Source organism: Rhinichthys klamathensis, unplaced genomic scaffold (genome assembly GCF_029890125.1).
Source record: "Rhinichthys klamathensis goyatoka isolate OS25496 unplaced genomic scaffold, OSU_Roscu_1.1 h1tg000176l_1, whole genome shotgun sequence".
Taxonomy (NCBI): domain Eukaryota; kingdom Metazoa; phylum Chordata; class Actinopteri; order Cypriniformes; family Leuciscidae; genus Rhinichthys; species Rhinichthys klamathensis.
Window position 1 is genome coordinate 6096415 of NW_026606705.1, and position 121543 is coordinate 6217957.

Consider the following 121543-nt stretch of genomic DNA (forward strand, 5'->3'; position numbering starts at 1 on the left):
ACATGATGCCTCTATGTTCTGAAGTGGTCAGTATTCGCTGGCTGGTGCTCAGCCAGACACTTCGTGCCCCCCTCATGCGAAGTATCAGTAGTGCTCTCCTTCTTACAAGAGCTTTTGGATATGGCTCGCTGCCCATCCACGCTCAAAGTGTATGTTGCAGCCATGGCAGCTCACTATGCTCCTGTGGCTGGCCAGTCGCTGGGGAGAAACGACCTTATCGTTTGTTTTCTCAAGGAGCCCCCCAGGCCTCCCACTATACTGGCTTGGGGCCTTTCCACGGTCAGGGCCCCCGTTCGAACCACTACATTTGGTTGATCTCAAACCACTTTCGCTGAAGACTGCTCTGCTGCTGGCTTTGGCATCAGTCAAGTGAGTGGGGGATTTGCAGGCGCTCTCTGTGAGCCCCTCCTGCCTGGAATTCTGCCAGAGTCATTCTCAAGCCAAGGCACGGTTATGTACCTAAGGTGCTCTCAACCCCGATTAGAGCTCAGGTTATTACATTATTAGCACTTCCAACCTCGGAGAATGATGGGGAGGCTAATCTACTTTGTCCCGTTAGGGCTCTAAAAATATACTTAGAGCGTTCTGCGCCGTTTAGGCCATCAGAACAGCTCTTTGTTTGCTTCGGCGGCCGCACCAAGGGGTTCCGGTCACGAAGCAGAGACTGTCCAGATGGATAGTGGACACCATCTCACTGGCATACGTTTCTGTGGGCCAGGTTTGTCCTATAGGCGCTAAAGCCCATTCCACGAGAAGCATTGCCTCTTCGTGGGCTTGGTCCAGTGGTGTGCCAATTCAAGACATTTGTGCAGTGACCGGCTGGTCCTCGCCATCCACATTTGTCAGATTTTATAATCTGGAGGTACCTTGCCTGCAAGCCAGGGTCCTCTCAGTATGATATTTACCCGACAGTGTCCGGTTTTTATCTGTCTAGCATGTTACTATCCATAAGTACAAGTAGTCCTAGGACGGTTATGAGCCCCAGTTTTTATTCATGAAACCCAACTCTGTCTGGTTAGTGTCACTATACTGGGAGACTGATTATGGCTTGTTCTGTTGAGCCCCGGGGTGTTTCCTAGGCTCCAGTTGATTCAGCCAGTTGCTAATGTGCGGTGTTTTACATTGCGTCCCCACTGCTAATTAGCTACGCAATACGAAGTGACCGTTCTCGAAAGGGAACGTACTCGGTTACTAACGTAACCTCGGTTACCTCGAGTAAGGGAATGAGTATTGCGTAGCCTGCCGCCCTATTGCAATCTGTCAGGATGTGTCGCTTCAGTCGATTTAAACCTGATATATTGGCTGAAGTGCCTCCCGTGATCCAAGTTAGCCGTTACGCTTTTTTCAATAGTAAGTGATACAGACCCTCTTATCTCTCTATAATAAGACAATCTCTGTAATCAGTGTCTTAGGTTACGTTTACACGACAATGATGTGCTTAAAATGGAGAAGCTTTTCCTTTGAGTTTTCCGTGTTCAGACAGCACCATTGTCAAAACGATCCCCATTCACACAGATCAGCGAAAACGACTAAAAAATACAAATTACACATTCATTTTCTGATGGGCTGCTCATTATTACACTGAGACCCAAGTTCAATGCTGGTGGTGTAAAATACACTATTCCCCGGGAAACTGCCCTTATTTTACCTCATCTCTTTCAAGTCTGCCATCCCATCAGCCGTAACAATCTCACAGCAAAATGACCATTTCAAAATCCAAAACAGGGTGGGTTACCCTCCCACAACACCATTTCAGCCACGACTGCATCACCCATCACTGCCAATCATAAAACGAACCCCGTTACTGACAACCAACGGTACACAGTACCCCAACAGCTAATAGTCCCTATCGCCATTGTTTCCTGGAAATGTAAAGCTATTGTTGACACTAGCACGGGAGTAGATCCGCATACGTGAGAGTTTGTGGAAGGAACTTACTCTCCAAGAGAGTCTCCATCCCTGGACCTTAGGGCCTCTCTACCTATCAAACGGCGAGGCCAAAGTTCCGCTTGCGGGGATAAATGTGCAGATTATCCTTCAAACATATTGGCAGCAAATTTTTCTATCAGGGCTGTAGTCCTTAACCTTAAGGACCTTACAGTTTTTTTCAATTGTTTACACGCAATTTTGAAAACCGGGTTCTTTTTTTCAAAATATAATCACAATTATCCAAACACCACACTCAATTTGCATAATTTCTAGATTGTTTGCAAAATGACACACTTCTGTCAAAACATACACACTTCAGTCAAAAGATATACAAATATTTGTGAAAATGCTATTAGTTTTCATTTAACCAACACAGTCCTCAATGATCAGACACTATTGCAGCCCGTTTCACACGGCAGTGATAAATAAAAAACACATTTGTAAAAAAACTATTTTTAGGAAATAGCATGTGCTAGATTTTTGGCAAAAAAAAATACATGTTGTGGGTTTTGACAAACCCACAACATTCTTCATGATTAGTTTGAGATATAGGGAGAATGTACACAAATAGGCCTACTATAAACTTGCCAAGCACTGCACAACACTGATTTCTGCAGACTCATATTTCAAGTATTTATTTACAGTATTTCTCACCATAATCAGTTACAGTAATCAACCAACAAAGAAATCAATGAAAAAAATAAAATCTGTAGACAAATAAAAAATTACTGCATGAAGTACATACAGTTTGACTCTGAAGAAAAACTACTGTAAAAGCAACAAGAATACTGTAACTATTCAGTTACAGTATCAACCAGAGATTTGGTTGATCTCTTTGTCCAGCTTCCATCAGTGTCAGCCCATGGTTGATAACATGGTCAATAAGTGTTGCACGGATTTCTTGAGTCAAATTTGATCCCCGTCTTCTTTGTTCAGGTTCTATCAACTCTTCAAGTCCTTCTCTACCTCTTCCTCTACCTAGGCCTCTTCCTCTATCTCCTTCTTCTCCTCTTCCTCTACCTGGGCCTCCTCCTCTACCTACTTCTCCTCCTCCTCTACCTCCTTCACCTCTTCCTCAACCTCCTTCTCCTCTTCCTCTACCTCCTTCTCCTCTACCTCCTTCATCTCCTCTTTGAGCTCCCCCTCTTATTCTCACTTTTCTTCTTCTAGCTCCTTCCATTTTTGTTGAAGACAGGTGAACCTGCTGCCTTTTATAGCACACCTGAGTGCTGCGTTTTCAAATTAGCACATGTGTGCTTCCACACCTGGTGGATGTGCATATCCAATTCATTCATTAGTGTGGTCAATGGCAAACCGGGGCTTTGTAATGACAAGGAAGTAACCTCACAATCCTTAACTGTGTCTAAGGTGTGAAAATGTGTGTAGAGTTTAACAAATTACTGTGTGTAATGTTTTGCAAAAAGGGTGAAGCTGACAACGTGCTTACAATTGTGCAAATCTAGGCTGGTGTTTTGCTCCTTGAGTGTAAGGTTTTGCTAATAGTGGGAAAGTTTTAATTTTAGTGTATAAGCAATTGAAAAAAACTGTAACATCCCTGACCTATGTAGCAGTGTTAAGATTAGACTTCATCTTCCTGAGCAGCCTCCAACTTAATGTCTTAGACAGGATACACTCTTTCAAATGTGCTCCTGAGGAGGAATACTTTTTCCAACCAGGAGTATAAGAACATACATCCAAGCAAGTATGTCAACGGAGTATAAGAGAAGCATGTAAACCAGGGGTCTCCAAACTCGCTCCTGCATAGTCAGTACGTTTACATGGACAACAATATTACGATATTAAGCCGATTAAGACAATACTCTGATTAAGAAACTACCATGTAAACAGGGATTTCTGATTACCTTAATCCGGCTAAAGTCTTACTCGAAGTAAACACAAATCGAATTAAGCCGTGGGCAATTCCTATTTTAGTCGCATTATCGAAGTGATATATCAACCACCGGGGTGATTTACGCTCACGTTGTATGTCGCTACTCGCCCACCAACTGCTCCTCTGGAGTCAGCAGCGGATTAGGTTGCCCTGTGCCCTTTACATTCCAGGCAGGCTCAATCGTGCGGCTGACGCACTCTCAAGACAGCTCATGCTCCCGGAGGAATGGAGACTCAATCCCCATGTGGTCCAACTGATCTGGAGTCGATTCGGAGACATGCAGTTAGACTTGTTGGCCTCTCCGTAATGATCCCATTGCCAGGTTTTTACTACCTGACCGAGGCGACCTTCTGCACGGATGCGCTGGCACACTGCTGGCCCCGGGGCCTACGCAAATATGCACTTCCCCCAGTGAGCGGCAGGAGAGTGAGCCTGCACAGACACTTTGCAAGGTCAGGGAAGATGAAGAGCAGGTCTTGATGGCCATGCTTTAGTGGTTCAACCAGGCCTGTTTCTCAGACCTGATGCTCCTCACTTCAGCCCCTCCCTGGTGGATGCCCCTGAATAAAAACCTTCTTTCTCAGGGACAGGGTACCATTTGGCACCCGCGTCCAGATCTCTGGAACCCCTATGTGTTGCTTCAGGATGGGACATGGCAGACTTAAGTGGCAGACTTATTATTATCGTCTACATTTTTTCGCATGACAAAAACTATGTTGGAAATCTATTGACATTTTTGTGAACAAATAAAAACTAGACGAAAATGTTAGGGAGGGACGATTTGGAAAGAGATCCAGTCGGAACTGATGTCCTGCGTGTGTGGTAGAAGTGCACATTTTAATTGTAAAATGCTGATCTACCCGGCGGGACATGAGTTGGCATGCTCTTGATGCATGTCTTTTAAAACGATTCAAAATGTAAACATCTGGGAGAAAGAGAAGAGCAGACATATGGATAGATCTGAATAACCATGAAAACTTGAAAGAGAACTCTATTCGGTATGGTTTTCTGTGCACACGCACCTGAAGCGCACAGCCATGCACACAGAAAGAAGCTACCTCTTACAGTGTGCAAGAACTGAATTGAGCTCTCTTTCAAGTCTGAATGGACAAATACACACAACATTTTGTCAAAATGTCAGTTTTCTTCTGTATGTAGTACTGCCCCAATGGTCAGTCCATATGTGTATTTTCCACATGTTACCCCCCTACGTGCAGGATGTGGCCTCCGTACCGTCCCTTTCCATCTGGACAAAGCATTCTTCCCCAGTGTTATCCAACTAGTCGTGGCTGAATAGGGGAAAGCAGAAAGGAACAGCAGCTATCGACCTTCCGCTTGGAAAGTTCTGTCTTTCCGTCCCACCAGGTTCGACTTACATGGGTCGCTGGGAATGGTCAGTGGTTGTGGGGCTTTCCATAGGGACCCCATAACGTCAGTGTCGATGTCCCCAAAAGGGAACGTCTCGGTTACTCTTGTGAGCCTAGTTCCCTGAAGGAGGGAACAAAGACATTACGTCCCTCCTGCCACAACCCTGTACCACCTGCTAAATGCCAGAATCCCATCTCGGCTCCTTAGTACAAACCTGAATGAATGAGTTGCCGGCCATCTTATATACCTGTATGTCCAGGGGAGTTGCTTGGGATGCAAATTTAACTCACCAATCTTTATTGGCCTGTTTTCTTACTATCTGAAGGTGATTGGGCTCCCAAGTGAGACCCCATAACATCAGTGTCGACGTAACATCTGTGCCCTCCTTCAGGTAACGAGGGTTACAAGAGTAACCGAGACGTTGCATATGGTAAAATCACTGAAATGCACAACCTATTGTGGTTTATTGCTTAATTATATTGTTAAAGCATCACTTTGAAGATTTAATTACATATTTTAAAAAAGCCCAATGCCATATTTATAACGTCCCCAAGCAGCTATTTCCAGTCATGCAAGTACTGTTTGTTGAAAATACATCTCAAAAACATATTCAAACTCAGAAAACATCATCATAGGATCATATTGTGTTTCTTAAGCTGAGTTCTAGTCTAAACTAATAAGCAATTGGCTCTTTTATCTGTAAGGCAGAACTGTAATTGAGTGTTACATTTTCTCCAATTACTTGTACTGGCAAATCCTACTGTTGTTTTATTATTTAACAAACCATTGAAATACTTTGAATACATAACAAGCTGTAAAGAAATAACTCCTGGTGACAAAACATCATAACAACAGTAATGGCAACCAGTGGCGGATCCCGGCATAAGCAATATAGGCAGACGTCTTGGGTGGCATGGGGCACTGCCTGGGCATGGCGCACACAGCTTTCAGACACTACTTTCTTTCCTTCTTTATAGTTCATTTGAGGCAGTTTCCTAGGCGTTATTTTAATGACAAATGTTGAGAGTGCATCCATGTAGTGCACAAGCATAAATCTCTCCACTCGCAGCCAGATTTGCTTCGAGTTTGCTCTTGCTTAAAACTGGACGTGCCCTCTCAAATATACAGTGTTCTCTTATAAATTGGCTCTGCTCTTCCCCAGATATTTGTGTGTGCACACTCAAACTTTCCTGTGCATTCGTGAATCTCTATCTAGCTTATTTTTAACATAAGACATTTTGTAACCTGAATGTGTGAGGCTTCTGTCATTCGCTTCCAGTTAATTTAGCTGTATAAAAAAAAGTCTGTTGACATAATAACATATGAAACTACACATATTGCTTGATAATTAACTGCACCATGCTTGATAATCCAAATGTATTTGTTATCATAATATGTTATTATCAGAATTATAAACACACTGGTTTGTAGCGCAAATAGTTTTACCGTTTATACTGCCCTTTGTTATTCTTCCAGTTATTTACCTATAGTGGCTAATGAATCGGAAGTCTGGCACATTCAAAAAAAAAAATAGATTACTTCTGCATTACAAATCAATCAGAATAGACTTCCATGATTGGCATGTCTGATTTTGCATAGGGCACCAAATAAGTCAGAATTGCTTGAACCATATGATAAACTATATTACCATGAGGATTCTGTCTTGAATATGGTCCATATACAATTGCTAAGTATATTTGTTTCTCTCATAGTAATATTAATGCTGTGGAAGCAATTTTTTTGCTCCATTATTTGCTCCTGTCAAATCCACAGTGTCCAGGATATCATTGATCTATTTGCACAGAAACACACCCATCAATCCCTTCAGCTCTCGCAGCATGTCTGTGTGTGATTACCTCATAAAGCAAACCTTCCTTTATGGCCTCCTACAGGTGTTTGCTCGAATGTGGGTGGATTTTGTCTCTAGGGTCAGTGAACAAAGTACATGCGAGACTGCGCAACAGCTGCCATTTTCAATGAATAAGAACTTCTTTTTCTCTTTCTATATACATAATTATTTATTTAAATGTGGGAATATGGGCCTTCACTAGAGACCATCTATCTGTGGTGTATCTGGAGTTACTGATGGATTACACTCGAGCTGCTCACTTAAATGGGTCGAAACCAAAAGAACCGACATCTACATTCTGGAGGAAAAGGTAGAATCTTTTTTTGTGGAAGAAAAAAAATGTAAATGTATTTTTGTTGTAGTCATGTATATTATATTAGCAGCTAGTAGTGATGACTTTAGATTAATGGTTTTTGATTTACACCTAAATTACATTAAGAAGCTAGTATAAGTACAGTATTCTCTTAAGTGGCCATTTCTGTTGATTAGCCGTGTATGTGTAGTTTGCGCACAGTCAGATCCCCAAAACTGGCCGCCGCCATTCCAGGCCATGATCACTGTGGGCCTGTGTTAACTGGGCGTACATTTTCAGTTCTATTTTGTTCTATTTTGACTTTAAAATGGACAACATTAGTTGACGGTATCAATGATTACAACAATTGAAGTGGATCAGTCTAAACTGAACGTACTTTGTGTGAGATCATACAGTTGTGTTTGTCACATTACAATTAGAGGCACAACGAAAAGGAAACTAATGCTGTCATGTGCTTGACACGAACAAGCTGTCGATCTTTCTCAGTTTCTCTGAATTGGGGAAAGGTAAAGCGATAAGTATTTGAGTAAGTTCATGCTATCTATCCATGTCTAAGATACAACCTGTCCTGTGTCTTTCACATAGGGCATTTACAGCAGTTGGTTTAAAATAAGCAGCACTAACAGAAATTCAGGAGACCCGGAGGTGATCCAATGGATGTTCTTGGAGAAAATGAGGCACTGCAGCAATTTTTTAATGGTAAGACACCTAAACAACATTCACCTGTTTTACCTCGGACCATATTTTCATGTTCTTTATATTTTAGTTAAACCATAAATAACATAATAATAATGATATATATTAATGCATAATTCATATTCTTACATAGTGTAAATAATACAAATAGAGTAATACAGTACATGTTCCTAAATTTCTTCAATGTAAAAATATTCTTTTGAAATAATCTTTTGGGTTCGCAAAATCTAAGAAAAAAATCCATCTATGAGGTCAGTAAGTAAAATATTACTGTGATATGTAATTGAATAATTTGGAAACTGTAACGGTTTGCTTCTTAAAATGTATGTCCGTCTATAAAAAGTGTTTATCAGCCATTATCTGGTTACAAACCAGGAATTTGTTATTATGTATTTAATATTTTTTCATTTTTTTATATCCGCAAACAACCTACTGTAGATTAAGAACTATAAATGTTTCATGGAGGTTGTGTTTTACTTCATGGCATTTATAAGCATAACAATCATATGATGTAGGTGGCTGTAATCTGTACAGTATGAAGGTACAGTTTACTATATAGTTCAAGGTCACGGATCTATAAAACAAGTCAGAAGAGCAAACAGATCAAGGCCCATTATGTGAATACACACATACGTTTACGGTCTCCTTGCTGTTTCTATACAATATATTTTATCTAGAATTTTAGAATTTAAATGTATTTTATTATTGTACAGGTGAAGTGAATAACATTGTTTATAACATTACAATGGCACCTATAAAGGGGGGATATTTTAGGCAGCAATGAACAGTCAGTTCTTGAATTCTTGAGTTATTTGGCATCATCATCAGTGCTTTCCTTCAGTCAGTTCAAGCCAATCTATGATGATTGTGCGTTCAGCCCGTTTTGTCTTGCACTTCTCGTTATCCTCTAGAGTGTTTTTTGTCTAAAATGTGTTTCTCAGTCCATAATCGGGGACATTTGTCTGAAGTGTCAGTCGATACTTTAGTTATCTGGAATGGTGGCCTTTGGAAGCGGTCTCTGGATCAGATCGTCTGTGTATTGTGAGAGGTTCTTCATGTCTCTTTCCTTTTTTGGCATTATTGTGATGTCCAGGTATTTGATGATTGGTGAGACATGTTTGTGGAGCTTTTGAAATTTGTGACCCTGACCTGTTAAATAACCATTAAAAGCATGTAAATGGTTATTTATTTAAAATTGGGAATTTTCTCTGCCTATTAAAAGTGTGAGCAAACTACATATTGGCTTCAGCAAATGTTAAAAGCTGTTTGAATGGATTCATTACATCTGGGTCATCATTTCTGCTATATACTACCCTGCGGTGTCGATGCTCCAATATTCTGCGGCGGAACTGCTCCCGTCTTTGTGAATTTCCGTCAGCTTTACATCTTCACCCAGATATTGTGTATCAACCACGTCGGAAATACAACCACCGTGGGTCTCGGCGGAGCTATACGATCAATGACTCAATACGATCAATGCTCAATATGGTCATTCTGGTTGTCTAATCCACGTCCAGCAAGTGTACTAACCAACCTGGCCAGAACGGTTAGCAATGATACTGGTAAAAATAATCTCTCCTTTGGATTACTCAATGTATGATCACTCTCCAATAAAGGACCTCTGGTGCATGATTTGCTGTCTGACTGTAAGTTTGATTTCCTCGGTTTAACTGAGACTTGGCAGAAACGTGATGATTTCCTTCATTTTAACCAGTCTGTTCCTCCGGGGTATGTTTTTGTTTGGAAAATCCCGCGCTACTGGATGAGGAGGGGGTATCCCAGCTAACTGTGCCTACATACTCTTCATTTGAATAATAGATAATGACAGTAATGCAAGTACAAGGGAATTTTTATCTTGTCTGGAGAGTTTTGGTATGCAGAAATTTACTAACTTGCCCACTCATCCTCGATCTCATTTGTTGTTCTGGCATAAATCCTTATAATGTTACCCTTTCTGATTTGGCCATGTCAGATCATCTGCTGGTGTCTTTTTGCACCCAACTGACAGTCTTCCAGATAAACGTGTATTGCTCTCTCACATTTGGGAACATTTAGGACATTGATGTGTCTACTTTTACTAATGCCATGTTTGCCATGTTTTCCAGTAAAGCTGATCTTTCTACTGCTGATGCGCTTGTTTCCTATTATAATAATGGACTAACTATGATTTTGGATGTTTTTGCACCTGTAAAAACCCAGACTGTTTCTTTTAGTCATTCTGCTCCCTGGTTTACCCCTGAACTTTGTCAACTTAAAACTAAAGGCCGTAGGTTAGAGCGTCTGCATGCCAAATCTGGTCTTACTGAACACAAACAAATGCTTGCTGACCATATCCAACATTACATGGATGCTTTGTCTAAAGCTAAATCTGACTATTATTATAATATAAATGGAGCTAGTGAAGGGAACACTAGGGGCCCTATTTTAACAATCTGAAACGCAAGTATCAAGCGCGAAGCGCAAGTAACTTTGTGGGCGGGTCTTGGGCTTGCTATTTTACCGGCGGGATAAATGACTCTTTGTCATTTATCAAATGTCATTTGTCATTTATTTGTCATTGATAAATGACTCTTTGTCAACGCGCAGTGTATGCGCATTGTGCACCCGCTACATTTATGTTTAAAAGGGGTTGGTCTGAAATAGCTTCATTATTCATAGGTGTGGTTTGGGCGTAACGTGAAATAAACCATTTAGAGCGTCATCCAACATACCCTTTAAGAGCAGGCGCGCATGTTGCATGGCGGATTGCTATTATAACGGCGGATTTACCAGGCGCGCGGCAGGAGCGGTTCACAGCCGAGGAGACCGACGTTCTTGTCAGGGCAGTGAAAGACAGAGAAGTGACGTTGTATGGGGATGGGAAAAACCCACCCAAATCAGCGTCGGTTAAACAGGCGTGGGAGGGAAAAAACTATTTTTTTTACATCTTCATAGACACCACAATGTTCTCTTACGAGAGGTTCTCTCGTATTGCGTAAGCTAGCTTACGCTACGGGAAAGATTAATCTTTTCTGAGATATTGAAGCCAAAAAATGATCCTTAATTTTGTATCCATTGTCAACGCAGTGCAGCAGCTGCAGACCTTGAGCGGGCTAGCTAGCGAGCTCATTGGTTGCTCTGCGGCAAACTGCTGCAGCCTATAGACGAACTTGAGTGAACTCGCGTCCAATGAGAGGCGCTCGCGCCTTCATCGCGTCATAGCCCGCCAGAATGGGCGTGGCTAGAGTGTATATAAGCAAGGTTCGTAGGCTGCATCCCTGATTTTCATCTCTTCAGCGAAGCTCTTCGCATCTCTGAACTGCAGAAGCCGCGTCACCATTCGAGGGGCATCTAGCAAGCTTGGACAGCGCTTGAAGAAGCCGGCTGTCTTCGCCACCTCCAGCCATCCGGCGAGCTACGCTATCCGGCGACATATCCTTTTAAGCTCTATATTCTGTAATCTGTGTTCTACACTTCCTAAAAGAGCAGCGAGACGTCTTTTTCAAGATGTCTTGCACTTCCTGTGGCTCGTGCAGAGCCGCTCAGCATTGGAGACCGTCATCTGCGCTCTCTGCCTGGGCCAGGAACACGCAGCCCTCGCCCTCTCGTGGAGGATGCGAGCACTGCGAGGAACTTCCGATGTCGACCCTGCTGGCTCGAATCGAAGTCTTTAACCACAGCACCACGCGGCTAGCTCTCTTTACGTTACAAGAGAGCTACCCCGCCCTCGCGCCCCCGTTTCACGCGTCATGCAGAGCCCTCTCGAGCTCTCTGCATGACCCGGATGGGCATCATCTGTGTCACATGTAGGTCCCGTGCCCACTACTAGTGCGCGCGCCCTCATACAAACACTATTCCCAGTAACTGCTCGACCAACGAGCACGCGGCTAGCTCTCTTTACGTTACAAGAGAGCTACCCCGCCCTCGCGTCATGCAGAGCCCTCTCGAGCTCTCTGCATGACCCGGACGGGCTTGCGCGCCGCCGTCGAAATGTCTCATCCTGTCAGTCCCCTTAGAAAAGGCTACTGCAGCGGTGTATTCGGCAGCCAATGAGCCGGTAATGCAACCCGCTCGCCTGCACACATCCGCCGTTTTCGCGGCGACCCAGAGAAATCTCAAAGTGAGTATAATATCTGGTTATCCGGCTCACGCCGTTGGTGTCTTGAGTGTAGAAAATGTGCCCACATCTTGGTGTTCACCCCTACACACAAGCACGATACCCCCCGTGTCTCTCTCAGAGCCCACTCTCATAAAGCTGGCAAATGCCGCTCGAGTGCTAGATGTAGGAAACGTGCCCACAACTCTGTGCTCACGCCTATTTTCTGCCCGCTCTGTCACGGCCAGAACAGCCTCACACATGTCAGGTTAAGAATGTAAATCACGTGCCCGCTCACGAGCGCTCACGCTTACTAACAGACACATCGCCTTCGGCGCTGCTCGCTCATTACAAGTTTTCATAAACGTTACCCGTTCAAAGCAGCCGGGACGTCACATGTAAAACAGCCAGCTGTCGCTGTCAGCGAGCCGCCGTATTCGAGTACTCATATTGGTCAGGCTATGAATGAAAGTTACGTGCCCGCCCACGAGCGCTCACGCCTACTAAGCAGACACAACGCCTCCGGCGCTGCTCACACATTACAATGCCCCTTCTCTGCCCGCTCTGTCTCAAGGCCAGCAATAAACTCTCTGTATGTAAGTCCCGTGCCCGTGACTATGCTCGCGCATCACTTAACAGATGTGACTCTTTCCCCATTCACTTCAATCGGGAAGTCACTCACAGAACAGCCTGTCCCTGCTGTTTGCGAGCCATCATGCATAAGCACAGTAAGCGTGCTTACACATTCTGTTCAGCTCGCTGTGTGCGTCAATCAGGGAGATTTGGCCATTCACCCTCTAGCGTTACGCTTCAAAGCGTGGGAAGCTATCCCAGGGATATCCAAATGGGTGTTAAGCACGATAAAACAGGGCTATTTTCTACAGTTCGATCGCCGCCCTCCCCGCTTCTGAGCACGGCTCGAACTACTGTGAACACGGAAGCAGCCTGCACGCTTCGTTCAGAAATAGCAAACCTCATGTGCAAAAGGGCCATAGAGAGAGTGCCGCCTTCTCTGAGCGAGTCGGGGTTTTACAGCCGTTATTTTCTTGTCCCCAAGAAAGACGGCGGCCTCAGACCAATTTTGGATCTCAGATTTTTTAACAAAGTGCTTGCAAAAACACCGTTCAAAATGCTTACAGTCAGGAAACTCCTCGCGCACGTGCGCCAGGGGGACTGGTTTATTTCTTTTGATCTGAAAGATGCCTATTTTCAGATTCAGATAAATCCCCGTCACAGGCCATTCTTGAGATTCGCCTTCGACGGCCAGGTTTATCAATACACCGTCCTTCCGTTCGGCCTGTCCCTAGCACCCCGTACTTTCACGAAGTGCATGGATGCGGCGCTCGCCCCCCTGCGGAGCCAGGGCTTGCGAATCTTGAACTATTTGGACGATTGGCTGATTTTGGCACAATCACACACGGAGCTTCTGTCTCACAGGACAGTTCTCCTCAGTCATCTGAACAGCTTGGGTCTCACAGTCAATTGGACCAAGAGCTCACTACAGCCCAGTCAGGCGATTTCCTTCCTTGGAATAGAACTAGACTCCGTGGCTATGACGGCTCGCTTATCAACACAGCGCGCGCGCCGTGTTCAGCGACTAGCCGCATCTTTTCAGATGAACAACCTCACGCCTCTGAAACATTTTCAGAGAATGCTAGGTTACATGGCCTCAGCCTCAGCAGTACTCTAGCTGGGTTTACTGCGCATGCGCCCGCTTCAACATTGGCTAAACACCCGTGCGTCTCGCCGGGCTTGGGCCACAGGCTGCCAGCCGATCAGAGTGACTCAGACCTGTATCTCAGCTCTGCAGCCCTGGACAGTGGCCGGATGGTATCAGCGGGGAGTGACGATGGGAGCTGTATCTCGCCGAAAAGTCATCTCGACAGACGCGTCCAACACGGGTTCAACACGCATCCAAAAGCCCGCCGGGTGCAAGATAGGGCCCTAGATCTCTCTTTTCTGTGGTACAAAATATTTTACGACCACCTGACTCTTTGCCATCAGATATGTATTCTACCCCACTGTGTGACAGTTTTATGACTTTTTTTGAGTCTAAGGTTAAAAATATTCACCAACAATTACTTGCAGGTAACTCGAGTTGTGACTTCCATTATCCAGTCTTCCATGTGCCCCCACACTCTGCTTTCTCTACTTTTTCTTTACCAACTGCTGTGGGGATACTGTGTCTGATCTGGAAATCTAAATCTACTACCTGTTGGTTTGACCCTTTACCAACTCGCTTAGTTAAAGCCTGTAAAGCTTGATTCTTTATCTCCATTTTTTACTAAAATGATTCACTCTTCATTTCTTACTGGTTCTGTACCCTCCTCTCTTAAAGGGATAGTTCAATTTGAAATTAATTTTTTATATGTTTTAGCTTACCTCAAGGGCATCCAAGATGTAGGTGTCTTTGTTTCCACAGTAGTTTCAATTTTGATATTTTTAGGTCAAACCGTTCTTGTCTGTCAGTCAAGAACGCAGGTCTATGGTCACCACCTCAAAGAGCATGCACAGAGAAGTCCAAATTAAACATGATATAATGACTCGTAAATGTAAGTACACATTGATGGCCTAAGACACGAAACGAGCGGTTTGTGTGAGAAAACGAACAGTATTTATATCGTTTTTATCTCTTGTAACCACAGCCACGTCCAAGTGATCTGAGGGCGCGGGTGCTTCGGTCTATGCGTAACAAGAGGTAAAAACGATATAATTACTGATTGTTTTCTAACACAAACTGCTCGTTTCGAGCAGTTTGACAGACAAGAACGGTTTGACCTAAAAATATCAACATTGAAACTACTGCGGAAACAAAGACACCTACATCTTGGATGCCCTTAAGGTAAGCTAAAACATATCAAAAATTAATTTCAAAGTGAACTATCCCTTTAAATCTGCTATTATTACTCCCATACTTAAAGTGCCCCTATTATGGTTTTTCGAATATTCCCTTTCATGCAGTGTGTAATAAAAGCTGTTTGTGAATGTAAACGTTCTGTAAAGTTGTAAAGCTGACAGTGCACGATAAATAAAGTTATTGTCTCCCAAAAGAAAGAATCGACTCTGAACCGCCTTTACGAGTTGTTGTTCGTTCGAATCCTACTGCTTTACGGTTCTACGTCACTAGGAGATACATTTGCACAATGCCCGCCTATGTTGTACATTGTCCGCCCGCGAACAAATTGACCAGCCCTCAAACATCATTTTACTGAAGACTACTTCTCAAATCTCATAGTTCAACACGGGATTCGGAAAACGCTTGGTCTTGAAATATGGGTCAGTACCCAGTTTATTTGGACCAGCTTGCTCCTTTGAATCACAACCTGTAACTATAAATAATTATTGATGTATATATTTTCTACCCGGTGTTCAAAATACTTAGTTTTGTGATTTATATTGTGTAGGTCTCCTGCTAACCGGCTTACTCACATTATTACTGTCTAACTGAAATAATTCTGCTGATCAGCTGTGGGCCACTATTACCTAAAACTCTTTCTATTAATGCAGATTGTCTGTTGTTCTTACTACTTTGAGTAAAGATAAAGAATGGAGCAATATTTGTTTTACAAACGTCAAAATGTTATTACATCAGTCATTCACGTTAGTGCTGGGCTAACATATGCATTATGCACCGTTATTGATATAGTTCCCACATGTGCACTGCAATAAATTAGAAATATCCACATCGGTTTGTTGATGGACATACACTGCTGATGGTGAGGAATGACAGATGCAACATTTCATAATGTACCTCAAACTGAATAGCGTATCACTGAGAAACGTCCTGCTCTCCGTCGTCCTTGCGATGGAGGTTAGTGTTGAAAGACTAGTTCTTCCAATGTTTCATCATCGGACCTGCGCTCAGATTGATATGGTAAAATCGATGTCATCGTTACTGTCTTTACAGTTTAATCGCTGAGCTGTAGGAAGCCTCCGGACAGAGTTGAAGTTCAGTTATGGTAATGGGCGTGTAGCTTTAGCTAGGCGCTGTACGCGGTAGACCAGTCCCAACAGACTAGGCCATCTGGCCAACCAGAGCAGAGCAGGCTCTTGGAAAGAAGAGATTAGAGAGACCGATTTATCCGACAAGTCATTTGAGAATCATTGAACAATGTGGTGATGTGCAATGTATATTATTAGAAAATGAAAGTGTTTTTTGACTTTTGATGCATGTAAACCTGACTACAAAAACATTACTAAATGTAAATGTAAACCTGTTGTAGTAGACCTCCAAAACAAAATTAGGAGACTTTAAAATAGCATAATTGGGGCACTTTAAGAAACCAGGGGCTAATCTATCTAATCTTGATAATTACCGTCCGATTTCTAGTTTGATATTTATTTCTAAAATCCTGGAAAAGTGTGTTGCAACACAGGTTCATGATCATCTCTCCGATAATAAATTGTTTAAGCAATTTCATTCCGGTTTCCGTCCCCAACACAGTACAGAGACTGCTCTTGTTAAAGCAAGAGGACCACCTAAAGCCACTCCGGACCTAACGTGCATTTACTATTTAAACAACGTGGCGCAGGACGTGAAAATAATAACTGCGTCAGGCTGAAACTAGCAAAAAAACCTTGCGTCGCGCCTGACGCCGCATTGCGCTGGGTGTGTGATAGGGCCCCTTGTCTCAGACGTAGAACTGCCTATATGGTGCAACAGGTACACAGGACTTAAGGTGCATTTTAAGGTGCCAGCTATTACCAGTTATTTTAGATATACAAGTTACAACAGTCTGTAAGGTTGCTTGATGTTGAAAATATTAATTATGGTCAACTGAAGCTCATACAGTATGTGCTTACTTGACTCGAGAGAATCAATGAATAGAATTAATTCTGTTCATCGTTTAAAGCAATCCTGTCTCTTCAGAAGACTTGTATTAAACCACTGGATTAATATGAATTATGTTTGCTATCTCTTTATATTTTGATGATGAACAAAAGTGCATCAGTATCAAGAAAGAATGTAAATCCAACAGCAGAATGGTAGCATAACCACAGAGCTCACAGCAGCATGAAATCCGGTCCTGAGCTGCTATAGCCCCTCAATCATCATATTTATCACATTCAACAAGTATTTTTTACATCTTCTTTTTTTCATCAGGACAAGATGTGAGTGGGGTGTTGGAGAGTGCCGTAGACACCAGTATTCTGGAGCAGTATTTGAGCAATGAAACAGATCCCACTTTGTGAGTTCTTTCAGATATTATAATTAAAATATTTTCAAATAAAGTCCACTTAACTTCCTCTAAATGACAATTTGACACCAAAACATGGTTATTTGTTCTTCTTAGTACACGTTTTTCTTATTTCTTAGCATGTTACCCGAGTCACCACCAGATTCAGGATCAGAACGTAGTTCTCCACCACAAATACAAGGTGACGTCTTCTCCAATCTAAAATCCCAACCTCAAAGTGATTAACTCTTTCCCCGCCCGTATTTTTGAAAAAGTTGCCAGCCATTTTCACAAAAGTTTCATGGCCCCCAGAATATTTAGTTGTATGAATATCTGAACATGCAATTTATCCAAAATAGACATTGCTGTTTCCACGTCTGGATCGGATTCAGAAGGATGATCAAAACAAAGATGGAGTAGATCGAGTCCATCAACACAACCAAAGCTTGCACAGTCCTATACCTTGTCCTGGTTCAACATTTCATTCAGTAAAGCTGGGCAGTTTTGATTTATATGCTGTTAACCTTGATGATCGCATTTATTTATTTTTTTCATAATATGCATCTGCTTACATATGCTATCGCTTGTTTCTGATTCTTCTTCGCCTGTGTTTTGATCTGGAGATTCTGTACTCTTTCAGAAGACGTGTAATAGTGTCCCCTACCGTATAATAATGGAAACATGGAAAGCCGGAAAAAATCCATAAAAATTCCGGGGACGCGCTGTTTAATTTTCGTCAATGGCGGGGAAAGAGTTAAAACACATTTGTTATCCACCTTATTTCTGACGAACTTACTGCATTTTGAATTATGGGTGGCACTTCCGGTTTGGAGAACTTCCATTCAAAAAGACCGAAACGAATCATTTCAAATTATAAGGTTAGCCTACAAATAAAGCTTATCCGTCAGTTTGACTGAATGAGCTGTCAATTTTCCTTCATGTTTTATTTTTCGACTTCATGAGAATAACGCCACACTTGGTATTTTAAAGTGACATGATATAACAAGAATATCTATGGCAAGAGCTATCTTCAGTCGCTGCATTCTGTAAAAGTATGAAGAAGGACAACAACATATACTGCACATTTGATTTATTTTACGATATTCTCCATTAATAAATCACTGGAATGCACGAAGACTCTCGTTTTTCTCCTCAAATCCTAATGTCTCTTTCCAGGTTTTGTTTTCACAGTTAAATACAATTTATTATCTGTTAAAATGATGGAAATCACTTTGAAATAGTATCACGCAATGCTGAAGTTAATGAACATATTTGATTAAGGCAATGTATGTTACATAATACAGACATATATATTACTACAGTGATATTTAACCCGTCCGTTATTGCTGTGGAAAGAATAGCGCTTTTGGGGTTTTTCATGGTCTGTTAAAAGTACCTTTTTGATGCTTTTACACTTTTAAATGTCCTATTAATGTTTGATGGTTGAAGGGTTTTCTTCCAGTTTTCTTAAAAAACAAAAAAACAAAAACATATTATTGCGTTTATAGAGCGAGCCTTTCACTGATTGTTTACAGCTTTAGTGGAAGTAACATCCATAATTCGCACAAAGTGCAATGGGGCGTAGGAATAAGTCATTAAAACGATCTGTCTTTTCACCAGATTCCAGATGGTCTACTGAACAAAGCAGCCGGGACACATATAGCCAATCAGAAGACTCCTTCCCTCCATCTTGTCCCTTTAAAGACAGAAAACCAGAGCGCTGTGGTGATGCAGGACTCATGTATGAAGTTGGCAGAACCCTTGGGAACCACATTAAAGCTAATTTACCTGCTTCAGTACCTCAGTACAGTCTCAACACAGCTGATAGTTACATACAGGCAACCACGTCCCATAATGCACCCATCCATGGTATCCTGCAGTATACCCAGTGCTCACCGATGGGTCTTTCAGCGGGACATATGCCAACTAATGCTGCTGCGGATTCTTCCTGTGTGCCCTATGCTATGCAACCAGAGACTGTGTACCCTTATATGCCCCCAAAACACGACCAACATGTAGGGTAAGACACGTCTGCTGCATGTGCTGTTCTGCTTTGTCATGCAGTTTATTCAGCATATTCACAGTCTGCAGTTCTTGTTTTAACAGAAATTTCGTACAAATAAATAAGAAAAGAAGACGGTCAAACTCTTTTGAGGAGCACACAGAGCAGCACATGGGCGCCGACCCGGTTTGGGCCAAACCGTCATTCTGTAAGTATTACATCATATGCAGAATCATTGAGTCCAATCTTAGGTCTATTTGCCAGTCTATAAATGTTGCTTTGTGGCATTACATCTTGCAATATATTGGTCAGATCCACTGTAAAATGCTATAAAATGTACATAAGGGTGCTTTCACACTAGCACTTTTACTTTCGTTTAACATCACACTTCGGTGTGTTTATATGATATTAATAATATTTTCAGAAGTAAGATGTACACCCGCAAAGTCTGCTTGTAAAATGGTGGTCTGGTTAATGTGAACAGTGCAGTTCGGTCCTGCTTATATAAACACGATCATACTAAATTGCGGAAGTGAACCGCCTTAATGTCTTAATCTCTTTGCTTAATGTCTGTGTTGTCTTCAGGTCCAGAGAGTGGATCATATGAAGCACAGTCTTATGACAGCGATGCTACTGGTGGAAGTCCAGCAAGCGGTGTGCACCAGCTGCTCACATGGGACCAGTATCAGCCCAGTCAGTGGTGCTCGCTCCACAACAGCAGATCTGAAACGTTGTGAGTAGCTACCAAGACTTCCTAACCTGACGATTAATCGAGTAATATGATCTCTTTTTTTTCTTTAAAATGACTTAAAATACATATATAACAACGAGGCAATAATAATTGGTTCATATGAAGTATCAAAAGCATGTAATCCTTTGGGTTTATTGAACAACACTGTTAAAATACATAATGTAATATACATAACATAAACATAATTCAATTTATGCACAACATTATGTATTATAACTAGGGCTGTCAGTTAAACGCGTTATTAACGGCGTTAACGCAAACCCATTTTAACGGTGTTAATTTTTGTATCGCGCGATTAACAGTCTTTTTGGCCTGGCAAACTTTGTAGTTTTTTTCACAGGCTTTTGCAACAGGACGCGGCATGCGCGGCGCTGCGCTATGAAACCTATTCATTTCAATGGCTTCGTCGACCAAAGCGCAAGCGGATCTAGCTAGACCGGAAACAAAACAACAGGCACGCCGCACACACTTGTTTGGGCTTGCGAGCCGGCCAAATAGTTGGTTAACGTTACGTTTTGAGTGGATGACGAGCGCGAGACGTCGAAATGGATGCCAATAAGATTCTGAATTGAAAGTTTACTTTTAATAAGTTGCCAAATGGTTCCATTGACAAGACCAAAGTGATCTGTGTGTTTTGTTGTTGTGAACTGAGCTATCATCATCGCAGCGCGTCCAGTCTGAAATACCACTTGATGATGGCCAAGCACAAACACACACACAGCTGATGCGAATTCTCCGCCCCCTCGTCAATATCAGGACCTCGTCAGTATTTCTTTTACCCTTTTATTGATGGACAGTGTTACATTGTGTGAGATATTATTTGCTCCAAGTGAGAATGTTAGTGTGAAATTGAACACAGTATATGCCAATGTTGTTTTCAATAAAAAAACATTTGCACAAAGCAAGCCGATCCACTTTTCCATGTTGATAAGAGCATTAAAATGAGAAAAAAATAATGGGACAAAAAGAAATCAAGAGACATTTAGAATAGATAAAAATGTGCGCTGAATTGCGATTAATCGCGAGTTAACTATGACATTAATGTGATTAATCGCGATTAAATAGTTTAATCGTTTGACAGCACTAATTATAACAAATGCCTGGTGATTGTTGTTGTTACACTTTACAGTAGATCAAATCCTTGTTCAATATTGACCAAAAATGTAAATAATAACAGTGCAACCCTTTGCTATGAAACACAAAGCGCATAAAGACTTCATATGCATTCCCAAATCAGTGTTGCCAGATGTACGATAATTATCGTATTTGTACGATAATTTTGACCTCTGTACGATGTACGATCAATAATGAAAAATAATTATTTGATCAATAATAATGATCAATAATTACTTACTTACTTGCTTACGATAATTTCAGAGTTTTCAGTCGTTCGTCCAAACACACATCCTACCGCTTCTCTCTCTGTCCCCGAATCATTTCGCAGGCTCGTCTGCCTGCACGCAAGCACGTATACACACACACACACACACACACACACACACACACACACACACACACACAGGCACCACACGGTGTCGCCCGGCCCGCACGTCAACACTACACTACAGTTTTGACAAAGAAGACAGTTCAGTTTAGATCAGTTTAACAAAACGAAGCAGTAAAGTGCTAAAAAAATGAGTTCAGAAAGGGAAGGTGAGGACAGTGGAGGGGCGAAGAGGAAGGCAGAGTCTGAAGAGCAGCGGAGAAGTAAGCATAGGCCACAAACATATAGGACAGAGTGGGAAAAAGACCCCACTTTTGCAGGATGGCTAAAACCTGTCCCAGGAAACGATGCTAAAGCAGTCTGTCGTTGTTGCAACGTCCAAATGGTGGCAGAGATCACGGTTTTATAAAATCATGAAAAGTCCAAGAAACATACAGATAAAAAGAAAAATCTAGCCCCATCACAAAGGTCCATAGCACAATGCCTACAGAAACCATTTGAAAAGCAAAAGTTAGATGAATCTGTGAAGAATGCTGAAATCAAGTTAACAGGGTTCATGGCAGAGCACAACATACCTCTGAGAACCATTTGGTCTTGGTCTTAAAAGATACTTTCCACGATTCACAAATAGCCCAAAATATGAGCCTTGGGCGCACAAAGACGACTGCTATAACCAAGCATGTCATTGGGGATTGTTATTCTGAAAGTCTAACAGAAATTCTTAAAAGAAAGAAATTCAGTGTTTTGATTGACTGACATAGGCAATGTAAAAACGCTGTGTGTAGTTGTTCGTTTTTTGATGAGGGACCAAGGAAGATTCAGACCAGGTTTTGGAAACTGGTACAAATTTTCTCGAACACAGATGACCACAGACATGCTAGAGAGGGAGCCACTGCGGAACGACTTTACGCCCAGATGATGAAGTCATTCACTGATGCAGGTGTACCACTCGAAAATATTGTGGGGTTCAGGTCAGATGGCTGCAACACAATGATGGGGAAACACAACTCTGTCTCCAGCCGCCTCAGGAGTGATCTTCCAGGCATCACAGTGCAGCGCTGCGTGTGCCATTCACTGCACCTTTGCGCAAGCGAGGCATACAGACAACTCCCTCGCAGGTGTGAGGATTTAGCCAGAGACATTTATGGGTACTTCAGAAACAGCGCAAAACGTATCGCGCAACTCCGAGAATTCCAAGATTGAGCCCCACAAAATGCCGTCACAGACTAGATGGCTGTCACTGAACGACGTTGTAAAACGCGTGTTTGCACAATGGGATGCTCTCAGTCTTTATTTCACAGATCAGTGGCTTGAGGCCAGACTTACTGCTGCGGAGACTATTTTTCACTCACTCAATGACCAGTCTCTACGCCTCTTCTATTATTTCCTTGAATGGGTCCTACCGAAATTCACAGATCTTAATCAGTATTTTCAGAGTGAAAAGGTGGTGATCACTTCATTGAGAAGCAAGGTCTGCGAGACTTACAAAGATCTGCTTCTGACGTTCATGGATAGGGACCATGTCATGCGCACTCCACTGAAAGACATTGACATCAATAATGGCCCAAAGGTGACACTGAGCTCAATGTACTTGGGCATAAAGGTGATGCAGCATGTGCAGCAGCAGCAGGCAAAAATTTCGCCAGCAAATCTGACAGATTTTTATGTGCGCTGTCAGAAATTTCTATAGGTTGCCTGCGGGGAAATCAAGAAACGATTTGATTTTGATGATGCTCTCTTGACCCGCCTTGTATGCCTTTCTCCTGCTACCGCAACAGACACAAACGCACGAGTTGAGCATCCGTCTCTGCTCCCCCTCATGGAACAAGTGCCACGGCTGATTGACATCTCAGACACAGACAGTCTCCAAGTCATTGATGACCAGTGGAGGCGATTGCCTCTCATGGCCTTAAGTGAAGACACGAAAGAAATGGATGTCGATGAATTCTGGCATCATATTTCTTCGTTGGAGGATGTCCAGGGGATAGCCGTGTTCAGTGAACTGGGAAAGTTTGCTCTGGATGTGCTTGTGTTTCCCCACTCAAATGCGCCATGCGAACGAGTGTTTTCAAAAGTCAATCTACTCAAAACAAAACCACGAAACCGACTCATTACAGACACTCTGAATGGACTCCTGCACACATCCTGTAGTGTGTGAAGAATGCTGGTGGGTGTCACGCCTTCAAACCGACGAACACTATGCTGCGCTCCATGACGGCATCCAATCTGTACCGTAAAAGGATTCCCCAACCAACAACATCTGCCAACACAGCACAAGTGGATGTGGCATCCGATGATAACAGCGACTTAGAGATCGAATTTGAATCTTTCTAGTGTTAATTGTGCACTTTTTTCTCTCTGTATTATAGTTTAAGGTCTAGTTCAAAATGTGGACTGTCGGCATATCTTTTGCACTTTGGGAAAAAAAAGTTAAGTATTCAGACTTCCTCCAGTCAGTGTGAGCGTATTACAGAGCTTGTTTAAATAATTCAATAATTTTTTCAATAATGTATGCATGTCTGTATATATATATATATATTTATTTTTATTTTCTTACATGTTCAAAATAAAATTGTATTAATATATAAAAATAAATTGGCTGTAAAATTAATTGGAAAATAAAATTGTTGGAAAATAGCTATATTGTATGCGTTTGGTTCGTGTACGATAGTTTTTCTCAAAAAACGATAATTTTGAGGTTGTGGTACGATACTTTGACATTTCTAATCTGGCAACACTGTCCCAAATGCACATTATTGGAAACCCAAACAAACAGCACTTGCAGATACTGAGTTTGTGTGGAGACGCATTTACTGTGAACGCTCTGAGATGCTGTAACCTGTGCGTTAATTCTGTGCAGTGGTTTTTTATTAAGGGACATATAGAGATTTCCTGTATCATAAATCGATGAACTTTAGCTTAAAAACAATGAAAAAGGCCCTAATTCCTATTAAGGACACCCCAAATAATATATATACTGTATATATATATATATATATATATATATATTAACCCATACTTTTATTAAATCAGTAAGAAAAATGGAACCATCAAATCATTCACAAAACCAATCAACACTGCAAAAAATAAAAAAATTAATTCCCCTCAAACAAAGTACAAAAAACCTCATTAAAACACCACTGTAGTACAAAGGTCTCCATCCTGCATCTCTTTATAGTACTTAAACTCAACTGAGATCCTAGACCTGATAAATGCCTTAAACAACAATACGCTATCTTGGCCATGTGTATTTGTAATCTTGTTTTTTCTTGAAATATATATATGGCCATTTTTGCTTGGCCGACCATAAAATGAATCAACTGCCATTTAAATCTTTGATTGCGATTATATCCTGCCCCATAAATGAAAGCCTTATATGTGAAACTTTCCTTAAAACCTACAAACAAATTTTCTAGTAATACAAAAAGTGGTTTTAGCCAGATACATTCCAGAAAACAACGAACAATCGTTTCTCTGAACCCACAAAAAAAAAACTTCATTGACATTGGGATTAATGATTGATACAAAAGCATTAACAGCAACAGCCCCCTTCAGGATTCTCCATTGCAGATCTCCTTAATCTTCATTTCCAATATCAAATCTCTTTTGACTTATACAATATTTTAACAAAACATTTGTAAATCAAAAAACAGACATCTTTAAATCTGGTGTAATCCAGTGCTTGGGAAAAGGGTCTCTCATATCAGGAAGCAAATTCCCTTCCTCATATCTTTGAAGAAGTGACAACTCCTCTGCTGCCAGTTTCTTTCTCCATAACTCCATGATAGTTGAGGTTTGTCGCATAGATTTTTGTCCTAATAAAAATGCCACAGCCATAATGTCTTTCAATTCAGAGCCGACCACTTTAATTATGTGACCCAGCTTTACAGTCTGGGTGTCACACAGTCTCTGAGAAAGATTCGGTACTTGATCCGTTATGTCCAAACGAGCCCCCTTAACTAGAGGCTCCTCCAACAACCAGAACAGAGAGTTAACATTTTCTGGTCTTTCAATAATGAAACATTCCCCAAACTTCAATCCCACCACTGTCTTAAATCTTTAAAACAATTTTTCCTACTCTTGAAAATGTTCCAAAACTTACAAAACACTTCTGTCAGGACCACATACATATATCGTATTCCTATAGGTAGACGTGGATCAGCTGAGAGTCAGGTGATGCAAGCTTGACTAACGTGACCTGCCAGAACTGACACTACGCTTAATATCTCTAAAAAAAAAACAAAAAAAAACAAAGATGCATTAAAATGCCAATAAGCTCTCTTTCTTGTCAAATTCGCTATAAACAAACAGTGATCCGGAAACCCAACTGGAGTAATCAAACAATTTTTTTTACAATATTTAAATGATATCTAAAACAATAAAACCTATCAAGCCTGGCCATAGAGATACCATTATCTCTGCAGTGTGTCCATGTATACTGCCTATTGTTATTGTTCAATTCTCTCCACACATCACATAAACTGTGGGTTTCCATCAACTCGCGTATTACACGTCTTGAAGCAGTGTGAGGTTCCAAATGGTTCCTGTCAAGAACATCATTTTCCGTACAGTTAAAATCTCCCCCACAAAGAGTTAGGGAGTTTGACAATTATTTCATTTGTTGGAGCATATAGATTAATAATAGGGATGCACGATATAGGATTTTGGCCGATATTCGATATGCCGATATTTTCAAACTAATTTTGCCCGATGCCGATACCGATACCGATATATTTGTATTTTTTTTAAGTGCAAAAAAAGCATATTAAAGCTTCTATTAATGTTCTCAGTCAAGAGCAGTGAGTGATTTCCTCTGTGTTTTGTTGTTTTATTAACATTAACGGGATAGTTCTCCCAAAAATTTAAATTGTCATCATTTACTCTCTCAAGTTTCTTTCTTCTGTTGAAATTATAAAAGTTATTTGGAAGAATGTGGCTAACCAAACAGTTGCTGTACTCCAGTGACTTCCATAGTATATTTAAGCACAAGAAAGAAATGAATCCAGGTTTGAAACAACATTAGATAGACAGAATTTTTATTTCTGGGTGCAGTATCTCTTTAAAGACAAGCGGCAGAATATTATTACTGTCTCTTTAAGAACTGCACGCGAGTAACGCGACGCGTCTAATACACGCATTTGACAAGCAGATTTTCTCTGTTTGCTTTCACTTTAGACATAACCAACTTTGTTTATGTAAACCTTGTGTGTATTTGACAGTATCAGCGCAATAAGACTCGAAAGATTAGTCCAGTATGCAGGCGCTGTGACAGGCTTTAGTTCCTGTGAGCGTCGCGTGTACGCGCTAAGAAAAGCGGATGTTAGAACAGCGCATCAGCACGTGAATGACATGTTTACCTAGCAAGACTTTGACCAAATGCAAACAATGAACTTTTGTGAATTGCGGTGTCCCGTGAGTGTAACTCTACCTCTGCGTTTACATGTGATGTGATGTGATGTGAATGTACGTCGCGTTGTACAGTATGTTGAGATGAAGGCGCCAGAATTGAACTGATAGAATGCACGATACTATGATTTTTCTTCAAAAGCAGATAGTGGAGGCATTTTAATCGTCCACGATCAAAAACCGTGAGACGCACGCACGGCACACCCCTAGTTGGAAGTTTAAGTTGCTGGCGGTCATGCTTCGTTAACGGTCGTCACGTGCGCATAGGAAACACGCCACCCTATCGGCAAGACTCATCGGCAGAAATATTCATATCGGCCGATGCCGATGATGGTCATTTTAAGCTTTTATCGGCCGATACCGATGTTGTCCCGATATCATCGTGCATCCCTAATTAATAAAAACAAAATTAAACTTTTCAAATTTAGCTTGTAAGACTAATAAGCTACCAGGTATCATTTGCTTTATTTCACATGAAATTGGCAGAATATTATTTTACGAAAAGAATGGCCACTCCACCTTTAACAGAGTTCAAATGTGTAAGGTACACTTCACCTTTCCATTCTTTCTTCCAGTCAATTTCATTCAAGCAATCACTGTGTTTCCTGTACAAACACTACATACATTTTCTTCTGAGCGATTAACTCAAATAGAAGTGCTCTTTTTTGCATATCTCTTGCACCATTCAAGTTAAGGGTGCCCACTTTTACTGCACTCATTTGATTACATAGTTTTTAAACAACATATAAAAACACAGTATCTTCATGCTATAATTCCAGTTTCACTTTAGAAACAAATGTATTGAATCTATATATCTCCTGTACTGTGAATTGTTCTTCACCTTCTCCCCTCATCAACATCACAACTGATTAAACGAATGCTTTCCGATCTGGAAAGTAATCTATGACCTGGATATTCTTCATATTTTTGGTCTTTTGTAGAAAAATTCTCACTTTAGCAGAAGTATAGCTTTGTTGTTCTTTCTCAATATAACCATCTACAGCTTCACTATCAGAATCATCCATTGCACTATGTTCAGTCTCGTCACTCTTGCCAGCTTGTTGATCCATCTCCATTTCATCACTTTTTTTTCTTGGGGATTTCCTAACGCGTTTCCTCTTACTAGAAGGAGCTTTAAACAAAGCCTCATCTTTTTCAAAATCAGTATTCTTATTCTCCTCAACTATAATACTACTAATATACAAGCAGTAACGTTTGTTATGGTTGTGATTTTTTTTTTTTTTTTTTTGGGATGACCCTTTTTTAAACTTTAAAAGGAATTAAGGCCTTTTTCAATGTTTTTAAGCAAAAGTTCATTGATTTATGTTACAGGAAATCTTTTAGTTGAAAAATAGTCACAAAGTTCTCACTACTACTTAATCATTATCTTGACATCTTATACTGTCCCCTTTTTTTGTGTAGACCACCTCCAGGTTACCATGTGGACACTGATAAGGGTTTCAGCTACTCCACAGCTGATGAAGCCTTTGTGTGTCAGAAGAAGAACCACTTTCAGGTTACCATTCACATTGGGATGGTTGGAGATCCCAGATTTGTCAGAACCCCAGCAGGTCTCATGCCCGTGGAGAGCTTCTACGTGAAGGTGTTTGGGGTCAAGGTAGTGACAACATGGCTGAAAACCTTACGGAAACATTTATGTTCTGAATGCAGATGGTTTGTTTGACGCTTGAACCCTTTTGTAGTTTGAAGCACAGAACCATTTCATCACCATCGAGCAGTCTCAGTCAGATCGCAGCAAGAAGCCTTTCCTGCCGGTCAGGTGAGTGTCACGATACTTAAAATGAAGCATGTGGAAAAACATATTTATAATGTGTAATTTATCCTGTTTTTTGGGTGTAACATCTCTTTTAGAGTAAATCTGCCAGGAGACACAATCACCAAGGTGACATTAGGACGCTTACACTTCTGTGAAACGACGGCGAATAACATGAGGAAAAAGGGCAAACCCAATCCTGATCAGAGGTTAGTTGTTCTTTTGAAGGTCTAACCTTTGGACATACAGAGTTTACCATTTTAACAGTTAGAAACAACAGGTCGCCACATTCGCTTGTGCAGGCCAAATCTTAATATTTCATGATTTCTGGTCAGGTGTTTGGTTCAGTTATCTGTTGTGATTCTTAGATGGTTTAAGGGGAATTATCTTCTAAACATAACTTTTAAAAAGATTTCTTGATCAGTTTATCTCTAGACTACTAAAACAAAGGTCTTTTGGACTGATCTTTAAGGATGCAATCTTCTTACCTTTCTGTAAAATTCACCATTTTGGATCCAAAATGGGTCATGATTCTGTTTTCAGTGTCAGAGTAGCTTGATCAGTTCACAGTAAATGCTGCTCCAAGTGAACTCAAATGCTGTATGTTTGAGTCGCTTAAACACAAATGGCAATATTTTTAATGAAACCTGAGATAAAATTTCACTCTTACAAAAGTCAATAAAAACATCATAAAAGTGGTTATCGGATGAGCCATTACATTATGACCAGCCCAGAGCAATCAGTGTGCACCTGGCAACCAAACGGTGCAGGTCACAGAGCAGTATATACATCCGTTTTCGGTGTCAGATTGGAAAAGCTGTGTACAAAAAGCTGGAAAAGCTGTGTACAATTATATTTATTTTTGTATATTAAATTTATAATGCCTAATTTTATTCGTGATGAACTAAGATTATTTAGTGATTATAAAAAAAAAAGCGCTTTCTGCCATGCCATATCACACATACAGTATTCTTGCTTTCCTGTTAAAATAACAGTGGTTTTAAACGTAGAAACTTTAAAGGAGTAGTTCACTTGAAGATTACCCCATGATTTACTCACCCTCAAGCCATCCTAGGTGTATAACTTTCTTCTTTCAGACGAATACAAATATAGAGTTATATTAAAAAATATCCTGGCTTTTCCAAGCTTGATAATGGCAGTGAATTGCAACCAACAGTTTGAAGCTCAAAAAACTAAATCCATCCATCATAAAAGAACTCCACAGGGGGTTAATAAAGCCCTTCCAAAGCAAAGCGATGAGTTTGTGTAAGAAAAATATTAATATTTAACATGTTGCAAAGTAAAATTCTAGCTTCCGGCCAAACGAACATACTCAGTCTACTTGGGCCTAAAGCGCAACATATGACGTCGGAAGTAGCGTAAATATCAGTAGTACGTCGCATTACTCGCACAAGTTGCGCTTAGACTTAAGCTGAATCCGTATGTTCGCTTGGCCGGAAGCTAGTTATTTTTCTTTATAAAGTTTTAAATATGAATATTTTTTTCACACAAATTCATCGCTTCGCTTCAGAAGGCCTTTATTAAGATCCTACAGCATGACTGGATTTAATAGGTGAAACTGTGAAAACAGGAGTAAAACAAACAATTACCTGCTTAAATTAAAGGCAGTTGGACTCGACAGTGTTCCTTATAACTTACCAGAGAACCAGTGGTCTGGAATGTGGCCAGGATTTGGGTTTCCTAACAGTTATATGTACCTGATTTCGACGCTAGGGAAATGCATAAAGCAAAGCCTGTGAATGCATTATGCTAGACAACACTATAAATACAATATAGGTATATCTAAATCCTGATGACTTCTATCATTGTTATATTGTCCAGCCATAAAACTTGTTAAAGCACCAAGGTATATAGACATAACAATTTATGTAAAGCTGCTTGAATACGATGTGTATATTGAAGAGCTAAAAAATTTGACTTGACGCTTGGTCATACTTCAATATAGGATAAAAGTGAGGAGGACATCATTTTGTCAGTTGTTACCGTCATGCATACAATACATAATTCTGCCGTGTAAACTGAATCCATTTAAGAACTCATTTGTACTTTTATCTATTTATCTATTTAAACCTTCTTTAGAGCTGGCCCACACTAAAAGATTTTTTCCATTCACAGACAACCACAGTCCCAAATGTGAACACGGAAAATTTCGCAAAATCTCTCATGGCCAAGCGGGACTTTAGCTGTGTGAGTTTCCCCTTTAAGGGATTGAAATTAGCTTTTGAGTGGTTTCGAATTATTAAAGCGTCAGCCAGTTCACGGCTTTTCATCCGGTTTTGATGTCGTCTCTGTTCATTTAAATTAATCAGATGAATACATTGGATATTAAGATTTGAGATCCACGTGGCCCTAACCTTCTACCGAGCAGATTCAATCAATCTTAACACACCTCATAACACAGGAAAAGCTGATAAGATAATCTGTACAAGGATCAAGATAATCAGGACTTTACCTAGGATTGTCAGCTTGTAAACAATGTCACGTAACGCTAGATTTACCACAGAAAACCCATTGAATGACCATAAACTCGATAGTTAGCTAGAAAAATTAACTCTAGAGAGGAGCATTTAGCAATTTTTTTTTAAAATGCACTATATTACTTATTCATTATAATTTTACTCATATCATTTAAACATTTTTATTAAAATGGCTTATATGCATTTGTAAACGAATCAGTTGTTAATTTTGCCCTTTAATAATTACTTACCTGTTGTTCTATGTATAGTGTGCAGCATTAGTTGAGATTTTTTTATTGAGAAAAATTAACATGTACTTAATTGATATTGCATCGAATTGGATCAAGATCAGAATCGAATAGCAAGCTTATGAATCGAAATCATGAAATCAAGCCGAACCATGTAAACATTGTAATGTGTCAGTAAACCTAATAAATTCTGTTCAGTTATCAAATGTTTTGACAAGTTTTTTTATGTACAAAAATAACCTCCACCTCCGCCATATCTCGACTTTTAAAAAATAAGATTTGTCACCAGAATAGTACGTGTACCGCCCGATTTTTGTAGATGCGCATATTTTGTACACGAAGGGCACACATGCGCATTCTATTTGTTTTGCACAAGTCAGTTATTCCACAAGGTGGCAACACTGGCAGTACAGGTTGTACTGGTAGTACAGTAACGAAACTAAAATACAACAATAACAATAATAACGGAGACTGCAATAACCCCGGTGAGAGGAAGGTGATTTTTGTTTGGCTGGTAAAAGGACTTTTTTCTGTCATCAGAGGCTTGAGGTGAAACCTGTATGTCAACCCCGGCAAGTTGACCACAGAGCTCCTCCATAAAGGCTCTGTGTGTCAGCGGTGTAGTCTTTTGCTCTTTACACAGTTCTTTGTGGAGGACGTAGCTGTTGCATGTGGCTATGTCCACAAAGTGTAAGAACATAGTCTTATACCATCTATGTGCTTTGTGGTGAGCAGAGGTGTACTGGATGAGCTGATCGGACAAGTCCACACCCCCCTTGTATTTGTTGTATTCCACAACTGGAGTGGGAACTGGAATGCTCACTTTCTCCCAGGTTCCATCTCTTTTTTTTTTTGCATTCTCGCGACCTTCTCAGATGTGTAGGCTTGATAGATGGTCGAGCAGATGGACACCTCTCTTGTGTCCATCCACTTGACAAAGAGCAAGTCACCATCTCGGATCCATCTGATTGTGCCTCTTTGGGATTTTTTGGAGAAAAATCCTTCCTCCCCCTCTCTATATGTACAGCAGGCTCTAAAGTGCAGAGACGACAGGTGTTTGAATAGCTGAGGGCTTGTATACAAGTTATCACAGTAAATGTGATAACCACATCCCAAATACGGTTTGTCCAGGAGGCCCACAACTGCGTGCAACTCGAGAGGATGGTGGCAACAAAAGCCAAACCCGGAATGACACAGTACAAAAAGGACAAACCGACTAAGTGGGGATTAAAACTGTTCATCTTGGCCGACTCTACAAATGGATACATGTCTAGCTTTACCGTGTACACGGGGAAGGCACAGTTCCCCACTGGCTTTGGACTTGGAAAGATGAACAGTTTGAATCCCCACTTAGTCGGTTTGTCCTTTATGTAGTGTGTCATTCCGGTTTTGGCTTTTGTTGCCGCCATCCTCTCGAGTTGCCTCGAGAGTTTTTTGCCTTCAGTAAGCTTTCACTGATCCAAGTTTTAGCGTCCCATGAAAATAACAAGTGCAAGATATTTTAGGAAGTCTGTGGGGGTGACATCAGTCCATTTGAATTGAAGTCCTTGTGCTATCCTCTTTGTAGCTTGCTTATTTGTGTTACTGCATAATTGTCTGATGACATTATTGCTGAAAAAAATGCTGGAACAAATCAAGTGGATTTATCGAGTTGCACTCCTGGGGGCCTTGCAGGGGCAAACCTGGGGAGAATGAGTGCCACATCTGGATCACTTTCGGTTTTCCATTGTTGTTCAGGTTCCTCCTCGGTGGAGGCTGAGGAATTGTATTTTTTTGGAGAAAAAGCTGGCCTTAAGCGAAGTAGTGTTTTAATTCTACAATTAGCCTATTGAAAAAATGAAATATTTAGTTAATAAACTTTTATACTTTCTAAACTTTTTAATAAACTTATGACAGAAATATAACTACATGTAGCCTAAAAGATTTAATTCCTTCATTATCAACACTTTAATAATGCTAATGTCTAAGTGTGAATTGTGACTTCTCTTTGTCTCAGACGCTACTCTCAGAGCCTGTGGGGGGTTTGGAGGGGCAGTTCAGTGGCTTTATCGTGGGGGTGCAGGACAATAGCCCATAGGTGTTTATGTCCCGTATTTCATATGGAGAGTTTCGGATAGCCAGCCTGATGATACAGTACTGGCAAAGGCAAAATTCCTTTCAGAATAAATCTCTCGATGCGTCCAAATAGGCCATATCTTAATTAAATTATAAATATTGTAGCTAATGTATTTAAAGGTTTTCATTAAAAAAAATCAATTGAAGTGTTCAATCCAGTTGTTTCAACTGGTTTTTTAGAGTTTTAGAATGTTTGAGTAGTGTGTATGATTGTCAACAATCTGGCAATATCTAAACATGAACTGTTGACAAAACGCGTTCATGCCAACTAAACGATACAGAGCAATTTAATTTGCGATCAACCTCTTATTGTAGCCTAAGGTGAATTCAACAAGGCATTCTTTTTCTTTGAAGCAACAAAGGCTAAATGATTTGTTACAGTTGTTTTTTGTAATTTGTGTGGGTGATACTCCGTGACATATACAGTTTTATCAGCTGTATGATGTGTTTCTACCCTTAATCATTTAATTCCTATAGAGACCCGGTGCTCGCAGTGAGGGAGACAAAAGAAACTTGCTAAAAAGAGATCCAGCGCGTCTGCGAGAGAGAGGCAAAGAAAAATGCCCGATCTTAATTTATGTTGCTTTGTACTATTTTCATTTTGTACTCTTTTAATTGCACACAGCAAAGCTGCAATTTCTTTGGCAATACAAATCAAAAATGTTGCAAGAATAAGATTCTGTATTTCTCATTTTGCATTGCATATGGAAACACTAAACAAATAGCCTAAACTAGGGTTGCAACCTATGTCTGATAAAAAACCTGGACAAATCAATGACCCGGCCACCACTTTGCTCACAAGTGAAAATGTCCATTAGACATTAGACTCAGAAGACACAATTGGCCGTTGTGCAGTAAGATTGTGCATAGTCGTGAATATTTTAAACATCTCAAGTATTCTCACTTATCTTACTTAACTCATAGCTTACCTGGTTGCTTAGATACTGGTGCTTGTGCTTGCTTTTGCTTCCTCTTTGCTAAAGAAATAAGTAGAGGGATGACATTAGATTTGCATTTACCATACCTTAGCCACATCTATAGCCACTTTTATTTAGTATGTCTCAATCAGACATTGGAATAACAAACTCATACATAAATGGGCCTTAGCTTACCTAGTCTTCCATCTATACTTGGCGTTTCCCTTTGCTGCAGCTATCAGTGGTTTCTGTTCTTCAATGAATGTCTTGAATTCAGTGCATGACAATTTGAAATTCAATCTGACCTGAAGCTCAGACTTCACCATTGCAACTGACAGTCTGTTTCTTTTCTCTACGTTTTGGGTTACATATTATGGTGCCAACACATTTTCCACCAAGGCCTCACTTTTAGTTCTGCCACAAGACATCTTAGTTGCAATATCAGAGTCACTGAATTTTTTTGCACTGACCTTGTTCCCACAGTCAGTTGACAGGTAGCTATGGCCATGTCGCACACCGTGATAGGTAGCTGTTAATTCGGCGATAGTAATCTTGTCCTCTGTGTTTTTTGTAATCATGAATAATGAAATTGCCTTGGCTTGTCTGGTTACTTGAACGCGACTCTGGTGTTTCTTTGTTTTAGCATGGTCATCCAAAGCAGTTTTGCCCTAATGTTTAACCAGAATTTTAACTGAGCATAGCCTACGGAGCAGGTTGCATAAATTGGGTCGCCTGGTGTTGGGTTTAGCCATGTGGAGTAATTGTCATTTTTCATCCAGTCATTATTAAAGTATGTCGAACGTTTCATTTTCTTTTTTACTGGCCTGTCCGTCTTTGTGAACACACTGTCATCTTCGTCTTCCGTCTCGCCACCCATGTTAATGCTAATGAACAACGTTGACGTACAATCTTCTTCACACTGCTTCTCAAATTGCTGCCTGTAGTAACTGGCTAGCTGCCAAGAAGACAGACGCGCTAGATGATGTAGCCTACGTCACGTCACACGTCCCAGAGCCAATGATTGTGCGCATTCTACACACAAGAGACACCGACCACCAGAGCCGGACAGTAACGGAGTACATTTACTTGAGTACAGTACTTAAGTACAATTTTGAAGGATCTGTACTTTACTCGAGTATCATTTTTGGGGAGTACTCATGACTTTACTCAAGTACATTTGAGAGGCAAATATTGTACTCTTTACTCCAATACATTTCTATCCATAAACGTGAGTACCCGAGTAAAAAAAAAAAAAAGTAAAAAAAAAAAAAAAAATCTCGGAAACCCTCAATTTTTTTGTTTCCCTCTCAAACGTGATTTGATTGTGCAGGCGCCACTGATTGGGACAGCCTATCAGCAATCACCTTCAGCTTTCCGCCAAAGTTAACTCCATGGTCAGATTTTATATTACACATTAATGTAAGCCAAGCATTTGGTTTGATGTTCTTGAGTATGTGGTGTGTTTAACACAGTCAGGTTCAAATGTGGCAGTGGCGTACCCACGAGGGATTTCTGATTTCTTAAAAAAAAAACTTCAGGAGGCAAAATATTTTACTGATTGTGTGAATTACACTGCGCAAACCAAAGTAGGCTACTACCCAGCGAATGAAGAAGGGTTGGCGCTCAGTCTCCACAGTACATAAAATATTAATTTTGTTTGTTTGTTTTGTTTTATTTTATTTTTCGGGTTTGCATTTATGAGGAAAAAACTATGTTATGGACGTGTTCTCCGTTACGGACGTGAGCGCTCTGAAAGCGGCATAAAAAATGCTTTAAAACTTTCACAGAGACATCAAACAGAAAACACAAAACCTTTCTTTAACCTGAATTTCGGTTTGCATTAATTGTATCTTAATTTTAATCAATGTTTCATCAACCAATTGCCTGGGTTTAATAAATAAGAAGTAAATAGCAGACGATAGATAAGAAATGGAGGCGCCGGCACGTGAACTGGATCTCGTCTCATAAATGAACCGAAACTCAGTGTATAGTAGCCTACTTGCCTCTCACAGACATGTCTACTTTTAAACAGAAAAATTCAAAACAAAAGAAAACAGACTACAGACTGTTCTCTGCTTATGTAATCCGTATGAAATGTGCATTTCTCTCTGGCGCGTTCACTACTGAAGATCGCGAGTCAGCATCGTCAACTTCATCTAGCCGACACTGACAAAGAAAACACTAGTTTATTAACAAGTGTTTATTAATAAACAATTAAAATATCTCCTTGCTATATTTTACATATTCATAATCATTCCTTTTGCCGGTTCTTTGTGACAGCTTTTAGGTGCTTTATTGGCAGCGCCACCCTTACATGTGGTGTGTGTGTGTTGTCCCCGCATTTAAAGATGGGACCCCCCAAATTTTTAATTAAATTAAATAAAGCAACATGGTAAAAAGATGAAAATGACTTGATTTTACTTTCAATTCCTTTTACATTCTCCAAGGTATTAACATTAACATTTTTCATAACTCCATGTAGGACGTTTCTGTGCATAAATGTAAACACTGTGGCAGTAGATTAGTAATGCAATATTTAGAAAATTTACTCTTGTACTCTTGATACTCAAGTACTTTTAAAGGGTCACTCCACCCATTTGCATTAAGAGGTCCATTGTTAGACAACCAGTCATACTATTGAATGGTCGTGCAACATTCTTTCATTTTCCCCTGAGACGAGAGAAATCTACTATTTACCTTTTTCACTTCCTCCTACAATGACGCAAAAATCGTCATTTGACGTCATTGTAGGAGGAAGTGTAAAAAGGGGGGATTTCTGTATAGACTACAAGCACAAATTCCCACCCTTTCAAACCCGCCCATAGGGGGTTGGACCTAATGCGCTAACAGAGCTATCACAGATCAGTGGGTGGGACTTCACTTGCAGATACTGAAAGCAATATCAGCCATCTTGTTTATAAGCTAAGCTAACAAGCGCTGTGGATATAGGAAGTTACGACAATGACGGAAGAAACTAAACATGATATGGAAGAAGAGGATTTTGAAATTCTGCTGCTCGAATCCGCTGTTCGTGGCTATCTTTACGAGCCCCAATATAGTGAAGAGCAGCTGAGGCTGATGGTGGAACAGGAGGCGGCTGCCTGTCGCGGACGAGGAGCCCGGGCTGGCTTGAGCTGGGCGGACTGCTGGTGCCTGTGCTCTCGCTGTGCGCTACGGACACAGATAGAGTCCGTCTGCTGCAGAGAATTTCAACAAGGCAGTTTCTCCTGGACGAAATCTCTGAATCAGACGACCACACGGACGTTTGTGTTGTGATGTGAACCATCCTAGTTTCGCCTGACTGAACATGCAGGTATCATGCAATAATTCACCATATAGAAAGAAATACAAACGAGTAATTCACTAATGAGTTTGCCAATGTAACGGGGTTCGTTGTTGTGGGAAGAAGGAGGCTGGAACCGGCGAACATTTAAACGTTTTAATAGTAAAATAAACAAATACAAAACAAAAGTATAAGCCAGCTGGCCACACACAACAGAAACAAAACATAAAATCAGGCCTGTTCCTTTTGTGCTTCCGCTCCTCCGTGAGAGATATGAGACCGCTGCACAGGTGCCATTCATTATCACTCGCGTCGTCCTCTCACGTCCCTCGCCCTCGTCCTGCTCGCCACAACTAACTAGACATTTTTTGTGAAATGAATTTTAAACTCATTTGGCAGCTAGCCTTCTTGTAGACGGAAGAGCGATTTCTCTGATGTTTGCGCTGTTCTGGATTAGTGGGAGTGGCTTGCGGAGCTGTGCAACATGGTGCATTGTGGGAGTTGTTGTCTTACATACAAATGCGCCCCAAAGTTATTTTCTGTCTTTTCTCGGTCAAGAGGGCACCAAATTTAAAATTTCTTTTACATTTCGACTACATATATAACCCACTTTCAATAAAGATTAATGTTGAAATGGGTGGAGTGACCCTTTAAAAACAAGTACTTTAGTACTTTTACTTAAGTAGACATCTGAATGTAGTACTTTTACTTGTACTTGAGTAAAATTTAGCAAGGGGTATCTGTACTTTTACTCAAGTAACAAAGCTCTGTACTCTGTCCGCCTCTGCCGACCACTCTGTGCACAACGCATTGGCTATTTCAAGTGGAGAGAAAATAGATAATAGAATATACATATTCATGTAGCCTTTCGAAAACCGGGACATTTAGTGTCCCGGGAGAGTGGATAAATTTCCCGGGACAGGTTATTAAAAAGAAGGACAATCCCGGTAAAACCGGCACAGGTGGCAACACTAGCCTAAACTGTCCTGACACTTTATTTAAACCTTGAAATGTGCGATGGGGTTTTAAACTGAATTAATTTTAGTGTTCTTTTACATTTTCATTGGTTTGTATATTGAAAGCAATACTATTTAGTTAGTCTGTTATTTTGTGTAGAAGTCAACAGTCTTTTTTTTCTGATTTGTTCAATGTATGGATCGGTTTTGAAAAATTTCTTTCGTTGCTATGGCCGGGTATCACTGTCATTCATCTCAAATTTGTGAATGATTCACAAAATAATAATAATTTAGCAGATTAAAGACAAGCTTTATCTTTATTTTCTGGTGCGATCAGCTGTTAATCTGCCTTCAACAGCACCTTCGGGTTTTGTCGTCTGTGCAGCGCAACAGAGGCTATACTGGAATGTAGCAAATTTATGTTGTAATGTGCCTTTAATAATTAAACAACACGCTTGACTTTTAATAATCTGTTACCTATTTACCGTAAGGATCAAGAACGGTAAAGCATAAACGCTGTCGGCCAACATCGGTTAACAGTGTGTAGGCTTCAATGTTATCGTCTAAACGCCTAATGACATTCAAAAATGACAGACAATGGATAACAAAGCTCCGAAAAGTGTTTCGAATCAATAAATGAACATATTAGAAGTTTTTATTTTTAGTGGAGCGGCTAAGTGCTTATGTTTGGCAGAATCGTTCAGTTTATGATACAAGCGTGAAAATTGGCATGAGCAGTCTCCATGGGTCACTTGACTAGAAAATTGTCCGAGCCACTTGAAATTTCAACATAAAATTTCAAGATGGCGGCAATTTTTCAGGATTACTGTCGCCCGCCATGTGGATCTTTAAATGATACATTTTCTCATAGATACTTTCTGTTTGTCATGGTTCCATGGCTGTGTCAGCCAGAGTCGCTGTTGCCTCTGGATCTGTTCTTATTGACATTCAGTATTAGTCATTGACTCATTGTTCAATTTTTTGTTTGGTGCACTGTCCGTTCAGCACCACAACTGTGCTAATTTATTAATCTTATTTTTGTTTCCCCACCTCTCCGTGTTAATTTGACATGTTTAATAACTGTTAGTTTAAAAAAAAACTCCCTTGTGACTGTAACCTTGTCGTGGTAAGGGAGCTTGTGTACCTCAATGAACCCTGAGAGCTATGCCGGTGGGAGGCTACTCCAGGCTTTACCAAACTGGACAGGTCATGGGTCAGGAGTCAGACAAAACACAGTCAAACTACCTCTCCTGACAGAGTCTCTTGAGGAACCCAATAGATTTCTATGAGAACATGTATCATTTAAAGATCCACATGGCGGGCGGCAGTAATCCTGAAAAATTGCCGCCATCTTGAAATTTTATGTTGCTGTGGGCAGTTTCTTGTCAAATGACCCTTTGAGACAGCTCATGGCAATTTTCATGCTTGTATCACCAACTAAATGATTTCTTAAGCCTAATTGCTCCACTAAGGTGGTGGCCATCTTGAAAAATGGCCACCATCTTGAAATTTCAAGTAGCTGTGGGTGGCTTATTGTCTAGTGACCATCAGAGACTGCTCATGCCAATTTTCATGCTTGTATCACCAAATAAACCAACTGCTCCACTAAGGTGTCGGCCATCTTGAAAAATGTCGGCCATCTTGAAATTTCAAGTGGCTCGGACAATTTTCTTGTCAAGTGACCCATGGAGACTGCTCATGCCAATTTTCACGCTTGTATCATAAACTGAACGATTATATCACTTAGCCGCTCCACTATTTTGACAAATAGCATATTAAACTAGAAACAAAATGATGAGGATAGTAGAGCTGAGATTGGAGCTCAGACCGCTTGAAGCACCGTGAGGCTCATGTTGAAGCGTTAACCACAGAGCTATTGTCTGAACACTGTCTTATGAGCATGAGCTTAACGTCTTATTCTTACGCAAAGCCTTATTGATGTGACATTTTTCTATTGCAATGTTTATGTTGAAATGTTTTCATTATCTATTAAAGAAACTTATGCTAATCATAACAACCTACTGTACGCCAATTTAATTCTAAATTAATGCTAAAACACAAATGCTGCCAACTAAGATCGGTTAGCAAGTCCTGGCAATGTTTTAATTTTACGATCATTTAGTTTAATTTATTTCACTCTTATGTTTCAGTTCAGAAATCTAGGCCTACTAACGAATTTAAATAACACGAGGTATAAGACACATAACCTTTACATGCATAGCCTTTCTAGATTAGCCTAGAGAAAAACTGGGCACACAATGTTAACGTTTAGCCTACTTTGCTTAAATTTGATGCAATAATAGAAGCCTACATTTGTTTCAGTTCTAAATTTGTACTGTAATTTCAGTATTGGGGATTATGAATTCGTCTATCTACAATGTTTCACTTGAATTTATCTGCTAACAGTTCTCAACGAGCCACGCCAGATTACGCAATAGAGAGAATAAACTGACTCTTTTCAAAGTCGGTGATAGCCCCTTTTAGCGGTAAAAGGCAGCAAATACACACCACCAATTTTAAAAAAGTATTATTCTGGTTGGGTACCAACTGTATGTGTCATGAGAGTAAGCATTCTCTCTAGAGCGAACTTGAGCCTCTCGCTTATTATAAACCCATCTAACGTTTCTGCATCGGGAGCATTTCTTGACATGATGCGTGACCCAGCATACCCGGTTAAAGGAAGTCACCACTCGACACTGATAAGAGAGAGAATTTTTTGCCAGTTCTTGCTGTGAGATGTTATTCAATTATTCCACCAAGGCATTTGCAAGTTCTCAAATATGTCTGGGGTGAGAAATTGTTACATGTGGTTTGGCAATAAGGGCTCACATCTTTGTTACCAATTTCACTAATGATGAGTTTGCATCCGTGAAATGTATTGTCTGAAAGCTGCAATGCTACCTGTGCTGTATGTTACTGTTTATGCTTGATAGGTACTTTATGATGGCAGTTGGTCTGTATGCTACTGTGAAAGAAGACAGTTTCCTGCTGGTTGCTAAAGTTTCTGAAAAAATCATCGTCAGGGTAAGTGTTCCTGCTCTTGTACTATAACCCTGGGCTGGACTGAAGACCTTAAGAACTAAAAGGCAACTAAATTCTGTATCTAGCAATAAATCTCCACATATACTTCCACAGAGTTATGGTCAAAACTTTTGCGTATCCATAAGAAATAATAACAGACTACTTTACTGATATAATATACAGAATATCACAACTCCAGATTTGCACACATTATCCTAAAAGATTGCTGCTTTAGTGGTGGAAGCCTTCCGTTGCCTTTGACAGTGGGTGCATCTCGATCAGCTCCCTAGTTTAGGTCTGCAAATTTAAGGGCTGTCTCAATTGCAAAATTCTACCAGTGTACTGAAAGGTTGGCTCCCTAAAAAGTCCCACAATGCACCGTGAAAACAAGGGAGCATCAATGCTCACTATGTTTCATTAACGGAAGTGGTGTGCATCCAGGATTTAATGTCAGTGAGGCAGTTGTTGATAGTGGAGTGGGTGGCAGAGGTGATGGATTTAGTGGAGATGTAGAGCTGAACATCATCGGCATAGCAGTGAAAGTTGAGACCATGGTTGCGAATGATATTGCCAAGGGGAAGCAGGTATATTATGGAGAGGAGAGGACCAAGCACCGAACCCTGGGGGACACCTTGGGGCAGCGGAGCAGTGGAGGAGGTGCAGTTGTTTATGTAGATGAATTGTTGTCTACCGGTGAGATAAGAATGGAGCCAGGAGAGGGCAGTGCCGGTGATACTGAGGCAAGATTCAAGCCGGGAGAGAAGAATGGTGTGGTTGATAGTGTCAAAAGCCGCTGTTAGATCAAGGAGGATGAGGATGGTGAGGTGACCAGCATCTGCAGAGAGGAGGATGTCGTTGGTGACTTTGAGGAGGGCTGTTTCAGTGCTGTGATGTGATCGGAAACCAGATTGAAATGGTTCATAAAGGTCATTTGAGCAGAGGTGAGTTTTAAGTTGTTTGGCGACAGTGCGTTCTAGTATCTTAGACAGAAAGGGGAGATTCGAGATGGGCCGAAAGTTTGACATGATGTCGGGGTTGAGTCCGGGTTTTTTGAGGATGGGGGTGACAGCAGCCAGTTTGAGTGAAGGGGGGATTGAGCCAGAGCTGAGACAGGAGTTAATGATATCTGTGATGAGTGTGGAGATAGCCGGTAGACAGTCCTTGATGAGGTTGGATGGAATGGGGTCCAGGACACATGTAGATGTTTTCATTCCTGATACAGTTTTGGACAGCTCCCCTGCCGACACAGGGGAGAACTGAGACAGGGACTGAGAGGTGAACGGGGGAGGAACAAATGACGGAGTGGGAGGGCAGATAGTGGTGATAGAAGAAGAGGACAGATTGTTGTAAATGGCGTCAATTTTAGTCTGAAAACATGAAAGAAAAGAGTTGCATTTATCAGTTGTGAATGAGTTGGTGGTATTGTGACTGGGTTTGAGAAGTTTGTTTACTGTGGAGAAGAGAGCCTTGGGGTTAGTGGAACCAGAGTGAATGAGGTGCGAGTAGTAAGTGGACCGGGTAGTGTTAAGAGCTTCCTTATACTGCTGAAGGTGATCTGTGTAGGCTTGTAGATGAACAGTTAAACCAGTTTTCCTAAGGAGTCTTTCAAGCTGACGCTTACGGGATTTCATTTTGTGCAGATCAGGAGTGTACCAGGGAGCAGAGTGAGTGAATGAGACAGTTTTGGTTTTGGTGGGAGCCAGATGATCGAGACAGGAGGAGAGTGTTTCATTGTAGTAGTTGATGAGGTCGGAGCGAAATTTCATTGTAGTAGTTGATGAGGTTCGGAGCGAACTCGACCTGAGGCTCGACCCCTCAGGTCGAGGTTTGTCCATATAAGTATATCCTGTGGGTGTGGTTTCATTGAGTGAGAAATAGTCCAGAGGTTTGTGCCAAGTTTCAGTGATACAAAGGAAATCCAGGTTATTGTCAGTTATGAATTCATTTAAAATTAGACTTTTATTGTTGAGTGAGCGGGTATTGAGCAAGGCCAGTTTCAGGTGATGTTGCTTTGTGATGGGTTGAGAGGACCGAGAAAGGGAGCGGAGATTAGATAGGTGCACATGCCGTTTGTTGTGATGACGTAGTGTGGTAGTTGCAGTGCGCGAATTAGACCAGATGGATGGAATAGAGCTTGGGGTTGAAAAGTTGTAATTGAACATACGACCAGAGCCTCTGTGTGGAGGACGGCGACATAGTCCAGTTTCTCGGAAGAAGTTAATGCAGTCCAGTTAGCGGTGGTTGTTGAAGTGGGCAGAAGTCAGCAGCGGAGCAAAGCGGTGGCATGATTCAGGCGTGGTGCGCCAGCACAGAGCTAGCGCTTGCTTGCACTCAGATGCCAGGCGTCACAGTTCCAGTCCGATTCCAGCAAGTAAGTATGTCCTTTTCCTCGCGATCAGAGTGTTGTTCATCTGGTCGATGGTCGTAGTTGAATTGGGCTCTTGTTGCTTGCTCTGGTGTTTGCCTTACATGAGATTTCTTGGACAGACTATCCGCTTCTTATTATTATTCATTCATGCATTGACCGTTGCGATACCGTTGTGATTTCCAGTTCTGAGGTGTCTAAGAAGATAAAGTGAACTTGTAGTAATAAAATTATTACTGTTTAAAAGTAATTAGGATAAAAACATTAAAAAAGCAGGACGGAGAAGCGGCAGCCAACATGCGCCAGCGATCCCGATAATGAGATGAGACCTTACCAGTGCCTGAATTTGTGTACATGATATACTGATTCACAACCTAGAAAGCTACGGAGCTGAATGAGATGCACCCAATGTGTCTTGACGGTGTACGAAAGTGGTTCTCAAACTTTTATCATCTCTCCATCTATAGGCCTCCAATCCAGGTCAGTTTGAGAATGATAGTGACCTGCTCTGGCAAAGAGGACAGATCCCAGAGTCTGTGGTGTGTCACGGGAGGATCGGCATCAACACAGACAGCCCCGATGAGGCTTTGGTGGTTTGTGGGAACGCCAAGATAATGGGCAACGTCATGCATCCCTCAGACAGAAGGGCCAAACAAAACATTCAGGAAGTGAGTGTGTCTCTCTGACAGTTATTACAAACACAAACTAAACAAGATGACATTCAATTAATGTTAATGGCTTTCCAAGTGATTTGATCTGGTATTTGATTTGATCTCTCAGTCTCGAGAGATCCGATCAGAGACCCCTTGATCCCAGGATACACATTTGAGACATTGTATTAGTAGGTCGAACTGGGTCCTTATATATAAGTAGTTGTCATGATTCTGCCATCATGTTATTGATTATTCCTGGTCTTGTGGCAGGATCATGACAGAACCAATGTTTTGTGTACAAGCGCATGGCCAATTGTCAAGGCCATGTGCTTGTGTTGTCTCGTCTCTTAACCCCGCCCCCTTGTTATCCTGATTCAGTCTTTATTGCTTCACTCGTGTCACCTGTTATAACTTGATTATTCTCCTTATTTAATCCCCTTGTGTTTGCTGTCTTGTGTCGGTTCATTGCCAAACGTTACTTGTGAGTATCTTGTGAAAGTCTTGTCATTGAAAGTCATTGTTGGTCTAGTCATTGTTAGTATCTCTCGAAGTGTTGTTTGTTTTCTAGTATTTTGTCAGTGTCGTTGTCTAGTTAGTCACCAGAGTCCTGTCTTGTTTTGCCCCCTCGTGGGCTTTGTTTTCCCCTTTTTTCTTCAATAAATGGTGTGAAGAGCATTCAGTCTGCTTTTGGGTTCGTCAATCTGCATCCACGTAACAGTAGTAACACATTAGCCCCTTTCACACATTAAACCCCTTAAATCAGCTTAGTAGTACTATAATACTGCCGTAACTGTAGTGCTCAATAGTAACTGCAGAGAAGCAGCGCTCAGACCTTGTACATGCTCATACTGGTAATCCTATTCTTTGTTCACAAATATCATTATACCGGTAATTTACTGATAATGTTACAACTTTTCATACTTGAAAACTGATTTACCACTATTTTTGATTTTTACTGTTCACACATGATCTCTAAATGGTAATTTACTAGTAAAGACAGTATGCGTGAAAGGAATTATATCTTGTGCCTTGCAATGTTGTAGGTGGACTCAACAGAGCAGCTTAAGAGGATAGCTCAGATGAGAATTGTGGAGTATGATTATAAACCGGAGTTTGCCTCAAGGATGGGAATTGACCAGCATCATGAAACAGGTACAACCTAAATTAGTGTATACACTGCACTTTATATAAAATTATGTTCTGAAGACAGACGCTCACCGTCATCCGTCTCGCTTTGATTAGGAATCATAGCACAGGAAGTTCGAGAACTCCTGCCTTCGGCTGTGAGGGAGATGGGTGATGTCACTTGCATAAACGGGGAGAAGATCGATAATTTTCTTATGGTGGACAAAGTGAGTCTGTCAGATATTTGTTATTATTTGTAGTAAATATTTCTAGACATGGACAGTATGTAAAATAATGTTGGTCGGTTTGTCTTAAAGGAACAGATTTTTATGGAGAACGTGGGTGCTGTGAAGCAGCTGTGTAAACTCACAGATAACCTTGAGACTCGTATTCAAGAGCTTGAGGTCTTGAACACTCGCCTGGCCAAATTGAAGACGCTAGGCAGCACTCGCTCCAACAGTGGCCCTCCTGCTAAAGGGTAAGGAATTTCTTAAGTTCTCCATACAGTATTTCTCTCTTTCAGATGCTCTTTCCCATTTTCTCAACACACATGCAGGTCCATGATTTAGTGTTTCCTGTCCACACATTATCTAAGGATGTGTTCACACAGTTCTCTTGGTTATTTTGGTCCTGACCAAAGAAAGAATACAATACATGTAACGCTGGTTCGCTTAGCATTCACACTGTAATTTTACTAAGACTGAACCTAAAGAAAACAGAACTTGTTGTTGTTGTGCAACAGAACTTAAACAAACATCCAAAATAATGCGCTCGTTGTATGTGCATACGCATGATGGTATTTTGACCAGCTGAGAACTTGTGAAGAGTTTATAAAATGTGTCAAATCAAAACAGCAGCAGGATTTCCCCCTGGCTGAAGTGGGTTCTGTAGTTCTATAGTGGACTCATTGGCTGGAGCGGGCTCTGGAACGGACACCTGGGCTGAAGAGCAGTTTGCGGCGCAAACACACAAAATGGCCACTGCCATTACAGGAAGTGGAGCCGCAGGCAATGAACCCTCTAAGGTGACCAGACTAAGGACAACTGAGCTCTGAAGTGTTGAGACCACCGGGATGCCAGCCGCTCTCACCAACATCAGCAGTGAATCCGCCAAGCTAGATGCCAGTCTCACTAGCATAGGGACCACATTAATGGCTTCATGTGCACCATTCATGATGACCGGAAACCTTGGCGTGGCGTCCATGATAGCTGAAGACTGGCGTGGCGGAAATGACGGCTGGAGACTCTGGCATGGCGGCCACCGGACCGGAAGGCGCTGAAAGCACAGGACTAGCGACCAACAGAACTGGACATGCTGGTGACTGTGGTGGGCCAAGCTCTGTGGCCATCGGAGCTTGGTGGATACTGCCCCCGACAAAAAAAATGTTTAGGGGAAGCGTCCTCCTCTACCTCACCAATAGTGAGGGAGGACCTAGTTAGCTGGAGGGCATAGTCCAGGAACTCGCTCAGCAATCCTCGAGAACCATCCCGGATCAGCGTTGACTGTAAGGGGTTGTTCAGTCAAAACAAAAGAAATCAATGAGGGCAAAGTCTAGAAGGTCAGTGAAATTAGGAAAACTTATGAAGTCCTGGATAAGGTCCTCAAGCGAGTGAGTTCCTTGATGAAGGCGGCCACGACGACGTACTGCTGGATCCATGCTGGCGAGGTCTTGTTACGAAACTGCTCGGAGATGCAAAGGTTGGGGATCCAAATGCAGTTAATTAGGGTAATACACAGACATAATCCCAAAGCCAGGCAAGAGGTCAAAACACAGGCAGACAGTCCAAAACAAACACCTGGCAGAAATTTCAGGCAAACTGGGTAATCCAAAAAACAGGGCAAAACAGAAACCATGACCATAAGAAAGCCAAAGACAGAATGCTCAGAAATGCAGCAGCGACCCATGCAAGACTCGGCAGAAAATGACTGAGTAAACCAGGCTTATACAGACAGAATAAACAAGGCTAATGAGCAACAGCTGAATGCAATGAGTACTGATGAGTCCGGGCAAAGGATTAAGGGAAACGTAATCAATGACTGAATTGCAGAGGTCTGGGGAGGATTGCCCTCTGGTGGCTGTCCTGGGCCCACCAGCTGGTGACTGTGACAAAAGACATCTTTAAAAAAAAACCTAATAAATATGACAAAAACACAACAACTAAAATGAAACTGAAAAATACACAAATGAAACTTAATCAAGCTATTATTAAAAAATATATAATAGTATCTAAATTAGTATCATATTGGCGATTTACCGGTGCTGAATTTCGACTCGCAAATTATGATGTTTCAGAAAGGATTAATATAGTTTTGCATTTTTCAGTGAATCATTTCAGTTTTTATTTCATTATATTTTTAATTTTCAATTTCTTTACATTTTTCAATTTAGTTTTAGTTATTTTAGAACTTTTGTTTTAGGGCTGCCAAAGTTAATGCACTAACTGACATAATTTAATAACATTCAGTGTTTATAATTTTCTCTGCACAGTCTAGTGTTATTGCTAGTCTAGGGTTAGTGCCAATATCATTGGTTAATGCAGGCAGGTTATAATATATCATGTATAAAAAACCTAAACTAAAATAAATTTTGTTAATGAAAATATTTTCATTTAGTATTATTTATCATTAATAATAATATCACTGGTCTCTCAGATACTTCCAGACTTGGGAAACAATGAACTGTAATGCTAAGGTTCGCAAATTATGTAAATATCTCAACTGTCAGTATTCAACTACTGGTAATCATAACACTGTCATAAGAGAGCTGTAATCAGCAGTTTGAGGACACAGTTCCTTTAGTCAATCAAACTCCATAGGAACATGTTTTACAAGCATATTGTATTATATATTTTTTTACATCCACAATTGCTGACTGGTGATATTCCAGTTTGAATGTAAACTTGTACTTGGCTTGCACTGTTGCTTAACTTTTGTTGCAGTTTTCGTTAATGTGTGTGATTTGTGATGTATGTGCTCTCATGTAATCATCTTAAATCTGTTGTTCTATTGCAATTTTTGTGTCACAGGAAAATCAACATGAAAAACACACCTCATTCAAAACTTCCATCACCAAAGTCACCGCCACTGCAGTCAAGCAAAGTATGTGAAAATCACATTTCTTATCATTCTCTACAATGAATGTGACAAATATGACTGCATATTATATTTTTCTTCCAGAACTACTTCTGTGGGAGATATCATCACTGTCTTCAACACAGAGTATTCCAAGCTAGCATCATCATGCTAGTAACAACCATGGCTCTTTGGTGAGATGGTCTTCTTAAATACACACCTTAAGATATTTTGGACACAAATTAAGATTTTGTTCCCACGACTTATCAATTCATGGCCACGTTTAATTAAGGCAAGACAATAACAAAAAAACACGTCTTTCATTTATTTATCTATCTATTTTTTACAGGCCCTAGTCAATTTAGAGTATTTTGTTTCCATAACTGATCTTTCTGACTAGTGGATAGAAAACATTCAAATACACTTTCAATTGTTTATTTTATTGCACTTTATCTATTTACAACTGTAGTTCTCTCACGAGAGGTTCTCTCGTATTGCGTAAGTTTACCTTACGCTACGCTACGGGAAAGATTCATCTTCTCGAGATATTGAAGCCAAAAAATGATCCTTAATTTTGTATTCATTGTCAACGCAGTGCAGCAGCTAGCAGACCTAGAGCAGGCCATCTGGCGTGCTCATTGGCTGCCCTGCTAGCATCTGCTGCAGCCTACCAGTGAGCCCCGCGTGACGTCACGCCCAATGAAGGGCGCTCGCGCCTTCATAGCGTCACAGCCCGCCAGAATGGGCGTGGCTTAGCGTATAAAAGAAGGGGCTGTAGGCTGACTTCCCTGATTTTTCGACTCTTCAGCGAGCTCTCTGCATCGCTGGATCAGAGAGAAGCCACCGCCGCCGTCGAACAGCGAACAGCCAGCTTAGGACAGCGCTGAGGAAGCCGGCCGTCTTCGCCACCTTCAGCCATCCGTGCGAGCTACGCTATCCGGCGACGTATCCTTTTTACATTGCAAAACTCTATTTCTAAAAGAGCGCGAGTGTCTTTTTAAAGATGCCTCGCACTTCCTGCGGCTCGTGCAGAGCCCCGCTCAGCGTTGGAGACCGCCACGTGATCTGCGCTCTCTGCCTGGGCCTGGAACATGCAGAGCTCGCCCTCGCGTCCGGGGGCTGCGAGCTCTGCGAAGCACTTCCGCTGTCGACCCTACGGGCTCGACTCGAAGTCTTCAACCCGGATGCAGCCGCTCCGCCCTCCGTGGGACCGCGCAGGAAGAAGCGCCGTTCCCTGAGGCAGCCGGAGCCCGTGGCCACAGCGACGCGCTCGCCGGAGGATCTCCCTCGAGCCCCGCTTTCGCCTTTCCCGCCTCCCCTCCCCGACGCGCAGCTGCCGCTCACGAGCCTCACTGCCGTTGCGTCTGAGGAGGAGGCCGAGGAACACGCCACAAGAGACTGCTGCTCCATCCTGGCATCGGACAGCGAGGAATGGTCGCTTCACTCTGGCTCCTCGTCGATCCAGGAATCTAGCCGTTCCCGCGCTGGAGCTGACGCGGAACTTATGCGCCTGCTAACGCAGGCCGTCGACCGCCTCGGGCTCGAGTGGTCGCTGCCAAAGGAACCCGCGCCGAACAGGCTCGACGGCTGTTTCCTTCAAAGTCGCCGCTGTGCAGCTTCAGCGAGCAGGCCCGCTCCATTCCTGCCGGAACTTCATAGTCTTGGAATGCACCATTCTCCTCGAGACTTCAGTCCCAGGCCTCCGCGTCGCTCTCCCAAGTGGACGGCGCCGCCGAGAAAGGGTACACGGCTATTCCCCCGTGGAAGAGACGGTCGCAGCGCACCTTTGCCCGCCCTCCGCGAGATGGCGGTCTCGGTCAGCCCTCCCGTCGAAAGCCTGCAGAGCCACGTCCGCCTTGGTCGGCCGCGCATATGCCGCCTCCGGCCAGGCCGCGTCTGCTCTCCACTCCATGGCTGTGTTACAGATCCTGCAAGCCGACCTCCTCCGCGAATGGAATGAGAAGGGCCGGGATCCATCTCAAGCCATCGAACGAGCCATGGCCGCGTTGACTGTAACAGAGAGGCACCTCTGGTTGACGCTCGCGGATATGAGGGAAGCTGAGCGAGCCACCTTCCTGAACGCGCCGCTCTCCCCCACTGGTCTCTTCGGCCCAGCGGTAAACAGGATCGTTGACCGTTTTTCTGAAGTACAAAAGACCACGCAGGCCATGAACCTCTTCCTGCCGCGACGCTCGAGCTCTGCTACAGGCCGCTCTCGCGAGAAACAAAGCCAGCCTCCTGTACGAGCTAGCACCCAGCGTCCAGCGCACCCCCAGCCTTCGCAGCGACGTCAGGGCGGCCACCCTAGGTCGGGCTCAGACAGCCGTCACAGACCGCCGCCCCCCAGGGGGCCTCGACAGAAGATCACGCTGAAGTCTGAGCACGCGAAGTCCTCCTAACAAAGAGAGAAAAGACGCGCGTGTCCCGCCACGGCCGGACCGCCGTCAAAGCTTATTTCCCTGTCAGTCCCCTTCAAACAGGCTACTGCAGTGGTTCATTTAGCAGCCAACGAGCCGGTTTGTCCACCCTCTCGCCTGCACTCAAACGCCGTTTTTACGGCGACCCAGATAAATCTCAAAAAGAGTATTATGTCTGGTCCGGCTCACGCCGTCAGTGTTTTAAGTGTAGTGAAAGTGCCCACGCCCCAGTGTTCACCCCTACACACAAGCACTTCAAATATCGTGTCACCCACAGAGCACACTCTCATAAAGCGCAGAAAAGCCGCTCGAGTGTTGAATATAAGAAATGTGTCCACAGGTCTGTGCCCACTATCTGCCCGCTCTGTTACACGGTCAAGAAAGCAGGTTCTGAATGTAAGTCCCGTGCCCGCCAGAGAGCGTTCACGCTTACTAATACAAACCTCCCCCCGGGCGCCGCCCGTGCGTTTAAGTGCTATCACAAAACGCAGGGCGTTAATAAGACGCTCCCCATCCATTTTGATCGGGACGTCAAATACACGTGTAAGTCTCGTGCCCGCGCAAATGCGCTCACGCTTACAGAACGCTTTTCCGCCCAAAGCGCCGCTCGCGCGTCAAAAAGTGAGGAGAAAAGGTTCCCCATCCCTTATGATTGGGACATCTCACATAAATCAGCCGGTTTCGGCTTTCAGCGAGCAGCCGTTGCCCAGAACAGAGAGAGCGCGCGCCACGTTTTCAGCTCCGGCTCAGTTTCACAAGCCGGCAAATGGCGGCGATCTGAACCCGGAGGCCATTCGCCCCCTAGCGGCTCACATAGCTGCGTGGGAATCTACCCTGGGGATTTCAGAATGGGTGCTGAGCACAATAAAGCAGGGCTATACACTTCAATTCATTCGCCGTCCCCCGCGCTTTCGAGCCCGGACCGCGACGATAGTGAATGCGGAAGTAGCACACCTACTTCACGCAGAAATAGACCTATCCTAGATCTGAGACATTTGAACAAAGTGCTTGTGAAAAGACCGTTCAAAATGCTTACGACCAGGAAAATCCTCGCGCACGTTCGCCCGAGGGACTGGTTTATTTCTCTAGATCTGAAGGATGCCTATTTTCAGATTCAGATAATACCCCGTCACAGGCAATTTTTGAGATTCGCCTTCGACGGTCAGGTATATCAATACACCATCCTGCCGTTCGGCCTGTCTCTAGCACCCCGTACATTTACGAAGTGCATGGACGCGGCGCTCGCCCCCCTGAGAAGTCAGGGGCTGAGAATAATGAACTATCTGGACGATTGGCTGATTTTGGCACAGTCAGAGACAGAGCTGCTATCTCACAGAACAGTGCTTCTCAGTCACCTGGAAAGCTTGGGCCTCACGGTCAACTGGACCAAGAGCTCATTACTACCCAGCCAGTCAATTTCCTTTTTAGGAATAGAACTGGACTCGGTGACCATGTCGGCTCGTCTATCGGCACAGCGCGCGCTCCGTGTTCGCCACCTAGCCGCGTCTTTCCAGAAGGACAGCTTTCTCCCTTTGAAAACATTTCAAAGGATGTTGGGCTGTATGGCATCAGCTGCAGCGGTGCTCCAGCTGGGCTTACTGCGCATGCGCCCGCTCCAACGCTGGTTGAATGCTCGCGCGTCCCGCCGAGCTTGGGTTTCTGGCGGTTAGAAAATCAGAGTGACTCAGACCTGCATAGCGGCTCTGCAGCCCTGGTTAGTGGCCGACTGGTACCAGCTGGGAGTGATGATAGGAACCATATCTTATCGGAAAGTCATTTCGACAGACGCGTCCAACTGGGGTTGGGGCGCGCTGTTCGAGGGCAGACCGGTCTTCGGCCAGTGGTCAGACCAAGAGAGGTGTTTTCACATAAACTGTCTGAAGATGATAGCGGTCGAGAATGCGCTGAAGCGCTTCCTCCCGTTCATACAGGACCAACATGTTCTTGTCCGCTCGGACAACATGTCTGTGGTATCCTATGTAAACCGTCAGGGCGGTGTCAGATCCAGAAATCTCTGCAATCTGACGGAACGCCTCCTTATTTGGTCTCAGATGCACCTGCGCTCGCTGAGGGCGGCGCACGTGCCTGGCCATTTGAACGACGGCCCAGACAAACTGTCCAGGGACAACGTTCCCCCAGGGGAATGGTCCCTGCACCCCCAAACGGTCCAGAAACTGTGGCGCCTATTCGGCAGGGCGGAAGTCGACCTATTTGCGTCAAAAGACAACGCTCAATGCCCGACGTTCTTCTCGAAGGACGAGGACGCGCTGGCCCAGGTTTGGCCCAGCCTCCGGCTATATGCTTTCCCTCCGGTCTCTCTGTTACCACAGGTGATCAAGATAATCAGGGAAACGCGCCACTCGGTGCTCCTCATAGCCCCGCGTTGGGAGAATCAGATTTGGTTCCCGGAGCTAGCACGGCTGTCACATACAGCTCCGTGGCCGATTCCGGTGAGGGCAGATCTCCTCTCTCAGGCTCGCGGCACAATCTGGCATCCCCATCCAGAGCGCTGGTCTCTGCACGCATGGTTGATCAACGGGTACTCGTTGCCCTGCCAGAAGGAGTAATGAACACGATCACGCAGTCTAGAGCCCCTTCCACGAGAAGGCTCTACGCGTCTAAATGGTCGGTGTTTTCTGGATGGTGCACCGACAGAGGTCTGGACCCGCGGACATGCGGGGTGGCGCATCTGCTCTCCTTCCTACAAGAGCTGTTGGATAAGGGACGGTCCCCATCCACGCTCAAAGTATACGTGGCGGCCGTTGCAGCGTTCGCAGAATCGACGCACGGCCAGTCATTAGGAAGACATGAGTTGGTCATCCGCTTCCTTAGAGGAGCTAGGAGGATGAACCCGCCGCGCCCCCCGTCGGTTCCCATGTGGGATCTTTCACTGGTCCTGGAGGCCCTGAAAGCTTTTCCCTTCGAACCACTAAACTCCGTGGGGTTGAAATATCTATCACTGAAAACCGTCTTTCTGACTGCACTGTCGTCAGTAAAATGTGTGGGGGACCTGCATGCGCTGTCTGTCAGCGCATCGTGTCTTGAGTTCGGGCCGAATGACTCTAAAGTCATCCTCAGACCTAGACATGGCTACGTTCCTAAAGTGATGGGCACTCCGTTCAGAGCGCAAGTTATCTCGTTGTCAGCTCTCCCAGCATCTGACAGCGAAAGTGATGTGAACCTCCTCTGCCCTGTCAGAGCGCTGAGGTTTTACATTACGCGCTCCGCCTCATTCAGGCTTTCGGAACAGCTGTTTGTTTCGTTCGGTGGGCGCACCAAAGGTCTTGTCTCCTCGAAACAGAGCCTGTCCAGATGGATAGTGGACGCTATAGCAGCCGCTTACGCGTCAAAAGGTCTGCAATGCCCTCTGGGCATCAGGGCTCATTCCACGAGAGGCGTGGCCTCTTCGTGGGCATGGTCCAGTGGAATTTCTATCCATGACATATGTGTAGCGGCGGGCTGGAGCTCCCCGTCTACCTTTGTCAGGTTTTATAACCTAGAAGTTCCTGCCTTGCAGGCTAAACTGTTGTCAGTTTAAAGGACCCTCTGGGGTCGGCAATCACGCCGGCGTGATCTGCTCGCTTTTTTTTCTTATCAGTGCAAAAGAGACTCAAAATACTCGGTTGATTTTGATCTTACATTTAAGTGTTATACATCATTAGATCCTGTCAAGTTTCTATTTTTTTTGTGGATACTCACAATAAAAACAAAGTGTTGTGCTTTTCACCAAATAAAGAAAAACAAACATGATGCGAGTTCTGCGTTCTCTCTGTCAGTGAAGTCCATTCTGAAACGCGTCCTAAGATAACTGTAACTCCGCGAATACTTGTCACACAGGCACGAGAGATTTTTCTTTATGAAGCTTGAATTCTCTTCTTTTAAATGAAGTAATTTATATAAAAAACAAATATTCTCAGTTTATGCAATCTGTATGAAAAGAGAGTGCTGTCAGTATTTTTTTCCCCAGCTCATTACACTTCATTACGCGTTAATCTGACACGCCCACGGAGGACGCGCGCTATTAAAACGCAAATGTGAGGCAAGCCATGACAATGCCCACATCAGCCGTTCCACCGCGGTGGTAAAATGTGTGGTGTATTTGCTGCCTTTTACCGCTAAGAGGCGCTACAATCATAAAAGTGTTCGTTTATTCCGGTTTATTCTCCCTAATGCGTAATCTGCTGCCACACCGCGGCTCATTCAGAGCGATTGAAAGCTGGTAGCAGATGAATTCAATAAGTGAAACGTAGCTAAAATAATTCATAATCACAATACTGAAATTAGGCTACTGAAATGTAATTGAATAAATAATGAAAACATTTCAACATAAAACATTGCAATAAAAACATTTAGGCTACATCAATGAGGCTTTACAACTTTATCAGCGTACAGACGGTAGCTCAATGATCAACGCATCAACACGAGCTTCGAGGAGCTTCAATCGACCCGAGATCGAATCTCAATGTAGCATAGGCCTACATATTGTTAACCGATGTTGTCCTACAGCGTTTATATTTTACCACCTTGATGCTTAAATAGTAACTTTTTATAACTGTTTACTTATTTAAAGTCAAGAGTTTTATTTAATTATCATTACAACATAAATTTGCTACATTCCTGTAGAACCGCAGCCGCTGCACAAACGACAAAAACTGATGAAGGAAGATTGTCAGCCGATTGCATCAGAAAATGAAAATGAAGAAGCTCGTCTTTAGTCTGCTAAATTATTGTGTAATGTAAAAGAACACTAAAATTACTTAAGTTTGAAACCAAGTTCGAACATTTCAAGGTTTAAATAAAGTGTCGGGACAGTTTTTTTAAATTTAAAACAGGGTTGCATCGGGTTTAGAGTTTATTTCTTTTGCGATGCAAAATAAGAAACACTAGGCTAATCTTATTCTTGCGACATTTTAAATTTGTATTGCCAAAGAAATTACAGCTAAATTAAACAATTAAAATTGTAAATATTAAAAATAAAAATAAAACGAAAATTGTCCAAAGAAACATAATTAAATTAAAAACATGCGTTTCTCTTTGCCTCTCTCGCGCTGGATCTCTTTTTAACAAGTTTATTTATTCTCCCTCGCTGCGCGTGCCGGGTCTCTCTCGAAATTAAACATTTCAGGGTAAAAACACATCATACAGCTGATAATACTATATGTCGCTGCGTGTCAGCCATACAAATCACGAAAAAATTATTTAGCCTTTAATTGTTGCTTCAAAGACACAGCATGCCTTGTTGAATTCACCTTACAATAACTTCAATTGAAATTTTGTGTGAAAAAAACTTAAAATAGGCTACAATAAATAAACTACAATATTTATAATTTAATAAGATATGGGGCCTACATTTGGACACAGATTTATCCTTACAATAATTTTGCCTCCTCATCAGGCTGGCTATCCGACACTCTCCATATGAAAGAGGAACATTAACACCTTTGTCCAGCAACTGTCCCTCCAACCCCCCACAGGCTATCTGAGTCTGAGGCTGACTTAACACAAAGAGAAGTCGCAATTCACACTTAAATCGCTATTCTAGACAGTGTTGATAATGAAGGAATTAAATTATTTAAGTTACATGTAGCCTAGTGATATTTCTGTCATAAGTTTATTACTAAATATTTCATTATTTCAATAATTGATGAAATAAAACTGGTTTGGGACAGCTTTTTCCAAGCAAAACTAAATATAATCTGAAAAAACGCTTGTTAATTTGTTGTCATGAACAAAATGTTCAACTCAATATTAAAGTCTACAGGGATCTTTGGATCCTTACAACCAGGCATGCAATTTGTGAATTAAGTTTTTATTTTATTTTGTATTATTCAAATAAATATCGAAACACGGTGCTTTATGGTAATGCTGCTAAATCAAATAACATTTATATAATAATTATGAACTTAAATGAAACAATATCGCAACATTTCGACAAATACATTATTTGATCTGTTTTTACATTTTAATTCAGGGCGATTTAGCCTACATTTAATTAGAGCGAGATTTTCACCCTTGTCTTGTCATTTTCTCATTGGGAAGCGCTTACATTACATGTTTGAGTAGATCCTCTGTAGGCTACCTCTCGTTTTCATATGGATTAGCCTACATAATCAGATAATATTTATTAGCCTAAATATTTAGACATTTAAAGGGGTCATATAATGGTACATGCACTTTTACAAGTTGATTGTACTGAAATGTGTGTTGGCAGTGCCTGTACACAAACATCATATAATGATAAAAATCCATCCAGTGGTTTTGTTTTAATCTCCTTATATGTTTTCCCCTGCCTCAAATCGAGCCGTTCGTTTTTGTGACGTCAATAAAACGGACGCCCCTCCCACGATTGTTGATTGACGAGAGCGTTTCAACACAGACCCGCCCTCGCACATGAGGTAGCTGTCAATCATAGTCTGCGCGGCGCGGACCGGCGCGGTCATTGTTGATGTGCCGGAGCACTGTCTATGAGCAGAATGGCGTCTAAGCAATTGTGGTGTTCTGTTCTTGGGTGTAATAACGAACACAGTCATTTTAATGTTCCTGAAGCCGAACCGCTGAAGACGCAGTGGCTGAGTTTTGTTTTCGAAGGGAATATTCCACACGAGCAACGTCAATGCTTTCATGTTTGCGCGAATCATTTCACACACCAGACTGCTTTATAAACGAGGGTCAGTATAAAGCTGGATTTGCTAAGAAGCTTTGCTAAAAAGGATCGGTACCAGATATTCGATCGTGTTCCTGCTGAACCTCCAGAAGAACGGAAGTGAGTGAAACGTTTTATTAAACTTTATATTAATATATTAATCTTTGCAAATCGCTAGCTGCACGCTTCACAATGAATGCGTCTAAGGTTTACACTCAGTCAGGGTACATTACGGCATGTTTTCTATGTATGACGTTCTCAATATAATTCATAATTCCACGTTTATACTGAACAACGCGTTATGGTTATTGTGTTATTGTGTTACAAACGGTGTATGCACAGAACAGAGAGGCGGAGTCAGCAAAGCTCATGATCATTTAAAGGCATATGCACTGAAACGGCGTGCTGAAAACAGAGCTGTTTTTGACCAGGTAAAATAAGTGTTTTCTTACAATACTAATGAGAATTTTCAATTAAAGTATATTACAAACTTTTAATTTAGACCCTAAAGAATCATATTAGCTTGTACAAAAATGGCATTATATGACCCCTTTAAAGGCTTTAGACCGAGCCGATTTCTTATCGTGACTGAGCTGAAGTGGCTTTCGGTTAATTTTTGTGACGCGCAGTTCCCGGAGACAGAGACGACAGATATACTGTTTTTGTCGTTAGCCTAATATGAATACAAGTTTACAGTTTTGAACGATGTAAGCTACTCTACTCTTATCTGTAGGCTATGACCAAAAAATTACGGAGTCGCCTATTAAGTTATTTTAGCTGTAATAATGAGAAAAATAAATTAATCTAAATGAACGCTCCGCCGCGTTTGTCGAACACTAACTCACCATGCCAGAATAAAACCCGACTTTAGAAAAATGCATAGGGCCACTCGGCGTGGTGTGCCAAAACACTTAATTATAAACTTCAATATTTCATTCAAAATAATCTCAACACGCTTTGTGAAATTTTGAAAAGCCGTGCATGCATTAGGGCCACTGGAACTAATGAACAACTGAAACGCTGGTTTTGATTTTATTGTTTGTCGTTTAAACGTGCCTGTTGCATATCTCTATTTTATATATTTGATATTGGTGAAGTAGCCTATAGCATTGATTAACTGTGGAGGGAGGGGTGTGGGGATTAAAATAATTCAGCAGAAGCAGGGATGTTTAGACCAGAAGGAAATCCCTGTCCCCCCTGGCAAATCACACTTTACTTAAAACCATGTTTTTAAAAACTCTAGGTTGTAGGGAACAGACCTCTCTGCCATGCGCGCGCACGGTTTGGAGCACAATATCTGTCTCGCATGCACGCTCGCTCTAGATAGATTACGGGATATTTTAACTAATTTGCGGTATAACTAGTCGATCACGAGTGGCTCAACAGGTAGATCTATAGATAAAGTATATCTTTTAGGAATTTGACCGACCGGGTTGACACTTCAGCGTGAGAAATCGGGGGTGTGGCGTGAGAGCCTGGAATCAAATAAAAAAATATATAGCCTATATATAGAGGCTATATATAATTTATTTTTTTACAGAACTGCTTTTTAAATTACGATTGGTAGCCTATTATTATACAGATGCAAAGTCGTTCTGTTGGATACTATTTTGTTCCTTAGTGTAAAATGGAAATGCATGATAATTGTATTTTATAAATATAAGCAAAAAAACTGTATGGTGTAACAGAGTTTTAGAGCTAGACAAATCTAAATAAATATAAAATTTACAGCAGACCATGTTTGTGCGGGATTTGAACCCGTGTCAACTTGATGATGAACCGTAAGTTCTACCGCTCGGCTATGATTTTTCTCACTGGGAAATACCCAAACGTTTGTTTCTCACATGAGCGAGAAAACGTTTTGTCTTGACTTTAGCCTGTGAGTGTAGGCCTATACTTTAGCCTTTTACAGTTTTAAAAGATTATATCTTATATAGATTATACCAACAATTTGTTGTAGGCTTATTTGGAAATTACCATAACTTGTAGTATTTCATCCTTAGGCTACTGTTAATAGACATTAGCCCCACTTACGTTTTGCTAAATGTCCCTTTGCGCCACCTGGCGGTCATTTCGCGTACGACTTTGAAATGCGACTGGTTTATTTTTACCGCGGTGGATGGCTAAAAGGTGTGACTAAAAATGTGCTTTTGGCTTTCATTTATATTTTGATTGTTTGTATATATATATATATGTGTGTGTGTGTGTGTATATAAATATTTATTTATTTATATATATATTGTCCTTGCATTCTTTCTTGTGTGACACCCCTGAATGAAAGGCTCATTAGTATGCAGTCTGCTCAGGTGAGAACCACTTAACTATTCATGAGGGGGTTGGGCCGTTCCGCCCATCCGCATATTGCCTTTGCAAACAAAAACATTTTTTTCACAATTTAAAACAATCTATTGTTTTATGTGAATGATAAGGCAGAATGATTTTCAGATCAATTTGAAGCAAAAACTCTAGGCGACAACATCCACTAGTCAAAAGTCTTGTGGACACATATTTAGTATGTTAATTGTGGCCTTATATTAGAAACTTTATTTTTTAGTTTTTTCAATAACCACGCATAAACAATATTCTCTCAAAAATACAAACATGTACATACATGTTGATAACATATTATGGTAGCCCTGTGTGTGCTATATAGAGTGTAATTTCACCTGTGCCATTAATATGTTTATAAGCAACTGAAAAAAAGCAGAAATGTCAGAGCATACCAAAACATCTCAAGGACCCCGAAAACACCTTAGACCCCAGAGGGTTAAAGGAGAGGTGTATTCTGCCCAGACCTCCTGCTCAGATCACTCTCATATGACTCAGCTCTCCTGGTTGAGCTGCACTAAGTAGGGTATGTGCCATGTGCCTATACAGACCGGCGCGATGCTCTGTATTCCCTATGTGTGCTTATGTACAAGTGATGGCCCGCGTGGCTGGCCACCTTATTCTCCACCTTATAGGGTTCCCCTGAAAGTTCGGGGTCTCATGGTGGATGCTTGGCGCGCACGGCGTTGACAAAGTGTTCCCGTAGCGTAAGCTAAACTTACGAAATACGAGAGAACCTCTCGTAAGAGAACGATACTCGGTTACTAACGTAACCTCGGTTCTCTCTAGAGAGGGAACGAGTATTACGTAACCGGCCGTGCTTGCGCCACGAGCGACTTCGCTTCAGTCGTCGAAAAACCAGGGAAGTCAGCCTACAGCACCTTCTTTTATACGCTAAGCCACGCCCATTCTGGCGGGCTGTGACGCTATGAAGGCGCGAGCGCCCTTCATTGGGCGTGACGTCACGCGGGGCTCACTGGTAGGCTGCAGCAGATGCCAGCAGGGCAGCCAATGAGCACGCGAGATGGCCTGCTCTAGATCTGCTAGCTGCTGCACTGCGTTGACAATGAATACAAAATTAAGGATAATTTTTTGGCTTCAATATCTCGAGAAGAATAATCTTTCCCGTAGCGTAAGCTAAACTTACGCAATACTCGTTCCCTCTCTAGAGAGAACCGAGGTTTAGTTAGTAACCGAGTATCGATTTCAATAACAATTTTTTTTTCAAAACGACTTGTGTAGCATTTTATATAAAGCTATATATTTTTCCTGATTTATGGAGTAATAAAAAGAAATATCCAAGAATTATCTCCTCTGTTAAAACATTCAACTCTATTTTAGTAACACAGTGAAACGAGAATTTAGGACCTGGCTTCATCCAATGTTCAGATTTCTGTATATTTAATCAGATAAAGGCTCATTAGCATAATGAAACAAAATATTTCAGAAAGATTGTTATAAAAAACAATTGTCTTAATGCACTGTTTAATCAACTGGGGAAAGTATGGCGATATCTTATTTAAAGTGGAGATCTTTTATTATTTTAATATTTTCCTAATGTTAATAAAAACAATTTGCGCAAAAGGATAAAAAACAAATATATATGCAGAAAAAGGATTATTTTCAACCCTCATTCTGACATTCTGTTTTTAAGGGGAAGCTCATTTAAAGGATAATTCCGGTATTTAACACTTTGAGTCTATTTTGTAGTTTGTTTTGGATGAACTAGAATGGTGGACTTAGAAATTTTGACGATGGGTCCTGTCTCGACTTTTTGACTATTTTAGAATCGCCTCTGAGTGCTTCAGAGTGGATGTCTATGGGCATGCTCAAACATGTCCTTAAAACAACCCTTAACGTTCGTTTTCAAAACTGTGCAACTCACCGAGTGGTTAGTGGTGTTCGTTGATGTTCCAAAACAAGTAGCGTAGCGAAATACAGTTTCTGTCGTGTTTTATTTGCCATTTTTTAAAATCGCATTGATGTCTGCTGGAGGTCTCAGTGCTCGTTGATATTACTGCGCTACCGGAAACGGAAAGGGGTCTGTTTACATTTGGTTATAGTCTTTTCGCTCGGTTCTCCGTCTCTCAGAAGGCTAGCGTGAGCTGAGCAACTGCGGCAAAGCGGTTGTCGCCATCAAGTGGCCGGGAGTGTGCTAACGCTTCAGACTCAAATATCGAGCGGAAGTTTATATGCGGTTGTGAGGTATCTGAAAAAATAGTTCCACTATAGCAAATAACACGGATTGAAAGCATACATTGCGCCGATATATTTGTTTCTAATCATCAACAAACACCACTAACCACTCGGTGAGTTGCACAGTTTTGAAAACGAACGTTAAGGGTTGTTTTAAGGACATGTTTGAGCATGCCCATAGACATCCACTCTGAAGCGGTCAGAGGCGATTCTAAAATAGTCAAAAAGTCGAGACAGGACCCATCGTCAAAATTTCTAAGTCCACCACTCTAGTTCATCCAAAACAAACTACAAAATAGACTCAAAGTGTTAAATACCGGAATTATCCTTTAAGGCTTGTCAGTAAACGGCCACTGATTGGCTAATGATTAGCAATTGTCAATGCATAGAAACAGTATCATTGAAAACATTATCCATATAAAACCGTCATTTACAGACAAAGCATTATGTAATCATTTACTTACGTTTTGTGAGGCAGTTGCTGTCAGATTCAATATGGTTGGCTGCTTCATCTTTCAAAGGTCCCCTGACATGGGGTTATTTTATTATTTTATAATGTTTCCTGGTTGCCCTTATAATGTTAGTATGTTTTTTAGATAAAAAATAGTCATAATTTAGAAATAAAAGGCATTTTTCCTAGCCTGCTTTTAGCCTCTGATTTGAACGCTCTGTTTGAAGGGGCGTGTCTGCTGTGGGATTCAGTGTTAACCGGCCACTGCTGTGATTGGCTGACATGCTTGCATATGAAATAGCTATTACATGTGAAACTCTCTCGAATACTTTTACTACAGCTATTATACGTTTTTACTATTACAGCTGTCGAGATTAACGAGAAGTTTTTAAAATATTTAGATCTATTCCCATCACATAAAATTTTGCCGTGATGAGCATTGAGCAAGCAGATGACATTCTGTTGATCGCGAGAATGAAGATCTTATCATTGCAACGCAGTTTCTGCACTCTCTCTAATCTAATGCTTTCACAATGATGTACATACAGTAAGAGCTTCGTTGTGCAGTGTAACGTGCGTCATTGATTTCATAACGAGTTGTCCAGATAAACTCGCGCTGTGTGGAAAGATTGTTCTTTGATCGCTTTCTGTATATTTTGTTCACAATTTAAATAAGATTATTTTCATCCTACTAAAAGAAACGATGTGAAGTTGATATTTTAGTCACTGGCTTGACTTACTGATGCATAAACAGTATTGAACGATTTTGAGAGAAAGATTACCTGTCTGAACTTGAACAATTAGGCTACACATCAGAAATTGCTGCTTGGTAGCTCGATCGATTTATTTTCAGACGTTCATCGAGGCCAGCTCTGTATTGGCCCAAGTTGAGGAAACAGTCGTCGGTGAAATGTTTGGCTTTTGGGCATACAAAGCTTTGGGAAGTTGTGTCGGCGCATTTACAGAGAAAATAAAATTAACCCATTGTTTCTTCAGAGGCTCGGATGAAGGAACTAAAAAATACCTTTGTGTTCATTTGTACATCAGAACACAATGGCTCGTTTGCAAGCCATGATATCTCTCGAGGAAAAACTCAAATCGCGCTCGCCTCGTACTTCCTAGCTCATTTTCTCATGGGCGAGCCAAATTCTCTGGGCGGGCAAAGCAGAGAAAGGGGAGGTTACCTTTCCTCCGTATGACATCATATGGAGGAGATTTAAGATCAGCCCGTCTGAGCTTTCATTTTCTCAAAGGCAGAGAAAGATAGCCAAAGCTTGGTTTACACCGATTGAAATTTCTAGCCACTGGGGGGCCATATACAGGCTAGGGGAACTCATATTAATGTTAAAAAACCTCAGAAAGTGAACATTTCATGTCAGGGGACCTTTAACAAAAGTTTCTTTGCGAACTCTCCATTACACAAACATTCAATCCTCTGAGGCAATCCGTGCCGCCATTAAAATAAACCATCCACTTGTTTCAGATGCTGGGATCCTTCTAAAGTCTGTACAGAGGTGTAAACGACCTTATTAAACAGGCCGCATAAACGCAAACTTTCCATTTGTCCTGTTGTCGACAGACACAAGCACGTGGAGCATGTCAGAAAATGAACACTGTATATTGTATCCAGTGTAGACAGCATCAGTTATTATAATGGGTTCTATTCGCTGTTGACGCGACACTCAACATCCAGTGTAGGCAAATGTCAGCCGTTAAAAGCAGTAGTATGTTCCTGCACAACCGGAGGCTGCAGTTTCAGGACCCCAGTTTTACGACCACAGTTTCAGGACCCTAGTTTTTTGTGACAGCCCCACCTACCGAACTGGATGATATCCAGGACCCCAGTTCTAGGATCCAGGTGGTTTAGTTTGTAGGCTACATATGGCGCTTTTCCACTACACAGTACCAGCTCGCCTCGGCTCGACTCGACTCGACTCGCCTTTGTTTGGTTTTCCACTGTGTAAAAGTTGTACCCGTACCTGCTTTCGGGTACTTTTTTTCGTACCACCTCCGGCGAGGTTCTAAGCGAGCTAAGGCGATACTAAAATGTGACGTGAAAACAATGCCGACTGCTGATTGGTCACAGAGAATCTGCGTCATCATTGCACGCGCCAGATGGAGTATCCAGAATAACCCCGCCATTTTTAAACAGTTTGGCCAGAGACAGTTACTAAACTTACTACTATTATTATGGCAACTCGGAAGAATACGCCGTGGTCAAACGAGGAGGTGCAGACATTCCCTTGTTTGGTTGCCGAAGAGAGGATCCAGCGAGAGCTTGATGGGGCAACGAGGAACGAAAGGCGTCGCTATGACGACCGGGTACTATTTGTGGCGGTACTTTCTGCAATGGAAAACGGAGCGAAAAGCGAGCCGAGTCAAGGCGAGCCAAGGCGAGTCGAGTCGAGCTGGTACTGGTAATGGAAAAGCGCCAATAGTATCAAGATCCACCTACTATCTTAAGTCTTGTTAGAAAAAATATATATATATGAAGAGATCAGATGCAAAAGCCTCTAAACGCCACCTCCGTCAAAAATGAGATAATGACATTGAGTGAAAGCTATCTGAACATAGTACACGTTCAACAAATATATTTGCTTCAAATCCTCTAAAGGCTCGTACACACTGGGACGAATATCGGCGCGCGTTATTCGTCAGCGTTTTTCAACGCATTTTTTGTGTTCACACCCAAGCGATTTTCGCTGACGATGAGCCGAGTGAACATGCAAATTCATTCCCTGACATTAGATGGCACTTAATGTAAAACAGAAATAGACCTATTCTGTAGTCGCTGTCGCGTTTGTCATAGTTCTTTATGTTCCGACACCAACGAGACCAGAAGCTCTACATTCATCTTGCCTCGCATCTTCCTTGTCTTATTTCTTCCCGGCAGTGTAGACCAGGCGTTTTTAAAAAAATTACGCTTTTACGCGTGCCGTTTTTCGTGTCGGTGTGCACACTCACATTGGCGCCCTTTGTTTAGTCACGAGCCTGATAAAAAATGCTCATTTAAAGAAAATAAGTCTGACGGATTTAGAGGGTTTTGCATCATATATACACTCACCGGCCACTTTATTAGGTACACCTGTCCAACTGCTCGTTAACACTTAATTTCTAAGCAGCCAATCACATGGCGGCAACTCAGTGCATTTAGGCATGTAGACATGGTCAAGACAATCTCCTGCAGTTCAAACCGAGCATCAGTATGGGGAAGAAAGGTGATTTGAGTGACTTTGAACGTGGCATGATTGTTGGTGCCAGAAGGGCTGGTCTGAGTATTTCAGAAACTGCTAATCTACTGGGATTTTCACGCACAACCATCTCTAGGGTTTACAGAGAATGGTCCGAAAAAGAAAAAACATCCAGTGAGCGGCAGTTCTGTGGGCGGAAATGCCTTGTTGATGCCAGAGGTCAGAGGAGAATGGCCAGACTGGTTCGAGCTGATAGAAGGGCAACAGTGACTGAAATAACCACTCGTTACAACCGAGGTATGCAGCAAAGCATTTGTGAAGCCACAACACGCACAACCTTGAGGCGGATGGGCTACAACAGCAGAAGACTCCACCGGGTACCACTCATCTCCACTACAAATAGGAAAAAGAGGCTACAATTTGCAAGAGCTCACCAAAATTGAACAGTTGAAGACTGGAAAAATGTTGCCTGGTCTGATGAGTCTCGATTTCTGTTGAGACATTCAGATGTTAGAGTCAGAATTTGGCGTAAACAGAATGAGAACATGGAACCATCATGCCTTGTTACCACTGTGCAGGCTGGTGGTGTAATGGTGTGGGGGATGTTTTCCTGGCACACTTTAGGCCCCTTAGTGCCAATTGGGCATCGTTTAAATGCCACGGCCTACCTGAGCATTGTTTCTGACCATGTCCATCCCTTTATGGCCACCATGTACCCATCCTCTGATGGCTACTTCCACCATGTCACAAAGCTCTAATCATTTCAAATTGGTTTCTTGAACATGACAATGAGTTCACTGTACTAAAATGGCCTCCACAGTCACCAGATCTCAACCCAATAGAGCATCTTTGGGATGTGGTGGAACGGGAGATTCGCATCATGGATGTGCAGCCGACAAATCTGCGGCAACTGTGTGATGCCATCATGTCAATATGGACCAAACTCCCTGAGGAATGCTTCCAGCACCTTGTTGAATCTATGCCACGAAGAATTGAGGCAGTTCTGAAGGCAAAAGGGGGTCCAACCCGTTACTAGCATGGGGTACCTAATAAAGTGGCCGGTGAGTGTATATATATATATATATATATATTTGAACAAATAAGATTATGGAATAGAAAAGCTCCTGCAACAGGTGGATTAGAGCTAGTAGCATCAAGCTAACTTACATGACACAATTTAAAAGATTAATATTACACTTTTACTTAAAGCTCACTTTAAACCACCATCGAGAATTTGTATCATATTCCAGTCGCGGTTTAAAATGGTTTTAAGTAAAAAAAAAGATGTTGAAATATGTTATATTTAGCATTTTATATGCAGCTAATGGCTACACCTTGCTTAGCAATACTAGTGTAAACATTCTTTATTCATATGAAAATATCAAAAATCACACACAAACCACATATACTCGAAATCGTGCATTTATTAGCTTCTTGTTTCGGGTGAAGAGATGTGTCTTAGCTTTGTTATCACGGAGGTCAGAATGAGGAAGTGTACACAGTTGTGCGTCATGCAGAAGGGCAGGATTAATTGTCACGCTCAATCACGTGAGATGATTGACAGCTCTATAGCGAATAAGAGAGCGCTGAGATCATAACTGACGCAAATCAGGAAGAGGAGACACAGATCTCGCTGTGTTCGCTGTTTGAGCTTCAGATCGTATAATTTAGTGGAACATGAAAATCATTATTTCTCCAAATATGTGCACCATTGGACTAAGAGCCCTGGCGGATGCTGTATGTATGTGAACACAAATAAACCGGAGAAGACGTGAATGACTGCTTTATGAGTGATGATTTCTATTCAAAATAACGAACGTTACAGATTAATAATTTTGCACTCCTGTCCTAAATTAAGAAATTAATGTCACTGCAAACCAGTTTTATCATAAACAGTGGTCAACTATCGAAGCTGGAGTTTGAAATCTTTCTAATGATGCAGTTTGTCTAGATCAAACAAGTAAGAGTGTGATGTTTTAACGAGTAATGAATGTTGAACAACAATAATCTGGGGCCATCTGTGATCTTTGCCACGAAAGGGGTTAAATGAGTGTTTTTGGTGATCCAGTTCGGTAGGTGGCGCTGTAACAGAAAACTAGGGTCCTGAAACTGCGGTCCTAGAATTGGGGTCCTGAAACTGCAGCCTCCGGTTGTGCAGGAATACCCTTCTCGTTAAAAGACTGAATGTCAGTAGGAGGGGCCTATTGTGCGATGATGTATAACTATTCTTTGATGTCTTGCTCTGGAGGCAGGCATATGCAAATGTCACTATGAAACTTTCAGGATGGTTTAATGGTACAAATACCTTTTATATTCAAAAGATCAAGGCAGATTAGATTTTTCATGTCATGACCCCTTTTAGTTAAAATTCTTGCCTTAATTAGTCTGTGGCCACGCTGTACTAATTCATTCCCTCATTTTAATGTAGTTACATCGTGGCTATGATTTACTTAAAATGAGGGAACGAATTCTTAAATTTGTGTCAATAATATCTTGTTTTTTTTCTCTCTGGATGTTATGTGCGGGACTTAAAAGTAAAAGAATAAATATAGTTAAATATAATGTATCAATGCTCAGCTTATGATTACCACAAAGAAGAATCAATTGGTCCCTCAACGTGTAACATTGAACAAAAACTGTGTGTCTAGAAATGTATTCTCACATCAAATTAACAATTTAGAGACTTTTACAGCTCAAATAGCAAACACTGTTGTATTTAACCTGGAATGTTTCTTTAAATTAAGGTCTTGAGGACAGTTTGAGACCAAATGAAATTCTATTTGATCTTGACAGAATATTTCACAAAACATGACAAGATCGGCCTTCGTGTGACTTTATTTTGTCCTGTTATTTTGCAGTGTCATTTGTACTATTGCACTCCATATGTTAACATTACAAGAGGACATGGACTTCAATAACAGGTACAAATGTCATCATCAGTGATGTTATCACTACAAACCAATGTGTTTGGTGCACATTGATTCAGTTAAATTACATTACTTGCCATGCTTGTTGCGTCACTGTCAGCGCAACTTAATCGACTGTTATTTCATGTTCTTGTCATACAGTCTCAACCACACGAATGTTATACCGCCTTACACTACACCAACAGCACTGACCACAGGTACTGTATGTAGATATTTAGAGATACTGTATAGGGCTTTTCACACTTGAAATAGTTAACCCTGGGTCGTTCTAAACCCCAGGAAAACTGAATCCTTGGTTATCTTGCTTCACGTTTTACACTACTCATAATTTACCTAGGATATTACTTACAATTATTCAATTATGCCTCACAAGCTGACGTGGCAAATTGTACATTCCTAAAACCTGGGTTAACCTTCATATTTACGGTGTCACTGATTAGATAAACGAGGCACGCAACCTGTTTACAGAAAGACTCTAGCATTGTGCATTCTCATATTATACATTGCCCACTATAGTATACATTTTTTTTCTTCCTGAATAGACTCCCCGTACTATTAAAAAAATGGTTTGGAAACATGTTTTCCATCACCATTAGACATTTTCCCCCTCAAACACTGAAATTAATGTTTATACAGCACGTGCTGTTTCAGTGACTGTCCAAAGCATGTGCATTTAAAGGCACTGGCTCCCACCCCTGGTCCTGGAGCGCCCCCAACTGTACACATTTTGGATGTCTTTCTAATCTGACACAACTATTTCAGGTCTTGAAGACTCTACTAATGAGCTGATGAGTTGAATCAGGTGTGTTTGATTAGGGAGACATACAAAGGGCTCTATTTTAACGATCTAAGCGCATGGTCTAAAGAGCACGGTGCAAGAGCACTTAGGGCGTGTCCGAATCCACTTTTGCTAGTTTAACGACGGGAAAAATGGTCGGCGCTCCCGGCGCATGGTCTAAAAGGCTTGTCCCTATTCTCTTAATGAGTAATGGGAGTGTTTTGGGCGTAACGTGCAATAAACCATTCAGAGTCTAATCTCCCATTCCCTTTAATAGCCAGTTGTGCTCGCGCCGGATTTGCTATTTACCCATGTTGCAAGCGAAAAGACTGAACGCGTCTCCAGAGAGGAAACGGATCGGCTCGTGCGTGAGGTTAAAGCACGCAAGCAGACCATCTAAGGGACATTACTAACTCGCCCTTTAAGTAACAAAAAAAATACTGCGCCATTGACTTTAGACCAGGTTTTTGTTGGTCAATGGTGCAGTCTATTTCAGTTGCCTCAAAAGCAACGCGCCAACAATACGCCTGAACAAACCTCATTTTCATAGACGCAAATACATTTGCTATTTAAACAACGAGGCGCAGGATGTGAAAATGATAATTGCGTCAGGCTGAAACTAGCAAAAAAAACACTTGCTTCGCACCTGGCGCCGCATTGCGCCGGGTGTATGATAGGGCCCATAATGTTAAGAGTTGGGGTTACTCTGGGGTTGGGAGTCCACTGATATAAGGCACTCTTATTGAGTGTCCATTGCTAAGCATCTAGTCATAACATTCTGACACCGCATTGTTTCATAGAATTCACAGTGTACACGTTTGGCACTGCAGTGTTAACACCACAAAAAGCAGTGCTTACCCCGGGTAAAAATTAGTGCTAACCCTGCTTTTAAATTACAAGTCTGAAATGTTCCCCTACCCGGGGTTAAAGTTTAGACGATAACCCAGGGTTACGCAGTGTGAGAAGCCCTTGTGCGAGTTGGTTGGTCTGTATATTTTGATCATTGTTTATCTTATATGGTGAATTTAATCTTGACTGTTTGCAGTGTTCTCCACCACACATCCTGGTCCCTGGCCTCCAGACATCGATTTCTCCAATGTGTTTTATTCAGATGAGGTCTACTGCTGTCCTTCAACTTTAATTCATGATCATAACACCCAACTGACAGACACAACCGTCCCCTTTGACTTTCTTTCAAAAAAAATAAAAGGTCAGAGGCACAGTAGCAGCGTTCAATCATCGAATATACTATAATATATATTTTTGGTTGACTTCATGTCATTTTTTATTTGATCTCTTTCAGAGAAGTGGTTAGGACAACTGCCAGATAAACTCAAAAATTCTACTGATTGTAAGTTGACCGATTAAAAGCCTGTTCATGCCAAGATTATCAGATAAACAACATATTTCATTTTAAAATAAAATGATGTATCCTTACTGTACCTCCTTTACACTGAGACTGAAATGTTGTAATATGGAACATCATTTTATTTAGAGGCTTTTTTCATTACTCACTGCTTTGTTTCAGCTATATAAACTTTTATAAACAAATGGCCTTAGTGTGAATAGTTTTGGTGCAAAAATAATAGTTTGTGAATGTCTCCCTAGGATAAATCCATTTTGTCAAAACATTTCTTATTCCAAATAGCAGAATGAATTAGAAAGATTCACAGCTTTACGTCTTTGCTCATGTCTTCTTCACAGGGACAAACACAACTATACAGTCCATCCGCATAACACAAAATCAACAAGTTATAGACCAGCAGTACTGTCAGCAAGAGGACTGTGGGTAGGTAGCAAACTCGCATCTTCAATATACACAGGAAGTTTATTTTTCATTCTCACTTTTAGCATAACACTCGTCATGGTGTGACCAGTCATATGTTTCCCTTTATGAAATCCATAACTAGCTATTTCTGAAGATCATATTCACATCAGGGTCCTGATCCTGAAAGTTGTGTGGTTGGAACGACATATTAGAAGCATAGGTTCTTATTTTTATGACGTAGACTTAAAAAAACATTGTTTTGATCAAAATAAGCAAGCTTACATTTATTACAATCTATTTATTTTATTTTTATTATTTACTAATTTAATTTACGTGTTTTAGTTTAGTTTGTCATGTGCAAACATGGAAATAAAACAAAATAACTAAATAATAAAAAGAGAATTAGTCCTCAGATGCCACGTCCCTAATTTAGAGCAAAAAAATCTTGCATTAATTCTATCTCAAATGGATTAATTAAAATAAGTCATTATCCACCACCTGCATTACATCATTAACGTGATTGAACGACAAATTTGCAACAATACGGTTTCAGGAAATGGTTGCGACTAGCTAGTTGATTTCTTCAACGATGCATCGAACTATGGTAGTTAAGCAGCAAGTTGCGTCGCTCCCCTGGTCTATACAACAGTGTTTATTGCATTTCAGGGGTTTTCTTGACTTACTTTTACTAAAGTTATCAAAGAATGTTCTATAGTAATGCATTTGCATTTTACCCATTGATCTATGTTTTGTAGGAAGGGGAACTACACGTACCTCATTCCCCTCAGTAAACACATCCCACCCAACATGCCCATAACCCTCCAAATGAGGTGAGTACACTGTTCATACTCCACAGTCTTGGTTATTTAACCAGGTTATTTTAATTCTGTTATTTTTCTTAAAAGTTTCTATTTGTTTGTTATCTGGCATGAATTTTCTTGGATAATTTTTTTTTACATCTCAAAAAGCTGTAATTTTAACAAGGGTTTTCAAATATTTCATATCAGCTGTATAATGTTTAAAATAAAAATGTTCATGTAAAGAACAGCGGCCTCGTACTGGTCAAGTGGATGAATCAGAGCCATATCGCACTCCTGCTTGTGTAATATTTTTAGACAGACAGTATATTATGAAAAACTGTGTCTGCATATGTGAATCACATTCTTATTGATATGAATGAGGGTTTCTGTTCCCCCACTTGATCAGCACAAATGAATTGCTGGTGATCCACTTGTGTTCACATGATGAGAGCGAACAGTGCTCTACAGTACTCGACTACAACAGCCCAGAGTCAAACACTGCCCTCAACACACAGGTACTTCAGCACTTACACACTCACTCAAAGCAACATGCATTAGAAAAACATTTCATTAAAAATGTAATAATAATATTATATATTCATAATAGTTCAAATACATCATACATTTAGAATAATTCTACAATAATTATTGGATAATAACTTTTATTTTTAGCAGACTATTAAAAGTTTTTTTTCCCCCTCAGAATTGATTTGATTCTGTTAATGAAAATCATTAGCATATAAAAAAATGGTTAATGGTTATTGATTTCATGCATTTGTTAAAAGTCTTTCTTTTCCATAGGGCTACATGCATAAGTGGACATTGGCGGTGGCCAATCACCATCGCTCCTCTTACTATTTCCGCTCTTCAGTTGCTGTGAGTTCCTGTGCATCTTTGTGTGTTAATCTCTGAATGTACGCTGTCTTTATTTAAAGACTTTAGTCAGGGTGAACCCCGTATTTAATATGGCGTGAATGAAAATTACATTGTAAGGGACAGAAGTACAGTCTGTCCAGTGGACTAAAATACGAGGCTTGTGAAAATCAGAGGTAGCTTAACAGATGAAATATTGATCAGACTGTACTTCTGTCTATGTTAGTGTCTAATTAAATATAAAGTCTATTTACATACAGGCAATGTAGATGATGTGACTAGCAGCAGCTTCAATCTTTTGGCCGTATTTTGTCAGTATTGACATGTTTCTTTCACACAGGGTTTGGCTGATTGTAGCACCGATCCCAACTACGCAGAATTTTTATTTACTGACTACCACTTCCAGTTCTACCGTCGCTGCGACTGATCAACAGCAGACGATGCAGCTGCCAACAGCCCTTCAAAAGCAACATCCAGTGATTTGACGGCATTAGTAGGCCATAAAAACTGCAGGTTGTACATTATATAGAAAGAACATCTTTCATGGGCTGATATTTTGTTCAGAAAGCAAATAGGTTTCATTTTAGTTTATTCTTATTTTACTGGTGTTTTGGAATCAGAAGGAAAATCTCTGAACTCCGACGCAAAGCGTAAAGTAGGTCTTCAGTTATGATTTGACATGCATATTTAAACAATAAAGAGATGATGTTTGTTTTGTACTGAACTATGCAATCAGATAATCTTTTACTCTAGTAGACTCACAATGTGTTCCTGTATTGAACTAGTTCATATGTAAACCTGTAGACCAAACAATTATTCAACTACAAAAACTGTACTATTAAATAATGTCTAGCTGTATGACATCTGATTATTTTAGAAGTGGGGACAAATGGGGACACTTGATATTCAACAATAATATTGATCTGCCTGCATTGACACCATTATGAGAACTGAACTGAGCTGGACAATGACATCACTGGTTTCTCCAGAGCGGCTATATATATAAATGAACTAAATGAATAACTTTTTTTACAACAAAAATGAAACATCACTGAACTTACTTAAGCTGGACTATGACGCTATTTTCTTCTAGATCTGCTGTACAGCAGAAACAAACTTTGTTGCATTATTTTCCTGTTATCGCTGTAAAGGTGCTTTGAAACAATCTGTATTGTAGCACTATATAAATAAAGGTGACTTGACTAGAAGTCAAATTCTTTTTGTAGCTAAAGACTTTTATGAAGTTAAAGTTTTCACTGAATATCAAACACTAGAATTTAAGGCAGATTTTTTTTCAGCCCACAATCACACAATTACTAGATTTTAGTAGGGCTGGGAGATAAAAATCGATTCATCTAGGTATCGCTTTTTTTCGACTTTTTTTTTTTAAAACGATTTTAAAACCGATTATTTTATTACAGAATCAATATTAATTCAAATTAAATTACTTTATTTTTGTCCTTGCTTATAGACGAGGTTGACAGAAGTTGGCCACTTTCATTCCAACAGGGGATGAAATGTGTCGTTATCGATGAGTGTTAAAGTGACGTAATAGGCTATCCCTTTCAAGAGGACGCGTGAAAGCGACGTGAGACTGAATGCACTGAAAAGCCCTCGCGCTACTCACATGCTGAGAGAGAGATAAGACAGTAGAGCTGCGTGATTCATCTTTAAAAGACTGATCTCGATTCAAACACCCACGCGATCTGATCCATTTCGTCTGTCTATTAAACCTTTGACAAAATCATATCGCAACATTCAAATCTGTGTTGGCGCTGCCGCTGACCCAGAGAGAGTAGTCATGAAACAGCTTCACAAACAGTCTTTTCAACCTCATAGTATCATTATTTCTGTTATACAATAGTTCAAATTATCATAGAAGTACTGGGATAAAAGTTTTAAGTTCAAATATAAACACTGATGTCTACGACAGCGAATATCAGTAAATCAGCTTTTGATAGAAACTTGGCGCTTAAAATAACGCATTTATCGATTACACTGTTTCGCCACTGGGTGCCGACAAGTCACTGTTAAATAATGTATTTGTTATTGAATCATTTATTAAAGAAAATGTAGTACTGTATGATGCTTCTGAAATAAGTCAGAAAGATGTAATGAATTGTTTTTGTAAATATATGACTCATCTTATACATCACGTACACTCTGTATAAGTGTGATTTAACTTTTCCCCATGGTCTAGCGTTAAAAAAAAAAAAAAAAAAAAATAATAATTTCCCAATATCGAATAGCAATACTTGTAGAATCGCAATTCTTAAAAAAAATTACAATACATATCGTATCGGCACCCAAGTATCGTGATAGTATCGAATCGGGAGATAGGTGTATCGTCCCAGCCCTAGATTTTAGCAGTACTAGATCAAGTCTGAAAATTATGTTACAGAAATTCAATTTTGTGTGGTGTAAAGTTTGTGAGAGGAATTGCGAGCTACGAGCAGCTTACTGTAGTGTTTGAATGTGAAAAGTAGAAAAGTATCCTGGTATAACCAGTTCGTGTAATACTACTAAGTGTCGGTCAATTGCAAAAAAAAGAATGTGTATGTGTTAAAAAAAAAAGAGCATGCGCAACAAGATCTGTGTGCTGTGGAGGTGAAGGTGCTACTACGAGGTGTTTTTAAGTTTTAGATTAATGCGTTAAGAAGCTAGTGGACAACACTTATACGATTTTTACACGTGGAAAAAATGTGGGGAATTGGCTTGAATTTGTCCTGTATGCTCTCCCTATTCCCAAACCATAAAATCATTACACAAACCACTTTACATAGGCTACTCTAGGCATACTTTTAACTTTGGATAATTTATAAATTGCATCAGGTCTAGTGGAAATTTAGAGTTGTCCGATATCACCTTGGGTAAGCATGTATAATGAAGACAGCAGAGGACTTAAAGCAGATCCTTGTGGCACTCCACACTTGTGTTAGAGTTGACTACTCCTCACTGACACAAACAAAATGGTAATGATCAGACAGACAGGAGCTGAACCAGCTTTGGCTCGAGCTCCGAGCTTTTCCCCCTATAACAGTACTGCGCAGAGAAAGGATAAGATAAATAGAGGAGATGGGGAGGAGGAGGGATGCCAGAAGAATAGTAGCTGGGATGGCGCAGAGACTTCTGCTTACTTACACTCGTAATGATGATTGACAGGACTGAATGTTTAGGCTCCTCCCGAACCTACGTTTGGAACTCCATTACGACAGCTTTGCAGTGCTTGGCATCTAACAAGAATGAATGCAAATGTAGTTTTGTAATCTGTCTGTTACACTACCTCACTACCTTCACTGATGTCCAGAATCCCCTTCCTTCCTTGATTCTACTTGGTGTTCAAACCATTCATGATGCAGGAGCTGCTCTAGATTCAGTCGCAGGGCTGGTTCAAGGGTCAAACACTGGCAAATCACCCTACGGCATTCTGTACAAGTTTTCAGAGAGATTGTTGGTTAGTCATAGAAACACACTAATGTTGATTGTATGAAAATCTTCTGGGATTAATGGTAAAGTACTTTAGTGAAATGCATTGCATGTGTAGAGTAATGAACCTGTTTTGCCATGTAAAATTGTATTATTTGCTTATATAAAGTCTGTGATCACATACTTTTAAAATAATTTGTAATTGATAGATTTAGCAACTTTTAGCCTATTAACTTTTAGTGTTACTGAGACTGAGATTGTGCATAGAGGCTTTATGAGTGTTTTGTTTTCACCTTTGGATAAGGAAGAGTTCCCAATATCAAAATCAGCACGCAATATATCCTCTCTTTTTCTAAAAGGCGCATATCCGTGGACCATCTCAAACAGCAAAATGCCTAGTGACCAAACAATTGCTTGGATAGGCCAGTATCTGGGCCTCGTTTTGACCTCAGGTGGGCAGTACACTGGAGCTCCAGTAAATAAGACATTTGTAGCGCTGAGCAATTTTGCAATCAATAAGAATATAATGTGATGAAATAAGACACAACACGCAGGATTTCAGTGTCTGCTATGGTAACACACACTGGCAATTCACCTTGATATTCGCTGCTCTTACAGGTAGCACCGTTAAATAGCTGACCGCAACCGAAGTCTATTAACTTCAGCTGCCAACTGTCTCCACAGACCAAGAAATTGGCTGGGTGCAAATCACTATGAAAAACTCCACGGTCAATGCAGTATTTGGTAGCGTTGACTGCCTGAAACATTAAGTCACATGCTGTTTTTTCACTCATATAACCTGGATACACTTCGTGAAGGCAATCCATCAAGGTCTTGCATGGTTGAGGGTACTCCATAATGAGTGCAAAGCAATGGAGGTCCTCAAACCAGTCATATAGTTGGATGACGTTGGGACTTATGGGAGGTTCACTCAACTTAAGCATCATCGCCACTTCAGCAAGCAGAGGTTTAGGATGACCAGGCTAGAGAAAAAGAAAAGGTTAGTTGGCTTTGAGAAACTTTGTATTTAGATGTAATAAAGTCTATTTCACTGTAGCTTGTTAGTTAAAAGTCTTTTAATTACGATAATCTGCACTTAAACATCTAAAGTTTTGCCAACTTACAATGACAAGATAATGGTCATCATAGCACTTGGGTATATGCTTGATGGCAACCTGTAAATGGAAAAACACAGTTAATTTTTTCCGACCCACACATCTACAAACTGTGTTTTAATCTTATTTTATAGAGACCGTGGACACAGATCTCTACATCTAAAGGAAATGTTTGTTGAATTCTGTAAGAGTGCTCTACCTTTTCCCTATTGGATATGCGGGTCCCCTCATAAACCATGCCAAAACTTCCGCTTCTCTTCAAATGTCCCACTTTATAGTCAGACACAACAGACCCTGAAAAACACACACAAAAAAAGGAATGATATATACAGGTCCTTCTAAAAAAATTAGCATATTGTGATAAAGTTCATTATTTTCCATAATGTAATGATAAACATTAAACTTTCATATATTTTAGATTCATTGCACACCAACTGAAATATTTCAGGTCTTTTATTGTTTTAATACTGATGATTTTGGCATACAGCTCATGAAAACCCAAAATTCCTGTCTCAAAAAAGTAGCATATCATGAAAAGGGTCTCTAAACGAGCTATTAACCTAATCATCTGAATCAACTAATTAACTCTAAACACCTGCAAAAGATTCCTGAGGCTTTTAAAAACTCCCAGCCTGTTTCATTACTCAAAACCGCAATCATGGGTAAGACTGCCGACCTGACTGCTGTCCAGAAGGCCATCATTGACACCCTCAAGCAAGAGGGTAAGACAGAAAGAAATGTCTGAACAAATAGGCTGTGAGGCACCTCAGTGGGAAGTCTGTGCGAAGGAAAAAGTGTGGCAAAAAACGCTGCACAACGAGAAGAGGTGACCGGACCCTGAGGAAGATTGTGGAGAAGGACCGATTCCAGACCTTGGGGGACCTGCGGAAGCAGTGGACTGAGTCTGGAGTAGAAACATCCAGAGCCACCGTGCACAGGCGTGTGCAGGAAATGGGCTACAGGTGCCGCATTCCCCAGGTCAAGCCACTTTTGAACCAGAAACAGCGGCAGAAGCGCCTGACCTGGGCTACAGAGAAGTAGCACTGGACTGTTGCTCAGTTTTGCAGGTCATTCGGAAATCAAGGTGCCAGAGTCTGGAGGAAGACTGGGGAGAAGGAAATGCCAAAATGCCTGAAGTCCAGTGTCAAGTACCCACAGTCAGTGATGGTCTGGGGTGCCATGTCAGCTGCTGGTGTTGGTGCACTGTGTTTTATCAAGGGCAGGGTCAATGCAGCTAGCTATGAGGAGATTTTGGAGCACTTCATGCTTCCATCTGCTGAAAAGCTTTATGGAGATGAAGATTTCATTTTTCAGCAGGACCTGGCACCTGCTCACAGTGCCAAAACCACTGGTAAATGGTTTACTGACCATGGTATTACTGTGCTCAATTGCCCTGCCAACTCTCCTGACCTGAACCCCATAGAGAATCTGTGGGATATTGTGAAGAGAGAGTTGAGAGACGCAAGACCCAACACTCTGGATGAGCTTAAGGCCGCTATCGAAGCATCCTGGGCCTCCATAACACCTCAGCAGTGCCACAGGCTGATTGCCTCCATGCCACGCCGCATTGAAGCAGTCATTTCTGCAAAAGGATTCCCGACCAAGCATTGACTATTGAGTGCACAACTGAACATAATTATTTGAAGGTTGACTTTTTTTTTTGTATTAAAAACACTTCTTTTATTGGTCGGATGAAATATGCAAATTTTTTTAGACAGGAATTTTGAGTTTTCATGAGCTGTATGCCAAAGTCATCAGTATTAAAACAATAAAAGACCTGAAATATTTCAGTTGGTGTGCAATGAATCTAAAATATATGAAAGTTTAATTTTTATCATTACATTATATGAAAGTTTAATTTTTATCATTACATTATGGAAAATAATGAACTTTATCACAATATGCTAATTTTTTGAGAAGGACCTGTACAAGGTTCCGAGGTTTTATATAAAGTCAAATAGCAGTGCTGAAAAACAGATCATCATCATCCTGTTAATATTTATAATTAACTTAATGCCTTATGGTTTGCACTAAGCAGTTTAGGGTTGGACAATAGGATAGTCTCTCCCTCTATATATAGCCTATAGAGAGACCACAAACATGACGATAAGAAATCATAGATTTAACCGTTTTGTTCCTCTAAGTGTGTGGAGTGCTGTGATGTGACCAGGAAAGCACACCACGCACTAACAGATTCCTTTCACAGACAACCAGAGGGAAATCTTATAAACAAATCTCTCGCATTAAACGTGACTTTAAAGTAAACAAACATGGCGGACGACCGGCAAGAAGAAATGGCACTTATAGTGTATGGACTGCTTTTTACAGAAATCTTTCCGTCAGCTCGCTTTCTGATTGGGTATTGTTTCGTTTCATGTGATAATTTCCAGAGCGTGCCTCGGGGTTCCCCCCACACAACGGGATTTCTGATCGTAAATATTCAACCGATTCGAGAACGGCTCCGACGTTCATCACAGCAGATTCAGTCAGTCTTAACACACCTCACACCACAGGAAAATCTGATAAGATAATCTGTTGAGCCATCAAGATAATCGGGACTTTACCGAGGATTGTCGGAAGGGGAGAAATCGGCCCAAATGTCTTGTAGTGTGTACCCAGCATAAGCAGATTCATTTAGAAGTTTAAGACATCTCAATTCAGAATTACAATTTAAATAAAGTAAATAGAGAATAACACAAACAAGTAATAATGACTCACCATAAGTCATTTTGAGATGGGTGGGACTTGGCACAGACACTTGCTTGGTATCACCTAGATCTGTGTCAGCCGTTTGCTTGATCACAGAGGTACCTGGGACAGACAACGAGTCAAGGTCCATACAGACTGGGCCTGGCAAAGATGGCGGCTCTGTGTCAGCTGTTTTCTGGATGCTGGAGGGACCTGGGATATGGATTAGCTCAGGATCTTCTGGATGTGGGTCTGACTGTGGTGTAAGACGCACAACTCTGTTCGGGTCACAGCAGCAGAAGGGGCGCTTTAAAGTCTTACATACTCTCTTGAAGAATGCACGGATTGCTTTCTTCCTCCATTTTGTAGGTTTTTCTAAAATGTAGAAACAAAACAATTATTTTCAGTGATATTGAGGATATGAAATTTCTATGGTTCTGGTTTATAACCTTTTGGTGTGGTGAAAAACCTGCTCCAGTCAGAATGACCAAACAGGGCAGAAAATAACAAGCTGAAGTAAAAATGACTCACTGTAATTCATTTTGAAATGGGTAGAACCTGGGACAAACACCGGCTTGGGAACAGCTGGATCTGTGTCAGGATCAGCAGCGATTTGCTTGTTTACAGAGGCACCAGTCGATGTCTCAGGATCAGCTGAATCTCCTTCAGGTGTTTGTTGGATCCCAGAGGGACCTGGGACAGGCAATAACTCATGATCTACACAAACCTGGCCTGGCAAAGATGCTGGCTCAGGATCCGTGACAGCTGTTTTCCTGGAGGAAACTGGGATATGCATTAGCTCAGGATCATCCAGATGTGGGTTCAGCTGTGGTGTAAGACACATTCCTCTGTTTGAGTCACAGCCGAGGAAGGGATCCTTTACAGCCTTACACATTCTCTTAAAGAATGCACAGACTGCGTTCCTCTTCCTCCCCTTTCTAGGTTTTTCTAAAACAAAGAAAGAACAAATATCAAACTGTTAAAACCAAAATTAATAGATTAACTGTGAAAGACTATTAGAGCTGCAACAACCAATCAATACAACTGAAAATGATAATAGGTGACAACAATCACAGTTTTTGGTGTCTTGTACCAAAATGGTAGCCTGGTTCTACCAGACTCTCGTACATCTCGTACGTTTGCTCGTGATGTAGCCTATGTCAAAGCCCGTGGGGAGGAGGGCCACAACATCATGACCAAAACAAAACTAAGCAAAGATTGTTCTTGCTCCGGCTTTAACTTCTTAATATTCGCCAGCGTTGCTACAACGGACCGAATGGCTTCGCTCGCATCTTTCTCCGCTGCCATTACTGAACTACAACTCAAAATAACGCACGACGTCATCGTTCTCAGCCACTCCCTCTGTTCGCTGATTGGCCCTACAAAAAATTGATCGGAGAAAACCAAAGTCTACAGCAGAATCCCAGACGTAGTACTGAAGGAAAATTAAATTGAGCGGAAGTGCGTAGGAGGGCGCAGACAGGCTACCAAACTGGAGCCGTCCCCAGAAATGTCCCCATTTTACAGCAGTTTCAAACCAACCCGCAAATACACTGCAAAAAGCCCATCTAACACAGCTTCTGGTTACTAGATTAATCATATAGTAACTATTCATGTCAAAATAATACTGTACACTGTAAAAAAATAAAAATAATTCTGTCTTAAATTTTTAAGTACAAGCAACTCGGATAAGTCATTTCAACTTAAATGACACTAAACTGACTTTAAAAAAATGAGTTAAATCTTGTGTAACATAAAAAAGTGGAAAATTGCACAACTTATTTTGATGAGTTAAAGCAATGTAAAAACATGCTGTCATAACTTATTGGTCATATAATTTTTTTACACAGTGTATTATTTAATGTACCCTCCTCCACACACACACACCACTATACCATGTGGGTGAAACACTATCCTGATGTGAAAAAAAAATCAACAATTACATTTGCAGAAGGCACATACTTTGTGCCCAAAATAAGCCTATAATGCAACATAATTAAGTTAGCCTAATTATGGATAGTAAAGATCCATTTCAAAAGTACAAACATTTGAAAAGTTTAAAAAGTTGTAGTTATTTTGTATACTATTCATATTTATATTATTTTGTATATTTATTAGATAGTATATTCACATTTTGTGAAAATGAAAATATGAAATGCAATTTAAACAATTAGAAAATGTTTCAAAGTTAGTTTTATCTATCATATGTATTTATTTTGTTTTATTTTTGTAATGTGTTGTAAAAGTCATTACTTTGTCATAATAATATATTTAATGTAATATAATATAATATACATAATACAATAGTTTTTGATCTGTTTGCTATCTGCAATGGTTCTGTTCTGTCTATATTTTTCATAATGTGATTTTGGTGCATTATATTGAAACCAGTTGTCAGTTATCACAATTATCATAATAATGAATTATAATTAATCAAAATGTATTGTCACCGTTTTTTGATTTTATTAATATAATAACAAGATTAGTAAGATTTCGGTGATATTTTGACCACTTATTTAGGAAATGTCCCTGGTTTCCATTTCACAAATCTAGTCTAGAAAAGGGTCGAGCGACGCCAATTACATTTTCTTTTTAGGCCAACACCGGGTCAAACGTATAAATTATCATTTTTATCCATCTCACCTGCTGGGTTGTTCTCCACGGTGTCTATATTAGGAGAAACCCAGGCGGTTATCACATCAGCCTTTCTCTCAGGTGTCCGCGACGCGAATGAGTCAGACAACGCGTCGGAGATGAACGTGGTCATTTCCAGATTATCGACACCTCCTCTGCCAACTACAGATGTCGTGGACATGCTGTTCGATGATGTCGTCAAATGTGGACACACTATGTGTAGTAAACTGTGAGACTGTGTAGAATTATTAGTGTTTGTAGACCGTGTTTCTGAAGAGTTTTACTATATGTCTCTCCTCGCACAGAGATTCTATTGAGATTCTGCGAGTGACGTCACAGAGCGGTAGTCACCCAAGCATAAAATATAGAACGACAGAATTTCACAACTTGCAAACGACACAACCGTGTTTTTATATAACACAACTCAGGTTTTTAAGGCTCTTGAAATTATTAATGCCTTTTTAGAGGCTTCTGGGCTAAAATTAAACATCCCTAAATGTGAAATTCTTTGTTTATTCGATACCCTTGAAACCTCTGAACAACATGTACACTGTAAAAAACAAACAAACAGTTTTACGGAATTTTACTGTTTTGTTTTACAGATTTTTCATGTGTTTTTGAAAAGTGGTAAAAAAAAAAAAAGACAGTCAAATTACAGTAATAGACTGCAAATGTACATTTCCAGTGAAAAGTTACATGAAAAACATGTAAATGTGCATAACAAAAAAAGGTTTCTTTCTTATTGTTTTTTTTTCACAGAAAAAATTTGCTAATGTATCAATACTTAACAAATATTTTTTTTACAAATATTTATATAATATTACATATTAATTGATAGATTAGCATATACATTTTACCGGAATGAAAAGAGAGAAAGAAACAGTTTATGAAATTAGTCTGTTAATTAAAACAAGTGTATTCACTTTTTATATAATTACTAGGTTCTTTGATTATATAACATTGTGTATGTACGTCATAATAGGCTTTATGCATGTCACAATTCTGGGTTTGAGTGTACAAGGCCATCAACTTCCTGTTTATACACGGACAGATATTTGGCCTTCTGTCCACACTGAAACGGCGTTTTAAGTCAACGAAAACGTAGCTTTTGGAAAACGCTCCCCAAAGTGGATAAATTTGAAAACGTCGTCTTCGCATTGTAGTGTGGACTGTGAAAACGAAGGCTTTTGAATACGATGACGTATTTTTAGTCATGTGATGCAGTCATGACCAGCCAAGATGGTGAACAACATTGTACAGCAGTTGTTTTGTATGCTCTCCGTTTTGACAGCCTTGTTAAAGATTAATGTCAGTTTGTACATACTGCAGATTGCGTTTCTTCAAAGGAGACAGAATGTTTACTCGCAGTTGTTTAGCGGCGGAACTCGAGGACAGTTGCGTTTCAGACCGTACATGGAGCGGAGATTTTGGGTCAGACCTGGACGCTGCCGTTCGTGGTGGGATAACTTTGTGCATGAAATTGTCGTGCCTGAGGAGTGGCGTGAAAACTTTAGGATGTCTAGGGATTCTCTGTATCATCTGAGTGAACTGTTACGACCTCACATTCAAGGCCAGACAACACGACTGAGATCACCGGTGGACGTTGTTACAAAGGTTGCATGTACTCTATACTATTTAAGCGACGAAGGGAGACTGCGGAAAACGGCAAATGCGTTTGGATTAGCCCGACAAACTGTGTCTAAAATAATCAGAGAAGTGTGCAGGGCTATCACATTTCACCTGGGACCCGAGTATGTTTCACTTCCATTCACAGAACCAGAGGTACAGACACTTGTCACAAACTTTTATAAAACACACGGAATGCCGCAGTGTCTAGGGGCTATTGACGGCACACATATCGAAATTTAGCAGTCTTCAGCAAACTCCACTGATTACATCAACAGGAAAGGCAAATTCTCCTTGAATGTACAGGCTACCTGTGATTACAAGTACACATTCATGGACGTTGTTATTAAATGGCCTGGCAGCGTTCACGATGCTCGGATATTCGCAAATTCAAAAATCAATGCTTACTTGAGAGATCGTGGAGGGAGAAGATCCTGTTCCTGTATTTCTTCTCGGAAACCCAGCATACCCCCTGCTGCCCCATGTTATGAAAGAGTATGCGAGTGGAGGTTTTACTTATTTCATAATGCATAACACAATAAATATATATTTATTGTGTTATGCATGATGAAATTATAATAAAAAGGAAACACTGTCTTGGTTTTGTCTGTTGATCAGAGTTATGAATACAGAACAGTGTGAAATCCATAGTATTTACAAAAGTTTATGAAGAATATTTACAGGTGACAAACCTTTAGCACATTAACAAGGATGAGGGTTTTTAGACTCAGTGGCTCCATGCCTTGACAAGTGGTCCACATTGGTAGTTCACAAGCAAACATGCCACAGTAAACAGTTGGTTTATGCTACCAGAAATGGACAAGGGGATGACTGTGTCAAACAACAAATACTCCTTCACTCGACGGATAAGACGATACGTGTTCAAACAGCCCAAACAAACAAAACTCACTTATAGATTACCATACATGTGAACACTCAGAACGTATGATTAAGTAAATATTAAAAACCATATAAAATATGTTACTGTTAAATAAATATTTAACAGCGGCAGCACAAAAACCTTACCGTATGATCATGGCCGGACTTTATTTGTCCGTCTGGGCTGATGCTGGGCTGACGTCTCACTCCCTACTCGACAAATATCTGACGCATAGTCAAGGACCCCTGGCGTAAAGTTTCAACGAAAGAGGTGTACCCTTGACGTTGTTTTTCGACACGGGGGTCCGTCAGATAGACATTCATGTTAACAAAGAGGTGTACCATTTGCGTTGTTTTTCGACGTGGGGGTCCGTCAGATAGACATTCATGCAGACCATCAGAGCATAATTTTATTCAGCTCTGGTGTAGGTAACGTAAAGTAAAACAAAAAATAATAATAATGGAATACTTTTTAGCGCCACCAGAGCCATCTACCTTTGGCTACTTTGATCTTGCATAATTGTATTCAGCTCTTCTGCAGGTAACGCAAGGTAATATAAAAAATAATAATTATTATTATTATTTAAAAAATAATTAATATAAAATATAATAAAAAATATAAAATAATAATAATAATGGAATATATGTGTGCTTTGTGTGTTTCAAGTATATCCAACTGTATCTTCATTGTACTTCTCTGTGACTGTGGATCTGATGTCTCACTTTGGTATACTTTTACCAACACAGGTGAGCCGCAAAACCTGCAGCTCTTGTTTCACAGCCATCTCCAAAAAAATCTAAGTAACGGCCAAAAAACTGTCACTGGACAGGAATTGGGGGGGAAAGGGTCCTAAAAAATAGAAATGCGGGAAGAGTGGTGGACTCTGCCAATATTGCAGTAAGTAGAAATGCTCATATTTCATTAAGCAATATGATTTGTTTCACTTTCATTAATATTGCGTGATAGGGCAAGGGCCTCATTTTACAAAAATAAGTTTAATCTGTCAGTGAATGAATTTGAGGTAGTCATAGATGGCATTGGTGTAACATATTATTTTTAATTAATTTGTCATTTGCTTGACATGCATGGAATAGACTTTCTTTTTGACCAGGCGCTCATGTACATTTGTTTACATATACAACCGGCTACATAGTAAATATAACCTTGCTTTAGTACCACACAGACGCTATGCGTGTTACTGAAGTCTCTGTCTCTGCTAAAGGCAGATCACAGAATTCAGACCCAGAGTCACTATTAACCCTCTGGGGACTAAGCCCTTTTTGGTCCGTTTTCTCTATTTTTACATTTGGGCTTATAAACCATATTTCACGAGTTCACACTTACATCAATTAAACAGAGTAAAGATTATGCGTATTTGGCGTGCTGTCCGGGGGGAGGGCTCCGAGCTCGGAATTTTGCCCGAACCCAGAGTACTCCCCCCGTTGTTGTAAGAGTATTAGGACTATAAGTGAGGAGATGGGGTGGTGGAGGGATGCTGTTAAACTGTCAATGAACGGAGGTAAGTTTGCTGTATATATACACAGCGCTTAACTCGTTGATTAAGCACCACTCGTGTCTAATTAGGTTTGATTATCTGAATGTGCTCCACGTGTGTTTAATTAGGTTTAATTATCTGAACGTGCTCCTCCCGAACTTTGTTAATAAAACATCATTTCACGAGTTCACACTTACATCAATTAAACAGAGTAAAGATTATGCGTATTTGGCGTGCTGTCCGGGGGGAGGGCTCCGAGCTCGGAATTTTGCCCGAACCCAGAGTACTCCCCCAAAAGGCAAAAAGAGCAAAGGACAGCCGCCAGACTAAAGACCCCCCAAAACGCAGAGAATTTGGCGGGCTGGCGTTTTGAGAATAAGCCTGGTTGCTTGACCAGGAGGGCCTGCTGGCTCACGAACGGGGAGCAGTCGTAAGTTGGAACAACAGTTGGGAGGGCTCGCACCGTTTCTCGACGGGAGCAGCTCACAGCGTCAGACAGGCGAGCTCTACCGGCCGATGAACAGCGTGATTTATGCCGCCTGACCAGGAGGGCCCGTGTTGCCTCTGGCGGGAGCAGCTCACTGCGCTGGGCGGACGGGCCCTACTGGTTGACAAGATTTGGGAATGCCCAACCAGGAGGGCCCATGTAGCTTCCGACGGGAGCAGCTCACAGCGTCGGGCTGATGGGCCCTACCGGCTGACGGTGGAGTGGCGCGTTTTTTGGAAGCCCGGACTGGAGATTTCTTGCTGTCCGCTGGGAAATCGATACCTGTTGGATGGGAAAGAGAAAACATAGATGCATGCAAAGTCCGCTGGGAGACCAATGCTCGCTGGACAGAAAAAGAGAAAACATAGATGCATGCAAAGTCCGCTGGGAGACCAATGCTCGCTGGACAGAAAAAGAGGAAACATAGATGCTTGCAATGTCCGCTGGGAGACCAATGCTCGCTGGACAGAATTATGCAATGTCCGCTGGGAGACCAATGCTCGCTGGACAGAATTATGCAATGTCCGCTGGGAGACCAATGCTCGCTGGACAGAAAAGAGGAAACATGGATGCTTGCAATGTCCGCTGGGAGACCAATGCTCGCTGGACAGAAAAAGGAGAAAACATAGATGCTTTGCAATGTCCGCTGGGAGACCAATGCTCGCTGGACAGAGGAAGAGGAAACATAGATGCATGCGACGTCCGCTGGGAGACCAATGCTCGCTGGACAGAGAAAGAGGAAACATAGATGCATGCAACGTCCGCTGGGAGACCAATGCTCGCTGGACAGAGAAAGAGGAAACATAGATGCATGCAACGTCCGCTGGGAGACCAATGCTCGCTGGACAGAGAAAGAGGAAACATAGATGCATGCAACGTCCGCTGGGAGACCAATGCTCGCTGGACAGAGAAAGAGGCATCACGTAGGGGTTTTAACAGGAATATTAATTCTGAATAGTGAGGTACTGGAGAGGAGACATCACTGCTGCGGCAGTGGAAAAATAGCCAGAGAAACAGAGCTCCTGCGGGAGCAGAGGAGACATCACTGCTGCGGCAGTGGAGAAAATAGCCAGAGAAACAGAGCTCCTGCGGGAGCAGAGGAGACGTCACTACTGTGGCAGTGGAGAAACTTACCTGGAGAAAAAAAAAGAGCTCCTGCGGGAGCAGAGGAGACATCACTGCTGCGGCAGTGGAGAAAATAGCCAGGGAAACAGAGCTCCTGCGGGAGCAGAGACATCACTGCTGCGGCAGTGGAGAAAATAGCCAGGGAAACAGAGCTCCTGCGGGAGCAGAGGAGACATCACTGCTGCGGCAGTGGAGAAAATAGCCAGGGAAACAGAGCTCCTGCGGGAGCAGAGGAGACGTCACTACTGTGGCAGTGGAGAAAATAGCCAGGGAAACAGAGCTCCTGCGGGAGCAGAGGAGACATCACTGCTGCGGCAGTGGAGAAAATAGCCAGGGAAACAGAGCTCCTGCGGGAGCAGAGGAGACGTCACTACTGTGGCAGTGGAGAAACTTACCTGGAGAAAAAAGAGCTCCTGCGGGAGCAGAGGAGACATCACTGCAGCGACAGTGGAGAAAATAGCCAGAGAAACAGATCAGATTATTTTATTTAATGCCATGTCGGCATCCAGAGCTATTTTCATGGCAAAAATTCAATCACAAAAATACAAGTATCATATAAATACAATAAAAACAAAGCAAATATAAACAACAAGTCATATTATATAATATATATTTAAATTAACATGATAAAAAATCTAAAACCTTTTCAGGCATAATCTCATTAAATATGTCCTTCAATGAAGAAACTTCATAAAAGAGCATTCTGCTTGCATGAAGGGCAGAACAATCTAATAAAACATGTTTGACAGATAAGGGAATTTTACAAAACATACACAAAGTTGGGTCTTCAACTTAAGCAAAAAGCATGGGTCAAACTTGTGTCCAGAGAAACAGAGCTCCTGCGGGAGCAGAAAACTTACCTGGAGAAATGAGCTCCTGCGGGAGCGGAGAAGACATCACTGCTGCGGCAGTGGAGAAATTTACCTGGACAAATTGAGTTCCTCTGGTGTGAGGCTGAGCAAAGGGAGGAGTAGGTTGGGGCCTGGTGGGCCGATGCTCGTCTTCTTGCGCGTTAATCAAAAACGCGAAGAGGTGGTGAGAGATTAAATCCTTGCAGGATTATGCGCATCTGAAGTTTAAGTGGCCGAGCAAAGATAGCAGTTCGCGTTTTAGAACAGTGGGAAGGTGGGCGAGATCAAAATATCCTATCGATTTTTTCTTGTGCAGTGAGGCCTGGAAAACAACTGTATCCAAGTTAATGCCCAGAATTCAAATGGACGAGGCTGAACCCATGGTTTTAACCTGTGCAATTGGAATCCCGAGCTCAGCAGAAACTGTGCGGGGCTGAGAGATCGATTATTAAACGTACGAAAATGTTCTTATTTTCTCCGTTTATTTCGTTTATTTTGATCATTTCTATGGGTCATATTACCTGCCGATTTGTTCGTTCTGAATCAGAAAAACCAATAGTGAAACTGTGGCTTTAAACTAGCCTACCTACTTCAAAAAAATAAAAATAAAAATAAAAATGCATTTATGCTATAACTTTAAGTTTCTAAGCGATTTTTGTAAATAAATTGCAGGACAGTGTTAACGAAAGGTTCTTAATTAATGATTCTGTGTGCAATCTGCACGTAATGTGCGACCTATTGTTTACGTGTGAGTTTACCAAAAGGAAGCATCGCGTTAATGCACGGCAAATCATTTGTATGGAAACTATTTAAAACGCGCGTTCCCCCGATCAAAATTAGTATCCAGATAGCATAACTTGCTCGTGATTCAACAACTGAAGTGATACGAAGTTCAATTAGGGACAGAAAACGAAAAGGTTTTGAGCCAAGCACTCACAGAGTTGACCCGGCAGATGTTGAGTGTGGACTGACCGGGACTGAATCTGCAGCGCGGCTTACTTAGGGCCTGCTGGGGCGGCCTGACGCTGGAGGAAGACCCGTTCCTTCGAATTAAGAGGGCGGCATTGCCTTATGACCATTTCTCTATGGCAGGAATTATTGAATGGGACAGTTTAAAGAAATACGCGGAAGTAGATTGCTGATGTTTCGCCCGCGGTGGCGAGGACCCATTTGTTTGGCCTGACGCCCACGAGATAATACCAGAGGATTGTGGCAAAGATTCCTAATCCTGAAGGACGAAAGATTCTTCATCAAACGGGAAGCGCTCGATTCGGGCATGTTAGGAAGGTACTGCGGGGCCAAATGCTGTTAAACTGTCAATGAACGGAGGTAAGTTTGCTGTATATATACACAGCGCTTAACTCGTTGATTAAGCACCACTCGTGTCTAATTAGGTTTGATTATCTGAATGTGCTCCACGTGTGTTTAATTAGGTTTAATTATCTGAACGTGCTCCTCCCGAACTTTGTTAATAAAACATCATGTAATGGAGATGGAACACCATGTGTTTGGTATCTATGGATTCAGAAGACCCTAAGCTAACATAATAATACATGTAATGTGTTTATAAAGGAAGTTTGAGTAAAAAAAGGTACAATAAACTAGAGAATTTCAAAAACGAACATTTTATTTTTGTCATTTATTACTGAAAATCACACCTCACACAACAATAGTGAACAGTTTTTGAACAAAAAATATACTTTTCAAACCCTTTGCTTGACAGAAATTTGTAACTGTTCAATCAAAAGTGTAAAGAACAATGCAATAATGAACTTTATATACAAACAGTACCAGGCGTTTTTTCTCAGGCATGCCAGTGAGCAAAGCAAGGCCTCTCCAGGAAGTTGCAGAGGGCCACCTGGCATGCCCCACACTGCCAGGGGGTCTTGTTGTACACTCTGCTTGCCTTGCAGTGCTCACAATACTTTCTGGTATCTGCAGGCTTGTGTGCAGGGTTTGCTGGGTCCAAGGGGGCAATGGGCAGGAGTGTGTGATGCGTTGTCCTGTCTGCAGCCACTGTTGTCTGAACCTTAGTTGTCACCCCAGCAAGTTGAGCACAGAGCTCCTCCATAAAGGCTCTGTGTGTCAGCGGTGTAGTCTTCTGGTCTTTACACAGTTCTTTGTGGAGGATGTAGCTGTTGCATGTGGCTATGTCCACAAAGTGTAAGAACATAGTCGTATACCATCTATGTGCTTTGTGGTGAGCAGAGGTGTACTGGATGAGCTGATCGGACAAGTCCACACCCCCCATGTATTTGTTGTATTCCACAACTGGAGTGGGAACTGGAATGCTCACTTTCTCCCAGGTTCCATCTCTCTTTTTTTGCCTTCTCGCGACCTTCTCAGATGTGTAGGCTTGATGGATGGTCGAGCAGATGGACACCTCTCTTGTGTCCATCCACTTGACAAAGAGCAAGTCACCATCTCGGATCCATCTGATTGTGCCTCTTTGGGATTTTTTGGAGAAAAATCCTTCCTCCCCCTCTCTATATGTACAGCAGGCTCTAAAGTGCAGAGACGACAGGTGTCTGAACAGCTGAGGGCTTGTATAAAAGTTATCACAATAAATGTGATAACCACTTCCCAAATACGCTTTGTCCAGGACACCCACAACTGCGTCATAGGAAAGTCCAAAGCCAGTGGGGAACTTTGCCTTCCCCGTGTACACGGTAAAGCTAGACGTGTATCCATTTGAAGAGTCGGCCAAGATGAACAGTTTGAATCCCCACTTAGTTGGTTTGTCCTTTATGTACTGTGTCATTCCGGTTTTGGCTTTTGTTGCCACCATCCTCTCATCTATTGCCAGATTTTTGTTTGGCTGGTAAAAGGACTTGCATGCTGCCTTGATTTCTGTCATCAGAGGCTTGAGGCGAAACAGTGGGTCTGATGTGCCCTTTTTGCTGTCATTCCCAATGTCCTCAGCCGGATCGCTCGTGCACATTTGAGGAAATGCAGAGCCACCTGTCCCTTGGCATCACTTTGTTTGGAAATGGCACTGAAAAAATGTTTTTTTTTGCCTCCAGTAAGTTTTCACTGATCCAAGTTTTAGCAGTCCCATGAAAATGACAAGTGCAAGATATTTTAGGAAGTCTGTGGGGGTGACATCAGTCCATTTGAATTGCAGCCCTTCTGCTATCCTCTTTGTAGCTTGCTTATTTGTGTTACTGCACAATTTTCTGATGACATTATTACTGAAAAAATGCTGGAACAAATCAAGTGGACTGTACACTTTGGATTTATCCAGTTGCACTCCTGGGGGCCTGGCAGGGGCAAACCTGGGGAGAATGGGTGCCACATCTAGATCGCTTTCGGTTTTCCAGTGTTGTTCAGGTGTTGTACGGTGTGGGGAGCGTGATCTTGAGCGGCTCAGTGTGGGCCTCTGAATACTCTGGTAGATTGTCTGCGTCTCCTCCTCGGTGGAAGCTGAGGTGCTGTTGCCGGTGTGGTGCTGTTACCCTATGAAACTCCACTGTACACTAAAAACACATTTCATGTCTCAATCTCTCTCTCTCTGTCTAAAAATCCAATACATAACATTACACATAGGCCTACTCAAGATGCATGAGAAAATAAATAATGATAAAGAGGTTATTTGAAGTTACATACCAGTCCTCAAATGGATCCTCCCCATCCTGGTAAAATAATTCATCATCTGTCAAAAAGCTGTCAGCTTCGGATTTCTCCTCGTCACTTTCCAGTAATTGTGCCAGAGCTTGTTCTCAGGTAAATCTTTTACTGCTTGCCATCATAAAAGTTATAAAACAATAAAATAATAATGCTATAATTGCTAATATGCTATATATATATATATATATATATATATATATATAAATATTATAATCGTTCTGTCTCTCTCTCATATAAATCTCTGTGCGCTCTGTAATACTCCGATCCGTTCGCTAGATGTCTCCTTCTCCACTCGACGCTGTTTGCGTCATATCACTTACTATAATCCCCCCCCTTGCAAGGCTACAGAGTCCTTTGATTAGCTAGAATACGTCGTGGTAACCTTCCTCTGATTGGGTAATAAAAATATTCCTCCCAGTGGCAATTTTTTCATTGGTCTTTGCGCGTGGAATATTCCTAACAACATCGATTTCATTGGCCTTATACGCAGTGGTATTGCACAACAAGGAAGTGTGTATACCATATATCACTGTTTTCAGCGGAATCTGAGGAAGACGGCAAAAAAGACCGCACCTCTCTATCATTAATAGTTTTTAAGATAATTACACATTTGTAAAAGTATGTCATTTTGGGCGGTACCGCCCAATCCGTCCGCAGAGTGTTAAATAGCCTGGTTCTACCAGACTCTCGTACATTTCATTAGTACAGAGAGTCTGGCCTCTCTCCATTGAGAAACGTTTACTTCCAGGCGGGTTCTCTGTTAAAGTTCAAAACTATTGGATCTGCCCAGAGTCACTCAGGATCTGCCATAGCCAATCGCTAACGTGTGGTCGTGACGTATGTCATGCGCCGAAACCGGCCTGAAACAACAAGTCTGAATGATCAGAGGATTATGCTTTCTTTTACTGTCTATGGGATTATGTTTAGAATAAGATGTCTGTCAACGAGAGCTGCAGGTTTTGTTCATAGAATTTAAGAGTTCAAGGAACAATTGTAAATTCTAAATGTATATTTGACACTAAGGACAGTGATGTCTCACACAATTTACCCAATTCTCACGCCACACCCCCGATTTCTCACGTGTCAACCCGGTCAGTCAAATGCCTGAAAGATGAGTTTATCTATAGATCTACCTGTTGAGCCAGTCGTGATCGACTAGTCATACCGCAAATTAGTTAAAATATCCCGTAATCTAGAGCGAGCGTGCATGCGAGAACAGAGAGGTAAGCAAGCGAGAGACCTTGCGTGTGCAGACAGCATATCTGTAAGTCTCTGCTATGCTGTTTTGTCTTTAGTAACATTGCCTCAGATAAGCATCCATGTGATTTTAATCAACAGTAGCTGTTAGTTTATTTGAAAACGTAGCCTAATTAGGAGTCTCCGACCTCCACCCTCAGTTAAAGCCAGCTAGCGTTACTTTGACCAAATTAATGTTGCATTACTTATCTGTTTCTGTCTTTAACTTCTGTATATTCGGCAGTTTTGCAACAACGGACCGAATAGCATTTCTCACGTATTTATCCGCTGCCATTACTGAACTCCAACTCAAACTGATGCACTACATCAACGTCATCGTTCTCAGCCACTCCCTCTGTTCGCTGATTGGTCCTACAAAAAATTGATTTCTGGAAACCTAAGAATATACAGCAGTCCCAGACGTAGTACTGAAGGAAAATGAAATTGAGCGGAAGTGCGTAGGAGGGCGCAGCCAGGCTAACTATTAAAGACAGTCTTGCATGATTATGGAAGTAGATAACATGCTCCTACCTTGCACTACCACCCCTAGCATGTGAATATTGCAAAATTAATTTTAGAGAAAGTGCATGATGACGTGGCAAAATAACTCAGGACATGCGTGAAAGCCATGCTGTGTGCAACATGTGTGTTGTTAAAAGCAAGGCCATATTCCAGGTGGCCTATTTCAAAGCCACAACTTAAAAAAGCATTTGAATTACTACAGGGGAGATAGTAAAGTCACGTTAAAAGTGGAAAGGATTCAACCATACCCACCGGAGTAGGACCGAGACCAGGTTCTGTAGAGCGGCTGGCTATTTTATGTCCGTTGGTGGCATTCCTAAATGAGTGTTTCTGTTTGTCCCCCAAGCTACATTTTCCGTGGGGAGAGACATGTAGACCGACCAAGGGGGGAGGAGAGTGTTTGGATCAGATGGATAGGTGGCCATAAAGAGGGAGTCCAGTCAAAATGTATTTTTGTTATCAAATTTTGTCCAATCAGTATAATTATTTTTGAAGGGTGTCAGGACTTTTAGTGTTCCCTTTAGAAACCCAGATTGCTAACTACTAGACCACCAGCATCCAGCACAACATTACATGAATATTGGTTGTATAGAGCAGGGTTTCTCTAACTGTTTGTGCCAAGGACCCTTTGTGTGGGAGAACAATTTCCAAGGATTGTTATAATCAAAACAATTCAACATATGCTTGCTACCATTTGTATACTGTGATGCCATTTCTATTCTCTGAAGTTGTGTCCGGGTTCACTTTTCCGTGTTTTCTAGCTGGTGTGTAACTTGGTCTTTAGTCAACTTTGGATTTTGAATCACTTAATGATGTGGATTGACTCAAACATTTATCCACGTTCATCAGCTATCTTAATGCCAAATAAGCCAAGCTAAGCAGCAGGAAGAACGGTTCATCATGACCTGAGTGAAGTGATTCAAGTGATTCACAACAGATTGACTTGATTAATCATAATCACAAAAAAGTTAAATGTTAATGTTTTAATTTATTAGTGCATTTATAATCAAGATTTTATATGTAGATTCTAGATCATTACATCGCCATTGATAAGCATTTCTTAACGATAAAGCACAACTTTCTCATTCAAAGCAAATCCACTTTGAGAACCACTGGTATAGAGTACATTTGTAATGTTGTTTCTAAGGGGAAACGCTGTTAAGGTTGATCATGTTAATTGTGTACCTGTATATGGTAGCACTAATGTATTTAATGCAATTTCTTTTCAATAGGGTGGAAAATAATGCAGTGGGAATAACTAATGTTTGCTGTCTGCATTTATTTATTACAGGTGAAAAAACTAGGTGCATTGGGCTATGTCCCAATTCTATTTTTCGCCAAAAAGGATAAGGCCTCTGAAAACCAGGAGATTTTAGAGCATGGTTCCATCTGCTGGCGAGCTTTATGTACATGCTGATTTCCTTTTCCAGCAAGACTCTGCCCCTGCCACAGTGCCAAAACTGCTAGTAACTGGTTTGCTTAGCATGGTATTACTGTGCTCAACCCGTCTCACATAAACCCCATAGAGAGGACAATGAAAGACACCAAACCCAACATTACAGACAACCTCAAGGTCACTATCAAAGCAACCTGGGCTTCCATAACACCTCAGCAATGCCATACACTGATGGCCTCCATACCACACCACACTGATGCAGTAATTTGTGCAAAAGCAGCCAGACCAAGTATAGAGTGTATGAATTAACTATGTTTGATAAGTCAGATTTGTTAATTTATTTTCAAAATGTTGACATTTGCGTATTCCTCTTTATTCTAATATTTTGAGATGATGATTTTTGGTTTTCGTGAGCTGTAAGCTGTAATCATCAAGATTAAAACAACAAAAATGGCTTGAAATATTGCACAATATTGTAATTTTGGAGACCCACCTGTATATTAATTACACTATTGGTTACACTGTTGGTATAGGATGGAATAAATGCAGTGTCAAATATTGTCTACAGGATTTAGCCACTTGCTCTTTTCAGTACCATGCCTGATGCCATGCATAATTGCCCCTGTGTGATTCTATAGCCATGTTTCCATCCACTTGTCAATCGAATTATCTGAAGTTCGGTAAAAAACCTCATGCGAATAAAGCTGGTGAAAGTGTGTTTCCATCAAACGGCTTTAAAGCAGATAAAAATCTGTGCGTAATGACGTCACATGCTGTTTTGCGATCAAATTGGTATATCGAATTGATTTGAGACATGTTAAGGTGTTTCCATTTATTTTCTCACCGAATTGCACAACATTCAAGCCAACATTTGCGAACAAAGTTTGACTAGGCAAAATGGATCGCACCATAATAACGTTTCCATCCACGTTTATCGCATAAGCCGTATATCGATCAAGATAAAATCCGATGAGACCGATCGTATTTCATTTGAGTCGATATTCATGAAATTCAATCGAATAAGGCATTTTTCATTCGATATCACTTAATGCGGATAAAAACGTGTGGATGGAAACATAGCTTATGTAGGAAGTAGACATTCACCAATATATTGGTAGAACATCAGTATCGGCCAAGATCATCCTTGTTGACTGATATCGGCTATTGGCTAGTTTACTTTCTAGGACTTTATCGATGAGAGTGGCTGATGTTTATCTGTTACATTGCATCAAGCACTATATATGTATATGTTTGTATAAAAACAATGAAATACAAGACCGTACAATATTTTTTGAAAATATTTATGCTGTGAAACTATTATGTTAAAATGTCTCCTCTGTTTTTCACTGTTCTAATGTGATTTTGTGTGACTGATACTTACAGTGGAAAAATCTGGGAGGAGACATGGGAGCCGGCCTGCCAGTTCCCACCAGGTGCCAACCATGTGTGACGTCACCCATTGGTCTGTGGAGATCTGCTATGAGTTGTCGAGTTCGCCGTTACAGGCACAGCCATCCTGGTTGCGGATGTGACGATTTTAGACGAGAGGGAGGAGCCACGTTACGTTACACACTTTCACTGGCAATCTCATCATAGCCCCTTAAAATTTGTGATTAAGACCATAAACTCATTATGCACATGTTTACTGAGTTAATGAATTAAGTTACAAGTGGGTCACTTTCTCATAGACTTCGACAGAAACCGACTGCTAGAATGCAGGTTTAAGGCACTTCCGCATTTGCAGCATTTTGCCGAACTGGATGCTTTGTCCATTTATATTTACAGTCAATGGTTTCCACCCTAACATACTGTCATGCTGTTTTTTTATTTTTGTTAAAAGCTGTGTTCAAATAAATCAAAGTATACCTATATTTCTGTTTATGTCTTTCCATTCACCTTGTTGGTTAGCCAATCAGCTGAAATCTTCTTCAACGCGTCAAATGATATATTGCAATATGATGCACCAAAGTATGTAGGAAGGTGGGACATGTTTTCATTCATATTAATTGACACCATTAAGAGACCACCAGCTAAACCATAAATTTTCTGTATAAAGGGTAGCTGAGGTAGACAGGGGTGGATAAATGAACAGGCTTACCAGGACCAGAGGTCAAGAGGGTCCAGAAGCCTCAAAAAATGTGAAAGCATGGTTTCTAATTCAGGAAGGTTTCTAAAGGCTTTTTTAGAAGGCTTCTAAAGGCAAGGCACATGAAACCCCTGCTGTGGCCTTCCAGTCTACACTGTACCCCGGATGGGTAAAAAGCAGAAGACAATAATAATTTTATTAACTTTTAATGTTATTATTTCAGTCTATTTGGGCCAGGGAAGCTGGGTTTCTTTGTTGTTTATTTATATTTTTAAAACTATATCGCTACATCTATCAACATTTATTTAGATGTTATCATGGTATTCATTTCTTTATTTTAATAATATTATTTCGGTCTTATTACCGGTGAAATATTACAGTATGCTGTAATACAGAACATTTCGATATGATCCGAGCTAGACGCATTCAAAGCCCATATCCCACAATGCAATGCGGGCATTCATTCACAGAATCGGACAGCGATCAGCTGGTCTTTAACGCCAGTATCGCTTCAATGTACATATACACTCACCTAAAGGATTATTAGGAACACCTGTTCAATTTCTCATTAATGCAATTATCTAATCAACCGATCACATGGCAGTTGCTTCAATGCATTTAGGGCAGTGGTCCTGGTCAAGACAATCTCCTGAACTCCAAACTGAATGTCAGAATGGGAAAGAAAGGTGATTTAAGCAATTTTGAGCGTGGCATGGTTGTTGGTGCCAGACGGGCCGGTCTGAGTATTTCACAATCTGCTCAGTTACTGGGATTTTCACGCACAACCGTTTCTAGGGTTTACAAAGAATGGTGTGAAAAGGGAAAAACATCCAGTATGCGGCAGTCCTGTGGGCAAAAACGCCTTGTTGATGCTAGAGGTCAGAGGAGAATGGGCCGACTAATTCAAGCTGATAGAAGAGCAACTTTGACTGAAATAACCACTCATTACAACCGAGGTATGCAGCAAAGCATTTGTGAAGCCACAACACGCACAACCTTGAGGCGGATGGGCTACAACAGCAGAAGACCCCACCGGGTACCACTCATCTCCACTACAAATAGGAAAAAGAGGCTACAATTTGCTAGCCTGGTTCAACCAGACTCTCGTACATTTCATTTGTACAGAGAGTCTGGCCTCGCTCCATTGAGAAACGTTTACTTCCTTGTAGGCGGGTTCTCTGTTAAAGTTCAAAACTATTGGATCTGCCCAGCGTCACTCAGGATCTGCCATAGCCAATCGCTAACGTGTGGTCGTGACGTATGTCATGCGCCGAAACCGGCTGGAAACAACAAGTCCGAATTCCATATTCATAAATCTAAATATCTAAATGCTAAACCTCTCTTTCTTATATTTGTGAAAGAATTTTAAAAATACCTCTTTTCAATTAAGTTGTCTGAGAACAAAAAAAACCTTAAAAACATTATCTGTTTGTAATTATTTTCCTTTTTTCAGTGTCATGTAATTCTCTTAACTTGTTCATGTTTATTTTATATTATCCCCCTACTGTTTTATTTTTGTTTTGTTTTTATTATTATTTTTTGTTTGTTTTTGTATTATGTTTTCTGTTATTACTTGTGTATTGTTTTAAGCAATAAAAAAAAACAAGTCCGAATGATCAGAGGATTATGTTTAGAATAAGATGTCTGTCAACGAGAGCTGCATGTTTTGTTCATCGAATTTAAGAGTTCAAGGAACAATTCTAAATTCTAAATGTATATTTGACACTATCAGTGATGTATTCAGTCAACTGTCGAAGCTGGGTGTAATCATTAACAATACGCCGCTGCGGTCGTTTCGGATCTGCCGCAAATGCTGTACAGTGATCATCGTGCACGCCGAGCTGCCCAGCACCAACTCCTAACCTTTCTGCCTCCCTCACTTGGTCCTCCATTAGTGCAACAAGAGGAGACGACAACAACTATCGGCTTTGCATCCTATCGTTCGCCTTAGCTAACTCATTCACCACTAGCGGAGTGAGCTGGAAAATTAAACTTTTCCCGAACCCCGTGGGGAGGAGGGCCACAACATCATGGCCACCAACAACACTTAGCAAACATTGATCTTGCTCCGGCTTTAACTTCTGGATATTCGGCAGTTTTGCAACAACGGACCGAATAGATTTTCTCACGTCTTTCTCCGCTGCCATTACTGAACTCCAACTCAAACTGACGCGCTACATCAACGTCATCGTTCTCAGCCACTCCCTCTGTTCGCTGATTGGACCGGTAAAAAAAATATTTCTGGAAACCAAAGTCTACAGCACAATCCCAGACGTAGTACTGAAGGAAAATAAAATTGAGCGGAAGTGCGTAGGAGGGCGGAGCCAGGCTAACAATTTGCAAGAGCTCACCAAAATTGGACAGTTGAAGACTGGAAAAATGTTGCCTGGTCTGATGAGTCTCGATTTCTGTTGAGACATTCAGATGGTAGAGTCAGAATTTGGCGTAAACAGAATGAGAACATGGATCCATCATGCCTTGTTACCACTGTGCAGGCTGGTGGTGGTGGTGGTGTAATGGTTTGGGGGATGTTTTCTTGGCACACTTTAGGCCCCTTAGTGCCAATTGGGCATCGTTTAAATGCCACGGCCGACCTGAGCATTGTTTCTGACCATGTCCATACCTTTATGTGAGGTAGACGAGGGAGACACATTCTCCCAGGAGGCAGACGCTTACTCCGTTGCTCCGGCGAATTACTTCATTAATCCTTGTTTTATTGCTTTACCAGGCATTTATAAGCAAGCACTTTTTATTTTTATATCATGTGAACTTATCCACGAAACTATTCCTTATAAAAAACAATTAGATTGCTTTGATATCGCTACTTATATCCAACCTTTCGATTCTCGGCTACTAGCCTTTAGCCCGCTAACATTTCACGCGTGGCCTCGGCCGTCTAATATTACACCCTTTCACTGAAAGGACACGGGTTATATTTGACAATGCAGTCCTAAATTAGTACTGATAGTTGTAGTATCACTGCTAATTTACAGCTCATTTGTTATAATGGCGAACATATCGGATGCGTGTCTAACTTTACCTCTGAGTGCAGGTGAGGACACTTTCGAGCTATTCTCGGTGAATCTGGAGCTGGAATCCGTGGAGAAACAGATCCGTGGTCTGCTGGAAAAGCAAGCCGAGCTGTTGGATCGGCGATCAGCACTTGAAGCAGCACGCGCCGATGCTCACAAGTTAGTGGTTAGTAACTCTTTAACTCCGAGTTCGTCTACTCCGTGTGTTTCTCTGTCCAGAAGGATGCGATCATCTCGGGCTTCATTTACTCCGGCACCGACACAACACAATGGACCATGGATCACGCAGCGGAAGACGCGAGCCAGGACCAGAGCTACTCCTCCGCCCCTCCCGGTCTTCGAGATCTCCACTCGGAACCGCTTCTCCCCTCTTCGCGAGTCGAAACGCGACGACGCCGTGATCATCGGCACGTCCATGGTCCGCCATGTCCGTGCTACCTCAGGTAAAGGTAAGGTGCGCTCTCACTGCTTTCCTGGTGCTCGTGTTCTTGATATCGCTGCACAGGTTCCCGAAATCCTGACCGGGGACGAGCGCGTCGGAGCTGTGGTGCTGCATGCGGGAGGGAGCGACGTCAGGCTGCGGCAGACGGAGGTTCTGAAGAAGGACTACATGAGCCTGATCGAGGCGGTACGCAACACAGCGCCTGAGGCAACGATCATCGTGTCTGGACCGCTTCCCACGTACCGACTAGGACAAGAAAGGTTCAGTAGACTATTTGCACTAAATGAATGGTTAATGTCACTGTGTAATGAACAGAAACTGCTCTTTGTAAATAATTGGAATCTGTTTTGGGAGCGACCCAGGCTGTACCGTGCTGATGGCCTGCACCCCAGCAGAGCCGGAGCGGCTGTTCTGTCGGATAATATCTCCAAGACGTTACGCACCAGATGACTAATAAGTCAAAATCCAAATCACAGTCTTTGCTGTCCAAACTTAATTGATATACGTAGTGAAGAACATTATATAGAAACTGTGTCTATTCCTCGTTTAGTGAAGCCAAACAATAAATCTAGTGCAGGATCTAGCAAAAATCTTATTGTAATTAAACCAGAAAATCTAAATATCAGTGAACAAAAAGAATTTCTAAAGCTAGGTCTTCTAAACATTAGATCGCTCACACCTAAAGCGGTTATTGTAAATGAAATGGTCACAGATAATAATTTCGATATACTTTGCCTTACTGAAACCTGGCTTAAACCAAATGAGTATTTCGGTCTAAATGAGTCTACTCCGCCAAGATACTGTTATAAGCATGAGCCCCGTCTGACTGGTCGTGGCGGTGGTGTTGCAACAATCTATAAAGATATTCTTAATATTTCTCAGAAAACAGGTCACAGATTTAATTCGTTTGAAGTACTTATGCTAAATGTTACGCTCTTAGATGTAAGAAAGAAATCCATATTATCTCTAGCCTTGGCTACTGTATATAGACCTCCAGGGCCATATGCTGAATTTCTAAAAGAGTTTGCAGACTTTCTCTCGGATCTATTGGTCAATGTCGATAAAGCAATAATTGTTGGAGATTTTAACATACACGTAGACAACAAAAATGATGCGTTAGGGGCTGCGTTTACAGATTTATTAAACTCCTTTGGGGTCAAGCAAAACGTCCGTGGTCCCACTCATCGTCTAAATCATACACTAGATTTAATTATATCATATGGAACCAATCCAACTGATATAGATATTATTCCGCAAAGTGATGATGTCACTGATCATTACATGGTAACGTGCATAATACGTACTGCTGAAATATGTCATGTTGCGCCACGTTATAGACCAGGCAGAACAATCCTTCCAACCACTATAGATAGATTCTCAAATAGCTTACCTGATCTATCTCAGCTGCTCAGTGAACCCAAACAAACAGATGAACTAGAGGAAATGACTAGCAGTTTGAGCACCATTTTCACTAGTACATTAGATATTGTTGCACCAATTAGATTAAAAAAGGTTAAAGAGAAAACTAAAGCACCATGGTACAACAGTGTTACGCATGATATCAAGAGAGAAACTCGTAACCTAGAGCGTAAATGGAAACAAACTAATTTAGAGGTCTTTAGAATCGCGTGGAAAGACAGTATGTCACGTTATAAAAAGGCTCTAAAAACAGCCAGGGCTGAGCACCTCCGCAAACTAATAGAAAATAACCAAAATAATCCAAGGTTCTTATTTAACACCGTGGCTAGACTAACAAATAAACAGACATCACCAGAGCAAAATATACCGTTACAGTTTAGTAGTAATGATTTTATGAATTATTTCAATGAGAAAATAGAAAGCATTCGAAACACAATTATAAATGTACAATCCTCTATGGTCCCTTATGATTCAGCCTCAATTATCGTCCCTCAAGAACAACTACACCGCTTTGCAACGATAGGACAGGAAGCGCTAAATAAACTTATTATTGCATCTAAACCAACAACATGCTCATTAGATCCAATACCCACTAAACTACTGAAAGAAGTGTTACCTGTAGTGGAAGAGCCTCTTCTTAATATTATTAACTCGTCTTTATTCTTAGGTCATGTTCCAAGAATATTCAAGTTGGCAGAAATAAAACCTCATTACATGGTAGTGAGCACCATGTAATGAGGTTACCATGTAATGAGGTGAAAACCGCAACTAGATCCAAATAACCTAGCAAATTACAGACCCATTTCAAATCTTCCATTTATGTCCAAAATACTAGAAAAAGTTGTATCCGCTCAACTGTGCTCTTTTTTGCAAGAAAATGATATCTATGAAAAATTCCAGTCAGGATTCAGACCGCATCATAGTACAGAAACTGCGCTAGTTAAAATTACAAATGATCTACTCTTAGCTTCTGACCAAGGCTGTATCTCAATACTAGTCCTACTTGATCTTAGCGCCGCGTTCGACACTATAGATCATAAAATACTCTTGGATCGACTACAAAACTACACTGGTGTTCAGGGACAGGCATTAAGCTGGTTTAGATCGTACTTATCTGACCGTTATCATTTTGTCTCTTTACACGGGGGAAAATCAAAGTTAACGTCAGTAGACTACGGAGTACCGCAAGGATCGGTGCTAGGCCCTCTGCTATTCTCAATATATATGCTGCCACTTGGTAATATTATAAGAAAACATGGAATTAATTTCCACTGTTATGCTGATGACACTCAATTATATATTTCATCACGACCAGATGAAAACATTACCTCATCTAAATTGACAGAATGTCTCAAAGATATAAAATGCTGGATGACGTGTAATTTCCTGCTATTAAATTCAGATAAAACGGAGGTATTACTTATTGGTCCAAAAAACTACACACAAAACCTCTTACAATACGACTTTAATATAGAAGGATGCCCTGTTACTTTTTCCACTACAGTAAAAGACCTGGGTGTTATACTAGACCGCAACCATTCTTTCGAAAATCATATTTCATCTGTTACAAGAACAGCCTTTTTCCACCTTAGAAACATTGCTAAATTACGTAACATGCTATCTGTTTCTGATGCAGAAAAGTTAGTTCATGCATTCATGACCTCGAGACTAGATTACTGTAATGCTTTATTAGCTGGTTGTCCTGCATCCTCAATAAACAAGCTACAGTTAGTGCAAAATGCAGCCGCTAGAGTTCTTACTAGATCAAGAAAATATGATCATATAACACCGATTTTATCATCTCTGCACTGGTTACCTATTAAGTTCCGTATCAATTACAAAGTACTACTACTGACCTATAAAGCCCTTAATGGTTTAGCTCCTATGTACTTAACGGACCTTCTTTCGCCCTACAATCCACCGCGTTCTCTAAGATCACTAAATTCAAGGCTTCTGGTCATTCCTAGGATATCGAAGTCCACGAAAGGAGGGAGGGCATTCTCGCATTTAGCTCCAAAACTCTGGAATAGCCTTCCCGATACGGTCCGATGCTCTGACTCGCTGATACAGTTTAAAACTAGACTAAAGACGTGTCTCTTTAGTCAAGCATTCACATAATGCTTACCTTTTAGTCCTCTGCTATGCCATACGGAACCGTTTGCCACTGAAACTGCTTAACGCACCAGTGGGGCTCGACAGCCTTATAGACAAACGGGTCGGTCCGTATGGTTGCGGTTGGGTTGCGGAGAGTTTGGGTTGCGGAGAGTTGTGAGATTATGGTTTTCTAACACCTACTCCCGTGTAATGGAAATCATTATGAACATCAGCTATGCTAATTATTTCCCATCTGCCTTTCTGCTGTTATCTCGGGACGCTTGTCCCGAGAAAAATGGCGTTCGTAGGCTCCAGTTTGGTATCCTGCCTCTCACGGGGATTTCGGATGCCTCAACGCCTGTGATGAGAAGACCAACGCCTGTGAAGAGACGACTCAACGCCTGCGAAGAGACGACTCAACGCCGGCGATATGTTATCCCCTAAATATTACATGATTAACTAAATGTATTTTTCCAGGTACTCTCTGATATGCACTTACTGTAAAGCTTCTTTAAAACCCTATGATTGTTAGCCAGAGGAGAACTGGCCCCTGACTAGCCTGGGTTCTCCCAAGGTTTTTTTCTCCATCCAATCTGATGGAGTTTTGGTTCCTTGCCACTGTCGCCTTGCTTTTGGCTTGCTTAGTTGGGGATATTTAATATTCAACAATATTATTGAACTGTGTTGTACTACTTTCATGTTATCACTGTGAAGCTGCTTTGATGCAATCTGTATTGTGAAAAGCGCTATATAAATAAATGTGACTTGACTTGACTTGACTTATGGCCACCATGTACCCATCCTCTGATGGCTACTTCCAGCAGGATAATGCACCATGTCACAAAGCTCGAATCATTTCAAATTGGTTTCTTGAACATGACAATGAGTTCACTGTACTAAAATGGCCCCCACAGTCACCAGATCTCAACCCAATAGAGCATCTTTTGGGTTGGAATACCTTTTTGAACAACTTGGAATACCTTTTTTGACACTTGTAGGAACCTGGAAGAACTTAACTCTGTGGTGACAGACTATATACAGTTTTGTGTGGACAGTATAATCCCAGAAACAACTATTAAGGTTTTTCCAAATGATAAACCATGGGTAAATAGGGAACTCAAAGAAGTATTAAAAAAGAAGAGGTGTGCTTTTTTTTGCAGGGGGAGGTGTCCCAAATGAAAATTATACAGAGAGAAATAAGGCAATTAATAAATGACTGTAAACAAAAATACAAACTAAAGATTGAGGGAAAGATGAGGGACAATAATTTACGGCAGGCATGGCAGGGAGTGTACACAATGATAGGGAAGGAGGAGAATAAAAGATATGTTAGCAGTAATGGAGATGATATGACTTTTGCAAATGATCTAAATACATTTTATGCTAGATTTGATACATCAGATTTTTGCACTGAACGTAATGTGATTAGGCAACATTTGGACTACAGCCAGCCCTTGGTTATAACAGCAGAAGAGGTGGGTAACATTTTTAGAAAGATCAATCCACATAAGGCAGCTGGACCTGACGGGATCAGAGGGAGGGTTCTGAAGGAGTGTAGGGAACAGCTTAGCCCTGTGTTCAGACAGCTTTTTCAAATGTCACTGGATTTACACCAGATTCCCAGGATATGGAAAACTTCACTCATAGTGCCAGTACCAAAAATGTCAAGACCGTCTATTTTAAATGATTATCGACCAGTTGCCTTAACTTCAATTGTAATGAAGAGTCTAGAGAGGATTGTCTTAAACCAGATCCTTAAGGAAGTGCAACAGAAATTAGACCCATTGCAATTTGCATATAGGAAGGAGAGGAGTACAGAGGATGCTTTGCTAGTTATGCTGCACAATATTTAATGTCATCTTGATCGGCTCAAGCAATACGTACGTGTTCTTTTTGTAGATTTTTCATCTGCATTTAATACCATCAGGCCCCATATTATGATGGAGAGACTACTGCAGTTAGGAGTAAATGGTCGCATTATTAGATGGGTAGAGTCTTTTTTGATTGACCGAGTACAGTGTGTCAGAGTAAATAAGGCAGTGTCTTCTCCTATTTACACTAACACAGGAGCTCCACAAGGGAGCACTATTTCCCCAGTCTTATTTACCCTTTATACAAACAAATGTAGAAGTAACACACCTGAGCATGTTACTATTAAATTTGCTGATGACACAGCAATTGTTGGTCTTATTAAAGATGACGTGGAGACCAGCTATCGGGAGTGGGTTGAGCAGTTTGAGGGATGGTGTAGGGGAAAGTTTTCTTCTGTTGAACACCAAGAAAACAAAAGAAATTATTTTTGATTTCAGAAGTGTTACAACATCCACCAACCAATTACTGTGGATGGAGAGAGTATTGAAATGGTGGATGATTATAAATACTTGGGAACAATAATTGATGCCAAACTGTCATGGAATTTTAATACAGATGTTATTTATAAGAAAGGGTTACAGCGTTTATATTTTATGCGTGAACTAATACTTTTTAATGTGGACAGAGATATATTGGTTCTTTTCTATCGCTCCTTTGTGGAATGCATACTAACTTTTTGTTCCATTGCCTGGTATTTTACATTGTCAGTGAATAATAAAAATAAACTGCATAAGATAGTTAATCTGTCCAGTAAGATTGCCGGGGTACAGCAAACTAGCATGACAACGACCTGTGAGTCCCGATTGGTGAAGAAGGGGCAGGCAATTACTAGAGATGTATCACATCCCCTATTTGGCGAGTATGAGCTGTTACCATCAGGCAGACGTACAGGGTGCCATCTCTCCGAACCAACCGGGCCCGCAGGTCATTTGTGCCTACTAGTATTGGATTTCTTAACAAGCGATGAGATGAGATAATAAAACAGAGTTGAATCTTGGGGGGTCGGGGAGTTGCACCTTTGCACAATTTGCATAGCACTTAAGGGGGATGTTTGTGTTGGCAAAGCAGTTGTTTGGTTGTTGGTCTGTTTATGTTTTTGATCTGACGTTTGCTGTATGACACAAAATGAATTTCCGTAAGGACTAATAAATATCTATCTATCTATCTATCTTTGGGATGTGGTGGAACGGGAGCTTCATGCCCTGGATGTGCATCCCACAAATCTCCATCAACTGCAAGATGCTATCCTATCAAAATGGGCCAACATTTCTAAAGAATGCTTTCAGCACCTTGTTGAATCAATGTTACGTAGAATTAAGGCAGTTCTGAAGGCGATAGGGGGTCAAACACAGTATTAGTATGGTGTTCCTAATAATCCTTTAGGTGAGTGTATATAGTCATTGGTTTTGTCACCAGCAACAACACGTTGCTCAGCTTTGTTCCAGTAAGTTATGCACCGTAATACCGTTTTTTAGCTTATATACCATAGCTTATACCATAATAGCTTATAACGTCTCAGGTTATGTATGTAACCCTGGTTTCTCTGAGAGGGAACGAGACGCTGCGTTTAGAGACGCGGTGGGAACGCTCTGCGTGATTACGTCGTGAAGCACATGTAAAATCAGTCCAATGGAAGCCCGAAACGTCTTAGGCGGGTGACGTCATAGACCAGGAAACTATAAAGCTCCCCTGAATTCAGACCGCGCCAGCTACTGAAAAAACCTGAAGCAAGTCGATCAGGGCATGCAGGAAGTATGGCAGGCAAACGCAGCGTCTCGTTCCCTCTCAGGGAACCAGGGTTACATACGTAACCTGAGACGTTCCCTTTCAAGGGAACTTCGAGCTGCGTTTAGAGACGCGGTGGGAACCCCCATACCCACTACGCCATAGTGACAAATGCCCGTTCTGTGTGAAGTCCTTGGCGCACACTAAGAAGCAAGCAACCTAGCCCCAGGCGTGGAGAGGTCAAGGTCATAAAACCTAACAAATGTATGCGGAGAGGACCATCCTGCCGCATTACAAATGTCAAGAAGGAAAACACCCGAAGTTAAGGCCGTAGAGGCCGCCATACTCCTTGTAGAATGGGCCCGTACAGCCATAGGTGAAGGCTGACCGGCCGCTTCATAAGCCAATAATATAGCCTCAACTATCCATTTGCTCATTACCTGTTTAAATGCAGGGCACCCTCTCTTGAGTGACCCAAAGCAGACAAACAATTGTCCAGACTTACGCCACAGGGCAGCCCTGTGAACGTAGGCATCTAATGGACATAACAGGTCAGTTGTTCCTGATCTGGGGTATTAAAAGGTGGAGGATAAAAGGCCTGCAGCACTATTGGGCCCCCAACATTAACTGGGACCTTAGGAATATAACCCGGTCTAGGGTAGAGAAATGCTTTCACCATACCAGGTGCAAATTCCAGAAATGAGGGAGCAACCGACAGGGCATGCAAATCTCTTGATAGACGAAATAGCAAGGAGAAATAAAGTTTAGAGTGAGGAATTCCTCTGAAACCTCTTCAATGGGCTCGAAAGGAGCCAAAGCCAGACCCTCAAGTACAATGGCCAAATCCCAAGCCGGTGCTCTAGAGTGCAGTGCCGGTCTCAACCTCAGTGTACCACGGAGAAAACGAGTAATAAGAGGATCTCTCCCGATAGAAGTACCCCCCCAAGGGGTGTGGTAGGCAGATATAGCCGCCACGTAAACCTCTAGGGTAGAAGGAGATGACCTAGCAGAGAAACGGTCTTGCAAGAAATCAAGAACTGAACCAACAGGGCAGTTAACAGGATCTAAATGACGTTCACCACACCAGGTGGAGAATAATTTCCATTTCAATGCATATAGTTTTCTCGTGGAAGGAGCTCTGGATTGGAGAATGGTCTCAACAACCTCAGTCGAGAGACCGGATTCTATGAGCCGGGCCCCCTCAGAGGCCGAGCCCACAGTATCCAAAACTCCAAATGAGGGTGAACTCCCAGGAGCAAAGATATCGGGAAATGCGTAGCGGTGTAGCGTCAACCACACCTAATACATCACATCCAGTCCAAGTGGAGCTGAAGAGGCTGGTTGTGCCGCTACGCGTGGGTTGTATTTTCCCCCACATGTTTTAATAATTTTTTCAATCATGATAGAGCCAGTTTCACGAGTTTACATGTTAATGAAATCTGATGTAATATAATAATGCGTATTTGGCTTGCTGTCCGGGGGGAGGGCTCCGAGCTCAGAATTCGGCCCGACCCCAGAGTACTCCCCAAAATGCCAGATAAACGGAGGACAGCGAGCGTAGAATTTAACCCCCCAAAAAGTGAAGGGTATGTGTTTACCAAGGAACGAGCTTGCCAGTTCGACTGGGAAGGCTCTCGCGACGACCGACGGGAACTTGGATGCTCACGGCATCGGTCGGATAAGCCCATTCTGCAGTTGAACTGACAGCTCGCTGACGCAGGAATTATGCGAGCGTGAATTTGTGGACGAATTTAACCGTTCACCCAGGAGAGCTCTCGCAGCGTCCGACGGGAACTTATATGCTCGCGGCATGGGACGGGTAAGCCTCGCTGGGTTGGACGGAGGGCGCCCGCTGGACTCGGTCGGGAGGGCTCGACCGGCGCTTCGAAGGGGGGGCTGGGTCACGGGAAAGACTCCTCACGTCCCGACGAATGGGGAGCCCTCCTGGCGACACGAGCGCGGACGTCCGGCGACGACTAAGACGGGCAGACTCTCACTGCAATTCGAACGGGAGGTTTCAACCAGCGTTTTGGAAGGGGGACGGAACCCGGCCTTCGAACGGGTGAGTCATCGCTGCGTGCGAACGGGGGAGTCTGCATGTGATTGAAAAACGTACCTTATGAATATTGAGCGAGTGTGCAAGCGGCGAGCCCAGATGTAATCGGAAGGTGTAAACGGATGTAACTGAAATGGGGAGCAGCAGGTGGTAATTTAATTAATTAGTTAGGGCTTGGTGAGCATTTTTGATGAAAAAACGGCTAGACCTAATATAGGTTTTGAAGGCATCCGATGACCAGCGACCAAGGGTTTTGATTTGTTGTTGGGAGAGACCTTTTTGAGCAGCTGTGGTGGCTGCTCCGATGCGGAATGAGTGGCTAGAGAAATGCTCTGCTGAGACGCCGGATTTGGTAAGGATTGCTTTTAGATGTTTTTGGAACCAGAATCTCGTAGCTGGATGATTGGAGTCGTTAGTAAAAAGAGGGTCGAGTGGGGATTTGGACGAGGAAAGTTTGTACTGCAGGTAATTAAAAAGCGCATGGTACGGTCGGATGGGAGTTTGAAGATTGAAAATATAGACGAAGTGGCCTCTTTTGTCTCTGTCCGTTTTGCTTTGTTTAATGAAAAATGATATGGTTTCGTTATCTACGATCTGAAGGTCTGAAATTGCGGGATGGATATTTGGGTCGAATAAGGAAGTTATGGTCAGTTCGGAACAGCGGAGGAAACCGAAGAATGCTAGGATGAACATGGCCTCTAACGTATATGCGGTATTGATGGAGTGGTATCCAAGACGGAGTGATGAGATGCATCTGGTGAGTATATCGATTGTGATTGGCTGTCTGGTATCTGGGCGCGTGGGGCGGGATCTTTGGATTCCCTTAATTAGAAGGGACGTTTGGGAGTTATTTATTGCAGGTGTAGGTTTACCGTGGATTAATTTATGGAAAAATTGAATGCCGCTTAGATAGCTTTTAATGGATCCGGCTTGGAGACCTTTAAAACTGTGAAGATGGGATATGAATGAAGTAACTGTTAGAAGCGAAAATTCGGGAAACGACAGGTTGTGAGAGAGATGGAATGATTTGAACGATTTCCATGCGGTGTAATAAGTTTGCAGGGTTCTGGGAGAAACGGCTTGGAGGATGGATTCGATGGACGTGTCCAGGAGGGATTTTAGCGGATGATCTATGGGAAGATCAGCTGAGAATAAGGAGGTACTGGAGTTGGAGTGGGGTCTGCTTCTGGTGCCAGCATCCTGAACTTCTGAAACGAGAAACGGGAGAGAGAGTCAGCGATTTGATTTTGAGCCCCTGGGACGTGGATTGCAGTTATTAAGAACTGGTCGCATGCGGAGGTCCAAATGAGGCGTCTAAGGAGTGGCATAAGCGCAGGTGAGCGAGAACGACCTTTGTTGATACAGTACACGATTGCTTCGTTGTCGCAATGGATTTGGATACTTTTGGATGACCATTCTTTTCCCCATAGGGAAGCTGCGACGACTATCGGGTAGAGCTCGAAAAGGGCAGAGGAGGCTGAAGACTGGGGTGTGTCTAGGAGCTGGGGGGGCCAGGAGGACGCGAACCAGCGTCCTTGGTAATAGCCGCCGAAGCCGATCGAGGGAGCTGCGTCTGTGAACAGTTTGATATCGAGGGGGAGAGAGATAAAGTCATCATAGAAAAAAGTTAAGCCATTCCACTGATTAAGGAAATTAATCCATAACTTAAGCTCGTTTTTTGACTCGTCGGAGAGGATGATCCGATCTTCCAGCGCATGAACGGATGAAGAGAGGGCTAGGAGATGCGCGATAAAGGGTCGGCCCTGTGGAATAATGCGCATCGCATAATTTAGGTGGCCCAACAGCGAGAGAAGTTCGCGTTTTGCACAATCTGTGCTGTCAGTAAAATTGGATGCGATTAAAATAATGCGATCGATTTTTTCCTTAGGCAGTGAGGCTTGGAATTTTGCTGAGTCTAGATTGATGCCTAAAAACTCGATGGACGTAGTTGGACCCGATGTTTTCTCGTGAGCTAACGGAATCCCTAGTTCGGCGAAAACTTTTTTCACTATGAGGAGGTGAGCTTCGGGGACGGTGTCGTGGGGTGAAATTATTAGGAAATCGTCGAGCAGATGGAGAAGATGAGGAATTGCGTAATTATTAGAAAGGATCCAACATATGGCTTCGGAGAGAGTGTCAAAGATTTTTGGGCTGCTTTTGCAGCCGAAAGTTAGGCGCACGGCGAAATAATACTTTTTCTGCCAATTTACACCGAACAAGTGCCATGAATCGGGGTGGATTGGCATTACTTTAAAAGCAGAGGAGATATCTACTTTTGCTAGCCATGCACCTCGACCAGCTATTTTAATCATGGTTATGGCTTGTTCGATATCGTGGTAATTGAGAGAATACTCTTCGAGAGGGATGAGGCTATTGATACTCGGATATGGAGAATTATGGGGGGCTGAAAGGTCGATTATCAACCGCTTTTTCCCAGAGAATTTCCTGGTGGCCACGCCTATGGGGCTGATGCGAAATTTGTCGAACGGGGGAGCCTCGAAAGGACCCATCATGAAACCGGATTCGATTTCTTTTTTAATTAGCTTATTTACTACTCCAGGCTCTGCTAAGGCGGACTGAAGGTTAGCGCAGATAACATTTTGCGTGGGATGGCTTTCTACGCCGGGTTTAAAGCCTTGATTGAGACCTGTCAATAGATAATTTGTGAAGTTGACATCAGGGTGGTGTGATAATTCTTCGGCTAGACGGAAAACATTCACAGGAGTCGAGAGATAGTTTTTTGCATTTTTATTGACAGATTTTTTAACTGGGCATATCACGCGGGCGTGTGCGCCGCCGCAGAAATCGCAGACGTGGAGAAAACGACAGCGTTGTCTTGGGCATCTCCCTTCGTTGAAATTCCTACAAACTTGTCTATCGGGTGCCGAGTATGGTGCTCTGATTGAAAAATCTTCTCTTGCGTGGCGCGGAACGTAACTTGTGGATTTTATGGCATTCTGCTCTGGGCAGGGAGGGATCGATGGATTGATCTGGGGGCATGCCGTGGTGGCATGGATTATGGATCTGCAGATTGCGCAGGAGATATTTTTGCACCCGAGGAAGACTCGGTTATGGAGATCGGTGTCCAACGCTCCCCAATAGGGACACTGATTCCACTGGGAAACGCGGACGGCGCATTTTGCGGAAAACAGCTTGTGGTACGTATAAAAGTGACTACCCCCGTAAGACAACGCGAGCTCAGCTATAATAGACAGATAGTCGTTCAGCTCGCGCCGTCTGTGGGGAAAAGATGAGCATATGACTTCTGTATAGCGGCTGAAGGCTATACAGAATTCGGCTAGTGACAATGTACGTGATGTAACCTGTGCGTTATTTTTTAGAGTGACTGAAATGTCGCCGCAGTCTACTTGGCGATTGGACTCAGCCGGAGGAAACAAGGACAGGAGAGAACCCAAATCAACGTCTGCACCTGCTAAGATTTGAGCTCTGATGTTGTTCGTCACTGGAGGAGGTTCAGTAGCTACTGCATTCTGAGGGACTGGTTGAGGAATGGCTGAGAAGAGCGAGAAAGGAGAACGCGCTTGGAGAGGGTTAAAGGGATGGGAAATCGGGGCTGTGGCCGTTTGCGGAGGCATCCTCACGCGGAGATCGGCCCCCGGGTTAGATGGAGGAGGAGGAATAGGGAGAGCATAGTGTGGAAAGGGGAGGGGAAAGAAATGCGCCGGCGATTGACCGGCTAACGGAGGCATCCTCACGTTAGGGTGAGCACCTGACGCTTGGGAAGGAGGAAAACTGAAAGAAGTAGAAGGGAAGAAACCCGATTGGGGATCGTGTAAGAAAGTGGAACTGCCAGGATCTAAAGTCTGAGGTACCACGATGGGCGGGGCTGAGGAGAGGAGTTGACCTGGAGGAGATTGGCGCTCGACCGTGACTGGTTCCGGGGCGCGGCCCAGGCTAGCGGAAGGTCTGAGACGTCGTGGCGTGGGGGCGGAGCCCAGTGCTGCGATCGGGGCCCGTCGAGCCTTGCTCGCTCGAGCTGAAGGAATTGGAGCTGAAACAGAAGGGTGAGAAGATTGTAAGGTGACATATAAATTAAATAATTCTGCTTTTTTCATCCTGCGGGAGAAATTTGCATCAGAATTAATTAGGGCTTGTCTTAGCCCCTTGACCGTCCACTTCCCTATTGGGGGGATGTTAGGGGGAGCTGGAAGGTGGGAAGGCGCGGAGGAAGACGATGATGAAGATGATGAGATCCTCGCTGGCGGTGGTGAGGGGAGTCTACGGCGTCTTGGGGTATGCGGAGAGGATCTGGAGGGCCGACGTCCCCTGGTTGAAGATGGAGGCTCGATGTTGACGTTGGCTGCTGGGGAAGGAAGAGTTGCTGGATCTGCGCTTTGCGGATGAGATGACTCCGAGATGAAAGATTCATCGTCGGAGGGGAAGAGCTCTAGCTCGGACATGCCTGCACGGAGGCGGAGTCAGATGCTGAGAAAGAAGTCATGAGACAGGAGGTAAGGGAAGGCTTTATTTATACTGGCTTCTTCTTGTGCTGATTGGATGATTACCTGAACATGCTCCTCCCGAACTTTGTTACATAAAACTTCATTTAATAAAGGCTTTTTAATTTTCTAAAGAAGAGTGCCTTGGATTCCCTTTTCTACATGATAATTATATCTTTATTTTCCTTTATCTTTATATGAGAAAAACGTGTATATATATATATATATATATATATATATACATATATATCACTCTGTGGCCACCAGCAGGAAACAACCGAACTGGCAGCGCTGCGACCCTCCTCAGAGAGTCGCCCCTCACATTCATCCATGTCCTTATATACTTTACCCACCAGCGCTGCCTAATAAAAATTTATTCATTATTTAAGATGGCTGGTGGGAAACGTCGGGGTTAATAACGATGACGTCGACTCGGGAGAGAGAAAGCTCGCGAGCCTCTCTTTAACCCGAGGCACTGTCATACTAAGATACTTAATACCCAAACATTACTATAGTTAGACATCTGGGGATTAAACACATAAAATACAAACCGGTTTATTCCACGATCTCGACACCTCAGTGTGGAGATAGGGAAAAAACCGCAGTCCCCGACGAGGAGGCTGAGATACAGAGTTTTCCTGTTTTAAGATACAGTTCATCTAACAAACTCTTCTTTATTTTCAATCTCATAACGTTCAGCTGGCCAGTAAATATTTAACTGGCAAAAGCACTAGATAAAACCTCCTTTAAAAAAAAAAAAAAAAACTCCTCTTTATTCAGCAGAGTTATGAGCTGACTTATTTATTCATTGAAAACTCAAACATCTGCCTTTTTCTTAAGATTTGTATTCGTCTCTTTCTTTTTAAACAAAACACTAACGATCAGGGGCGGACTGGGACCAAAAAGTGGCCCTGGACTTTCTGGCCCCCAGCAGCCCACCACATCCCAAATCATAACACATTGGCCCATGAATGTGCAGAATATTTTTTAACACCACTTATAGCATAAAAATATAACACAATACAAAAATAAATGCTATTTAAACATTTATTTTAAGTAACACAACATATATTAGGTCATATTTGTAAAACCAAAGGGAAACAAACAGAAGAACATTAAGACACACAACATATAAAACTATCAAGACAGCATCAGCTAGTCAGGGGGAGCTAGAGCCATCAGAGCCTATTGAACTGCTACTTTTCGCGCCAAATGTATAATCTGTTAATTTGAAGCATTTCACAGCATCTACCTCTAATGCTTTTTTTAACCGTCGGCTGAAATTGGTCCTCGTCGGCTTTTTTTAGGCCGATTCGACATGTCGGTGAAAGAGGGAACTCTGATTGGCTGTTCAGCTTAGTGAACGAGTCAGTGCACTGCACGAGAATAATAGCAAAACAGCGAGCAAAGAAGTCAAAACAGCACAGATAGAAGGCTGTGCTAATGTTACGTCATATTACCTGAGAGTTCCTTGGCGAATATTTAAATATTAACATGAGAGGAGTGGAATAAAGAAAGTGTTTAGCAGGATTGATATTCAGAACGGTAAGCACGCACTGCTTTGTTTACGGCGTGTATCTGCAGCCGGCAGCGTCGGTTTCTCTTTTTGAATGACGAATATAGACGAATATATCTGCAGAAATAGACAGTTGTCTCATTTGCACGCAGGCGCAGAACGCGCATTCTAGCTTACAGTCGGCTGTAGTTCTCTCGGTGTGTTCAAGTGCAGCTTTTTTCCCGCGACACGGCGATGCGAGGCGACAACACAGTCGGCTTTCATCTGATTCTGCGCTAGTTCATCGGCGTTGGCTTGGTGTGTTTCCAGGACGTTAAAAGAGGGCGTGTTTCAAGATACGCAATGGAGTAGACCAAACTTAACAGGGAGGGAGGGCAATACACTCACGTGCATGCACACGAAACACACTCCTTGTCGGCCGCGCCCGCGCGATCGATTCCCTCATCCATTTGCGGAGAAAAGAAATGTAATACTAGGATTTCCGTCATTTTTTTATATAGGCCTATATATATTTTTTATATGTGTACCGGGCCGGCCCACATTGGCCAACGGCCCACCGGGAAAAGTCCCGGTGCTCCAGATGGCCAGTCCCCCCCTGCTAACGATACCAATTCCTCAGAACTGGAAATCGCAGCACACTAGATCTGGCATGTGAAAGCTGAGAAAGGGCGGAGCCCGTCCCAACCCCCGCTGTCAGATCCGTTTGCGAACCCCGAAATGCGAGCCGTCTCCGTGCCTCGGCAACAGAGAGACCCGCGCGGGGAACGCGAACCGAACCGTCCTCCTCGAAGAACGCCCGTTGGGAGCGGAGCGTCCTCACGGACAGCTTCTCGCAATGCTCACAGTCAGCTCCCTCGAGAACTGACTGTTGGCATGCTCCACTCCCAAACAGCAACAAAAAAGCTGATGGGCAGGGAACAACACAACGTCTATAATATTGCTTGCTCGCCATAATGATAGATAGTGATATATATTGGGCTTGACAAACAATAAATAGACAAGGACAGATTTCACAGAGAGCGCTTGCTGAAGGTACAGAAGCTGGCGCGGTCTGAATTCAGGGGTGCTTTATAGTTTCCTGGTCTATGACGTCACCCGCCTATGACGTTTCGGGCTTCCATTGGACTGATTTTACATGTGCTTCACGACGTAATCATGCAGAGCGTTCCCACCGCGTCTCTAAACGTAGCTCGAAGTTCCCTTGAAAGGGAACCATACTTGACAGTGCTTACAGTGGGTAAACTTTGGTGACCATATCTACATGACAGCAGAGGTCCAGAGCTTTCTAACTGCTGGTCTTATGTGTGTACAGTAGCACCTTCTGTTGCTAAATGACAAGCCTTCAAAGATGGACTGGGTTCAAGGTTCAGAGGTCAATATTTCAAAGCAGGAGTAATGTAACCTCTTCAGACTGACATATGTTACTCTCCAGGTTGAGACCTTTCCAACGACATGTTGCTATAGCCCTCTGACAACATTTTAATTTTTACATATCATGATTTGCAGAATGATTTGCGATCCACTTTGGGCGATAGCCTCCTGTATTGTCCCCAGAGGGATATCTGCCTTGAGTTCAAATGCTTCACACATAACACTTGACATATTGTTTTATCATACAGCTGACATATACTTACAATAAAAAACAACAAAGTGATATGTAGTCAGACTGAAGCACATCACACAGCAACAATATATTGCTCATCTTTCACAAACAGTGACAAGAGCAACACACAACACACAAGAGCATTATATCATGAAGCTATTGCACAACCAGCCTTAAGCAACATTATTTAAAGTTTTAATTGGGGTAGGTCCAAATAGGCCTATAGTTTAGAAATGTTAAGTTTAGATTGGGGTACCCATATCTTCTGCTGGAGGATAAGAGCTCATACTTGGTATGGAGAATAAAGATGGATCAGACCACATTCTTTATGCTTGCCTGGAGAGACTGGTTTCTATTCCTCTCCACAACCTTCATGACAGTCATATTAAAATACGCTGTAATGCAGCCTTGTATAACATAAACCCTCTGATTCACCAAATGATAACACCCACTTTCAACACAGCCAAAGGTATTGTCCATATACACACCAAGGTGCCTATAGGAGCAGAGACGATGGATTGGTTCATCATTTCTGACCTCTGATACCTTCTGACCCATGTCACGACCCTTTCCTCAGCTTGTGAAATGGTTGAATGAGATGTGCGAGTTGTGTCTGTGTGCAGTAGGCTGAGGAAGAAGTGTGCCAAAAATGCCAAAACACATGTTGTATATGTACACATACCCATACAAAGCTATATACATCTTAGTCTGTGAACAAAAACCTCGGCAACAATCTGCTTATCCTTTTAATTTCCTGAAAATGCTTCCTAAAACTAGTCCCTTCTTAATTTTGAAAAGGTAGTCTCTCAGTAAAGGCTACAAAGGTTAGGATGGCTACAATCTGTAACCATGGTGATTGATATGAGGATCATCTTCTGAATATAATAATTAGTATGTTAGGCCTACCATAAATTGATATTTCAAAAAAGTCATTAATTTAAAACAACTCCCCCCCCCCCCCCCACACACACAAAATAACAGGTGACTTGATGCAAGAGTCCAAATTCAGAAAAAAATGGGTGTCCATGTAAAACTGTCTGAAAACTCAGATTTGCCACAGCAGATGACATCATTGAAATTATGTTTATTATTATTACAATACACATATACACGCAGAGGTGGAAAGAGTAATAAAATATTCTACTCAAGTAAAAGTACTACTACTTCAATGAAATTTTACTTGAGTACAAGTAAAATTACCGGTCTAAAAATTGACTCAAGTAAAAGTAAAAAGTAGCTCATTTAAAATTTACTCAGAGTAAAAGTTGCTGAGTAACTTTTTTAACAGTGGGGGTGGGGTGGGGGACTCTCCCGTGTAGGGGTGGGGTGGGGGACTCTCCCGTGTAGGGTTGTAATGGTAGGAGATTTTCACAGTATGATAACGTCTCAGAAAATATCATGGTTTACAGTATTAATCAATTATTAAATAAATAAACGGTATTATTAAATTATGGTTATTATTATTATCATCCGTTAAATGACAGTTAAATTGGTTGAACAAATGCTTTTATTATAACAAACTTGAAACCATTTATTTGTTTTGTTTATTAAAATTTCAATAAAACATGTCTAATCAATTCAATTCAATAATTAATAATGAATTAGATTAACAACTTATTTTTAACATTAATAATTTATTATACTACAGGGATGTTGAATGCTTGATTCTGATTGGTTGAGAACGTTCTAAGGTGTGCAATTATTTTCAGGGAAACGCACGGCTAAAGAAGTTTCAGGCAGGTTTGACCGCATTACAGTTCCATATCACTGCGCATAGTTAACCGTAATAACGGAAAATAGCATACAATTCATAACAAGAAAAAACATGCAGCCCCATGCACTTGATCTGCAATTTTCGATGTATAACTTCACAATCAATGGATACATGCAGTGTAATTTTAATAAATAAATAAAGTATATAGTCAATAATTATTGACAGGCCTACTTGTTAAAAGGGCTTTGTGTGTTTCATTTACTGGGTTATCTACTGTCAATAATAGAAAACGAGAATGAACGAATGAATTAAAACGAATTGAATAAATAAATAAATAATAATATTGACGCATATGCTTTTCTGTCTCATTATTGCAACATCTCTCTCTCTCTCTCTCTCTCTCTCTCTCTCTCTAATAACTGCATTAATAACTGCATAAAGCCGGGGACACACTTACTTTAAGGCCAGTTATGAATGTAATTTGATACTTATGACAATATGACAGATCATGCCCAAACCCGTGTTCAGCGCGTTCAGTCTGTGTTTAAGACCTGCTACTACAGTCGATGGAAACAGTCAGTCTTCGAATGTTTCAGCAAGTCGTAAGTGTGTCCCCATCATTAGTCTGCTATCAGTGGCTCAAACCTCCGTTACTAACTCTAAAATGACGTTTTGGAATTAGCAACGGAGGCATGGGATTAGATGCGTAAGAAATTAGTCCTACATACAAGAGCGTTTTAATGACAAAAACTTGACAAACGTCTTGAAATGCATCATCTGAACAATGTTTCGAGGTGTGGTAACTGTAGTATAAGCGGAATAATTGACTTCAGGCCGTTGAATTATTAGAAAAATAATGCACACCCGAGGTGTAACGGCCACTCCACTTCGCGTCGTGACCGCATTACCACCTCGGGTCACTATTTGTGCATTATTTTTCTAATAATTCAATGGCCTGTCGTCAATTATTCCTTACTTTAAATGTTTAAGAATAATATAGTCCCATGAAATGTATTTTATTCAGAAAATGTATGTTTCTTTTTATGATTTAACGCTCATGTGGTGTTCGGGTCAATTTGACCCGGAGAAGATTTTCTTTTTCCCGAAAATACTAGTTAATGTTATCGCTTTGGACTG

At 41.7% G+C, this 121543-nt stretch overlaps 2 protein-coding genes across 4 annotated transcripts; one reads left to right on the plus strand and one right to left on the minus strand.

Moving 5' to 3' along the window:
• The first annotated feature begins 7093 nt into the window (after positions 1-7093).
• Positions 7094-74487, plus strand: LOC130092478 (myelin regulatory factor-like protein). 3 transcript variants are annotated; one of them, XM_056260336.1, is made up of 26 exons: positions 7094-7347; positions 7936-8049; positions 17226-17310; positions 17439-17500; positions 18919-19318; positions 19405-19508; positions 19886-20033; positions 28324-28519; positions 28605-28681; positions 28774-28884; positions 41605-41695; positions 44525-44725; positions 45754-45862; positions 45953-46062; positions 46153-46313; positions 48862-48934; positions 49013-49101; positions 68992-69054; positions 69202-69257; positions 70884-71048; positions 71142-71189; positions 71543-71627; positions 72362-72436; positions 72813-72921; positions 73208-73282; positions 73620-74487. In XM_056260336.1, the coding sequence occupies exons 2-26, from the start codon at positions 8004-8006 to the stop codon at positions 73704-73706; spliced, it is 2826 nt and encodes a 941-aa protein (XP_056116311.1). In that variant the 5' UTR covers positions 7094-7347; positions 7936-8003; the 3' UTR covers positions 73707-74487. The 3 variants fall into 3 exon arrangements, with proteins under 3 accessions (XP_056116311.1, XP_056116312.1, XP_056116313.1); XM_056260337.1 differs by lacking the exons at positions 17226-17310; positions 17439-17500; XM_056260338.1 differs by lacking the exons at positions 7094-7347; positions 17439-17500 and having other exon boundaries at positions 7959-8049.
• Positions 74488-112243: 37756 nt separating this feature from the next.
• LOC130092479 (uncharacterized) lies at positions 112244-113872 on the minus strand. Its single transcript, XM_056260339.1, has one exon. It carries the CDS (start codon positions 113624-113626, stop codon positions 112244-112246), a length of 1383 nt encoding a protein of 460 aa, XP_056116314.1. The 5' UTR covers positions 113627-113872.
• Between the last annotated feature and the right edge of the window lie 7671 nt (positions 113873-121543).

Excerpts from the sequence above, each read along its gene's own strand:
- LOC130092479 (XM_056260339.1), bottom strand. The coding sequence starts at position 113,626 with ATGATGGGTCCTTTCGAGGCTCCCCCGTTCGACAAATTTCGCATCAGC.
- LOC130092478 (XM_056260336.1), top strand. The coding sequence starts at position 8,004 with ATGGATGTTCTTGGAGAAAATGAGGCACTGCAGCAATTTTTTAATG. Across the intron at positions 49,102-68,991 it reads GTAACAACCATGGCTCTTTG|TGTCATTTGTACTATTGCAC; the intron begins GTGAGATGGTCT and ends GTTATTTTGCAG. Across the intron at positions 72,437-72,812 it reads CCCATAACCCTCCAAATGAG|CACAAATGAATTGCTGGTGA; the intron begins GTGAGTACACTG and ends CCACTTGATCAG.